The sequence below is a fragment of the Sus scrofa genome, chromosome 4 (assembly GCF_000003025.6).
Source record: "Sus scrofa isolate TJ Tabasco breed Duroc chromosome 4, Sscrofa11.1, whole genome shotgun sequence".
In the NCBI taxonomy this organism is placed as follows: Eukaryota; Metazoa; Chordata; class Mammalia; order Artiodactyla; family Suidae; genus Sus; species Sus scrofa.
Genome location: NC_010446.5, coordinates 124858701 through 125002879, shown reverse-complemented (window position 1 = coordinate 125002879; position 144179 = coordinate 124858701). Strand labels below are relative to the sequence as shown.

The window sequence follows — 144179 nt, the reverse complement described above, 5'->3', positions numbered from 1 at the left end:
TGACAAGGGTGAGGAGGGGAGTTTGGGGTTGGTAGATGCAAACTATTCCATTTAGAATGGAGAAGCAGTGAGGTCCTATTGTACAGCACGGGGAACCATATCCAGTCTCTTGGGATAGACCAGGATGGAAGAAAATAGAAGAAAAGGAGTGTGTGTGTGTGTCCATGACTGGATCACTTTACTGTGCAGCAGAAATTGGCACATCATTGTAAATCACCTATACTTTAATTAAAAAAAGAAGTTACTTCTGTCAAATCACATTATGTTGTTCAACAACTAACTGCCTTTAACTAATAAAACTGCTCAATGACTGCTTTGTCTACATCTTAAAAAAGAAAAGTTCAGCTTGATTAACATTCTTTTACATTAAGTAGCTTACTTGAGAGTTTCCTATAAGCATTTGGAGCAGCCCTTATAGAGAACTGTGTTATGGTCATCCATGTTCAGTTTACCCAACTTAACACCTTAACCTTGGCTCAGTCCATGAGGGGTCTGGCATTTTGCAGATACTCAACAAAATTGTGGTAGGTTCAAATCAGTTTTGCAGAGAAAATAGTGATTGATAACTGATCCTTCCTATATTATGCATTATTGTTTAGTAAATTCTTTGGTTTCTCTTCACGTCTTGCCTGGAGTTTACTTCATTCCCTTTATAATCAACCTTTTTGCTTTTCCCCCCACCTCTATTTGTTCTTGAGTTGTCCTGGAAGTGTGGTCCCTGGACCAGCTTGCATCACCTGGGAACATGAGCAAATTATCAGACTTCGGACCAAACTAAATCAGAACCTCTGGGTGTGGGGTCCAGCAAGCTATAGTTGAACAAGTTCTCCAGGTGGTTCTAATATTTACTAAAGTTTGAGAACCACTGGTCTCACTGAACCCCAGCTCTCTCGTGAAAGCTCTCATTTGGTGCCTGTTTTTTTCACTGGTGTTTTCTTACCTTTGGAGGGCTACTTGCAGACCCTTCTCTCCCGTCCGCAGTACGCCAGTTTTTCATCATCATTAGACTGTTTACCAGCAGTAAGTACAGTCCTCCCGCTGCCCAGAGGTTTCAGTTTGCGTTTCAGTCCTCCTCTAATCGACACTTTGCAGTTCCTTGATCTCTGCTAATGATCTTAAAGTCTCATCACCCTTAGCCACCCGTTTGTCATTGCCAATAACAGCAACTCTTCCTTAGTCTCAGTTTCAAGCATCCTAGTCTCTCACTATTTCTGTCTTTTTCTAGTTTGCTCCAGACCTCACAATCCATTAGTCCCCGTGCCTTTTCACAGTACCTTCCCCTTCCACCCTCACTGCTCTCCTTATCTAGAGTCCGTAGTGTATTACCATGTATAATCACTCCCTTGCATATACTCTTTTTTTTTTTTTTTTGTCTTTTTGTCTTTTTGTCGTTTTGAGGGCTGCATCCAGAGCATATGGAGGTTCCCAGGCTAGGGGTCTAATCGGAGCTGTAGCTGCCGGCCTACACCCTACACCACAGCCATAGCAACGCCAGATCCTTAACCCACTGAGCGAGGCCAGGGATCCAACCTGCAACTTCATGGTTCCACTGTACCGTGACAGGAACTCCCCTTGCATATACTCTTAATCCATTGCCCCGTCCTTTGTTGATTCCACTTGGCAAACTCCCATCTTTATTAATCTGACTGGCTGCTCAGTACCCCTGAAACTGGTTAGAGAAAGACATATATTTCTGGCAAGAGTAACAAAAAGAAAAAGACACAAATCACTATAGACCCCAAAACCATTAAAAAGATAAAAGGGAAAACTACAAATAACTTTACACCCATAAATTTGAAGAAATGGAATTATTCAAAAACCATAAACCATCAAAACTCATAATTGATGTGAAATAATCTGAATAGACCTGCACCATTAAAAATGTTTTAATTCACAGTTTAGTGGCTTATGGAAGAATACCTCCAAGTCCATATGATTTCACCAGAAAGTTATACCAAAGAGGGATTAACATCAATCTAAAATAGTTTCTTCCAGAAAAAAAAAAATCTATTCCAGAAAATGCCTCATCCCAAAATTGGCCTATTCTCTAATTTTTGTCAACAAGACAAATTTTATCAGCAAGAACAGGGAACACTTCCCAACTCATAAGGCCAGTATTACCCTGATACTGAAATCAAAGAGAGTATCAAAAAAAAAAAAAAAGCCAAACAAAAAAACCTGGTAGACTGTCATCTCTAAAGAACTTAGATATATTAAAAATTCAACAAAATACTAGAAAACCAAATCCACAATGTATTATGAAAAGAATTAATACACTTTGATTCAAACAACGTATACAACTCAAAAGCAAAAAAACCAACAACCCAACTGAAAAATGAGCAAAAGACCTGAAGAGACATTTCTCCAAAGAAGATATATAGATGGCCAACAAGCACATGAAGAAATGCTCAACGTCATTGATTATTAGAGAAATGCAAATAAACTACAATGAGGTACCACCTCACACCAGTCAGAATGGCCATCATTAAGTCCACAAATGACAAATTCTGGAGAGGGTGTGGAGAAAAGGGAACCCTCCTACACTGTTGGTGAGAATGTAAATTGGTACAACCAAGATGGAAAACAGCATGGAGGTACCTCAGAAAACTAAATATAGAACTACCATATGACACAGCAATTTCACTCTTGGGCATATATCCAGACAAAACTTTCCTTGAAAAAGATACATGCACCTGTATGTTCACTGCAGCACTATTCACAATAACCAAGACATGGAAACAACCTAAATGTCCATTGACAGAGGAGTGGATAAGGAAGATGAGGTATGTATACACAATGGAGTATTACTCAGCCATTAAAAAGAAAAGAAATAATGGCATCTACAGCAACATGGATGGACCTAGAAATTATCACAAAGTGAAATCAGACAATGAGACACCAATTTCAAATGCTATCACTTACATGTGGAATCTAAAAAAAGGACAGAATGAACTTTGCAAAACAGGTACTGACTCACAGACTTTGAAAAACTTACGGTTTCCAAATGAGATAGTTTAGGGGGTGGGGGGATGCATTGAGAGTTTGGGGTGGAAATGCTATAAAATTTGGTAATGACTGTTGTACAAATATAAATGTAATAAAATTCATTGAATTATAAAAAAATAAATACAGGAAGTTACTTCAAATTGATAAGGAACAAAAAAAATCTACAGCTAAGGTTATACTTGGTGAATGCTTTCCCCCTACATTTGGTACAAGGCAAGGATACCCACTCTCACCACTCTTATTTAATGCAGTACTAGAAATTCTAGCCAATGTAATAAGGCAAGAAAAAAGAAATCACACGAATTAGAAACATGAATGACTTCTACTGCTTCCATTAGTTAGCATTGTTTTGGGAAATTATAGCTAAAGAAATAACACCAAAAACAAAAGTTTTATTCATTTCTAATTTTAAAGTAAATGGCTGCAGGATTTCATCATAGACTATTAATTTTGCTTTAAGGATTAGCTGCTAAATTTTTGCATTTAATTTTCTACACAAAATCTCAAGGAATCCAAAAAACTACACATAATAGGTGATTTATGTGGGGTCACAGGATACAAAACATACAAAAAATTTTTTTTTTTTTTTTTGTCTTTAGGGTCGCACCTGCAGCACATGGAGGTTCCCAGGCTAGGGGTCGAATAGGAGCTGTAGCTGCCGGCCTATGCCACAGCCACAGTAACATGGGATCTGATCCGTGCCATGTCTGAGACCTACACCACAGTTCATGGCAACACCAGATCCTTAACCCACTGAGCAAGGCCAGGGATCGAACCTGCATCGTCATGGATGCCAGTCAGATTTGTTTCTGCTGAGCCATGACAGGAACTCCAAAACATACAAAAATCTTATCTAAAAGAGTTCCCTTGGTGGCTCAATGTGTTAAGGATCTGGTGTTATCACTGCTTTGGCTTGGCTCGCTGTTGTGCCATAGGTTGGACCCATGGCCTTGGAACTTCTATATTCTATGGGTGCAGCAAAAAAAAAAAAAAAAAAAAAAAAAACTTTATGGCAAAAAAAATCCATAAGTTTTGAGGCTAGGCAAAGAGATTTTATATTTTATACTAAAAGAATGAGCCCATAAATGAGAAATTGATAAACTGGATCTTTTCAAATTAAAATTTGCTTAATGAAAAGATAAGCTACAAATTAGGGGAGTTTCCATCATGGCTCAGCAGGTTAAGAGCCCTATGTAGTGTCTGAGGATGCAGGTTCAATCCTTGGCCTTGCTCAGTGGGTTAAGAATCCACGCCACAGACTGTGGTAGAGGCTGCAGATGCACCTCGGATCTGGTGTTGCTGTGGCTGTGGCTTAGGCTGGTGGCTACAGCTCTGATTTGACCTCTAGCTGAAGAACTTCAATACATTGCAGGTGTATCTGTAAAAAGAAAAAAAAAAAAGAGATAAGCTGCAGATTAGGAACAAACATTTGCAAACCACATATCTGATAAAGAAACAGCATATAGGATATATAAAGAATTCTCAAAACTGTAAAAAATTTAATTAGAAAATTGGCAAAAGACATGAACAAAATTTCATCAAAGAGAATATGCATAAGGCAAATATACACATGAAAGCATGTTCACCATCATTAGCCATCAGTGACAACTAAATTGAAACCCCAATGAGATACCACTGTAAATCTATTAGAAAGGTTAAAATAAAAATAACAGCACAAAATGCTGGCAAGAGTAAAGAAAAACTGTCACTTACACATTGCTGGTAGACACATAAAATGCTACACCCACTCTAAAAACCAGTTTGCAGTTTCTTACAAACAAAACATATAAGGCCATATGGCCTAGCATAAATGATAACTTATGTTCACACAAAAACCTGTACACAATGTTCATAGCAGCTTTTTTAGTAATAGTCAAAAACTGGAAACAGCCCAGATGTTATTTAATAGGTAAATTGTTAAATTGTAGCATATACACACTGTGCAATACTACACAGCAGGAAAAAGGAATGAACTATTGATACATTCAATAACTTCAATTTCTAGGGAATTGTGCTGAGTAGAAAAAAAACAAAAACAAAAACACCTGAATAGCTTATATACTGTATGAGTTCATTTAGATAACTTTTTTTTTTTTTTTTGTCTTTTTGCTATTTCTTTGGGCCGCTCCCACAGCATATGGAGGTTCCCAGGCTAGGGGTCCAATCGGAGCTGTAGCCGCCAGCCTACGCCAGAGCCACAGCAACGCGGGATCCAAGCCGCGTCTGCAACCTACACCACAGCTCACGGCAACGCCGGATCGTTAACCCACTGAGCAAGGGCAGGGACCAAACCCGCAATCTCATGGTTCCTAGTCGGATTCGTTAACCACTGCGCCACGACGGGAACTCCTAGATAACATTTTTGAAATGACAATTTTGGAAATAACAGATTAGTGGCTGCCAAAGTTTAGGGACAAGGTGTGGGTATGGTTATTACAGGACAACATCCTTGTGGTAATGGATGTGTTCCATATTTTGTATTCGTGACTCTGGTGGTGAGTACAGAAAACTACATATACAATAATACTATAAGCTAAAAACTAAAAAAAAAAAAAAAGAACTAAACTTACTGTGGTAATCATTTCACAATATATACAAATAGCAAATCATTATGTTCTACACCTAAAACTAATACAATATGTCATTATATAAATATTTTTTAAAATTAGGGAATCAGGCTTCCACTTGGGATCTAGAAAGCTGGAAAAAGCATTGCTCCTACCATTACAATAAATTAAAAAGGCAGGAAATATTTTTTTTTTTTTTTTGTCTTTTTAGGGCCACACCTACGGCATATGGAGGTTCCCAGGCTAGGGGTCTAATTGGAGCTGTTGCTGCCGGCCTATGCCACAGCCACAGCAACTCGGGATCTGAGCTGTGTTTACGACCTACACCACAGCTCACGGCAATGCCAGATCCTTAACCCACTGAGCAAGGCCAGGGATCAAACCCGCAACCTCATGGTACCTAGTCAGATTTGTTTCCACTGTGCCACGACAGGAACTCCAGAAAACATTTAAATTCACAACTTTTCTGAGGACTGACATTACAGGATAACCACATAACCTGAAATCTAAGAAAGGACAAATGCATCAAATGTCATGCAGACAAATGACATTAGCACTGGTTTATCTGAGAAAATACCACCAAATGCTATATCATCTGGCAACAATAATAACAAAAAAAAAATCATAAAACACTTGTGACAAATTGCCAAAAGCTGGATGGAGGCTACCTTGAGAATACAGAACTCGGGAGCACAAGAGGAATCTGAAACTACTTTCAGGCTCCTCTCCACAGACCTCATCAGTTCTTACAAGAAAGACCTGGGGAAGCAGGATGAGTGTTCTGAGAAAGCCATCCTCTTGATACAGGCCTAGAAGAGGGAGCAGCAGATATAGGAAAAGCACAAAGCCTCCTGCCCCCATCCTTCTCCTATCTTCTCTACAAAATACAAGCCTTAAGCTTCTGGAGGAAGAACAGCAAATTCTATCAACTTTAGGGCAAAAATGAAGACCCACTAAAGCTGGGGGAAGGAAATAGAAATAAAACTTCTAATCATGGGAGAGAGGCAGGAAATACACAATGAGTTTAGACCATCAGAGTCCCCCTATCACTGGGGGCAAGGAAAATTGAGATGGTCCTACATGATATCCAAAGACATTTTGGCTGCTGATGAGGCTGAATTAGAACAGCAGAGAATGCTCCTCTCTGTCATGCACTTGTTATCACCAGGGTAAAATGTATTTAATAACAAGTAAAAATGGTCTACTCCAATCAGAGGAGCAAGAGCTTGGAAAGAGACCATCTCTGTAACACTAAGCATAAAGAAAGACTTAAGCATAAAGAAAGATAAACACGTAGCAGCTTTTGAGAAAAATTAACTGGGAAACAAGGACCCACTCTTACAGTAACTCCAAAGAAATTTAAAATCTGTGGTGTGCCAAAGACAATCAGAGCAAAAATAAATCCAAATCCAGCTCAAGTTGTGACTAGATCAACCCAACCTTTACACTAAAGGCCTAACAAAAGAAAACATGTGTCCATTTCCAGGCATAAAAACATACACTTTTGTCTATTGTCTAACATGAAAATGTCTTTCAACAAAAATTATGAGGCATACAAAGAAACGAGGGGAAAAAAAAAAAAGAAAATCCCACTGTCAAGAGATAAAGCAATCAACAGAAATGGACTCTAAGATGACACACAGCAGGAAGTTAGAGAATGTTAAATTACTAGGATTAATGTATTAAAAGTTGTAGAGGAAAGATGGACAACTGTTCTCAGATGAGTAATTTCAACAGAGATGGAAACTATAGGAAAAAATCAAATGGAAATGCCAGAAAATGAAGAATATGGAATCTCAGAAAAAAAAGAAAGAGAGATAGGACTGGGAAATATTTGAAGGGATACTAGGTGAGCGTTCTCCAAAATTAATTTGTTTCTTCTCCTGAGCAGGGAAAACCCTCAGTTCTTCCTCCTGTGTGTCTCCCTTACTATTGACAAAGAACACCTCACTTCCCGTCACCAAATGCACGTGGGGTTTTCCCCAAGGAAGCAAGTTTATCAAGGTCTCCATATCCGAGCCAAAAAACAAACAAAAAACAATCATGTGAGCATTTGGAATCAGTAAGTAACTGGAAATTGAAAAAGTAGCATTTATAATAAAATGTAAAACGTAATACTTAGGTTTACATCTTACAAAGTAATGCAATATCTGTACATTTATAAAAATTGATAAAATGAGTCAAAGTAGATCTAAATAAATGGAAAGTTATATCATGTTCATAGATTGAATTCAATATTGTTAAAAAAATCTCTTCTCTCAAAATTAATAGATTCCATGTATTCCAATCAATAACTTCTGCTAAAATTGACAAGCTAATATTAAAATGTGTGTGGGAAAGTAACTAGAATAGACAATTTTGATAAAGAACAAATTTGAATGACCCACACCACCTGAGTTCTAGACTCACTATACTACTTTCAGTAGTCTTGACAAGTGTGTACAGGAGAAAATATAATCCTATGGATCAATGAAACAGACTAGACAGTCCAGAAAGAGTCCCACAAGTCCAATGATTTTCAACAAAGGTAAAAAGGCAATTAATTCAATCGGGGAAGAATATTCTTTTCAACAAATGGCACCATAACAACTGGATATCCACATGGGAAATATAAATGGAAACCCATACTTTGTACCTTATGCAAAAATTAACTGGAGATGGATCACAGACCTACATATAAAAAATGGAACGATAAAATTTCTAGAGGAAAACATAGGGGAAAAGACCATTGTTGACCTTGAGTTAGGTAAAGATTTCATACATGCAAGACCAAAAGTACTGCATATAAAAGAAAAAAGTGATAAATTGGATGACATCAAATTAAGAAAATTCCGCTCCTCAGAAGACCCTAAGAATGAAAAGGAAGACTGGGAGAATATTTGCAAATCACAAGATGTGTGATAAAGGTTTTGTACTGAAAATATACAAAGAACTCCCAAACTCAACAGTAAGGAAAAAAGCAACCCAATTTTTTAAAGAATCTCAGTGAAAGATTTTGACAGATGCTTTGTCAAAGAAGAATATATTCAGGTGGCACACAAGTGCATACAGATGCCCAACATTATTAGTCATTAGGGAAATGTGAATTAAAATTTCAATGAGATATCACTTATACAACTCTTAGAATGGGTAAAATTAGGAATTTTTTTTGTCTTTTTTTTGCTATTTCTTTGGGCCGCTCCCGCGGCATATGGAGGTTCCCAGGCTAGGGGTCGAATCGGAGCTGTAGCCACCAGCCTACGCCAGAGCCACAGCAACGCGGGATCCGAACCGCGTCTGCGACCTACACCACAGCTCACGGCAACGCCGGATCGTTAACCCACTGAGCAAGGGCAGGGACCGAACCCGCAACCTCGTGGTTCCTTTCCTAGTCGGATTCGTTAACCACTGCGCCACTACGGGAACTCCGGATTTTTTTTTTTTTTTTTTTTTGACAGCACTAAGTGCTTGCAAGAATATGACCTAACCATAACTCTTATTACACATTGCTAGTGCAAATTCAAAATTGCAGCCACTCTGGAAACTTGTTTGGCCGTTTCCCATAAAGTTAAATGCACACTTCCGACCTGATCCAACAATCCCACTTCTAAATATTTGCTCAAGTGAAATGAAAACTTACGTTCACATTAAAAACTTTACATGAGTAGTTTCATTCATAACCACCAAAAACTGGAAAAATTCAAATATCCCTCAACTGGGGACTGTTCCCTAAACACCGATCATATATCCATTCACCAAAGCTCTAAGCAATAAATAGAGAAACAATACACGTTAACAGTGCAGTTGAATCTCAGATGTATTGTGCCAAGTGAAAGAAGCCAGAAACCAGAGGTTGCACACACGTGATTCTATATGTACAATATTCTTACACACACGTGATTCTATCTGTACAATATTCTTGCAAAGGAAAAACTCAGAGGGACAGAAAAAAAAAAGACCAGGGGTTTCCAGAAGCTTGATTTTAGAACCACAGATCGCTGGCGGGGCAGATGGATGACTCTGGACCCAGCTGGAGGATATCAACACCCTCAGAAGACTGTTGGGAATGAATAAAGAAATGATGTTTGGGCAGAGCCTCCTCGCCTGGTCCTGTGTAATAATCTATTTCTTGCTTATTAAAAAAAGAAAGAAAGAAACGAATGATGTCTGTCAGGCACGCGCCCTCCACGCGCCCCATAAATCCGTGATCCAGAAAAAGGCCTAACGGGGCGGGGGGGGGGAACGGGAGGATTTGAACACCGGTCACTGTGAGCAGCTCTTCCTTCCAAAGAACCTGGGATGGACGCGGAGCGTCTCACCTTCGTTTCCGCCCGGGTCGGCCGTGTTGCAGCGGGGCTTCGCGCGCTGCGGCGGGAGGCCGGGTCGCCACCGCCGCCTGGACCCGGGCGGAGCCCCGCGGCGCGGGGGTGGCAGCGCCGGGGCTGTGACTCCGGCCCGGGTGGGGCGCGGCCGCCGGGGGCCCCCGCGGGGAGGCGCGCGCGGAGCCGGAGCCCGCGGAGCGGCTGGCGGGCCTGACGCGCTGCCGCCGCCGCCGCGCTCGTCTCGCTCCGGAGCCGCAGTGCGCGCCGCGGCCCCCGCGCCGCGGAAGCGCAGCCGCCGCCGCCGCCGCCCGATGGCCCCGCTGCGGGATCGCCTGCCCCGCCTGCTGGTCGCCATCCGGTCCCTGCTCTTCTGGTCCCTGGTCTACGGCTACTGCGGGCTCTGCGCCTCCTTCTACCTGCTCAAACTTTTGTGGAGCATCGGCACGGGACCCACGCAGACCTTCCGGCGGGCCGCCCGGGACCACCCTCCCGCGGGCTTGAACGACCCCTCGCTGGGCACCCACTGCTACGTGCGCATCAAGGTGAAGGCGGGCGCGGGCCAGGCCCTATGGCGAGGCTTTGCGAGGCGGAGGGCGCCCGGGGGCTCCTTGCTGGACGCCCGGCCCAGCGTCCCCTAGTGTCCCCGGGGCTCCCAGGGCGCGCGGCGGGGACGGGGAAGGGACCGGGGGGCGGGGGTGCCGGAGGGACGAGGGGGGCTGGCCGGGTAGGGAGAGGGATTGGGTGTCTCTATGGTCCCCGATGGTGTGAGAGAGAGAGTTATCTGGAGTTTCTCTTACAATCAGGGTCCTGTTATGTTACTGAGCCCTCCTCCACCGCCACAACCCAGAATAATTCTGCTCCCTCTCCTACTGTTGGGAAAGCTCCTGTCTCCTGTCACCTTTTTGCCCTTTAGAGCTCAGATAAGCTATAGCGAATTGTTCCTGGTGGCGCCCTACTGACTCGGGGGCTGCCCTTGCCCACATTTAGAGACTGTTAACCGTGAGTAGAGTAAGTCATTGGAAATCAGGAGTTTGTTCCGATCTGCAGAACGGAGCATCACAGATGACCCAAGCAGCATGAAACAGTAAGTAAATAGGGTACATTAGTGTACCCTAATGTAAAGCAGCGAAGGAGGCTGCTTTTTGACGCCAGAGACAAAAGGAATGGCATAAAAAGTAAATGTCAACTCTGCATGCAGACTCGTTAATTGTCCATGCTTGTCCTAAGCATTCTTACAGCCCACGGGTATTCTATTTCCTGAGGCTCCAGGTGGTGAAGGGAGATGGCTTCTTATGATGCACCGACAGTCTGACTCACAGGCTTTTCAAAAACAGCCTACATGAAGGAATATTTTTGTCACCAGGTTTGGGATTCCTAGTAGGAGCTAGATTGCCCAGCAGATGGCATTCAGAAGGCCAAAGGGCTTGCCTGTCTTACCCTTCTTCAGCCTGGAGTTGACATGAGAATTAGTAAATGAGCTAATATTTGTAAAGACACATAAGCAAAGCAAAACGAAAACACTTAGAACAGCCCCTGGCACACAGTAAGTGAGGTAGAAAGTATTTGTTCACGAAATCCAGCCAAGCATCCACAGTATTTCATCTTCCCTGACTCACCACCAATAAAAGAAGTTATTGGACTTCCAGAAAGGCATTCTGCAGTTAGGGGGAAAGTCAGAGTTAGCTTCATCCAACCTGAGAAGGAAAAGCAGTGTAAGAATCATCTGGAATCCCTCACAATGCCCTCCTTCTGCCTCTGGCCACGTAGAGAGTTTCCCTAGAGACGTCGAACCAAGGAGCAGAAAGAGCACTGTCCTGGGAGGTAGGACGAAACGGAGGTTCTAGCCACAGCCCAGCTCCCAGTCACGTTTAGGACCTGTGTTAACATCTCTGGACCTCAGTTTCTAACTCTGCAAAAATGACCTTTATGATTTTTTTTTCACACCTGAAAACCCAATTGCTTGGTTTATCTGGTGTTGGTTCTTGGTTTCTTTCCTCGTTTCCTTCTGAGGTTTTGTTTTTCCACCTGCTTTTCCTCCACTTTCCTCGCTTGGGTTTGCTTTGGATTTGCTGTTCTCCGGTCTCCGTCCCATGGATGTTTGGTTTGGTTTGGTTTGGTTTGGTTTGGTTTGATTTCTTTGTCTTCCTTGGGCAGCCTTGTCTCGCGCATGGGCAGTGAAGGCTTGAGCGCTCTGCGCATGCGGCTGTTAGGGACACGCGGGCGTGGCGTGAGGAGCAGGCAGCCAGGGAGATTGTACATGCAACTCGCTACTTAAAATAATAATGTGGGAAGGAGAGAACTAAAAATAAGGAAAGGAGGTGTGAATTATATAAGCGATGGCGCAGCTCTTGACGAGCAAGCTTGAGCAAAGTACATGAGGAGGGGGTAAATGCGGCAGGACTACAGATGCCGATCCGCATTGTATACAGATCCTGCAGAATCTGAATGAGATGAGATGGGACGCATGGCTCAGAAAATTGTGACATTGTTTCAGAAGCTCAGAATACATAAATGGACCCGAGAAGAAGAAGGAGAAAGGAAGATACTCTAAGGGAATGTCAACAAAAGCAAATCTGTCGATTTCCCCTGGTGATGAATCATGAGTATCTTTTCTTTTGAAAATGAATAATGCTTATTTTATTTTTTGGTGTTAAAAATAATGCCAGCGAGTTTTACTAAATGTACTACGTTGATAGTCAACCCAAAACATCAATTTCATGCCCTCTATTTCCTTCTGCAGGATTCAGGGTTAAGATTTCACTATGTTGCTGCTGGAGAAAGAGGCAAACCACTTATGCTGCTCCTCCACGGATTTCCAGAATTCTGGTAAACTTACCAACTAACCTTTTCGAAAGACTGGGCTTATCATAGTGTCATTTTCTTGTAATGACTTTTTTTTTAATTTAAAAAATTTTTATTACTCAAATGAATTTATCACATCTGTAGTTGTATAATGACTTTTAATAGACCCTACTCTATGATCAGGTGCTGGCTTAAGTTGTGCCTAAATGTTCCTCAGTCACAGGACGGCTGTTCCTTTGTTTTAAAGAAATATGCATATTATCATCCTAAATTTATTTTTTTTTTGAGAATTAAAAGAAGTGTCTTTTAGTGTTTCCAACTTCTGAAATAGTCAATTACAAAAGAGTGCTTACTGTGGACAAAATGCAACATTGGATGGAAAAGGAGCTTTGAAAGAAATCAAAGAATTTAGAGTGCTGTTACCTGGCAGCTTCTGGTGAGGCTGAGGGTGAGGGAAAGGCCGAGGGAAAAGAGGACTCGTGGAAACTGAAAAAGAACTCCTTCCTGTGCACGTGGTAACAGGCTCAGATGATGGAAGGACAGATTATGGACCCAAATGTTTCATGTTGAAAAGAAAACCTATAGTCAAAATACACAGTTATTGGTTTACCTATGAGCAAATGTTCTCTTCTTCCTTGAACCCCACAGACCAAAATTAGTGCAGATAAAAATAACATATGATTAAACTTTTAAAAAAATGGCTATCGTTTTGGAGCTTCCTGTGACACAGCAGGTTAGGAATCTGGCATTGACCTTGCAGTGGCTCAGGTCACTTCTGTGGGTTCAGTTCGTAGCCTGGGAACTTCTGTATGCCATGGGCAAAGCCAAAAAGCAAAACAAAACAAAAAAGATTTATTTTTAAAAGATGGTCTGGTGGCTGAATAGCACTGGGAACTAGATCTAGTCACTTGTGATGGAGCCTGATGGAGGATAATGTGAGAAAAAGAATGTATATGTGATTGGGTCGCTTTGCTATACAGTAGAAAATTGACAGAACGCTGTAAACCAACTATAATGGAAAAAATAAAAATCATTTAAAAAAAAAAAGATGGTCTGGTGGTAAAAAGAAGATCAGATTTTTGGTAGCTCAGGGCTATGATCTTGAGACGGCTAAAGGGACAAAAAAAAAAAAAAAAAAAAAAAAGGCGTATTCTCTGAACTGATTCCAATGTAAAATAGGTGGTATGTTTTTAAAGTTCTGGGATAATGACTGTCCCCAGATTTCTCCCTTATTATCGCTCTTAACACCTGGAATTCCATCATTGTCTGTTCCTCTCTTCCTCTAGATTTTTAAAGGATTTTGTGTCAGCCAAAGCCTGATTTAAAAAGCATCCAGCTCAGGAGTTCCCGTCATGGCTCTGTGGTTAACGAATCCACTAGGAACCATGAGGTTGCGGGTTCAATCCCTGGCCTTGCTCAGTGGGTTAAGGATCTGGCGTTGCCGTGAGCTGTGGTGTAGATTGCAGACGAGGCTTGGATCCTGCTTTGCTGTGGCTCTGGTGTAGGCCGGTGGCTACAGCTCCAATTCAACCCCTTGCCTGGGAACCTCCATATGCCAGGGGAGTGCCCCAAGAAATGGCAAAAAGACGAAAAAATAAAAAGCATCTAGCTCAGAAAGAGATATTAGCTGAATACACTTTAGTTAATACTTTACAAGTGAGAGGGAATTTATTAATAAATGCACTGAGCGTACCAGTGCGCTAGGAAGTATCAGGCATTGAAGAAAAGAATGGGGGATGGCAAAAACCCATCTAGCTCCTCCTTTTTCCGAAGGAAAAGGTCTGTGACATGATTGGCTCACAAATAAAGTGTCAGTCTGAAGCATTAGTCGCATCTGCATAAAGTAACATGGGCAGTTGATTCTGGCTCAGGCACGAACTAACTGCCTCAGCCAGTTGATGGACTCTGAGCAGTCATCCCCAGGAACCCGGCGGACTCGTGAGGATACAGAGAGTCAAAATACACTCAAGGCCTTTCTCATGGCCCCTAAGTACCCCATCAATGTGCATTTTCTTCCTTCATTCCACGGGGGAGCTCCATGTGCCAGCTCTCAGTGCATTTATTAGAAAAAGCCTTTCACTGGCACAGTATTGCTAAAGTATATGAAGGTAACACCTCTTTCAGAGCTAGATCCTTTTGAAATCAGGACTTTGGATGACACAGAATCTCTAGAACTCAAAATGAAGTGAGAAATATGTAATGATGGTCATGCCCGCAGCATGCAGAAGTTCCCCAGCCGGGGGGGTCAAACCCGCACCATAGCTGTGACCAGAACCACAGCAGTGATGCCTCCTCCTTAACCCACTGAGCCACAAGGGAACTCCCGATATTTAACTTTTAACTTTTGGAGGAGTTCCCATCGTGGTACAGCAGAAATGAATCCGACTAGGAACCATGAGGTTGCGGGTTTGATCCCTAGCCTTGCTTCGTGGGTTAAGGATCCGACATTGCGGTGAGCTGTGGTGTAGGTCGCAGACACGGCTCGGATCTGGCGTTGCTGTGGCTCTGGCGTAGGCCAGCAGCAACAGCTCCGATTAGACCCCGGGCCTGGGAACCACCATATGCCGCAGGTGCAGCCCTAAAAGGACAAAAGACAAAAAAAATAAAAATAACTTTTAACTTTTTACAAGAAAAAGACTTAAAGGCTATTCTCTCTCAATGCATCAAACCAAACCCAATACATGTCTATGCTCTTTTTCCTCCTGGTGCTTCATTTCTTTCCATGTGGAACAATCTATACAAAGATAAAGATGAAATGGTCACCACTTCAACCGCTTAATCATTGTTTTGAGGAGTCCCCGAAAATAGCAGTAATACCCATTTAATGTAGGACAGTAGATGCTCTCTGTCGTATTTTAAGAAATGATGCTTTTGCTCATTTTCACAGCAATGTCCCATTATTTAGTCTTCACAAGATCCCTTTTGCAAAACAGAAGCACCTGTGTTTCTTGTCCATGTCCTAGAATCTTCAGTGGATGAGACAGCTTCGGAGGGGCCCAGGCCGGCCCTGGTCGCTGGACATCAGACCCATTCTGTCCGGCAAAGTCAAGTCTTGGCTGTGTCCAAAAGGGATCTGATCATTGAGAGGAAGGGTTTAGTTTTGAGAAAACTCCTAGAGATATTTTTTTTTCTGAGGAGCATACGTGAGGAAATATATACAGATCAGGGGACCGAGGCCCCTTCTCTTCACCAAATGGACTGTTTGTTACTCCAGCAAGAAGCTTGCTGTAATTTTATTTTATTTTATTTATTTTTTTTTTTGTCTTTTTGCCATTTCTTGGGCCGCTCCCGCGGCATATGGAGGTTCCCAGGCTAGGGGTTGAATCGGAGCTGTAGCCGCCAGCCTATACCACAGCCACAGAAACGCGGGATCCGAGCCGTGTCTGTGACCTACACCACAGCTCACGGGGCAACGCAGGAGCCTTAACCCACTGAGCAAGGGCAGGGATCGAACCCGCAACCTCATTGTTCCTAGTCGGATTCGTTAACCACTGCGCCACGATGGGAACTCCGCTTGCTGTAATTTTAAACAACAGCAAACCTGATCACGCAGTTGCTCACATAGAACCAATTGTCTTCCCTGAGCCTTGCTAGCCTTTAATCTGGAAGCTGCCCGGTTGGTCAGGGAGAGTGCTAGAGCGACTACACGGAGCTCGCTGGTACTCAGACTTGTCTCTGAGTGTGTCAGACCCTAAACCAAGACCTCTATGTCGACACGCACCCTTGCCATGCCTTCCAAATTACCACTGTCACTTGTTATACAACCTAGGCAATTCCATTCAGGTGCTCCGCTCAGGAAAAAGTCAATTCAAATCAGAATTTAGAATAAAGCTCTTTTGGTTAAGCCATTTCAAGGCTGTCTTGGGCTTTCCCTTCTCTGTTTCCAAAAGCTCCTTGCCTTGCACTGCTCCCCTCTTTAAAGACCAAAGAAAACCTTACGTCTGGCATTTCAAACCAATTGCAATTTACAATTTCAGTTTTCAATTTTAAATACTATTCCTGGAGTTCCCCTCGCGGCTCGGTGGTTGACGAATCCGACTAGGAACCATGAGGTTGCACGTTCGATCCCTGGCCTTGCTCAGTGGGTTAAGGATCTGGCATTGCCGTGAGCTGTGGTGTAGGTCACAGACGCGGCTCAGGTCTGGTGTGGCTGTGGCTGTGGTGTAGGCCGGCGGCTGCAGCTCCGATTGGACCCCTAGCCTGGGGACTTCCCTATGCCGCGGGAGCGGTCCTAGAAAAGGCAAAAAGATAAATACTGTTCCTCTACTAATGAAATTTTGACTGATACTCATGAAATTGTAAGCTTGTTTGTATAGATCAAGTAGGTAAGATTATTTGATACAGTGAAAATGAAATCATTACAAATTGACAATGTGTATAAAAGTGCTTTTTAAGCAGAAAAGCACTATACAAATGCAAGGTATTATTTGCATTTATCATCATTAACTAAGAAAGCTGTGGAGAATTGGGGTGACATTTAATACATACTATTAGATATTACACAGAAACAATAAAATCCGATGTCTCCTTTCTTAAAAATAAAGGAAACATCAAACAAAATAGACATGTACGAGACCTTTAGTTCAATTAGCCCAAAATAAGGCTGTTTGTCAGAGACGATTTTTCTTCCTTTCTCTCTCCACCTCAGTTTGCATTGCTTTTAAAAATATATTGAGCTGATGCAGGCAATACAGCAGCTGTAGTGGATGCAGTCATTACTCAAGCGCTGAGGCAAGTGATGGCTTTTCATACATACAGCTGAGCACAGAGGCTGAGGGCTGCCACTCTTTCTCTGTTGGGAAGAGAAAGAGGATATTCTATATCTGAAAGAGGCTAGCCTGGTAAACCAGGAGCTATGTCAAGAATGATCAACTGAGAAAGAGGTTGCTTTTGGCTGAAGTGTCCTCTGCTGTTACCTAAAGCTATGGGGGTGGGGGGCCGGCAGTGGGGGCAACATGGATGAAAAGAGCTAATTTTGTTTATTTGTGATTTTGGTCAGGGACTACTGATTTTATAATGCTTCGTTTCTGTATCAAGGTGGTGGTTTTTGTTGCATTTGTGGGAATGATATTCCCATCACCCAACCACTGGGGAGGTTTCTTTTTCAGTGCAAAGTGTAAATAGACACATGCTTTATTTATGAACTCTAGGAAGAGTACATTAAAAATTATTTTGTCATTTATTAAGTCGTCACAACCCTTAAACATTCTTAGAAATGTTTAAGACATTATTTGGCTCCACTCATTGATCACAGCAATAGTTGAATTTATTTGTAAGGCCATTTAAATTACTAACAAGATAATGAAATATGCAGATAGTATGTCTGCATAATCTCTCATACATTAAATGTAAAATGTTACAGGATTATACACTTTATTCTGAGTCATATTTCTACCCTGAAGTCTCTAATTAAATGAAGACACACATCCTGAAGACATGAAAACAATACACGTTTAAATAGAAACTGAATGTAAATTCTCCAATAGGAATCTGGGCGCTTCAGTTGTCATTGTCTCAAGGTTTGAACTGGGGCAGAATTTTCTTGAATAACGGGTACCTCTAGCGCTATCATGATTCAGGGCTCTCACTTGGTCACTGTTTCACTTAGCAGATCTTTATTGAGCACCTGTTATTCCACCAGACCGTCTGGCAGAATAGCGAGCACCTGTGGCACAGAGGGTTCGGGATCCGGTGTCATCTCTGAGGCGGCTCGGGTTTGATCCCCAGCCCAGTGCAGTGGGCTGAGGGTCTGATGAAGGACCTGGTAGGGTGTGCACACAGTGAGAGAGAGTAGAGGACCTCTCCCCACCCCCCCGCAACCCTGTGAAGAAGTGAGCTGGGGGGGGTCTCCTAGCGTGAAGAGGTCAATGACGCATGAAGGACAGGGACTGTGGGGAGGGGGTGCTGGAGAGGGATGACCTTGCCAACAAAGGAAAATATATAAGCAAAGCCATCCAGAGATGCGAGAAGTAAAACTCGTGTTTATTCACTGCAAGCAGCTCAGTGCCACCGAGGCAGCAGAGCAGGGGTCCTCAGGCAAGACCACCTGCCTTTGCATCCTAAGCCTGCCATTTGCTACCTCTCTGACCTTCAGCACATCCACGAGCCAGTCTGTGTCTCTGTTTCTTCATCTCTAAAATGGGGATAATGATAGAGCCTCCTCCATAGTCCCGTTTTGAAGATCAGCATCACCATGTGTAAAGCACTTAGAATTGTGCCCGGCGTGTAATAAGACTGGTAGAGATGCTCGCTGGCTTTATTATATAGCAAGTGCCAGGGAGTGTGAAGTAGTCGGGCAGGACGATTAGGCAGGTCAAATCGTGGAGGTTTTGTCTGCCAGAATAACATGCTCGGGCGTCACGTTGTAAGCAATAGAGAGTCAAGGAGAGACCTTAAGTGGGAGTTCCCATGGGGGGCTCAGCAGGAACGTCCATGTGCCACAGGTGCAGCCGTAAAAAGAAAACAATAGGTTTTATTTTCCGAAGAAGAACAGAGCAATTATTTCCTGGACTCAAGTTCGGGGGCCCTACAAATATTGGGAGGCAATATTTTTATTTATTTTATTTTGTCTTTTTTTTTTTTAGGGCCGCACCTGGGGCATATGGAGGTTCCCAGGCTAGGGATCCAATTGGAGCTGTTGCTGCTGGCCTACACCACAGGCACAGCAACACCAGATCCGAGCTACAGGCACAGCAACGCTGGATCCTTCACCCACTGAGTGAGGCCAGGGATCGAACCCATATCCTCATGGTTCCTAGTCAGATTTGTTTCCACTGTGCCACGACGGGAACTCCAGGAGGCAATGTTTTTTAAAAAAACATTTCTGACAAAGAGAAAAGAAAGACAAAAGAGAAAAGAGACATTAAGCGGGGAAATGACACGAGAGGGTTTATGTTTTTGCTTCATCACTCTGGTTTTGTAGAAGATGGAGCCAAGGGAGATGAAATCGGGGCTGTTAGAGCAGTCGACAGGCTGCTGCCTAAATGGAGGTGGTGATAGCAGGGATAGGCGGGAAAAGTGTTTCAATAAATATTTAAGAGGTTAAGTCTACCTCACTTCATTGACAGAGCACGAGGGATTTAAAAGAGGGAAGAGCTGGGCTGCAGTTGGAAAGACATAAAACCATCAATTCAAAATTTTAAGTATGGCTAGGAGAAAATAAAAAAGTCAGAAGGCTGGACAGATGAGTATCTTTGAGGAGTCAAACTGCTTCATTTGTTTATTACAACCCCGAGGCAAGACTATCAAGATTGCTATGGCTTTGCTCAGAAGGATGTGTTTTGTTAACGTTTCCACATCCACCTTAATTGGTAATGTTTTGCAGATTTTTATAAACCACACATATCCTCGTACAGATCAAAGATTCTGTATCCATTCGCAATTCCAGGTGTGTGTGTCTGATACCCTCCCTGGTAACCTGTCTGCGGATGTGAGCAAGGTGGTGGATTTGCTTCATTGTCCTCCTTGCTCTGAGTCGCCCCGCACTGCAGCCCCCTTGCACTCTTGGTGTATTGATCCCAGGCCCCGCTGTCACTCACCACTGCATCCTAAAAATCTTTCCGACTGCGGATCTCCCCTTTGGCCTGGGTCAGGTAATGGTACACTGTGCTTCCATGAACAGATGTGCATGCAGAAGCTCTTTTTCTTTTTTAATGCATATTTTGAGTTTCATAACATGGTGAGTCACTTGGAAAAATCCATGTCTTTTTTTTTTTTTTTCCATTTGATAATGGAAGAAAATAGCATGGATCCCTGTATTTCAATTAATTCTGCAGTTGTATTATCAAGCCCTGGGGGAATACCTGGCCCAGTAGAGCCTTCCAGAACCTGGTCGTCCCTATGGCCATTCTAGTTGGTCAGCACCCGGGACATTTTGGTTGATTAATGTTTCCCCCGCCCCCATAGGTTTTTTCTTTTTTTAAATTGAAGCACAGTTTGCAGATTTTATCATTTCAGGTGTACAGCAGAGTGACTCAGTTATACATTTTTTTTCAGATTCTTTTCCATTATAGGTTATGACAAGATGCTATACAACAGATCCTTGTTGTTTATTTTATACAGAGGAGGGTGTATCTGTTAATGCCAAGCTCCTAATTTATACCTCCCCGGTTGTTAAATATTTTTTTTAAATGTATTGATGGTCTTTATTTTTAAATCCAAGCAATGTATAAAAGCTACAAATCACCTGAAATCACACACATTTGGTGCATATCATTCCAGATACATTTCTATGCATACATGCAAGTTTTTTTTTTTTTTTTTTTGTCTTTTGTCTTTTTTGTTGTTGTTGTTGTTGTTGTTGTTGTTGTTGCTATCTCTTGGGCCGCTTCCTCGGCATATGGAGGTTCCCAGGCTAGGGGTCGAATCGGAGCTGCAGCCACCGGCCTACACCACAGCCACAGCAACGCGGGATCCGAGCCGCGTCTGCAACCTACACCACAGCTCACGGCAACGCCGGATCATTAACCCACTGAGCAAGGGCAGGGACCGAACCCGCGACCTCATGGTTCCTAGTCGGATTCGTTAACCACTGCGCCACGACGGGAACTCCACATGCAAGTTTTTATTGAAAGTTTTATGGAAATATAATTCACAGGCCATACAATCCACCCTTTCAAAGTGTACAGTCATTTTTGATATTTTCACAGAATATTGCAGTCATCACCACCATCTAATTTTAGAGCATTTTCATCACCCCCAAATTAATACTTATTAGCAGTCGCTTAAATATTTTTAATTCACACTTGCTTGTACTCATGATTCAGGATCTTGTCCCCAGAAGAATTTTGTTTTAGCAAGCAGAGGTGTATCTTAAGTAGTTTTATTGCATTCTCTCAGTGATGGTCATTTTTTAAATCATCGGACGTTTTCATCCATGAATAAACTGTTGTTATTCCTTAAAAAAAAAAATGGAGTCCTATTTGACAGTGGAGTAAGGTGAGTAAAATCTCCCTTTTAGGAAACTATATTTCCATCTCGCAAAATTTTTTGAGACGAGCAAATGATTCTGTATAGAAAGGCATTTGTAGGTGCAGATTCATTATTTAAGAAAAGCTTAGAAAATCGACTTCTTAAGTACATTTCTCAAAGTCTTCGTATCTGATACTTTGTAGTTTCCTTAAATCCTGACCCTTTGTTAACACTCCCAAAAAAAAAAAAAAAAAAAAAAAAAAAAGGTAAAAATAATATACAGTTTTAATAAAGAATGTCAGTACTTTCTTCTCATACAGGTCTTTTTCTTTCCTGCCTGCACCCAGCTGTATGACCTTTCTCCAAAAATAAGTTTCTTACCATTTTCCGTTTAGAAAAAATCTCTAATGTTATTCTTTGTATTGGATACTGTGGTATTTTTAACGCTTCTTATTTCCTGCAGGTATTCTTGGCGTTACCAGCTGAGGGAATTTAAAAGCAACTATAGAGTTGTAGCACTGGATTTAAGAGGCTACGGAGAAACAGATGCTCCCCTTCATCGCGAGAATTACAAATTGGACTGTCTAATTACAGATATAAAGGATATTTTAGACTTTTTAGGTAAGTTCAAAAAAAAAGAAGGTACTAACTCTTTCTGAGGGACTAACACGCAGCAAATTGTGACTTGCCAACCTCGTTTCTGGGGAGGGTGCCTTTCCATCACCCTGAGCTGTTAATCTGGATCCTGTCACCTTGGCATATATAGCTCCAAATATTTATAGAGAGAATTTAAAATAATACATCCAAAGTAACTATTCAGTCTGCCGGTCAAAAGTGACTCTTGAAATTTGTTTTAAAAAATTGACTTAATGTATACTATTTATTATTTACAGAACTATTAGAAATTTGATTCTTGTTCTTGGAAAATTTAAGTTTTCAGAACTCACACCGAAACAGTCATGGAAGGACTTCTCCTGTGGTGCATCGGATGAGAATCCAGCGTCACTGCAGAGGCTTGGGTCACTGCTGTGGTGTGTTGGATCCCTGGCCCAGGAACTTCTGTGTGCCGTGGGCACAGCAGGGGAAAAAAAAATAATAATAATAAATACATACATGTTGTCAGATGCAGAAACACTTGCATAATCTTTCCTGTATTGATCTGCTAGTGCCACAATAATACTGTGTAACAAACCACCCCAAATGCAGTGGCGAACAGCCACAGGCCTTTATTCCTGTGCTCCTAGATCGGCAGCTCAACTGTAGACTAGACTGGATCCCTTGGGTCGTTGCCGCAGGCTACAGGTCCAGCTGGGACTGGCTTCTCACTGTGAGTGGGGCTGGATCCCAGCTAAAGGGGAGTAGCTACCTGGGGGAAGCTCCTGGGGAAATCATATTGCCAGGGCTCACAGTAAAGGAGCAGCAAAGGATAAGCCCTCTAAGACAGTGGGGAGAAGGAAGGTGAAGTTATATTTTAGCAATAATCTGATCCACTACATCTCTTTTGACTAAAACCCAGCTGCTGCCATTGGTATGTTAATAGTGCCAGCAGGAGTTCCTGGTGTGGCTCAGTGGTAAGGAACCCTATGAGCATCCATGAGGATGTGGGTTCAATCCCTGGCCTCGCTTCGTGGGTTAAGGATCCTGTGTTGCTGTGGCTGTGGCATAGGTCGGCAGCTGTAGCTCCCATTCGACCCCTAGCCTGGAAACTTCCATATGCCGTGGGTGCAGCCCTAAAAAGCAAAAAGTAATAATAATAATAAATTTAAAATTTAAATGAAATGAAATTTAAAAAATAGAGCCAGCATCATGAGAAACCCATGAAATCAAATTAAAGACCCATTTCTTCAATAATCTAATGAGAGCATATATCCGGCCAGTATTCTTAGAGGAGAAAAAAAAATGGATGAGGCTTGGAGGTGCCAATGCAGTATTTTAATTTAGTGTGATTATAATAAAATAGACTCAGCGATAACTGATTTCCAACAGCCATGTTTCATTCATATTTCTTGGTCATTCAGTCAGACTGGGCCTAAATTTGTTACCATGCAATTTTGTAGTCAAATCAATAATGTAATCTTGCTTATGACCCAATTATATATAGTCTTTACCATGGTTTTCCAAATTCAGGTTTATGTGACCAGAGCAGAGCTGCCTAATTTCAGATTTTTTTTTTTAATATAAATTTCTGAGAGAGATTCTGAATCTCTAGGTCTAGAATGGACCCTGGGCATCTCAAATTTTCTAAAAAACTGTCCTAGGTGATTCAGACATATAGGTTTTGTGTAAACTAACTCTAATGAAAAAAATAAAAATCATTTAAAAATTAAAAAAAAAGACATGCAGGTTTTGGAAATACCACACTGAGTATCTGAGCAAAGTGCATAAATCAGGTAGGAGAGTAGAAGGATGAGTTTGCAAAGCATCCTGATTTTATGTGAGGTAATGATGCACCCACCTGTTTCTTTGCAATGATGCCAGCATTCATTTCTCAATTACAGGGTACAGCAAATGTGTTCTTATTGGCCATGACTGGGGGGGCATGATTGCTTGGCTGATAGCCATCTGTTACCCCGAAATGGTAATGAAGCTTATTGTTCTTAACTTCCCTCATCCAAATGTATTTACAGGTGAGTTTCAATTTCCACTGAAACAGCTTTGGTAACATGAGAACTTACTATTGTCATGGATCCTTTTGGATCAAAACCAGCAAAATTTGATTAACATAATATTTTTAAAATTAAATGACTAAAATATGCTATTAGCACAGGATAATGTCACATACCCTGGCTTTAAATATTCCTGAAGAGTCAAAGGAAGTGTAGCTTTATATTTGCTTGCATAATTTTATTTCTTTTTAGAAAATATTTTAGGGAGTTCCCATCCTGGCTCAGTGGTTAATAAACCTGACTAGTATCTGTGAGGACGAGGGTTCAATCCCTGGCCTTGCTCAGTGGGTTAAGGATCTGGCATTGCCGTGAGCTGTGGTGTAGGTTGCAGATGAGGCTCGGATCGGGCGTTGCTGTGGTTGTGGCATAGGCCAATGGCTTCAGCTTTCATTGGACCCCTAGCCTGGGAACCTCCATGTGCTACAGGTGTGGCCCTAAAAAGTCCAAAAAAAAAAGAAAACATTTTAGTGCTAACTTGATTAAAGGGGGAAATGCAGTAACATTACTTGAACAGTAATGCATCTTGACAGCCTAGAAATAAATTTCCTCTTGCTTGACTGCTTTGGCTGTCAGGAGTGGCAGCATTCTTTAAAGCATCACTTTTCAAATTTTTGGTCTCCTTTATACTCTCAAAAATTGTTAAAGACCCCAATGAGCTTTTGTCTATATGGGTTATACCTATAAACGTTCACAGTATTGGAAATTGAAAATGAGAAAATTTAAAATGTTTATGTATTAATTCATTTTTTTAAGTAATAAATCAAGTACATGTTAACATAAATAACATTGGACTGAAAACTAGCTACATCTTCCAAAACAAAATTTTAGTTAGAAGAATGTCATGGTTTTACATTTTTGCAAACCTCTTTAATTTTCGGCTTAATAGAAGACAGCTGAATTCTCAGATCTGCTTCTACATTCAATCTGTTGCAAATATTTGAAGTATATGAAGAAATCTGGCCTCGCACAGATTTGTAATTGGAAAAGGGAGGAGTGTTTTAATAGCCTTTTCAGATAACAGTGGATATTCTTTAATACCACACCAAACTCAAAAATTGGTGGTTGCTTAAAGGTTAGTAACAGTGTGGAATCTGATGTCATATTAATGAACTTTTTGTACTCTGTTACATTAAAATCCATCAGTCTATCTAGCACTATGGATGTTTTTAAACCTATGCATGATTTTGCATCACCGTGCATTGGAAAATATTGGCTCATTGAGTTATTATGCAAATAGTCCATAAGTTGACACATTTCATTATATGATGTCAAAGAATCGCATTCATTAATACACCCTAATTTCATCCAGAAAGCCTCTAAAGGTTGCAAAGCTGTCAAGCTCACGGTGGCAGACACAAGTTTCCAAAATTCTAATTTTCATTCAAAAGTTTGGACTTTACCATTGGCAGCAAACACTGTTGACTGTGTTCCTTCAAGTGGCTTTGTTCATTTGCAAGAGATTATCCACTAAATATCCAGTTCTGACGGATTTTCTGTTTGTTTGTTTATCATACTTTCAAGTAAAAATGGTGTTCCATTAAAAATGCAACCAATTTGGAGTTCCTGTTGTGGCTCAGTGGTTAACGAATCTGACTAGGAACCATGAGGTTATGGGTTTGATCCCTGGCCTTGCTCAGTGGGTTAAGGATCCAGCGTTGTGGTGGAGCTGTGGTGTAGATCGCAGACGAGGCTCGGATCCCGTGTTGCTGTGGCTCTGGTGTAGGCCAGCAGCTACAGCTCCAATTCGAGCCCTCTCCTGGGAACCTCCATATGCCGAAGGAGCGGCTGAAGAAATGGCAAAAAGAAAAAAAAAAAAAATGCAGTCAATTAAACTTCTCAAACAACTGCAGAAGTGCCTTTCCTCAAGGCAATCGTTGTTTTCAATAGAAAAATCATTTCAAATAGAAAATATGTGTACTTTCTATTTCACCACAATGTTAAAAAGACACAAAGGTAGAAATTCAATAAAATTATTCATTTTTGCTATTCCATCACAGACATTCTTCTTTTTTTTTTTTTTTTCTTGTCTTTTTGCCATTTTTTGGGCCACTCTTGTGGCATATGGAGGTTCCCAGGCTAGGGATCCAATCGGAGCTGCAGCTACTGGCCTACACCAGAGCCACAGCAACGCAGGATCCAAGCTGCGACTTCAACCTATACCATAGCTCACAGCAACGCTGGATCCTTAACCCACTGAGCAAGGCCAGGGATCGAACCCGCAACCTCTTGGTTCCTAGTCAGATTCATTAACCACTAAGCCACGATGGGAACTCCATCACAGACATTCTTAAGTGAAACTAGCATTTAATTTCATGCATGTCTGTATTTATTGGTTTCTAGCAAGAGTATGGTGTGAAGACTGCAATGACTGTTGGGATTGTGCCACTGTGCCACTGCCTTGGTTTATGCTCTGCCAGCCATGGCTTTATCTTCTGTTGCTTTTGTGCCATCAGTGCAAATGTCAACAAAATGAGAAGAGCTAATAGTACTGTTTTGAAATAGTTTGACCATCTGGATTCTTTAAAAGGGTCTTGGGGCCTCAGGAGTCCACATGGACTATGTTTGTTTGTTTGTTTGTTTTTTAAGGGCCACACCAGAGGCATATGGAGATTCCCAGGCTAGGGATTGAATCGGAGCTATAGCCACCGGCCTACACCACAGCCCTAGCACACCACAGTTCACAGCAATGCTGGATCCTTAACCCACTGAGCGAGGCCAGGAATCGAACCTGCATGCTCATGGATACTAGTTGAGTTCCTTACCGCTGAGCCACGATGGAAACTCCGCACATGGACTATGTTTTAAGAATCTCTGCTATAAAGGAAACTCTTAAAATCTTAAGCATGATTAAAAAACAAAAAAAAAACCCAAAAAAACCCTGAACAATGGCTTGGCACATTTTTATTTGGCTTTGACAAAAATTATAATTTTATCCTCTTTAACTACCCTTGTCAAATTTTCTGAGCCTAAGTACTGTTACAACCCACAGCAGCTCTCTAGGGAACAAAAAATTCAGAGCAACGTATTTCTATTTCTTTCTCAAAATTAAAATAGGGGAGGAAGAAAGGGAACATACATATATACAATGTACATAAATATTGTACAAAAGTTTAATTTTAGATATATATCCAATGTTCCTTCTCCTTTGAGGTAAAAGGACGGATGCTTAGGATTCAGATTTCAAGCTGAGGTTCATGATGTTTCTCTCAGTTGCATTAGGCAGGAGAAGTTGTGCTACATGCTTGCTCAATTGATCAGGCGGGGCCCTAGGGTAAATGTTATTTGAGTGGTGCTGCTATATGGACAAAATGTAATTGGTCAATTCAGTAAGAAGATCCTTGGATATTTCCGGAACTAGCTTATCAGTAACATGTTCAACCCAGGTCTGGTTCAATTCATAACTGTATTTTCCCTTAATGGTTTTGCTGTCTCTTAATTCAGGGCTTATTCAATGATGACTTCCCAGGAAGTACAGCATCCAACAGTGCTCTGCTTACCTGAGAATTATAATCCTACAATCTCCAACTATGCTGAATAGAGTTACAAAATCAGAAAGAAGGAGTTCCTGCCACCATGGCATAGTGGGCTAGGAGTCCAACTGCAGGAGTTCCCGTTGTGGCGCAGTGGAAACGGATCCGACTGGTATCCATGAGGATTCAGTTTCGATCCCTGGCCTGGCTCAGTGGGTCGGGGATCCGGCATTGCATGAGCTGTGGTGTAAGCTGACAGCTGGAGCTCTGATTCCACCCCTTAGCCTGGGAACATCCATATGCCTCAGGTGTGGCCCTAAAAAGCAAAAAGAAAGAAAGCAGGAATACAACTCCAACCGCTTGAGTCGCTGTGGAGGTGCAGGTTTGATCCATAGCCCAGGGCAGTGGGTTAAAGGATCTGGTGTGGCTTGGATTCAGTCCCTGGCCCAGGAACTTCCACAGGCTTCAGGCGCGGCCATTAAAAAAAAAGAATGCGTTACCATTGTGGCTCAGCGGTAACAAACTAGACTAGTATGCACGAGGATTTGGGTTCCATCCCTGGCCTCGCTCAGTGGGTTAAGGATCCAGCATTTCTGTGAGCTGCGGTATAGGTTGCAGACACGGCTGGGATCCAGAGTTGCTGTGACGGTGGTGTAGGCCAGCACCTGCAGCTCCAGTTGGACCCTAGGCTGGAAACTTCCATATGCCACAGGTGTGGCCCTAAAAAGAAAAAACAAAAACAAAAAAACAAGAAAGAAGAAGAAAAAACCCAACTGTAAAGCAAGGAAAATTAAAGTACAGTGCGTGATATATAACAAGTATGCACATTTACTGTGCATGATTCTGTTACTCCCGAGTTTAAAACCTCCGTGTCTTCCCAAAGCACTCACAATCTTTATTATTCTGGCCTTACATGACTGGGTTTCTGCTTTTTCTTTCTGACTGATCACATACTGTTCCCCCTCCCCGTTCACGGCACTGCAGCCACGCTGGCCTTCTTTCTGCTTCCTGAGTGTGCCAAGCCCAGGACCTACTTTCTGTTCCTTGATACTCTTTGCATTCAAGACTCATCCTTCATCCCCAGAGAAGCCCATTCTGCCACCTCTGCGAAGTTACAGTCTCTCCACACCACCAGCCGTGACTCCTTTTTCTTTTGCTTCTGTTCTTTTTCAGCTACCCTTGTGACCTATGGAAGTTCCTGGGCCAGTGCCTGCATCTGAGCCACAGCTAAAGCAACACCAGATCCGTAACCCACTCCCCTGGGCTGGGGCTGAACCTGCGCTGCCACGGAGGCAACTCGAGATCATAAATCTGCTGTGCCACAGTGGGAACTCCCCAACAATTCTTTTCAATCAAATTACCTTGTTTTATTTTCTTTATGGTATGTTTGCTATCTAAAGTGGTCTTTTGGAGTTCCCGTCGTGGCGCAATGGTTAACGAATCCGACTAGGAACCATGAGGTTGCGGGTTCGATCCCTGGCCTTGCTCAGTGGGTTAACGATCCGGTGTTGCCGTGAGCTGTGGTGTAGGTTGCAGACGCGGCTCGGATCCCGCGTTGCTGTGGCCCTGGCGTAGGTCAGTGGCTACAGCTCCGATTAGACCCCTAGCCTGGGAATCTCCATATGCCGCAGGAGCAGCCCAAGAAATAGCAAAAAGACAAATAAAATAAAATAAAATAAAGTGGTCTTTTAAGTATTCACTACTTACTTCTTATGTAAGTTCCTCATGAATGGGAACTTGTTTCTTGTTCACTGCTAAATCCCCTCACACACTGGATATTTAAAGATTCATTGAATGAAGGGATTTTCGAGATACATGAATGAATTTAAAGAAAATGCTTACTTTCTGTTGAGGCCGAAAGGATAAGATATTTAAATCAGCCTGTGAGGAAAAAATTTTCAAACAACAGAAAATTACTTCCCCTGTATCTTTAGGAAAAGCATTAGGTTGCTGATAATGATATTGCAAAAAAGGCAGTATTTTTTGAGTTTTCTGTTCCTTTCTGAGTCAACATTTCATAAAGTTTTCTTTTTATGTAAAGTGCCATTTTATTTATTTATTTATTTGTCTTTTTGCCATTTCCTTGGGCCACTCCCGTGGCATATGGAGGTTCCCAGGCTAGGCGTTGAATCAGACGCCTACACCAGAGCCACAGCAACACCAGATCCGAGCCGCGTCTGCGACCTACACCACAGCTCACGGCAATGCTGGATCCTTAACCCACTGAGCAAGGCCAGGGATCGAACCCGCAACCTCATGGTCCCTAGTCGGATTCGTTAACCACTGAGCCACGACGGGAACTCCTAAAGTGCTGTTTTATTTAAAGGGTTTACAATACCAGAAATAGTCAAAAGAACACAGAAATTGTTCCAAGGAGAAGTACACAGAAGCCTTATTTGTAGATTCTTTTATTGAATCATCTCAAAGGTGAAATTACCTTAAAAAGAAGTTATTTCAATAGTAAGTAATTCATATTCCTTGGATAAGGCCTAACACAACATTTTAATTTCAGAATATATTTTACGACACCCTGCCCAGCTATTCAAATCGAGCTATTATTACTTCTTCCAAATACCGTGGTTTCCAGAATTTATGTTCTCCATAAATGATTTCAAGGTAAGTCAAATGTAGTGATGGTTGTTAACCAGATTTTTGTCTGTGATCTTATGTTGTGATCATTTTGTGGTGTTTACAAACATTGAATCATTATGTTGTACACTTAAAACGAATGTAATGTTATAGAAGTCGATCATACTTCAATTAAAAAAGAAAGACTGGTACCCAAAAGGATGACAAAATTAGGAAGTTAAAAGAAAGAGGAATTCCCACTGTGGAGCAATCTGTTAAGAATCTGACTTCAGGAGTTCCCCTTGTGGCTCAGCGGTTAATGAACCTGATTAGGATCCATGAGGATACAGGTTTGATCCCTGGCCTCCACTCAGTGGGTTAAGGATCCCATGTTGCTGTGGCTGTGGTGTAGGCCAGCAGCTGCAGGTCCATTTCGACCCCTAGCCTGGGAACCTCCATATGCCACGGGTTCAGCCCTAAAAAGCAAAAAAAAAAAAAAAAAAAAAAAAAGAAAAAACTCTTAACTGCAGCAGCTCAGATCACTGTAGAGGCATGGATTCAATCCCCAGCCCAGCACAGTGGGTTAAAGGATCTGGCATTGCCACAGTGGCTGCCTAGGTCAAAGCTCCAGCTCAGATTCAGTCCCTGGCTGGGGAACTTCCATATGCTTCAGGTGTGGCCATAAAACAATAAAAATAAAGATAGACTGAAGCACTAAAAACAAACAAAAAACCCCAACAAAACCAGTCCTGTTTATGTTGTTCTGATTTGTTTTAAATTGTCATTTATTGTACATCTGTTATGTGCTATTCACTGTGTTAAGCATTTCCTCCCATGCCAACAAAAGGTAAGTCAAACAAATAATGTCTTATTATTAATAAAAATATTTGAAATTAAAATCCATCCTTAAGGAAGAAAACCCAGACAAATGCTAAACATTAATAAATGTTCCTAAGGCTTTATCTGCAGGCTTACTTATTTTTACAGTCTCTATATATTTGAGGGCCCACCCGTTAATTCAATTTTTTTGTGACAGCTTGTGCGCCTGTAAGCATACCTCTTTCTAGAGAACATTCCATGGGGAGATGAGGGAATATGAATGCCAAGTGAGACTGTTTGACAATGGCAGGAGCAGAAGCCCTTGGAAGTGTGTTAACAAATACTCCAGAACAAAGTTAAGCATGGCAGTACTGATGTATCATACACACTGACACCAGGAGTCACAGGTGTCATCTCTTTCTTCAAAGTTAATTGGTTGCTTCTTGTTTGTCCAACATGGTGGTTAGATATTTAGGAGGCTAAAAAGAGATAAAATATTAATTTACCTAGAAATACTTCTTCATATACATATACAGATATTCATATACATATATAGATGTTCTTATTTGACAGATAAGGACCTTTTAAAAACATAACTGCAAGGCCATTATCAAACCTAACAAAATGAATGACGACTGCTTAATATCATTCAGTGCCCATTCAAATTCCCTTAACTGTCTCAACTGTCTTTTCTTTCTTTTTTTGCTTTTTAGGGCTGCATCTGCAGCACATGGAAGTTCCCAGGCTAGGGATCAAACCGGAGCTGCAGCTACTGGCCTGTGCGGCAGCCACAGCAACCTGGGATCTGAGGCACATCTGTGTCCTACACCGCAGCTCACAGCAACTCTGGATCCTTAACCCACTGATCAAGGCCAGGGATCGAACCCGCATCCTCATGGATACTAGTCAGATTTGGAACCTGCTGAGCCACAGTGAGAGCTCCCATTTCAACTGTCTTTATATACTTTTGAATCAGGAACCAAACAAGGTCTAAACATTTGTTGTATGGCTTTTCGTAGTAGACCAAGGTTACTCACTGGTCTACTATTTTGTTGTTGTTATGGCTTTTAAAATCTATGAAAGGAGTTCCCGTCATGGCACAGAAAAGACAGAAAAAAAAAAATCTATGAAATTGTGTTCTTTTTTTAACATCTTTTTTTTTTGTTGTTTTTAATGAAGAGATTGGTCATTTGTCCTGAGGAGTGGTCCACATTTTGGACTGGACTAACTGCTTTATCATGCTGTTATTTAACTTGTTCCTCTAGCCCTTGTCTCTCCTACTTCATCAGTGCTGCTGATCTAGAGGCTTGATTAGACTGAGGTTTAATTCGACAGGAATGTTTTATAGGTAGTGCTGTGTATGTCCTAACGCATCACATCAGGGAAGCACATAGTGTCTAGTTGTCCCAGTTTTAGTAATGCTAACACCAACCAGTAATGCTAACACTAACCAGTAATACTAACACTAACCAGTAATACTAACACCAACCAGTAATGCTAACACCAACCAGTAATGCTAACACCAACCAGTAATGCTAACACTAACCAGTAACGCTAACACCACCCAGTGGGCTCACAAATTGTCAGCCTAGCCAAATTTCCTAGCAACCTTGCACAATAATTTTAGCATACCTTGATCATCATTGCCTACGTTCATTATTTCTTTAGAAAAATAGTGATTTTCTAGTTTTATTATTCTTTCTGCCTTTATTAACTGGAATTCTTCTCTAAAGAAATATAGTTCTCTTGGAGTTCCCATCATGGCTCAGTGGTTAATGAATCCGACTAGGAACCATGAGGTTCCGGGTTCGGTCCCTGCCCTTGCTCAGTGGGTTCAGGATCTGGCGTTGCCGTGAGCTGTGGTGTAGGTCACAGACACAGCTCGGATCTGGCATTGCTGCGGCTGTGGTGTAGACTGGCAGCTACAGCTCCGATTAGACCCCTAGCCTGGGAACCTCCATATGCTGTGAGTGTGGCCCTAGAAAAGGCAAAAAGACAAACAAAAAAAAAGAAATACAGTTCTCACAAGAATGATAAGATAAATGCTTCATTATTTCCGTTTATAAACAACCAATGAGTTGGTGCCCTAGAAACCTCCAATTAGGTATTTGTGTATATATATAATTTTATGAGCTCATGATTAAAAATAAACTTGATATGTATCAATCATTATTCTTTTTGATGCCCTAATTATCACATGTGAACAAATTCACGTTAGCTCCCGAGTCCTCCTGGCATAAGCCCTTCAGTGAGTGATAGCTTGCTTCCTTAATGTCCTAGGTTCATGTTTTACTTCTTGTTCCAGATCTGGAATTAGTCATTTATTGAAGGAATTCCAGCTCCTGTCACTAGGAAATGGTATTTAGACACCACAAGCTGGGTGTCGAGGTGATCATTGTTACTGAGGGTTTTTTTGTTTTGTTTTGTTTTGTTTTGCTTTTTAGGGCCGCACTAACAGCATGTGGAGGTTCCCAGGCTGAGGGTTGAATCAGAGCTATAGCTGCCGGCGTACACCACAGTAAAGTGGGATCTGAGCCCCATATGCGACCTACACCACAGCCCACAGCAACACCAGATCCTTAACCCACTGAGTGAGGCCAGGGATCAAACCTCAACCTCATGGTTCCTAGGTGGATTCATTTCTGCTGCGCCATGACGGAAACTCCCATTGTTACTGAGTTTTCATTGCTTCTAGATCTTTCCATGGGACAGAATTTGGACATACATTTTTTTAGGCAAAAAAAATTATGAGTTATTCACCTTTCCAAAGGCGTTTTCACTTAACTTCTATGATTTTTTTTTTTTATAAAACATTTATATGGTTCCAAGTCAAAAATATCAGCAAATATGTATGGAGTTCCCTTGTGGTGCAGCAGGGTAAGGACCCAGCCTTGTCACTGCAGCGGCCTAGGTCTCTGCTGTGGTGCAGATTCCATCCCTGGCCTGGAATGGAAAAAATGTGTATGTATATTTGTCTCCTTCTTACGCAAAAGGTAATATGCTACAAACACTATTTTTATATATATGTATTTTATATGTATAATATATATATAGTTGTCTCTTCCTTCTTATGCAAAAGGTAATATGCTATAAACACTATTCATATATTATATTTATATATATTATATATATGTCTCCTTACACAAAAGGTAATATGCCATAAACACTATTTATATATGTTATATATATTTATTTATATATGTTATATATATATTTGTCTCCTTACACAAAAGGTAATATGCCATAAACACTATTTATATATGTTATATATATATTTGTCTCCTTACACAAAAGGTAATATGCCATAAGCACTATATATGTTATATATATTTATTTATATATGTTATATATATATATTTGTCTCCTTACACAAAAGGTAATATGCCATAAACACTATATGTTATATATATTTATTTATATATGTTATGTATATATTTGTCTCCTTCTTACACAAAAGGTAATACGCCATAAACACGATTTTCCACACTCGCCTTTCTTTTCGCTCAACAATATGCCCTGCACATGACTCCGTCATCGGCACAGAGATTGTCTGCATCTCTTCTCAGAGTCCTTAAAACATGCGACACCCCATCGCGTGGCTGTCGCATGGTTTATTCAGCCAACCCCCATCGATGGACGTTCGTTCCCATTCTTTTTCTATTACAAAGAATAATGTTGCAGTGGATCACCTCCTTCACCTGTCATTTCATATTTTTGCAAGTGTGGTTTTAGGGCTGAGGGGTCTCATTTTAAACAAGATTTCCATTCACTCTGATACAGATGGTTTAGGCACGCACTTTGAGAAGTGCTGGTCTGGAACAGCGTTTTCCATGTTGTCGGTGGGGACCCATTAATGAGTCATGAAATAAGCTTTACAATTTAGTAAAGTGGCTTGCAATTTCCATTTTTAAAAAAAAGTAGAACAGAATGGAATGAAAAATAGTACATGCTGTGTTAAGTGTAAAGGCTGTTTCTTTAACCTTTTGTTTCAGAAGCACGTATGTAGAGATGCGGACCGGATCAGGCTGTAAAATGTGTCTGTTACTCTAAAAGAAGTTGGGGAGTTCCCGTCGTGGTGCAGTGGTTAATGAATCCGACTAGGAACCATGAGGTTGCGGGTTCGGTCCCTGCCCTTGCTCAGTGGGTTAACATCCGCCGTTGCTGTGAGCTGTGGTGTAGATTGCAGACGCGGCTCAGATCCTGCGTTGCTGTGGCTCTGGTGTAGGCTGGTGGCTACAGCTCCGATTCGACCCCTAGCCTGGGAACCTCCATATGCCGTGGGAGCGGCCCCAAAGAAATAGCAAAAAGACAAAAAAAAAAAAAGAAAGAAAAAAGAAGTTGGGACAGCTTTGGGGGTGGGGGCGGACTGGCCGTCAGTAAACAGAGAAACTGTTGTAAGTAGGACGTTGGGATGACTTAAGGGTAGGGATAGATCTTGAGCTCAGCCTTGTGGCTTGTGACCAGACACCAAGAAGACAGGATGCTTTTCATGGGGGTGAGGTGTGCATGGGGTTTTCGAAGGGAAGGATATCAGAATAAAGCTGGGAAAGCAGAAATGCATGAAATGTGCTTGTAAACCATGAGGTCTTCAGAGTTCCTGTCGAGGTGCAGTGGAAATGACTCCGACTAGGAAGCATGAGGTTACGGGTTTGATCCCTGGCCTCGATCAGTGGGTTAAGGATCTGGCATTGCCATGAGCTGTTGTGGTGTAGGTCGCAGACGTGGCTCAGATCTGGCATTGCTGTGGCTGTGGCGTAGACTAGCAGCAACAGCTCTGAATGGACCCCTAGCCTGGGAACATCCATATGTCTCGGATGTGGCCCTAAAAGCAAACAAACAAAAAAAAACAAAAACCAAAAAAAAACCCACGAGGTCTTCCAGCTGATAGAGCAGAAATCGGAAGCTGTCACTGCACACTCTCATTCTCTTTCAAAAGCCAACTCTTGAGTTACTAGTAGGTAACTGAAATGTTTTAATTATTCTCTTCCCACTTATTAGGCTTTGAGGCATCTGTTTACTGGTCACAGCACTGGCACTGGAAGGAAAGGACGTCCATTAACAACAGAAGAGCTTGAAGCTTATATTTATGTTTTTTCTCAGCCTGGAGCATTGAGCGGTCCAATTAACCATTACCGAAATATCTTCAGGTCAGTGTAATTTGTTCTTTTTAATTAAACAAAATAGGCATTCCGTACAGAGCCAGTATTTTAAGTTGAAGTCCACCACTTATCCAAAGACTCAAACTATTTTGATTTTGGAAGTTGCATAATCGTTTTTATGGACAATTTCAAACATACGGGAAAGCAGAGAGACGAATATAATGGATCCCCCGTGTGGTTGTTACTTGTTTTAGCCATAACTCTGTCTATTTCTTCTGTCCCTTTGGATTATTTTGAAGAGATGTATGTTTTCAGTTATATTTTAATGGTCGTTTATTCATTTAAGAAATACTTATTGAGCACTTTCTATGTTTTGAGCTATGTTAGCACGCGGAATACAGTAATGAGCAAAACCAGACAAGGTCCCTAATGTCACAAAACTTGTAGCTGTGTGGGGACAGCGCATGCAGGCAAATAACCGCAGTAAGGAATACATGGTTATCAACTAATCTGAAGACCTTGAACGAAAAGGATGAGAATGCAAGAAAGGATATTTGACCAAAAAGTTAAGGATGAGTTTGGTATTGACTAGGTAAAGGTGGGGGCAGGGAGACTGGCATTCCAGGAAAAGGAAACTTCGTCTTCCAAAGCTGTGTGGGGACATGGAGGGATGTGGTTTGAAGCGACACAATCATTCGTCTTCCAAAGCTGTGTGGGGACATGGAGGGATGTGGTTTGAAGCGACACAATCAAGGCCAACGTGGCGGGCACAGAAGGTGAGGATGCGGAGAAGAGAATGGCATGAGAATGGGTCCGAGAGGCAGGCAGTGACTGGTTGGGCAGAGCCCAGTAGACCACATCAAAGACTTAAAAGCTACAAATGTGAAGCCAATGAAGCAGAAAAATGACCCAGTTTGTCCTGGGATGGATTCACTCAGTATGGAGGGTGTCCCGGAGAAGCCACTCTGGGAAACTGCAGCCGTCAAGGCTAAAGACGACAGTAGCTTGAAGAAATCGGAAGGCAGTAGAGATGGGGAGAGTGAGCAGATTTAAGAGCTCTTTAAGAGGTGTGTTGGCAGGGGTTGGTGATGGGTTGGATGAGAAGAGAGATGTCAAAGATAGCTCCCCAATCCCCGGCCTAAACAACCGTATGGATGGTCCTGCCGTTCACTGAGACAGGAAATACTAGAGCTTGTTTGGAGGGGAGGTCATGAATTTCGTTGATCTTAGACGAGTTGAGTTGGAAGTCACGCCTTAGATATTCCAGTATGCAGTTGAGGAGTTCCCATCGTGGCGCAGCGGATACGAATCCAACTAGAACCATGAGATTGTAGCTTCCATCCCTGGCCTCGCTCAGTGGGTTAAGGATCCGGCCTTGCCGTGAGCTGTGGTGTAGGTCAGAGATGCGGCTCGGATCCGGCGTTGCTGTGACTGTGGCTGTGGCCGCTACAGCTCCGATTGGACCCCCAGCCTGGGAACCTCCACATGCCGTGGGTGCAGCCCTAAAAGGCAAAAAACAAAACCAAAACCAAAACCAAACCAAAACGAAAAGGCAGGTGACCACGAGGCTGTGGAACAGAGGAGAGAATCTGAGATGATGGTCTGTAAAATCTTGGAGTCACTGACAGAGACAACCAAGCATCTGTCTCCGAAGATTTTGTCCGGGAGAAAACATAGCGTGAAAGATTAAGCTGAGATGTGTCTGTCTGGATTTGGATGCTCCGTAGGAGAAAAACATTTCCCTTGAGAATCAGTAGCCATAGCCTGGTTTAGGGGCTTGAATGTCTGCTACCTCCATAACACTGGCATTCCGAGGGGGAAAATGCTATTTTCACATCGTCTTAGTGGTAACACTTTCTAAGAAGCCTGGCAGAAGCAAAGACAGAATCTGGAGGATACTTCTCAACTCAGACTCACAGTGTTTCCACAGAGAAAGTCCACTGAAGATGAGTTGATAATCCAAATGACAAAAAAATTAACAACCCACCACTAATGAGTCAGAGTACAATTGCAGCAGAACGCCTACAAATTTCAGATAACAGAACTAACCGAAACTATAAAGTAAGTTTAAATTATTAAATATATGAACGAATAAAAAAATATGAGAAAAGAATAAGAAAATATCTAGACTGGGAAGAGCTGGAAAAGAACCAAAAGAACTAGAAATGCAAAGTATGTTGCTGAAATCTAAAAGCCCTTAAGTTGGAGTTCCCGTCGTGGCACAGTGGTTAACGAATCCGACTAGGAACCATGAGGTTGCGGGTTCGATCCCTGGCCTTGCTCGGTGGGTTAAGGATCTGGTGTTGCCGAGAACTGTGGTGTAGGTTGCAGATGTGGCTCGGATCCCAAGTGGCTGTGACTCTGGCGTAGGCTGGCAGCTACAGCTCCGATTCGACCCTTGGCCTGGGAACCTCCACATGCTGCGAGTGTGGCCCTAGAAAAGGCAAAAAGACAAAAAAATTAAGAAAAATAATAAAAAAATAAAAGTCCATAAGTAAGGAGTTCTCTTGTGGCATAGCAGGTTAAAGATCCAGTGATGTCACCTGGAGCAGCTTGGGTTGCTGCTGTGGCGTGAGTTCAATCCCTGGCCCGGGAATTTCCACTTGCCGTGAGCGCAGCCAAAATTTAAACAAAATTTAAAAAAAGTTCACAAGTATGTTAAAGAGCAGGTCAGATAAGCTGAAGAGAGTTAGGAATTGGAAGACAGATCTGAAAAACATTACCTAGAATAAAGCTTAGAGATATAAAGAAGTGAAAATACAAAGGACAGGTTATATTTGACAAAGATTGATAGTATTAGAAATCATATAGATAGAGAAATGATAGATAAGTAGATACAGTTAGAAATCACTCATATATAATATATATGCAATAATTTTTTTTCTAATAAAATAATAGAAATAGAATGCATTGGGAGTTCCCACTGTGGCTCGGTGGTAATGAACCCAACTAGGATCCATGAGGTATCTAACACGAATGAAAAAAGCCTTAGGATGTTCATGGGGATGGTAAGAACCCAGTTCAACCTAGCCATCACTCCTAAGACAGCAGCTCTCACTCTAGCTTGTATCAGAATCACCTAGGGGGCTTATTAAAACAGATTGGCTGGCCTACCCCTAGAGTTTCTGGTTCAGTCAGCCTGGGATGGAGCCCAAGAATTGGCATTTCTTTCTTTTCTTTTCTTTTTTCTTTTTTTTTTTTTTTTTTTGTCCTTTTAGGGCCACACCGGTGGCATATGGAAGTTCCCAGGCTAAGGGTCTAATCGGAGCTATAGCTGCTGGCCTCCACCACAACCACAGCAGCACAGGATCCAAACCCTGTGTGCAGCCTACACCACAGCTTATGGCAAGCTGGATCCTTAACCCACTGAGCGGGCCAGGGATCGAACACGCATCTTCATGGATCCTAGTTGCATTTGTTAACTGCTGAGCCACAGACTGAACCCCTAAGAACCGGCATTTCTGCCAGGTTCACAGGCAATGATGATCCTGCTAGTCTGGCAACCACACTTGGAGATCCAAGGGCGAGGCGAGGAAAAGTCATGGCATCAAGGAAAGACCAGCAGAAAGATGCAATTACATTTATAGGGTTTTATGTCTTGAGCTGAGTGGTGGTATTGGGTGTTACTGTTTTCTCCATTGTATTTTTAATCAAAGGAATAAATATTTTCATAAACAAAGTAATGATGGAATATAGAACACTGGAAATTGCTACCTTCATACTTAATCATCTGATAATCAGAGTGGAGGCATAACATAGTAACTTCAGATTGATAGGTATGTTAAAATACATTTTGATAGGTTAAGTGATTAATAATATAGAGTGGTAATTATCACTACTTGTTAGTTTCTTAGATTTTGCATATCATTTCTATATTTATTAATACTTTTTTTTTTTTTTTTTTGCTTTTTAGGGCTGCACCAGAGGCATATGGAGGTTCCCAGGCTAGGGGTCAAATGAAAGCTGCAGCTGCCAACCTATACCACAGCCACAGCAACACTGGATCCAAGCCATATCTGCCACCCACACAGCTCACGGCAATGCCAGATCCTTAACCCACCAAATGAGGCCAGGGATCGAGCCTGCAACCTCATGGTTCCTAGTCGGATTCAGTTCCGCTGCGCCACACGCAAACTCCTTTACTAAGGCTTTTAAAATCAGAAATATTTTATCAATTAAAACTTCTATTGGGGAGTTCCTGTCGTGGCGCAGCGGAAAGGAACCATAAGGTTTTGGGTTCGATCCCTGGCCTCGCTCAGTGGGTTAAGGATGTGGCATTGCTGTGGCTCTGGCTTAGGCTGGCAGCAACAGCTCCAATTAGACCCCTAGCCTTGGAACCTCCATATGCTGCAGGTGTGGCCCTAGAAAATACAAAACAAAACAAAAACCCTTCTATCAGACCTTCTCTTAAATAGCCCTTTAAGTGTTTTATTTTTATACAGATTGATTGCCTAATACAGTATTTTGTGACCATTTTTTCATCATCACCTCTCTAAGGAGCCTTTTTAGACATTTTTTCCCTAATGGCACCTACCCTATGAAATTTTAATATCTGTTTATCTACTGTATATATGCATATTTATGGTTTACATATAAAAAGAGTAAGATTTTTTTTTCCACTCTACCAGGAACCAATTTCCCCCCTTTGGTGGTGACATTGCCCTCTTTAAAAATGTGTAGCCTAAATAAACCTTTGGGGAAGACGTTATTTTAACTTATACAATGAATCTCAAGCCCACTTGTTTTGTCTTTATAGCTACCTGCCTCTCAAACATCCCATGGTGATCACGCCAACACTACTACTGTGGGGAGAGAAGGACGCATTTATGGAGGCTGAGATGGCTGAAGTCACCAAGATTTATGTTCAAAACTATTTCAGGCTAACTATTTTGTCAGAAGCCAGTCACTGGCTCCAGCAAGAACAACCTGACATAGTGAACAAATTGATATGGACATTTTTAAAAGAAGAAACAAGGAAAAAAGATTGACCTTTTCAATGAAGGGTCTGGAAGGAAATCTCTAAAGGATTTTAAAAATTTGTTTATCGACTTCTTTAAGCTTCATTAGGAAAAGATTGTTTTCAAAGGCTTTATCATCAACAAATATCCTGACAAATGGCACTGAAAAAAACCCGAGAATGTGGGAACTTGTACAGAATGTGGATCTTCTCTTGGACTCTGCACAGAAGAGCACCTGCCTTAAAATGGATACACTGCTTGATACACAAAGAGGAAGCTGGGGAAAGTGGCTCAGTTGTGGTGTCTGGCGTTCTTTACCCTGTTAACATATGGTGCCTTTTACAAATGTATGTTAAAGATTAGCTATGCCATATTAAAAGGCAGACCTGCAATGGGATAAATTTTCATTTTGTAGTTCAAAAGTTCTTTTTACTATTTTTTTTAACCATTAAAAAAGTCTATTATCCAGTTTCTTGGATTTACGGTATTAGTTTGAAGGCAAATATGACAAGATGAATGTGCATTCTTAAAATAGCCGTAAATACTACCTACACTGGGAAGAGTTACTAGAGATGACATGAAGATTCTTATATATACATACATTAAACATTGTAGGGAAGCACATCTGTTAAATAACTTGCCAAAACTCCCCAACCAAATTGGTGAGAGATCCAGAAGAAGGATCAGAATGTTCTTTTGACCCATTTAATGCAACAAGGATTGAATACTATACTTCCTCTGTGCACTAGAACCTAAGCTCCACAGGGCAGAGATTTTTGTCTTAGGAACTGACATATATCCAGCATCTAGAATAAGAGTGTGACTCATTGCAGGAACTCAAAATATTTGCTTAATGAATAAATAATGTATCTGCTACACTGCTGGGCATTGCAGGGGAAATCTGAAAGATGACATGGTAGGACTGATCATTTCCTTAAGAAGCGGACACAACACAGTTAAGTTAAACAATGGTTCCAAAGTAATAACGGACCTTACAAAGAAGAGTGGAACGAACGACAGAATAGGGAATGAGACCAGCTCAGGCGACTACGCCTCATGCCCTTGGTCTCTCTCCTTTGGCATGGAGGATCACCAGGTACAGTGCCAAGTCACGGCTCCTTAGAGAGAGTGCCCAAAGAACACTCAGCTGATGAAGGAAGGCGTCCCCCACTAAGCATAGTTCCGATGGTGACCAAAGAAGGTGGAATGTCCCTAAGAATGCTCATCGTTATATCCTAGCAACGTGTATTTACCAATAAAACTCAGTTTTCTATATACATTTTACTCGTGCCTCATAACAACATCGCCAGGTAGGGATGTGATGTGACCCTTTATGGAGGTGAAAAGAGGTTGGCTAGTGCCCACAGCAGAAGGGTTGGAAGCAGGATCTGACCTAGATTCATCTGGTGGTGAGGTCCATAATCTTTCCGCTTAGATCACATTCTGTGTAACAGGCTTTGGTATCCACACGGCTCCTCCTGTTTTCTGGGCAACTTGGTGCGTTCCAATAAATAGAAACATCTCTCAAACACCTGCCATTTGACTTTGAATTCTGGGAGAAAGAATTTAAATTAGCAATCAGCAAGGACGGGCATATTCGATATAGGGGTATCAGGGTTGCAAGGGCTACCAGGTTCACACCAACTTGATTACGCATCTCTCTTGGTCATGTCCCAGGGCAGCGCTGAAGGAAGGAAGAGGACTTTACTGACCGGGCGTGGTGACCCAATAAAGTAATCCTGACTTATTTTAATGAAAACTTGTTTCTGACAAAGGCGGCTTGAAGGTTTGCTGCTGTTGTTCCTTATGTTAGTTTGGAATACTGACCAGTTCATGTAGACTAATACAAGGAGTTCCCTTGTGGCACATGGGTTAAGGAGCCAACGTTGTCACTGTTGTGGCTTGTGTCGCTGCTGTGTTTTGGGTTCGATCCCTGGCCCAGGAACTTCCACATGCTGAGGGTGTGGCCAAAAAAAAAAGGGGGGGGAATATGAGTCGAACATGCCATGGCTAATCCTGACCCACAATAACGGATGTATTCTAATTTTCAGTGGATGTAGAAGAGGACTTGGAACAGCTAGAAAGGCTCCTGGTGCCATCAGTAAACCTCTTAACATAAAGAGATAGTACTCTCTCCGTGAAATCAGTCTGGAGGGAGAGCAAATGAATTGGACTTAGCAGCTGCCAAAGCATCTCACCTACAGTAAACCTGACTGGTAATGGCATTTGCATTAAGAAGTTGTGAGTCATAAATATCCATCTATTTAATATTTGCTTATGTCAGAAACTGTTACATGAAAGTCATTTATTAAGCTTACATACGTCAAAAGGAGGCTAGTTACAAAAAGCAAAAGAGATTGTCACTCTCCTGTGACTTCATTTACCACTTTAGATTTTTCTGATTTAAAGGTAATACATCATTTCCTAGTCACCCACAATTGCCTCTCGACATGTGTGAACGGAAAGAGCCCTTCATTATGGGGAAGGGGTGCAGCCCGGGACTACTGAAAACCTGACCTTATGGCACAGCCCGCCTCCAAAGGCGAGTCTTGGACGTTGGGCGCCAGCCTCAGCGAGGAAAGGCGTAGGTCCTTGTACCCGCCGGCAGTGGCCAACCCCTTCCTGCAGCAGACGCACATCAGCGCGGGGCGCTGGGCCACCATCATCCTCCTGGGGAGTGTCCTGGTGCCCTTGCGGGTGTCCTGCATGGCGCTCCTCTTCATCTTCCTCTGGCCCCTGGCTCTGCTTCCCACCCTCGGCCGCCGAGCTGGAGCCAACACGCCCGCCAGGAGCTGCGGAAGGAGACTGGCGCGACTCATCCTCAAGCTCTTGCTGAAGGCGCTGTTTTTTGTAGCCGGGTTCCGGGTTACAGTGAAAGGGGAGAAGGCCCCCCGGCAGGAGGCGCGCATCCTCGTGGCCGCGCCGCACTCCAGTTTCTTCGACGCGATCGTGTGCGTCGTGGCGGGCTTGCCTTCGGTGGTCTCTGCGAGTCAGAACGCGCGCATCCCCGTGGCCGGGAAGTTCTTACTGTTAATGCAGCCGGTGCTGGTGAGCCGAGACGACCCCGAGTCCAGGAGGCTCACCCGGGAGGAAATCCTGAAGCGAGTGACCTCTGATGGGAAGTGGCCACAGATCCTAATTTTCCCCGAAGGCGTGTGTACCAACCGCACCTGTCTGGTCACTTTCAAACTGGGCGCCTTCTCGCCCGGCGTTCCTGTGCAGCCGGTTCTGCTCAGGTATCCGAACACGCTGGACACAGTGACCTGGACCTGGCAGGGGTTTACCGGCTTCCAGGCCTGTGTGTTGACCCTGAGTCAGCTCTTCACCAGGGTGGAGGTTGAGTTTATGCCTGTGTACATCCCCAGTGACCGAGAAAGAAGAGACCCCGTCCTTTTTGCCAATTCGGTGAGGGTCATCATGGCCAATGCGCTTGGGGTGCCCGTGACGGATCACACGTATGAGGACTGCAGGCTGATGGTTTCCGCAGGTAACCTTCGACTCCCCATGGAAGCCGGTTTGGTGGAATTTACAAAAATTAGCCAGAAGCTGAAGTTAGATTGGGATCATATTCATCAGCATCTGGATGAATATGCTGCGATGGCGGCTGCCTCAAGAGGAGGGAAGATAGGCATTAAAGAGTTTGCAGATTATCTGAAACTCCCAGTTTCGGAGCCCTTGAGACAACTTTTTGCCCTCTTTGACAGGAATAACGACGGCAGCATAGACTTCAGAGAGTATGTGATCGGGCTGAGTGTGCTGTGCAATCCTGCCCGCACTGAAAGGATTCTGCAGATGTCCTTTAGGCTCTTCGATCTTGATGATGACGGGTTCATCACGGAACAGGAGCTGGCGGCTCTACTTCGCGCAGCTTTCGGAGTGCCCGACCTTGATGTTTCTCAGCTCTTTCGGGAGATGGCTGGGCAGAACTCAGAGTACGTTTCTTACATGACCTTTAAGAACTTTGCCCTGAAGCACCCCGAATATGCCAAGTTGTTTAGTTCGTACTTAGACCTCCAGGCAGCCTATGTATATTCATTACCAGAGGAAGTCGCTGCTTGATGGCTGTACTCAGGATGTTAAAATCAGCCCTGAACATGGGGAGAGCAACTTCCAGGTCAAAGCTGGGATTGAAATAAAAAATGATCCTGAGGAAACCAGGATAACAGTTTTGACTCTACGTGGCCTGGGCACTTCATGTATTTAAAACGTGCTTAAGGAATACATACTTCAATGAGATTTTATTCTGATTTTCTTCCCAAGAAAGTATGTTTATTTCAACGTGACCTAGAGATAGACAAATTTGAGGTCTACATATAATCTTGTTCACCTAGCATGAGTGCCTTTATTCTGCTTCAAGTGAGAAAGTAAATAAGTGAAATAAAGTGCCTTATTTTGCTAAAGTCAGGCCAGAGAAACGTGATAGCCCATCACCTCTCCCTCATTTTTGCAGAGAAAATGTCTCATTAAGAGCTCTATGGGGGAGCTCCCTGGTGGCTCAGCAGGTTAAGGACCTGGCATTATCACAGCTGTGGTTTGGGTTGGTGCTGTGGGGGGCAGTTTCGATCCCTGGCCCAGGAACTTCTGCATGCCATGGATGGGACCAAAAAAAAAAAAAAAGGCTCTATTGGCAATAAATACTTTATCATTATTCTTCTCTCTGAAAAGGATCTGCTGCATAAATGCGTCTTTGCTTTTTCTCAAAGTAGCCTAAATGTTCTTACTTTATAAGACAAAATAAAAATAAACATCAGGAAGATGTAGTATTAGAAATACCATTGAAACAGTTATAGATGGCTTAGCTGATAAATTCTGTTATGTATGATGCTCACCAAAGGGGGAAAATTTGTATTTACAGTTGCATGTTCTGTATGACGGAGACCATTCCTTTAGTTCTGCCTGGGGGCCATGGGAACGGAAGCTTCTGCTTACAGTCGTGTCCCTCCTTCACTATCCCTGTGCTTCCAGCACCCTTTGCCCTAAGACAAGTTCACATCGTGATGTGACGTTGAGCCCTCTCCCCTCGTGTCACCTTGTGGGATGAATCTGTGACGTACTCCTAGAAGCCAGTCCTCCACCAGGACAGGGAGCAACAACTTATCCAGATGTGGAAGTGATTTCGAACCAGTAAATGTGCCTTGCTAACCCAAACTACTCAACCCCCAACTCAGTTTCATCGTGGCTGAATCCCCCAGATGCCCATAGCCATTCAATGCCACCAGATATGAGGGGACATGTGACCATGGGGAAGAAGAGTCTTGATCACTTGCGGTCAAAGTCTCTGACTCTTGCGAACCTTGCAAAAAACATACTCAAGTGGACACATTCTTTGGGCCCCTACTAAAGCTTTTCAAGGGGCTTTGTGCGAGTGGGCCCTTAGCATTTAAACACGATTAGTTAGTTTCCTGGCATTTTGCACGAGTAAAGGGGAAGAAGAGATGAGAAGGGAGGAAGGTGAGCAGATGGGGAAAGCTTTAGGAAAGGAAAAGAAAAAAATCAAATGTCATTTTGAAATAATTTCCATGCAGTTCTGACCTGAGAAAATGAGATAGATAAATGATATATCATAATCCCCACTGTTTCCGTCTGTTCGGGCTGCTATAGCAAAGGTACCATACACTAGGTGGCTTAATCAACCAAAATTTATTTGTCATGGTTCTGGAGGCTGTGAGGTCTTATGCTGGTGCACTGGCAGATTCGGCGTCTGGTGAGAGCCTGCTTCCTGATTCATAGACAGATGTCTTCTCACTGTGCTTATCTGGCCGAAGGGACCAGGGAGCATTCTGGGGTCTCTTTTATGAGGGCACTAATCCCTTTTGTGAGGGCTCCACCCTTGAGACCTGATCATCCCCCAAAAGCCCACCTCCAAATACTATCACTTTGGAGACTAGGTTACCACAGGTGAATCTGGGGAGAACACAAATATTCAGTTTATAGCATCTGCCCAGCTTGGCAGTTCTGTGAGAACAATGCATACACATGTGATTCCAATATAATGATTTTTTTTTAATTTACTGGAAATTATTCATTTAAATAAGAGATTTTCACATCAAAATTGCTACCAAGGTAGACCTTTATTCAAAGAACGGTGCTATTACTCAGATATTCTCTGGACTTTGGACTCATTTCTTGGTTTTTTTGTTTGTGTTTTAGGGCCACACCCATGGCATATGGAAGTTCCCAGGCTAGGGGTTAAATTGGAGCTACAGCTGCTGGCCTGCACCACAGCCACAGCAATGCAGGGTCCGAGCTGTACCTGCAACCTACACCACAGCTGATGAGAAGCATTGCGAACATGGTAGTAGTGTGAGAGTGATGGAGAGACACACAAGAAGAGAAGAGTGTTTCCTAAATATATGTCAGCTTGGCTAGGCCGTGGTACCCAAATACTTGGTCAATCACTATTCTAGATGTGGAGGTTTTTTTTTTTAATGGGATTAATATTTAAATGAGTAGACCCCGAGTAAAGCACATTACCTTCTATACTGTGGGTGGGCCTTTGAAAAAGCATAATTTATGGAGTTCCCATCATGGCTCAGCAGTTAACAAACCTGACTAGCATCCAGGAGGATGAGGGTTCGATCCCTGGCCTTGCTCAGTGGGTTGAGGTCTGGCGTTGCTTTGGCTGTGGTGCAGGTGGAAGGTGTGGCTTGGATCCCACATTGCTGTGGTGTAGGCCGGCAGCTATAGCTTTAATTTGACCCCTAGCCTGGGAACTTCCATATGCCATGGGTTCAGCCCTAAAAAGACAAACAAACAAACAAAAAAGGATAATTTAAATAAGAGAATGAGGCAGTTACCCTGCTTTTGCAGTGTGAAGTGTATTTCTGGATATCCAGTATTTCTAACTGATGAGGGAAAATTCTTTACAGATTTCGTGTAAATAAACGTAGAAAGATGATAGAATTATATCACTCTGCAATCCCTAGCTAACTGATTATAAAGAATCATTAAAAAAGAATCATCAATAGATACAACCATTAGATGGAAAATAATGATACATTTTAGCAACATTAAACTGGGATAAGCAAACATTATGCACCTTCTGATTATGATTCAAAATGAATTACTGCTTGTGGAAGGCAGAATAACGGCTGCTCCCCCATAAGACGTCCATGTCCGAACTCCAGGATCTGTGAACATCTGAGGTTACCTGGCAAAGGGGAATGAAGGATGCAGATGGAATTCAAGCTGATAATTAGCTGACCTTAAAACAAGGAGATTATCCTGGATTATCCTCTTGGTCCCTGGTAATCACAACAGTCCTTAAAACAGGGAAGAAGGAGGGAGAAGGAGCGTTCAAAATGATGCAAGGCAAGGAGGACTCCAACCTGCTAGTTTTGAAGGTGGAGAACTGGAGCCAAGAGCTGAGGAATGTGGGTCGTCTTGAGAAGGTGGGAAAAGCCAGGAACGTCTACCCTAGAGCCTTCAGAAGGGGATGCAGTCCAGCCCAAACCTGGATTTTAGCCCAGTGAGACCCATGTGGGACTTCTAACTGATAGAATTGAAGTAAAAAATTTGTATTGTGCTCAAGCCACTAATTTTGTGATAATTTGTTCAGCAGCAATAGAAAACTGAGACCACTTATAAAATATTTTTTGCTAAAATAAATTGAACCTGAATCTAATCAAGCCTCTAAAAACAACTTTAGGAGTGCCCGTCGTGGCTCAGTGCTTAATGAATCCGACTGGAAACCATGAGGTTGCAGGTTTGATCCCTGCCCTTGCTCAGTGGGTTAAGGATCTGGCGTTGCCATGAGCTGTGGTGTAGGTCACAGACGCGGCTCGGATCCCGAGTTGCTGTGGCTCTGGCGTAGACTGGCGGCTACAGCTCTGATTAGACCCCTAGCCTGGGAACCTCCATATGCCATGGGAAGTGGCCGTAGAAAAGGCAAAAAGACATAAATAAATAAATAAATAAGTAAAAATTAAAAAAATAAAAACAACTTCCATTTACCGCAAGTCTAAGGGATAGAGGAACGTGGTCAGGGATGCTCCCAGGGGAAAATTAGAAGGTGGCACATACTCTGTAGGTGAAATCTGTCAGGCTTCTGCTCCAATGTCAGTGTCATGAGGGAAGATACAGGAGAGGGAACCGCTCTAGATCAGAAGAGACTCAGGAGATCTAAGAACCAAGTTTTACAATAGGATACATGGTAAACAATCACTGTCAATTTATAAGGAATATGTCAGGTAAGAAAATGTACAGATTTTTTTAGCCATGTGGACTGAGGTACGTAGGAGTCAAATGAAATGATGTCTGGGGCTTTAAATTTTTTTCGAAGGAAAGGAAGAAAGAGTGAAGAGGAAGGAAAGGAAAGGAAACTTGATGTGGCATATATGCCCAAATCTTGATAATTGTCGCATTTTGGTAATGGGTATATTAGGGTTCATTGCACATCTCTTTACATCTTTGCATGTTTGAAACGTTTCATATGAAAACATTTTTATTTTATTGTATTGTATTGGCTACCCCTGTGGCATGTGGCAGTGCCTGGGCCAGGGATCGAACCGGAGCCACAGCAGCAACTCAAGCTGCTGCAGTGACAACGCTGAAACCTCAACTCACTGTGCCACAAAAGAACTCTGACGAAAACATTTTTACTGTATTTATCAATTTAGGGCCACACTCACAGCATATGGAAGTTCCCAGGCTAGGGGTCGAATTGGAGCTGTAGCTGCCGACCTACACCACAGCCACAACAGCTTGGCTTCTGAGCCACATCTGTGACCTACACCACAGCTCGAGGCAACGCCAGATCCTTAACCCACGGAGTGAGGCCTGGGATTGAACACACATCCTCATGGATTCTAGTTGGGTTTGTTTCCACTGAGCTGCAATGGGAACTCTGAAAACTTTTTTAAAGAAAGAAAAAAATACATTCAAGAAAATCACCTTTGCCATGAAACTGTAGTGCTTAGAAGAGTTCTCTGCCTTCCAAGACAGTGTTACCTAAACTTCTTTTTCACACACGAGGATCACAATTAAGGCCAACCTACAACAAAATGATGAGTTTAACAATGTTTATCTTCAGAGCTCCTGTTGCTAGTTCCTCAGGACTTTCTAGCTTTCGTTATCTTAAAGTGAAGAGGAGTTCCCGTTGTGGCGCAGTGGTTAACGAATCCGACTAGGAACCATGAGGTTGCGGGTTCGGTCCCTGCCCTTGCTCAGTGGGTTAACGATCTGGCGTTGCCGTGAGCTGTGGTGTAGGTTGCAGACGCGGCTCGGATCCCGCGTTGCTGTGGCTCTGGCGTAGGCCGGTGGCTACAGCTCCGATTCAACCCCTAGCCTGGGAACCTCCATATGCTGCGGGAGCGGCCCAAGAAATAGCAAAAAGACAAAAAAAAAAAAAAAAACAACCAAAAAACCCACAAAACTCTAATGGTGGAACGATAAGGACCATTAACATTATTTTTCTTGGTTTTTTTTTTTTTTTTTTGTCTTTTGTTGTTGTTGTTGTTGCTATTTCTTGGGCCGCTCCCGCGGTATATGGAGGTTCCCAGGCTAGGGGTCCAGTCGGAGCTGTAGCCACCGGCCTACGCCAGAGCCACAGCAACGCGGGATCCGAGCTGCGTCTGCAACCTACACCACAGCAAATGGCAACGCCGGATCCTTAACCCACTGAGCAAGGGCAGGGACTGACCTCATGGTTCCTAGTCGGATTCGTTAACCACTGCGCCACGACGGGAACTCCTTGTTTTTTAAGACAGTATTTTTTCCTTAATTACTTCACCTAGATGTCTATACCACTTAAGGCAGTTTAAGAGAATTAAATTCACACGGGCCAGAAACCATCTGTCATCCATTCCCAACCAGAAGAGGAGCCTAATTTCTTCTTCACCAGGTGCTGAAGGGGCATGGTAGAAATCTTACAGGACCTTGAAGGGAAAGAATCTGGTGCTGAACTGCCTGGGTTTTAATACCGAGACCATCACCTACTGGCCGGGGGACCTTGACCAGATTACTTACCCCCTCATGCCTCAACTTCCTCATCTGTAATTGGGCCCATAGTAGAACCTACCTAAATGGTGGTTATGAGGATTGAGTTAATACTTAGAAAGCAGGTAGATCAGTTTTCTCGCCTAAAAAAACTCTCAATAAATATTAACTCGTGTTATTTCTGACATTCCTCTATTCTACAGGATTAATTAAGAATCAGTTATCCATCATATTTTTTAGAATTAAGGTGTCTGAGAAATTGAGGTCATTATTTGGAGAAATGGCTACTCTTGGCCAATCTTAGGGTACAAGATCCACATATTTTCCAAGCAATTAGCACGTGTTTGTTTCCTTGTGCAGAGCTTCTGAATGAAGCCGAGTAACCGAGCCTTCTTCCTTTGGAAGAAGTCATCAAATACAAAAATACCAAAAGACTTTTAAAGTGATTTTTCTCCATCTCTTTTCTTCATGTTAACATATTCGAAATTCTATGGCTCATCAATCCACCCACTTTCCTGCTCAATTGAAGGCTCTGCCCGTACAATCCAACTTCCTTTCTTCCTCCTCATAAATTTTATAGCTTTATATGCAAGCTCTGGAGTATCATTGACACTTCTCAGCTAAAGTTCAGGACCAGTTCCTGGATTAGAAGGAGAAGGAATCTTTTAGATGCTGTATACACCCTTTGCAGGGGACTTAGGAGTGTTGTGACCTCTGCTGATTTTTACGAAGTTCTTCCCCATTCCTCACAATCCCAATTTTTTCTTTCTTTTTTTTTTTTTTTTTTTTTTTTTTTTTTTTTTTGGTCTTTTATTCAGGCTCGCACCTGTGGATACGGAAGTTCCCAGGACCGGGATGGAACGCAAGCTGCAGCTCCCGGCCTACACCACAGCCAAACAGGGCGGGATCCAAGGGGTGTCTTGACTTAAGCGGCAGCTCATGGCAACCCGGGATCCTTAACCCACTGAGCGATGCCAGCGATGGAATCCCGGGCCTCCTGGATGCTCGTGGGATTAGGTGGTGCTGAGCCACAGTGGGAACTCCCACAATCCCAATTTTTCTTGCCCAAAGCAAGTTAAGGAGAGAGTGTGACACGTCTAGGGCACCTGTCTCTCTGGGGAAGAAAAGCGCTGGCATCCCAGGACGACAAGGTGTGGGAAGGCTGCACAGGTGGAGCTGAACTAGGCTCTCAATGAAGCATAAGTGGAGATGAGCGCTCAGCCAGAGGGCCCCGGATCCAGAGCCGACCCGGCGGGTCCCAGCGGGCAGCTCGCTCCCCGGGCGGCAGGGGGCGGAGCGCCTGCGGCGGAGGTAAACAGAGCCAGCACGCCTGCGCACCGCCGCCGGGTCACGTGGGCGCGGGCCGGCCCCCGAGCTTCCCCGGGGCTGCGGGCCGGCGGCTGCGGAGGGCCGGCCACCCCCTGGCGGGAGGCGAGGGGGCGGGTTCGGGTTGGAGCCGAGCGTCCGGTCGGAAACGCCCCCTCGTCCCAGAGGCGGGGAAGGGCGGCCGGGCGCGGGGCCCCGCGGGCGCCGCCGCGCCGGGTGGGACATGGCCCGCTGTGGGGAGGGTGGCGCGGCCCCCGTGGTGCCCCCGGGGTCCCCCGGAGTTGGCAGGAAGGGGCCCTGCGAGCGGCGCCGGCTGAAGGCGGCGGTGGCGGAGCAGCTCAGCCAGGACCTGCTCAGGTAGGAGGAGGCGGGAACTCCGGGGCCGCAGGCGCCCACCTCCGCCCCAGAAGCTGCGGCTCCCGCGCCGCTTCTCCATCCCTCCCCTTCCCCCGATTCCTCCCAGCAAAGCGGGCTCGCTCGCCCCGTGTCACCGACCCGGGGCACCTCGGAGAGCACACACCGGATTCACAAAGACAGCGGGCACGCCTCTCTAGCTCTGTGCAGCACCGGCGTTTGCCAGAACACTCCATCGCGGGCAGGCTTGGGTCTTGGAAGACTTTCGCTCCTGTCGAGATGGATTCAGGTTTCGTGGTCTTGAAACGTACACAGTTGTTAAACACAACTAAGAAACATGGTAAAAGTAGAAGAGGGAGTGAATGTCTGCTTAGAATGAGTGAAAAATGAACAAATTCCTGGAACGTTGGAGGTCTCTGCTGAGCTCTCTTTGAACGATTTAGCAGGAGTGCCTACATGGAAATCTTTGCTGATTGCAACCTGGCTTCCCCTCTCCTAGACTCCTCCGCCACCCCCAGCAGCCACAGCAACTCCCAGCTCCCATGAGGACTCGGGCAAATGGAGGGTTGTTGTGAAGTTTAACTCAAAATTGTGGTGAATAAAATGAAGCTTAGGAATATTCCCTAGCTGGTTTCCATTTCCACCAAAATATTGGCACTTGAACTTTAGGGTTCATCAGAATCAGGAAGAGGGCTTAGGTTTCCTGGGGCCCAGAGGACAGTTTTGATAACAGCTAGTCTGAGATGGGGCCTGAGATGTTTGCATTTCTGGCAGGGGCCCAGGGGATGCTGATGCTGCTGGCCTGGGTCACCCTTTGAGGACTACTGAACTCATGTAAACATAATGACACTTCATCACTAAGGGTTATGCAGTATTCCACCTTTAGAAAGTGCTTAGTGTTCCCCACCCTTAAGGCTCCAGCAGCTGTAAACTGAACTTTATAAAGTAAAAAAAAAAAAAAATTCCTTTTACTTTGAGCCTATCTGTCAATGAGAGAGTCTGCTTTGTGTCCTCCACTGTGGAATTGACGTAAAAAAATAAGTGAGGTTCTGTTTCTAGGATGAGTCTCTAAGGATGAGACGCTCCTTTTCAGTGGCTCTATTCTTCTGGCTAATTGTGAACCTTGAAATGTTATGAATTTAAGAAAGATAATACATCTAATTTATATAAAGAAAATGAGGTTAACAGTAGAGCCTGTGAGCCGTTTATCCTCATCCTAGCAGCAATTAGGGATAGGATCCTGAACGCCCAAGTTCTTGTTAGAAGCAAAAGGTATTTTGTTTGTTCATTTTTAAACAACAAAAATTTCATATGCGCACCCAGCCACCTTAAAATTCTAGGCTGAATTAACCTTCTTCAACCACAGCAATATCATTGATTTAGTCTACAAATATTATTGTTATGTTTTCGTCTTTTTAGGGTTGCACCCACGGCATATGGCGGTTCCCAGGCTAGGGGTCTAATCTGAGCGGTAGCCGCTGGCCTACACCACAGCCACAGCAACTCGGGGTGGGGATGGGATCTGAGTGGTGTTTGCGACCCACACCACAGCTTCTACACCACAGCTCACCACAACGCCGGATCCTTAACCCGCTGATCGAGGCCAGAAATGGAACCCGAGTTCTCAGGGATACTGGTCGGGTTTGTTAACCGCTGAACCGCGACAGCAACTCCTATTCTACAAATATTAATGAAGTAGCCAGCACCCACCATGTACCTAGTATGGACGAATCAAAGATCAGTCAGACACGACTTTGGTGTTGTGCTTGCACTCTAGTGAGAGAGAATAGTCAAACCAGAGTAACGGGGGTCAGGGTTATTTGGGGAAGGCTTTATAGGATGGTATGATACTTGAGTGATCTCTTGGGGATTGATTTAAAAATTGATTAGAGATTAGGAAGTGAGAAGTCACAGTATCTAAACAAGGGGGGTGGCTTTTACAAGGGCATAGCGGTTTGGAAGAGCTCGATTTATTTGGGGAAAGCAGGTTGTATTGGATCATTGCAAACAGAAAGGAGCAGAGACAGTAGGATATGTGGAAAAGTGAGAAATAGGGAACAGTTTCAGTGATCAGAAAGGCACATCTGGTGTAGAATTGGAGAGGCGCTTGGGGTATGACAGCTGCTGGCTGATAAGACCTCATTAAGAAATGGACCTTGCTCAAGACCATTGTAACTAAAAAACCTAATGCTGGAGTTCCCGTCGTGGCGCAGTGGTTAACGAATCCGACTAGGAACCATGAGGTTGCGGGTTCGGTCCCTGCCCTTGCTCAGTGGGTTAACGATCCGGCGTTGCCGTGAGCTGTGGTGTAGGTTGCAGACGCGGCTTGGATCCCGCGTTGCTGTGGCTCTGGCGTAGGCCAGTGGCTACAGCTCCGATTCAACCCCTAGCCTGGGAACCTCCATATGCCGCCGAAGCGGCCCAAAGAAATAGCAAAAAGACCAAAAAAAAAAAAAAAAAAAAGAAAACAAACCTAATACTTATTGCTGTGCTGCTGTTAGCTGGACACTGCTGGTCTGACATCCAGTGTTTTGTCTCCCCTATGAGGTACCTCTTGTTATTCCCATTTAACAGATGAGGAAACTGAGCATTAGAGACAGATGGTAGAGTTAGACTAAGAACCTTGGCAGTCTAGCTCCAGGGACATTCAAGTGACCTGTCCAAGGTGACATGACCAGACTATGGATCCAGTCAGTCTGTCTTCTCTAAGGTACAATAGTTATGCAGACTGAGCTTCAGTAACTTTTTTCCTTCTTTTCTGCGTCTCTCCTGACCCATTCCTTTTTCTTTTCACCTTGGATTTTCTTTTTAACTCTTTAGAGTACCATCAGTTGGCTCTTGATTATTATAGAACCTCTTTGCTAGAGTTCGCTTGTTTAATTACCACATTGGCTGATGGTTAACCTCGGCTCAGTCCATTGTCCATTCGGGTGTGCCTCACAGTCATCTGGTACAATTCGGTAGCTGTAATTGGGAGGGGCTTATGGGTGTGGCAGACAAAGTGACAACAGATGAGGGTGAATGGGTAAATTAAGACGAGATCTGGGAGTTCCCCGTCGTGGCACAGTGGAAATGAATCCGACTAGGAACCATGCATGAGGTGGTGGGTTTGATCCTTGGCCTCACTCAGTGGGTTAGGGATCTGGCGTTACCTTGAGCTGTGGTGTAGGTCACAGACATGGCTCGGATCCAGTGTTGCAGTGGCTGTGGCATAGGCCAGCAGCTGTAACTCCTATTGGACCCCTAGCCTGGGAACTTCCATATGCCTCAGGTGCGGCCCTAAAAAGACAAAAGCCAAAAAAAAAGGCTAGATCCTAGAGGCCTTCTTTCTTCAGTGAAGATTTTGGAATGTATTCTGGAAGCGGTGGGAAGTCACTGGTGTTTTTTAAAGAGAGTCTTAATTGGATCTTGAATTGAGGGAAGAAATGGGAAAAAAATAAAAACAGCTAGGAGATTTTATAATAAAACATAATACGTTAAAATTTATATTAAAATTAAAATACTGTATATCCTGTATCATATGTATCAAGGGATGCATAGTGGCAGTGAAAAGGGAGACGATGAAAGGGAGTCCCAGTTGCAACTGATGGTGACCGGTAACGTTTGGAAACCCAACACAGGGAAAGAGAAGCATAGAAGATGGGGCTAAACCAGAGGATAGTTACCAGAAAGGGAGGAGTCTGGTGAATGTTCACGGCGCATCCAGGAGACAATTGACCATACGTCTGGAGTTTAGCAGGGAGCTTGGCATAGTAGATGGAGGTCGCAGGCTGGTACTAGCACCCAGTTGTCTAAGCCACCTATGAGAGAGGTACTAGGTTATTCCGTTCCCCTAACCGTCTACATCCAGCCACCAACTCCTGCCAATTTATTACCTAAACATATTTTAACTTGATCTCTTATTCTTTACACCATTGATTCTCTCTTGGATCGAGGCCTCTACATTATTAATTTGTGTTGTGCAGTAGTTTCCCCCCCATCTCATTTTCCCCAATAGCTCTTTTATACAACTAACATGATATTTTTAAAAACGAGGAGCTCCCGTTGTGTCTCTGTGGTAACGAACCCAACTGAGATCCACAAGGATGTGGGTTCAATCCCTGGCTTCACTTAGTGGATTAAGGATCCAGCATTGCCGTGAGCTGTGGTGTAGGTCGAAGATACAGCTCAGATCCACTGCGGCTGTGGCTGTGGCGTAGGCCAGCAGCTGTCGACCCCTGGCCTGGGAACTTCCATGTACCACAGGTGCGGCCCTAAAAAAACCGAAAAAAAAAAAAAGGAAAGAAATAAAAAGAAAGAAATTGCCCATGTTTCAAACTATTTGGTCATTTCCCTTTAACTGCAACTATAAAGAGTTAAGCTCTTTGCCTCTTATTCATCTTTTTGGGGGGAGCTGCCCCCAGAGCATGTAGATGTTCCAGGGCCAGGGATTGAACCTGCACCACAGCAGCAACCTGAGCTGCTGCAGTGACAACACCAGGTCCTTAACCCACTGTGCCACCAGGGAACTCCCACCTTTTATTCATCTGTATCCCTTCAGCCTCATCTGCCACTTCTCATCCCCTCAGCACGCTGCTGACCAGTTTGTAACTCCATACTCACGTGTTCCTTCTTAAGGAGCGTGGAGGCAGGCGCCACCCCCGCCAGGCCTTGCTTCCCTAACAGCTCATCTTCAATCTTTAAAATTCCATTGGGTTTTTACCACCTCTGTAAGATCTTTTCTTATGTCTGTCCCTGAAAAAAATTTGCTAGTTCATTCTGTTGAATGTATGCTCAATACATTTTTAGTGAGAACTGTTTCGTCGGTGGTCTAAAATGCTTTAGATAGGTGAATACAGTATTCGACAGAGAAATAAGAGGAAAAGAAGCTGGGCCTTGACACCCTTGGGCCTTTGCTCCAACCTGTCTTTCCTCTAGTGTTTTATTAGATGAGCCAATAACCCTCCTTAATGTTTCAGTAAGTCTGATTCAAGTATTGTTGCCTGTAACAGATAAAAAAATATACTTGTAACTGATACAGGTGGTTTTTATAAAATAAAAAGCACTGTATTTTCACATTGATGATTTTTAAAACACATTAACTTTTTTTTATTTGACAAATACTCATGAGCATCTATTATAAACAGGGAAGATTCCCTAGTGACACTCGTTGACCAGCTGCAATGCTTTGTTTATTCACTTGGGGAAGAGTGGGGGATGGGTGGAGGGGGGTGGGAAGGAGCGATAAATTGAGTAGTTGTGACAATTTGAGCTTTTATTAATTTGGGGAGATCAGGAGCTCCTGTCATGGCTCAGTGGTTAGCAAACCTGACTAGCGTCCACAAGGACTCGGGTTGAATCCCTGGCCTTGGTCAGTGGGTGAAGGATCTGGTGTTGCTGTGAGCTGTGGTGTAGGTCGTAGATGCACCTCGAATGCGGAGTTGCTGTGCCTCTGTCGTAGGCCTGCAACTACAGCTCCGATTAGACCCCTAGCCTGGGAACCTCCATGTGCCGTGGGTGTGGCCCTAAAAATACAAAAATACCAAAAAAAAAAATTGTTGATTTCTTCTGATTTTAGGATTCAAGTTAGGGAAGGAGACAGTAAAAAAAAAAAAAAAACCTAATTTGGGGAGATCAATACATTATTGCATAACTTTAACAGTCACTTATGAAAATAATTTATTGGTAAAAGTAGTGACTAAAACGCGTCAGTTTGCTCATTGTTTCCAAGGTTCTGAGAGCTTTGTGCTCTGAAGCTTTTGTTATATTCAGGCTGAACTACCACAAAATCCAAAACCAGGCGTTGAACTCTTGCAGTATACTAAGGATACACAGTTTTTGTCTTTGGGGGGTTCATTGTCTGGTGGGGGGAAAGATTGATAAAAATAATGATGATGCAATGACCGAAGCTGTAACCCAGGGACCAGCGGAAGGTGCAGTTAGCAGAGTCTTGGGGGAGGGAGCGTCAAGAGCAACGGCCCAAGCTGCCAGCCGCACCCGATGTCTTTGTCCACCCTCGGAGCTCCTCCGGTGCCCTCGCGTGACCGCCGGCTGCATCCCCGGCATCCCGTAGTACCAGAGGCCTCTGAGCGTCCCTGCTTTGCTGGTGATAGTTGGAGTGATATCAAGTGTTATTTAAGGTTTATGGAGTAAAAATACAGTTACCGCACAGCACAAAGACGATGACAGTTTCTGTCATGATGCAGGTTTCTGTTCTCCCGTCACGTTGCATGTGAGCTTGACCGCGACTAAGTCAGCAGAGTTTTGAATGGGCTTTTCACACGAGTCCTTCGTTTTCCTAACAGAGTTGAGGAGGGTGCATTCCATCTCGGGGGTAGGCAGAGGAAAAGGGCCCAAGTGTCAGACCTGGTATTGAACAGCCGTCAAACAAAGCCTCCCAGTTTCTAGACTGGATTGTCTCTTGTCACATCTGGTTTGCTGGTGGTGTCGACTGTTTACTTCTTTTGTTTCAACTTTAGTAAGATTTTAAAAAATTGATTCAATAGTCAACAACCGCATTCCTTTATGTTCGCTTTCCAGAATAAATCTAAAGTATGTACATTTTAAAGAAAGATCAACATAAATAACAGAAGATACATTTTATTATTAAAAGGAATTAAAAGGAAAAGTTATTTTTCAAAAAAGTAGTCTTACTCTTTTAGTGTTATTACCCTTGTTTTAATTCTAAATATTAGAAAATTGCATTCTAAGCCAATATTAAACAGTGTTCTTTGGATGAACTGAGAACAAACTCATTTTCATATTAACTTATTTTGTTATGTCTATATTTTTTACTTCATGTGTTGTTCTAAAAACTTATTTAATTAAAATGAGTATATTATTAGAGTTCTCTGGTGGCTCAGTGGTTTAAGGATCTCATGTTGTCACTGCTGTAGCTCCAGTCTCTGCTGTGATGTAGGTTCGATCCCTGGCCTGGGAAGTTTCACATGGCCACAATAAATAAGTAAATAAATAAAATGAGTATATTTCTAAGCATCACTAATTAAGCTGTGGTTCCTTTTTGTTCCTTATAGGCTGCTAAGAGAAGAAGTCCATACAGATGTTACTTTCTGTATAGGTTGTGCCTTGTTCAAAGCACACAAAGCAGTCCTTTTAGCAAGGGTTCCTGATTTCTATTTTCATACTGTTGGACAGACAAATAACTTAACAAATCATGATCCTGTTGCTGTAGAGAACTTTGAAGCTTCAGAATTTGGAACATTTTTACAGTAAGTGCCTTCTTTATTTTTTCTCTTATATTTAAATCTAGTGTAATTGTTTAGTTTATGTGTGTATTTCGTGTGTTTTCATATCTGTTTCATAGCCTCCTAAGAGGTCCACTCATTTAAATTGCACATTATCTTAGGAATCAATGTTAGGAGAGGCTAAGTATTAGTATTAGACTATTCGAGGCGTCTTGTTAAGAGACGCTAATTTGTAACTTGAGATTGACCCTGAGGGAGGAGAAATGGCATGCTTTCCAGTAATTTCAATCAATTATGCTAGAGTTTCTCAACACTGGCACTGTCAGCATTTTAAATTGGATAATTCTTTGCTGGCGGGAGATGGGGACTGTGCTGTGCATTTTAGTGTTTAGTGGTGTCCGTGGCCTCCAGCCACTAGATGTCAGTAGCACTTCTTCCTCGCCTTCCCGAGGCCCCCACCCCCCAGCCCCTGGAGGTTACAACAAGCAGAAGGTCTCTAGGCCTTGCCAGACGTTCTGGGGGCGGGGGTGTGGTGTAAAATTGCTGCCTTTTGGGAACCATTGCTATATACTGTAAGTCATCCTGTATTTTGGTATGCAAAGCTTTACATCAATTATGTATATAAAAATGAGAGATCATAACTTTATTCTCATGGCTTATGTGTGGTCAAATTTTGGGGGGGGGCAAAATTTTTGAATAGGACAACCATTGAATTTGTTAGTAATCTGGGACACTCAGGTTTGGTGAACTTAGAGAATTGTTATTGACTAAATAATGGGAGAAACTGGTTTAAATTAATCCCTATTCTAATTGAATAGAAATCCTTTTCAATGCTTTACTGTTACCTGCCATATTCGATACTCACTTTTTGCTCAATGTATCCATGAGGGAAGTACTTTCTAATGTAATCACTCAAAATTATATATCCTTTTGAAAAACCGAAATGACTTTAGAAGGGTCTTTAACCCATTACAGTTCAAGAACACGGACTCTAGGGCTCGAGCGCCTGGATTCGAACGCCTGCTCTGCCGTCTGGTGGCTGCGTGCCTCCAACTTCATCCCTCTGGGCCTGGCCCACAACAAGCACCATAAACATTGTTCACTAGGTTTCTTCTGCCCGTGAATCTTGATGTGTTTATTGTATTTCATTTCACTAATTTGAATGATGCCCTCCCATAATTTCTTCCCTTTGTCTAATATATGGAAGTTAGTGTTGTTCTGTCACACCACCCAAGACCTACCCTTACTCAGCAGATATTTATTTGGCCCTGTCATGGGCAGAGCCCTGCGTGAAGGGCTAGGTATGTACCCTTGTGATTCTTGATTTCAGTGTTGCATGTGGTAAGTAAATACGTAACTACGTTTTGAAGCCAATTCTGGCAGTTATGTCATTCTATAGTACAACCAATTTGTCAATTACCAGTTTTAAAAAACGTCTTTCTCGAGATATAATTCACATATCTCAGATATAATGCACACATTTAAAGTGTACAGGTCAGTGGTTTTAGCATTTACACAGAGTTATGCGACCAAGATCACAACTTAATTTTAGAGCATTTTCAGTACCCTCTCAAGAAATCCCATGCCCAGTAGCTGTCATTCTGCATTCCCTCTCCTGCCCTAGGTAACACTAATCTACCTTCTGTCTCTTCTGGACTTCTTCTGTAAGTGGAATCATACAGTTGTGGTTTTTTGATGACTGACTTATTTTACTAAGCATAATATTTTCAAAGCTCATCCGGTTGCTGCCTATATCAGTATTTCATTTCTTCTTGTTGCTGAATAACATTCCACTCTATGGCAATACCATATTTTGTTTCTTCATCAGTTGGTGGGCATTTATGTTGTTTCCACTTCTGGCATTATGACTAATGCTACTATGAAAATGCCTATGTAAATTTTTGTGTGAATCTATGTTTTCATTTCTCTGGGGTATATACCTAGTAGTGTAATTGCTGAATCGTATGGTATTTCTATATTCAACTTTTTAAGAACTGCAAGAATCTTTTTCCAAAGACGCTCTACCACTTTACATTCTTAAGAGCAATGTATAAAGGTTTCCGTTTCTCCACATCCTTGTAACACTTGCTGTTACCTTCTGTATTTTTATTATAGCTATTCTAGGGACTGTGAAGGGCTAGCTTGTGATTCATTTGTGCTTCCCTGAGTTTGGCATATTTTCATGTGTTTGTGATTTGTATATCTGCTTGGGAGGACTATCCACGCAATCCTTTGTCCATTTTTCAGTTGGATTATTTGTCTTTATAGCATTGAGTTATAAAAGATCTTTTCCCCCAGTGAATTTTGTTGTATTTATAGTTGTACAAGCATCATCACAACCTAATTTTAGAATATTTCCATCCCAAACCCTTAGTCCATCCTTATCCCCCAACCTGTCCCCTTTGGCAATCATAAGTTTTTCAGAGTCTAGAATCTGTGTCTGTTCTGCGAGTAAGATCATTTGTATCCTTTTTTTCAGATTCCGCATGTAAGTGGTAGTATATGATGTTTGTCTCTCACTGCCTAACTTCACTTAGCATGGTAATTTCTAGGTCCACCATGTTGCAGCAAATGCACCATTCTTTCATTCTTTTTATGACTGAGTAATATTCCATTGTGTGTGTGAGTGTGTGTGTGTACCCAAGGTTGCCATTTTATTGGCATTTGATTGCTCCTGTAGTCTTTTATGATCCTTCCTATTCTGGGCTGTTGAACTTCTCCTTGTTCATTTCAGATTTTATTGATTTGAGTCATTTTTTCTTCTTGATGAGTCTGGCTGAGGGATTATCAATTTTTTTGATCTTTCTTTTCAAAGTAGCAGCTTTAGTGTTATTAATCTTTTCCATGGTTTTCTTCATTTCTGTTTCATTGATTTCTGTTCTGATCTTTATGATTTCCTTCCTTTTGCTAACATTGGGTTTTGTCTTTTCTTTTTTCTCTAGTTGCTTTAGGTATAAAGTTAGGTTGTTTATTTGAGATTTTTCTTGTTTCCTGAGGTATTGCTCTAAATGTCCCTCTTAGATCTGCTTTTGCTGCATCCCATAGGTTTTTAAAAAATTTTTTTATTTTATGATTTTATTTTTTCCATCATAGTTGATATACAGTGTTCAGTCAATTGCTACTGTATAGCACAGTGACCCAGTCATATATATATATTTGTTCTTTTTCTCATATTATCTTCCATCATGTTCCACCACAAGTGATTAGATATAGTTCCCAGTGCTATACAGCAGGATCTCATTGCTTATCCATTCCCAAGGCAATAGTTTGCATCTATTAACCTCAGACTCCAAGTACATCCCCCTTCCTCCCTCTCCCCCTTGACAATCACAAGTCTGTTCTCCAAGTCCATGATTTTCTTTTCTGTGGGAAGGATCATTTGTGCCATATATTAGATTCCAGATATGTGATATCATATGGTATTTGTCTTTCTCTTTATGATTTACTTCACTTAATATGCGTCTCTAGTTCCATCCTAAATGCGTTTTAAATTAATGCATTTAGTATGAGTCTCTACTTCCATCCATGTTGTTGCAAATGGTGTTATTTTGTTCTTTTTTATGGCTGAGTAGTATTCCATTGTGTATATATTCCACATTGTCTTAATCCATTCATCTGTTGATAGACATTTAGGTTGTTTCCACATCTTGGCTGTTATGAATAGTGGTGCCGTGAACATGAGGGTGCCTGTGTCTTTTTCAAGGAAAGTTTTGTCCAGATAGATGCCCAAGAGTGGGATTGCTGGGTTATATGGTAGTTCTAGGTATAGTTTTCTAAGGTACCTCCATAATGTTTTTTGATGAATGTTTTATAGTTCTCAGCATATAAGTCTTTCACCTTCTTGGTCAGGTTTATTCCTAGGTATTTAATTTTGGGGATGTATGATTTTAAAAGGTGTTGTGTTTTTATATTCCTTTTCTTATATTTCATTGTTAGTATACAGAAATGCAACCGGTTTTTGAATGTTAATCTTGTGTCCTGCTACTTTGCTGAATTTGTTGATCAGTTCAGGTAGTTTTTGAGTGGAGTCCTTAGAGTTTTCTATACCTAGTATCATGTCATCTTCATAGAGTGACAGTTTTACTTCTCTTCCAGTTTGGATACTTTTATTTCTTTCGTTTGACTGCTGTGGCCAGGACTTCTAGCACTATGTTGAATAAAAATGGTGAGAGTGGGCATCCTTGTCTTGTTCCAGATTTTAGTGGGAAGGCTTGCAGCTTTTCTGCATTGAGTATTGTATTTGCTATGGGTTTGTCATAAATGGCTTTTATTATGTTAAGGTATGTTCCTTCTATACCCACTTTGGTAAGAGTTTTTATCATGAATGAGTGTTCCTATAGGTTTTGGATTGTTGTGTTTTTGTTGTCATTTGATTCTAGATATTTTTAAATTTCCTCTTTGATTTCCTCAGTGATCCATTGGTTGTTTAGCAGGATGTTGTTTGGTCTCCATGTGTTTGTGTTTTTTGCAGTTTTTTTCCTGTTGATTTCTAGTCTTATAGCATTGTGGTTGGAAAATATGCTTGATATGATTTTAGTTTTCTTAAATTTACTGACGCTTGATTTGTGGCCCAGAATGTGATCTATCCTAGAGAATGTTCTGTGGGCACTTGAGAAGAATGTGTATTCTGATGCTTTTGGATGGACTATTCTATCAATATCTATTAAGTCCATCTGGTCTAATGCATCATTTAAGGCCTGTGTTTCCTTGTTGATTTTCTGTCCGGATGGTCTGTCCATTGCTGTAAGTGGGGTGTTAAAGTCCCCCGCTATTATTGTGTTATTGTCAATTTCTCTTTTTAAGGCTTATATATTGAGGTGTGCCTATGTTGGGTGCTTATATACTTACAGTTGTTAATTATGTATGTCCTTGTCTTTTCTAACATTCTTTAAGGTCTGTTTTGGCCTATGTGAGTATTGCTAGTCCCACTTTCTTTTGATTCCTGTTTGCATAGAATATTTTTTTCCATTCTCTCACTTTCAGTCTGTACGTGTCCCTAGAGTGAAGTTGGTCTCTTGAAGACATCTATATGGGTCTTGTTTTTGCATCCATTCAGCCAGTCTGTGTCTTTTGGTTGGGGCATTTAGTCCATTTACATTTAAGGTAATTATTGATATGTATGTTCTTATTGCCATTTTGTTAATTGGTTTTGGATTTGTTTTTATTTATTTATTTATTTTGTCTTTTTCCCTTTTCTAGGGCCGCTCCTGTGGCATATGGAGGTTCTCAGTCTAGGGGTCTAATCAGAGCTGTAGCCACTGCCCTACACCAGTGCCACAGCAATGCGGGATCTGAGCCGAATCTGCAGCCTACACCACAGCTCACGGCAAAGCCAGATTCTTAACCCACTGAGCAAGGGCAGGGATCGAACCCACAACCTCATGGTTCCTAGTTGGATTCATTAACCACTGCGCCACGATGGGAACACCCCTGGATTTGTTTTTGTTGGGGTTTTTTTCTTAGCTTCTTTTGTGGTTTGATGACTATCTTTAGTGCTGTGTTTGGATTGCTTTTTCTTATCTGTGTACCAAGACCAGCTCAGCAGGTGAGGGCTGAAGAAACTTAAGAAAAAGTTAACATAAAACAAGACACAGAGACATTTATCTTAATTAAAGGTGGGAACTGGGGGACTCAAGGTCTCAGGGACCAAGAGCTCCACCTCAAGAAAGCACGCTGCTTTTATTGTGCTCTTTAGGATGACATCAAGTGAGGGGTTGTAGATGCAGGATATAGTTCTTTTATTATTTTAAAAGTTCTTTTATTATTTTAAAAGTTCTTCTATTATTTTAAAAGTCACATAGCTGGTAGATGGTTAAGCTTTTATTCTGACCTTTAGGCATTTAACAATCATTAGCATTGAGGAAGCCTGGTGTCAGCTGTCTATGCACAGCATCTAGAGAATCTTTGTGCTTCCTCCTGCCTATCTGTGGTGCCCAGGTTTGCACCTCATTCTCCTTGCTGATGCATATCCTGCTAACGACCCCTCATAAACCCCTTGGGGCCATGAGGCTTATCTTCCTTTTATTCTTAAGAGGACATATCATGCTGTGCAAATGGCGCGCCTATCTGCACAGGTCCTGCAGTGCCTAGACCAACGCATCAGGTCCTCCTTCAGCTGACCATATGGATAACTTGTGCCTTTTGGTCTTTGTTCTTAAGCTTAAGTCATTTGCCAGCACCGCCACTGTTTTTCAAGCAGGAATATAGGGTAAAGGTAAAGCAGGACAAGATGGAGTTTTTAGCGTAGAAAATAGAAGCAGAGAGGCTAAGAAAAGATTGTAGAAACATGTCTCCCGACGTTTGTGTGTATGTCTATTGTAGATTTTTGGTTTGCATTTACCATAAGGTTTTGATGTGGGAATATATATATATATATATACACACAAGATTGTTTTAATTTGCTGTTCACTTAATTGCAAATGCATCTCCAGTACCCTGCATTTGTACGCTGCTTGTGATTTCTGGGTTTGGTAGTGTATTTGTGTGTGGATGATTTCGTATCTTTACTATATGTTTGCATTTACTGGTGAGCCTTGTCATTTGTAATTTTGTTTCTAATTGTGGCCTTTTCTTTTCCGCTTAGAGAAGTTTCTTTAGAATTTGTTGTAAAGCAGGTTTAGTGGTGCTGAATTCTCTTAGCTTTTGCTTGGTGTGGTCCCCTTTTTGCAGACAATAGAGTTGTAGCCTCTCTTGCTTCTGATGTCTGCCCCTCTTGTGGGTGAAGTTGGTATGGGGGCTTGCTGCAGGCCTTCGGATGAGAGGGACTGGTGCCTGCCCACTGGTAGGTGGAGCTGTTTTGTCCCTCTCATGGGTGGGGCTTTGTCTCTGGGTGTGGTTAGAGGCAGCTGTGTGCCTGGCTTGGTGTTTGGGCAGCCTGTTTGCTGATGGGTGGGGCTGTGTTCCCACCCTGTTTGCTGTTTGATCTGGGGCTTCTCAGCCCTTCTCACCCTGTTTGGTGGGGCCAGGTTTTTCCAAAAGGGCCACCTTCAGGGGATCATGCCAATGCTTATTCCTAAGACCTCTGCTTCCAATGTCCTTCCCCCACCGTGAGCCACAGCCACCCCCTATTTTCCCAGGAGATCCTCCAAGATCCCCAGGTAGGTCAGACCCAGATTGCTGTGGAGTCCCTGCTTTGCCCTTGGACCCAGTGCTCATGAAAGCTTGTGTGCGCCTTTCAAGAGTAGTGTCTCCATTTCCCCGAGTGCCGTGGAGCTCTTGTGCACAACCCCCATTGGCCTTTAACACCAAATGTTCCAGGGGCTCCTCCTCCCAATGCCAGACCCCCAAGCTTGGGAACCTTACCTGGGGCTCAGAACTCTCACTCTGGTGTGTGAACCTCTGTGATATAGTTACTTTCCAGTTTGCGGGCCACCTACCTGGTGGGTGTGGGGTTGCTTATATCATGTAATCGCCCCTCCTACCTTCTCGATGTGGCCTCCTCCCTAATTCAACTCCCAAATTCAATTCTGACACTATCTACCTGGAGATACCATCAGATCCCCACAGGCTCAGTCCCAGGTAAGCTTCTGTGACTGTGTGTCCCTATGACCCCTTCCTCAGGAACAGCTGATTTGTTAGAGCAGCTCATGGAACTGAGAAAAAACATTTTACTTACTAGATTACTGACTTCTTACAAAAGGAAAGAACTCAGGAACAGCCAGATGGAAGTGATGCCTAGGGCAAGGTATGTGGGAAGGAGCTTCCAAGCCCTCTTTCAGTTCGCTGCTCTCCCAGCATCTCCATGTGTCCACCAACCCAGAGGCTCACCAAACCCCATCCTTTAGGGTTTTCATGGAGGCGTCATTACATAGGCATGGTTGGTGAAGTCATTGGCCATGGATTAATCCAACCTTTTCCCTCTTCAGAGGTGGAGGGCGATTCCCGCCTTCTCAGCATTCGGTTGGCTCCTCTGGCAGTGCATCCCCGTCCGTAGGGCTTTCTAAAGGTCATCTCCCTCGCTCGTGTAAACTCTGGTGTGGCTGGAAGGGGCTTTCTGTGAATAACGGAAGACGTCCATTTCACCTTTACCCTTCTGGAGCTCTTTAGGACCTGGAAACAAAACTCTGCACTCTAACAAAAGATGTCCATGGCTTGTACGTGGGAAATTACAGCGGTGTTAGAAGGAATGTGCTGGAAGTAGTGGACAAAGACCACCTATATAGTTCATATTAGAAATCACAGTATCATAATACCTTGTAGAAAATCCTTGCTCATAAGTGTATGTTCTAGACACTTAGTTCTATTCCACGATCTATAGCTATCCTGATTTCGGTACCACACAGTATTGATGACTATAGCTTTGTAGGAAGCTTGGAATTCAGAAAGTGTGAATCTTAGAACTTTGTTCTTTGTGAAGATTGTTTTGGCTCTTCTGGGTTCCTTGCAGTGTTTGAATTTGAGAGTTGGCTTCTCAATCTCTGCAGAAAATTAGCTGAATTTTGATAGATATTGCACTGAGTTTGTAGATTAATTCAGAGACTATTGCTATGTTAAAGTGTTTCCATTTATTTACTTGCTTTCAGCATTGTGTGCTGTATGCTGTACTGGTATATGCTTGTACAAGTGTGCGTGTAAAGTATTTATAGTACAAGTATGCTGTACTTGAATGCTGAAGTTTAATTTTGTCTTCAGCATATGTCTTACATTTTTTGCGAAATATATTCCTAAGTATTTTATTTTCATGAAGTTGTTATAAATGGAATTATTTTCTAATTTCATTTTGGATTGTTCATTACTAGTGTAGAAAAATACTTTTGATTTTTGCGTATTGATCGTATATTTTGCAGCCTTGCAGAAGTTGTTTAGCAAATAGTTTTGGGGCAGGTTTCCAAGTAGTTTCCGTATACAGATTTGTCATTTGTAAATAGAGATAGCTGTACTTATTCCTTTCCAGTCCAGCTTATTTCTTTTTCTTGCTTAATTGCCCTGGCTAAAATCTCTAGTTAAATGTGAAATAGAAGTGATAAGAGCAGATAGACACCCTGGCTGCTCTTCGGAGGAAAGCTTTCAGCCTTTTATTATTCAGTATGACTCAGCTGTGGGTTTTTCATAGATGTGCTTTATCACGTTGAGGGTGTTTCCATCCATCCTTAGTTTCCTGAATGTCTAATTATGACTGGGCGTTGGAGTTTGTCAGATGGATTTTCTGCAAAAACAAGTGGTTTTTGTCCTATTGATATGGTGTCTTAGACCATTCAGGCTGCTGTAACAAAATACTGCAGACCGGGTGACTTATGACCGTAGAAATCTCTTTCTCACAGTTCTGGACACTGAGGTTTTGAAGGGACACAAACGTTCAGACTATAATGGGTGGAGTATAACATTGGTTTTCATGTTTAGCTGCCCTCGAATTTCTAAAATAAAGCCCAGTTGGTCTTAGTGTGTAATTCTTTTTCTAAATGTTACTGGATTTATTTTGCTATTGTTCCAGCATTTTCCTCTATTAATAAGCAACATTGGCCTGTAGTTTTCTTTTCTTGTGATGTCTTTGTCTGCTTTTGTATCAGGACACTGATACTGGCCTCAAGGTTGGCAAGTGTAGTGGCTTGAAATTTTTGGAAAGATTTGTGAAGGGTTGGCATTAATTCTTTACACATTTGGTAGAGTTCACGAGTGAAGCCACTAGGCCCTGGGTTTTTCTTTGTGGGAAGTTTTTGATTACTCTTTCAATTTCTTCACTTGCTTTTTGTCTGTTCACATACTCTCTTTTTTTTTTTTTTTTTTGTCTTTTTGCTATTTCTTTGGGCCACTCCCGTGGCATATGGAAGTTCCCAGGCTAGGGGTCTAATCAGCGCTACATCTACCAGCCTACACCACAGCCATGGACATGCCAAATCTGAGCTGTGTCTGTGACTTACACAGCAGCTCATGGCAATGCCAGATCCTTAACCCACTGAGCAAGGCCAGGCATCAAACCTGCATCCCTGTGGATACTAGTCAGTTTCGTTACCGCTGAGCCACAACGGGAACTCCCATATATTCCTTTTTAATATTAAATTTTTATAGACTACTTTGCAAACTTTCTGCTATTTTGGATTGACCTATCTCCAGTTAGTCCAGATTCAAAAGATTTTAAAACCATATAGTTGTTATCTATGAAAATAGCATGTTGGGAAATGAGCTTTTAAAAATCCCTGACCTTCCTTTTATTAATATCTTGCATTTTGTCTTTTAGGATTGTATACTCCTCAAACAGAAACATAAAAAACTACGAAGAAGAAACGCTTAGGAAAACGATAGTGGAGAGTGGAGTGCCACCAAGGAAATGCGACTTCAGTGTTGGAAAGTGTGCTGACAATGATGGCAGGTCATCTGCAGGTAAAAGATCACCCGATCATTCTCTTCTGAAGCATGAAATTCCAGAGGACATCAGCAGCAACGAGGACAGTTTCATTTCTACTGGTGAGGTATTTTTGTGGATTTTTATAAAATTTTATAGCCCTGAGATAGTTCTGGTAAATTAGAAAAAATACTCTCATACTTCAAAAATCAGCTCTACTGATCTTTTTTTAAAAAAATAATTAATGGTATAAAAATGAATGGAGGTGAATAATTTATGGGTAAATTGAAATAACAGTATGGTCAACTCCCAGTTTTCCTGAGTAATTTGACATGGGCTTATTATTAATAAAGATACACATAATTCACAATTCTCCTTTTAATTTTCCACATATTGTCATCCTATTCTAATCTATAACAATAAAAGCTTTAGCATACTATAGCGTCAATTCTGTTATGACACAGTACATGCGTTGCTTTAAAAACACCATGCAACACAAAAATCACAAGTGCATTTTGTCATGACACAGAATTACTGAAACTTGTGTCATGATTTTTTTTTTTGTCTGTTTAGGGCTGCGCCCTAGGCATATGGATGTTCTCAGGCTAGGAGTTAAATAGGAGCTACAGCTGCCAACCTACACTACAGCCACGCAATGCAGGATCAGAGCCACATCTGCAATGCCACAGCTTGTGGCAATGCCAGTTCCATAACCTACTGGGTAAGCCAGGAATCGAACCCACATCCTCATGGATACCAGTCGGGTTCTTAACCTCCTGCGCCACAACAGGAACTCCTGTCATGACACATTTTTTTCAAGAGAGGAACCTGATAAAAATGGTAGCATAGTTTTACCCACGTTAAATGGTTCAGAAATACATAACTACTTCAGTAAACATGTCATTTGATCTTGAAAAGACCTGTAGTTTGTTTGTAGACGTGGGTGTCAGAAGAGTTGGAGCTTGTGAATTCCTGTGAATTGGTGGAAGGAGGCTATTAAGGACATAGATACGGTAGATGTTCTCACAGGAAACTCGAGACCCCTGTATCCGAGAACAGAGTGCTTGCCACTTACAGAGCGTCTCAGCTCCAGTGCCCAACCCCCAGTCCCCCCGAGGCTGGGTGGAGACGGCCCGGTGTTACCTCCGTGCACGTGCGGTGGCCTTGCACCGGAGGAGAGGAAACCAACATTCTGAGACCTCTGTCGGCTGCTGGGACCTGCTGATCCTTCTCTGCGGAGAGAGCAGGACCTTTACTTTGGAGGGTAGATAAATCTTTGTCCGGGGAGGGGACGGTAGCTTCACGCCCTGGAGTATAATGAAATGGTTTTGAGGGGAGGGTACTTTCTGAAGCATCCCATGATCTCTAACTTCCGTGGCATGTTTGTTTGTTGTTTAATCATCACATTCGCCAGCGCTCTGCTCAGAAAGGCCAGACCACACGGAAACACAAAAAAAGTGGCCGCCTGGAGTTCCTGTTGTGGCTCAGCACTAACGAACCCGACGAGTATCCATGAGGATGTGGGTTTGATCCCTGGCCCTGCTCAGTGCATTAAGAATCTGGTGTTGCCATGAGCTATGGTGTAGGTTGCAGACACGGCCCGGATCTGGTGTTGCTGTGGCTGGGGTGTAGGCCAGCAGCTGTAGCTCCAATTTGGCCCCTAGCCTGGGAACTTCCATATGCCACAGGTGTGGTCCTAAAAAAAGAAAAAGAAAAAGAAAATGGCCTCCCAACAATTGTTATCTGAAATCAGATGGAAATTTGTAACACCAGAAACGGATGGGGGCCCGTGAACTGAGGTATGGTAGATGTTTAGGTGTTTGTGTGTGCTTTGTGTGGTCTTATGTGGCTCAGTTCAGCTGGGTGCAGTTTTTTGGCGTTGATCTAGTGTTTCTTGTGGATTAACCTGCATCAAGCAAAGGAACAACTCTCATTGTGCCCAAATTATTCCCTAATACAGCAGATCAAATGCATGTTTTCAAAACAGATGTTATAGTTGAACAAGTGTATATGAAAATACTAACTAAAGGTTTTTATTACTGATGTTTAGTGCAACAACAGTGAAAACAAACTGACTTAAGCTCAGATCTCTTTTGCATGTGTTCACCGTATCTCCTTATGGTGAACGAATGAATGCCCATTCTAGGTTGGAGGTAGGTCTTTTTGTGTGTTTTATCTCATTTAGTCTCAACCCTAAGAAGTAAGTTGTTACAGACTGATTTTGTAGATGCGGACTCTAAGACGCAGAGAGTGTCAGGGCCTTTCCCAGGGCTATATAGACAGTGCAGTTGGCAAAGCTGGTATTAGAAACCCATTTTCCTGCCTCTCGTCTAGAGCTCTGCCATGGCCCCACAGCAGCCTATTAAAGCAGCCAAGCAGTTGTGAGTGGAAGTGAAAAGGGCTCATTTACTCCTCAACCCCTTGCCTTTCAACTGCTTTATGTCCATCACTCCATGGAAACCCCCTCGTGTCCACCAGTTTAAAAGACACTTGTGTGTCCACGTTTTGTCTGTCCTTTGCAGTCTTCCATGCGGTCAGCGCCACCCCCTTGACCCTTCCTCTGTCTTCACTGGTGCTGTGCACTCTTGATTCTCCCTCTTGGCCACTCCTTAGTCTCCTTCACTGGTACTTTCAGTTTCACAAAGAAATGAGATTCAAGGGAGTTCCCGTAGTGGCTCAGCAGGTAAAGAACCCAAACGGTATCCATAAGGATGTCGATTTGATCCCTGGCCTTGCTTAGTGGGTTAAGGATCCGGCGTTGCCGTGAGCTGTGGCATGGGTCGCAGACGTGGCTAGGATCCGGTGTGGCTGTGGCGGTGGTGTAGACCAGCAGCTGTAGCTCTGATTCGACCCCTAGCCTGGGAACCTCCACATGCCTCAGGTATGGCCCTAAAAAGACAAAAAAGTTAGCAAGAAAAGAAAAGAAAGGAAAGGAGATTCAAGACAGTGGTGATATGATTGAGGCTTAGGTATTGTCTTAGGCTAAACGAGGGGAAGGGGTTTGGAGCTGCTCGGTAGGAGAAGCCAGTTTCGGGAGGAGAGGGAGGAAATGTGTGGTGAACAAGGGTTGTCTGATTACGCAGCTAGAAGTCAAGCGAAGAGTAGTTTCTTTCATGTAAGGAGGTGTCTTTCCAAATGGAAATTTCCTTTACAAAAGGGAAAATGTGTGCTTTTATTTTTAGGCAGTTAGGGACGTAAATAGCTTTTCCTGCATCTGCTAGTTCTCACGTACCTTTAGCTCAAAATAATCCTCATGCCAAAGTGGCATGTTTTGGGGTGACATATCCCGGTGCCCTTCACTACCCACACTCGAGTTTAGAGACTGCAGATGCAGGCGCTCCCATGATTACCTCCTACAAGGTTCAATAATTGGCTCGAATGACTCACAGAACTCAGGAAAACATCTCTCGTGTTTACCTGTTTATTATAAACGATAGAACTCAGGACCAGCCAGGTGCAAATGCAAAAGATGCCTAGGACGAGGCAGGGAGTGGGTGGCGGGTATACAGAACAAACAGCCGTGCCCGCTCAGGGTGTGCCACCTTCCTAGCATGTCAGTGTTCACCACCCCAGTAGCTCCCTGAATCTCATTGTTCCAGAGTTTTTATAACTCAGTCTACAGCCTACTTGCCCTTCCTAAAGGTTGGGGGTGGTAGTGGGCTGAAAGTTCCCACTCTCTAATCACGTTTGTTCTTTTTGGTGACCAGCCCCCATCATGACGCTATTTAGGGGCCCTACCCTGAGTCACCACATTAGCATAAGCTCAGGTGTGGTTGAAAATGGCTAGTTATGAATATCAAAAGACACTCCTATAATTTAGGAAATTTCGTGAGTTTTAGGAGCACTGTGCCAGGAACAAGGGAAAAAACCCAAATATATGTATCTTTTTTGGACCGCCCTGATATAAGTTCAGGAGGCTATGTGAGAACATAAATGTGAGTTGAGATGGGTAATCACCTATCAAGTTACTTTGATGGTCTTTCGAAAATTTCTAGATTTTCCCCTTTGTGTCAAAGATTATACTCTGATCTTTGAATTATCAAAATGAAGACTGTGTCTCCTGAATATCTCCCGTTAATTTAGGTGCTCTAAATCTTCTATAGGAATATGTAGAAATAGTATCTTCCTCCTTCGCCTGCTTTATACCCATTGGAGTTTTAAGTTTTTCCTTGAAAAATCTTTATTAGCTAGTCTTCGATTCATTAATTTATTCAACAAACATTTATTGAGGATCTATGGGTCAGGACTATTCTGAGTCTAAGGGATACTTTAAAGTGGACTTCCAGCCCTTTTGGAACTTAGCTTCTGTTTAGAGACGGTAAGGTGAGGGTGGAGATAGACAATAAACGTAATAAAGAAGTTAGAAGGTGACATGTTGTGGTAAAGTAGGGCAGAGAAGAGGGGGTGGGGAGTGCTAGTGATCGTGGGACTTCAAGGTGTCTTCACGGAGATAGAAGGCAAAGCCTCTGGCCAAGACGAAAATGACCAGACCCTTGAATTGCCCCGCCCTTTCAGTGTAATGCCCCTCCCCCACCTGGAGCAACCTGCCCCCTAACAGGAAAGGTATGTGGCCCACTCCTCACCCTGCCCCTATAGGGGCCTTACATGCCCCCAACCAACGAGCAAGTGCGTCGTAAGCCCCCTCTTTAGGTGTGCTGCCAGACTTCTCCTCTCTCTGGCCGTTGAAACTGACAGGACCCTGCTCGCAGGGTCGGCCCTCCCCGAGTATCAGGAAGTCATCTCTCTGTGCTAGTGATAGAATGTGTTCCAGAACGATAGAATAGATAGAATTGCAGTTTCCTTGGTCCCCACCCTGCCACAAGCGTGGTAGCAGCAGGCATGTTACAGATTTACTGAGTGGAGGTACATTTTCAGAGAGAGAGCGCGCGCACGTGCATGCCCAGGGTAAGACGAGGGCCCACCTTGCTTTACCATCATTTTTATATCCCCGCGCCACAGACCTGAGTGGAGGCCTGATTTCTCCTGCCCCAGCCCCTGTGCTGTGCGTAAGGGCTGAGTGTTGTTTCATCTCTGTATGGGGCGTATTTGATCTTCTGATTGGTTTTGGACAAGGTGCCTTATTTGCATGGGGAACAGGTTCTAGAGTGGTGAGGTGAGGAATGGGTGCCAACCCCTTCCCAAGCCCAGGCTGCTCAAGGTAGGGGAAGAGGCATGACAATGAGACATGGCCAGGCTCGAAGGGGACTTGAAGCCTGTAACATTAGCAGCGTCTCTTTTCTCAATAAACTCTTCTTTCTTTTCACCCACTATGAATCTGGAAAATTCTTTTTCCAAGCTGTGAGTGTGGACCACGTCAGTGATGGGAACCGCAATTCTAGACGGGTGGTCATTGTCAGCCTCCTTCAAGAGGTGATGTTTACGCAAAGATTTGAATGTAGTAAGGAAGCGAGCCAAGTGGATACCTGGACACGAGTGTTCAAGGCAGAAGAAACAGCGGTGTGGACGTCCTAACGTGGGAGATAACTTGCCACCTGGAGGAATGAGAGGGAGAGTTCGGTGTAGAAAGAGCCAAGGAGGAGACAGTGAGATGAGAGAGGTAGTGAGGAGCCGGGTGTGGGGCTTGGTCAGTCATTGTAAGACTGGCTTTTACTCCCACAGAAATGGAGAGACCATATTGTTTTGAACTGGGACGGGCTGTGGTCTGAATTTTGCTTTAAAAACATACCTCTGAATGAACAGTTAAAAGTAGGCTGTGGGAGGTTTAAGAGGTGGAGACCTGTTGGGAAGTTACTGCGGAAATCCGGATGAGAGATGGTGGGGGCTTGGATGAGGGTGGTAGCAGTGGGGGTTCTGAGTAGTGGTTGGATTCTGGATTTCTCTTGATAGTAGAGGCGAGACTGGCATTCTGGGTTATAAATATATAAATATATAAATATATAATATATATATAAATATATAAATTTTATATAAATATATAATTTTATTTTATATAATATATAAATTTGTACATTGGTAGTTCTCTTTTATATATTTATAGTTTTATATTTCTCTTCCCATTGCCCAAATTGTGACTCTTTTAAAGTAGATCGTTCTTAAAGTGTTTATTTTCCATACCTCTCTATATTGTGTTTAGTACTAAACTCATGTAGTAAATACTCTATAAATCCCATTGATTTTTAGCTGAGTTTCTGTTGGTTTGCAGATCATCCTAGCCATAAACTCATGAATGGGAATAGGAAGAAATTAGGTAGTGAAAAAGAATATCAAAGTTGGAAAATTTTCTAGCTTTGTCGACGTTCATGAAGTGGTTTGAATTTTAGTGTATAATTTTGTGATATTGCCTGTATTTAAATGCGCATATGTATATTTAAAGTTATATCTATACTTAAATAGAAGTTAGAAATATATATTTCACAGCAGGAAGTGTAGATGATTTTAAAGTTTAATTTTATTTTATTTGAATTTGCCCCTTAAATATTCCAGCCACTGTTACTCTCTTTCAGTAGCTAATTGAGATAACTGTGTGGAAAACCATTTTGCTAGCACTAGAATTCAGAAAATTTGGAATATATGTAATATTATAATAAATTTTTTAGTCTTGTTTTTCTCTTTTAAAGATATTTATGACTTGGAGCCTGCATCTGAATTGGGAGAAGATTTCCTGAAACTTTACCAGAAACGGTGTTGCCCAGATATTGATATTTACGTTGACGGAAAGCGTTTTAAAGCTCACAGGTATGTGATTAATCTGGTGTCTTGTGGTGACAGTGAAGGGTAAAGGGTGGCTGTCTTTTTCCAGCACAGTGATTTTCAAGCTCTGATTCCTGTAGGCCACAAGGGTTCCAGGGCGAGGCCTCAGGAGGTCTCTGATAGCAGAGGCGTTTGGGCATCAGACAGGGATTTCTGCCTGCAGCCTCACTTATGCACAGGTGACCCTGCCCGGACAGGTGCCCCTGTTCAGCAGGAGCAGATCTGTGCTGCGGGTTGCGCGTGAACCTGAAATTTCATTAGAAGAAAATAGACTCTTGCCTAAAATAGCTTTGAAAGCCACTGTCACAAAAAATGTAATTAAGCGCAGTTTTTAATTTCACAGGCATTGTGTTATTGAAAATGATTATTTCTACATGAATGACGTGTATTTTCTCTGAATGCGTTTTGGCTCCAAGTCTTTGATTCAAAATAGATGAGTCTCATGAATAGCATTGATTAGGAGGTTTAATATTTCAATGTACTTTTTAAAAACCATTATTCTGCTGCAGAATTGGGTCGCTTAGACATTCCAGGCTTTGAGAGCTTAAATTAAAGCCTTCTGCCTGTTTTGGTCAGGCTCTTTTTTGCAAGTAACTGAGACTGCTTTAAAAACATTTAATAAGAAATACAGATTTTCTGTTGGAATTGAAAGGGGAGAGGTACAGCTGGGCCTCACAATAGACTAGATTTGGAAGGAGAAAACTGAGGAGCCCAGAGAGTTCTCCCCGCGTGTCTCTTTGTGTTTCCAATAGAATGTTCAGTTATTCTGGTGCTGCTGGAGAGGAAGAACCAGACTGCAGTGTCCACAGTCAGTCTGTGGGTTCAAGGGTGCACAGCCCTTAGTGAAATCAGCAGTGGGTTTAGATTACAGAAATCCACCAAACCAAATAAAGTGATGTTTGTGCTCTCAGAAGCCATACTGGTTTTGCCAGTTAATTGATTATCGTACATTTGTAAACCCCAGTAGGATTGCCAGCTCTGTAGACTGCCGTTCAGAATTCGAACTTTTCTAAATATGTGCATGTACACATTTTCTTATTTTTATGAAATCTGCATTGTGAATAGTGAAAGAGAGTGTAATACAGATTGAGGAATATATTTTCCAAATCTTGAGTATGTATTTACTGATACCATGAGTATGTATTCGGGAATATAGGTATCACCAAAGGCTGTGTGTGTGCACACGCACGGGTGTGCCTTTCTTGCTTTTTGGTTAAAAAATAAAACACAATTTTATTTTTTAAATTACTTTGATTTTGTTTTCTTGAAACCGTATGAGCATCCTACCAAAGTTCTACCTAACGGAGCCTAAGGCTGTTGTCATACGGGGAAAGCAGGACTCTGTGACCATTTGCAATATGTCCTCACACAGTGTCTGCATTTGGCTTCTCCCTGTGTGCTGCCTGACGGTGGGCTTTTTTGGAGCTGTATCCTGAATATTAGGTTTGTATTTTAGGACAGCTCTTGCTTGCATTTCTGGCTTATTTTGTCCACCCAGCCATAACCATTAAATTTATATTCACTAGAAAGGCCATTTCCTGAGACTCTGTTTCCGGAAGATCTGGCTTACGTTTACCTTGTTGTTAGTGCCCTTATGTGAGTTAAAATGGCAAACCAAGGTCACCCTCCTGGTCCAGACTTAAACCGCTCTCTGTTTAGTCGCTATTAATTTTATTCATCAGGTCAGAGAAGGTTATGTCAGTAGCTCAGAAAGCGGAGGCATAAGTCATTTTATTGTGCTGTATTGTGCTTCACAGGTAGCGTGTTTTTGACAAATTCCAGGTTCGGGGCGACTCTGCATCGAGGAAGTGTATCAGCACTGCTTTTTCAACAGCATTGGCTCACTTCCTGTCTCTGTCACGTTCTAGTAATTGTTGCAGTATTTCAGACTTTTTCATTCTTACATTTGTTGGGGTGTCTATGGTCTGTGATCTTTGGTGTTACTGCTACAACTGGCTGAAGGCTCAGATGATGGTTGGCATTTTTTAGCAATAAAGTCTTTTTAAATTAAGGCATATGCATAATGCTGTTGCACACTGGGCTATAGTATAGTGTGAACATGACTTTTGTATGCACTGGGAAACCAAAAAAATTCATGGGACTCGTTTACTGTGGTAGTCTGGAACCAGAGCCCACGATGTCTCCGAGGCAGGTCTGTCTGTACTCATGCGATGTAATCTGAAGCCCAGCATCAGAACTTTCTGCGCTACTTCTTGCTCTAGACGACCAGTGCCAGCACGTAGTCCAGTGGTGTGGCTAAGGTCCGTTTGTAAAATGGCTGCTTGAATTTTTTAATTGTATTTAATGAGCAATGCAAACGCAGAGACCAGCATTTATGGTCCGAATTATGTTCAGTTTAGGTCTCAAATTTTAGAACAGTTTGTCAGTTTAAAGTACAAATTGATGTGGTAAATAGGTATTTTCCTTCCTTCCTTCCCTCCCTCTCTTCTTCCTTTCTTCCTTCCTTTCTTTCTTTTCTTTTCTTTCATCCATTTACTGTCTTTCTCTCATGGTCAAGCTCTTTCCTCAAAAATATCCCTGGTTGGAGTTCCCGTCGTGGCGCAGTGGATAAGAAATCCGACTAAGAACCATGAGGTTGCGGGTTCGATCCCTGGCCTTGCTCAGTGGGTTAACGTAATGATCTGGCGTTGCCGTGAGCTGTGGTGTGGGTTGCAGACGTGGCTCAGATCCCACATTGCTGTGGCTCTGGCATAGGCTGGTGGCTACAGCTCCCATTTGACACCTAGCCTGGGAACCTCCATGTGTCGCGGGAGGGGCCCAAGAAATGGCAAAAAGACAAAAAACAAAAACAAAAACAAAAACCCTGGTCTTCCAAGATTATGTCTTCCATGGCTAGTTACTCTGTCCAGCCTTTACCTTGACCCCTGGCCCAATACCTGGAACCCTTTATATGCTGCAAGACAGTCTGATGCCAATCATTTGCTTGAGGTGGCACGACTAAGCCAGAGACGTTGTCTATAACTGAATAGTTGGGAGGATGTGAACTCTGTGTGTAGCCTGTCTGCCTGGGTTTGAATTCCAGCTCCACCAACGTTAGCTCTGGGAACTCGGGAAGTCATCTAACCATTCTGTGCTCCTGCATCCTCAGCGAGGATGGAGATGATCATAGCAGCCATCTGATAGGGTGATTATGAGGATGCAGTTACATAGCAGCCATCTGATAGGGTGGTTATGAGGATGCAGTTACATAGCAGCCATCTGATAGGGTGATTATGAGGATGCAGTTACATAGCAGCCATCTGATAGGGTGATTATGAGGATGCAGTTACATAGCAGCCATCTGATAGGGTGGTTATGAGGATGCAGTTACTTGCCGTATTTAAAGCACTTTGAACAGTGCCCGGCACACAGTTAAGTACCATCTCAGTGTTCGCCGTCATCATCCAGGTGACGGGCCTCTGAGGCGAGCTTTTGTGTGGCTGGTGGCCACAGCCTGCATGCCCATTCCTTATACGGGACAAGTCGAGAAACGTGATTTGAATCCGTTGCATTTCTCTCCGATCCAAGAAGGCGTGGGATAGTAGTGGGCCTCCAGGGAAAGTCACGTTTACAGCACTGGTGTGCCTCTGCCCAGGCCTTTCACTCACCAAAGCATAACTTCATTGTTCCTACATCTTTGTTCTTGCTTATCTCCAGTATTTCTGCTCAAAGGAGAAACAAGCTCATTTTACGTGGGGGGAGAGAGGTTATAATAAAAGGAGCCATTAGAGCTGGTGGATCCCGTCGGATAGTTAGTTGCGGCCTTTCTGAGTGTGGCTTCCTGGGGTTCTCCAGCGCCGGGGCCCCTGCTCTCGTGGACTCTGTGACGGTCCTGCCTCACCTGCTCTCCGTCACCAGGTGGATACCGTCTGTGAATGGGGCCGTCCTGTCAGCTTCAGCCTGCCTCTGTGTGTATTGTCTAATCTAGGAAGAAGCATGTGCGTGCCTCTTCGGCCTCCTCTTGTAGCAGATGTTGGCAGTATGGCCCAGAGTCGGCCAGTGGCTTCTTTTTGTATAAAACAACAGAAAACAAAAGAGAGTATGCAACAGGGGCCCGAAAAGCCTCGTGTTTACAATCCGGCCCTTTATAGAAAACGTTTGTTGTCCCCATCTTACTAGGACTGCCAGGAAGCTTTAATGACATAATGATAATAAAATTCCAAATTACCATGCAGTAAAGTGGGTTACTAACATCTTAATTATTAATTACTTTATTAGTGATTGTGGTCAACCCTGTCCACTTGAAAGGTTTAAAGTAAAAATTAGATGTGCGGTAAATATAGAGAAAAGGGGTGAGATTTGGGGGGCCTTGCAGGAGGTTGCGATGGGGCCCGAAAGCCTGCTGGGTGTCTGGAAGGGAACAAACCACCCAGAGTAGAAGCTCTTTAAGCGAACTTGACTAAACCTGCTCTTCAGAGGTTTTCTGTAGATCGTGCTGACATTTGAGGCAGAACTCTCGAGGCTGGGAGGCCATTCTCTAGTAAACCTACCACGTTGCCGTTCCTGAAATCGAGTTTGTCTCCTAAGAGTCACTTGCGTTTATTCCCAAACCTCTTTGATGCCTTTGAATTTATTCCTTTGACGGCATGTCTTAATGACGCATCGTATAAACCCGTGATACACGAAGTGTGAGAAGAATTGCTGTTCCAGCGAAGACCAAAGTGGAAAGACTGACAAGGGAGAGTCTCTTTCACAACTGCTATCGAATTCAGTATGGATGAAATAATATAAAAGTTTGAGGGGAAGTTATAAAAATCTTAAATGATTCTGTACTTCAGATTGCTTCATAAAAGTTTTAAATTTCTTCACTTTAGAGAAGTTTGAACTGGAAATCATTTTCAGTGTTTATGGGTGTAGTTTTTGCAAGAAGTATGAGGCTCCAATCAGCGAACCCACATTAAAAAAATTAAGATTGGCCTTATGGTCAAAGATTTGTGAATGAATGCATATTTATTTTATTTTAATGGCTGTACCCGCGGTATATGGAAGTTCTCAGGCCAGGGGCTGAATCAGAGCTGTAGCTGTAGCATATGCCACAGCCACGGCAACACCAAATCCAAGCCGCATCTGCACCCTGCTCTGTAGCTTGCAGCAATGCCAGATCCTTAACCCACTGTGCCACCAGAAAACTCATATAACTCACTTTTTAACTTAGGAAAGGCTAGTCTTATTAAAGCTATAGTCAGTGTATGTTAAAAGGGATGCTTCGAGTTCCCATTGTGGCTCAGTGGAAATGAATCTGACTAGGAACCATGAGGTTGCGGGTTCAATCCCTGGCCTCACTCAGTGGGTTAAGGATCCAGCATTACTGTGAGCTGTGGTGTAGGTCACAGATGCAACTCGGATCTAGCATTCCTGTGGCTGTGGCATAGGCCAGTGGCTATAGCTCCTATTCTGCCCCGACCCTGGGAACCTCCATATCCCCTGGGTGCAGCCCTAAAAAAAAGACCCCAAAAGGGGGGGGGGTGTACCTTTTTTCAAGTTAGGTTTTCTAAAACATTTCCAAAGAAATGGAATGGTTAATAGTGACAGCTCCAAAAAGTTTGGATTCACTGCTCTGGGTCTAACCCTTATTCATTTATGTGGAACTAAAGGGGAAAAAAGAATTCTTGGAGCAAGAGTACTTGAACAAATAGACGGAGTGAAAAATTCTTTATTTAGAGTTCCTCTGAGTAATTCAGGCCATCGTTCTGCCTGGAGTAGTGAATCTAGTTCAGTTAACCTCAGGAAGCGGTGACTGGCAGTGAACGCGAAAGCAAGACCGAGGGAGAAACTAGGGCATCTCTGCAGAGCCAGAAGCAGCCTCGTCAGTTGAGGTTAAATTCAGTCAAAAGGAGAAGAGAGTTTTCGGCATGTTAGAAAATGAAAAATCCAGCAAAGGTTTTTAAAACACCATGCGATGTGCAGCATCATTTTTTAAATTGAGGCTCGTCCCTGCATTAAATAGGAATGTTTTCTAAGTTTCTGTCTTAAGGGCAGGATAGCTGTTCAAGCCACAGATACTCTTAGTCATATTTAGATGGAAATCATAGCACACTGCGTTCAGTTCAAGCCTTCCATACCCTTGACTGATTTTTCGATCTGCTTTTGTTCTGGTAATTCCTGAGAAGAATGTTCAGGTCTCCAAGTATAATCGTAAACTTGTCTGTTTCTCCTTTCAGTTCTATCAATTTTTGCGTCATATATTTTGAAGATTTATTATTTGGTACACACACGTTTAGGAGTGCTATTTCTTGATGAATTGACCCCCTTCTCGTTGTGAAATATTATTTTCCCCAAGCAGTATTCCTTGTTGTGAAGTCTTTGGTCTGATGTTAACAGAGCCACTCCAGCTTGCTTGCTTGTTTTCTTTCTTTTTACAGCCGCACTTGTGGCATATGGAAATGCTCAGGTCGGGAGTCAGATTGGAGCTGCAGCTGTGGCCTGCACCACAGACACGGCAACACCAGATTCGAGGTGCTCGCTGAGCCACTGAGCGAGGCCAAGGATTGAATGCACATCCTCACAGAGACCATATCAAGTTTTCAGGAGACTATGTCAGGCTCTTAACCTGCTGAGCCACAATGGGAACTCTTTTGCTTTCTTTTTAATTGAGGTCTAATTGACATATAGCATTATAGCACTTTAGTTTCAGGCGTATAACATACGGAAATGAGTATCACAATAAGTCTAGTTAGCATCCCAGTCCAGCTTTCTTACGTTAGAGTTTATATGGGCTTTTTCCATCTTTTTGAGACAGGGGGAAGGGAGCAGGGCACAAGCTTTAAAAGAATGAAATAGCTTTTGAGGATATGACAGAAACTGGTTAGAACCTTCCAGGCTGAAGATGGTGGAAGATCTGACTTCCAGCCTCATTGTACATTCATTGTAATGCATTAGCCAGCCAACGGACACACCTGCAGCTGCCATGACAGTGCCAAGGGTGGCCAGAAAAGCCAAAAAGTGGGCAGTGGCCATGTTCCTCCCACTCGTTAGCAAATGAAATTCCCCAGCCCATAAAAGCTAACCACCCCCACTGCCCAGCGCTGCTCTCGCCTTTGGAGACAGACCCACATTCTGCCTATGGCATGTGTATGTCTCTAAATAAACTCGCTTTCTCTTTTTTGTGGCTCAGTCTTCAGTTATTTCCTGCGGGAAGCCAAGGACCCTCACTTGGCAGCTCACCCCGGGAACGCGCTCGCGGCCTCCGGAACGTGCCCATCTCTCACACCTCACTCCCTACGCCTTTACCTTCAGCCTCTCTGAGTCTTTATGTTTAAAATGGGTTTAACATTCATTTCTTGAAGACAGCATGTAGTTGTGTCATGCTCTTTTACTATCTGGTCTCATAATCTCTCCTTTTAATTGGGGAAGTTAGGGTACTTATGGTGATGTAGTTATTAATGTTATTGGGATTTCAGCCTAGCATTTGCTACTTGTTTTCATTTTTTATTTGTTCCCTTCTTCCTTTTTTTCCTTATTAAACGATTTTTATTTTTTCCATTATAGCTGGTTTACAGTATTCTGTCAGTTTTCTACTGTACAGCAAGGTGACTCAGTCACACAGACATTCTTTTCTCTCACATTATCGTGCTCCATCGTAGGAGACTAGATATAGTTCCCGGTGCTGTATATAGCAGGATCTCATTGCTTATCCACTCCAAACTTTTTCTTCGTATCAACCGAGTTAAAATTTTCAAAGTTTCAGTTTATCTCCACTCTTGGCATATTAGCTATCTTGTTTTGTGTTTTTGTGATTGCTCTAGGATTTACAATATGCATTGTTATCTTATTGTCATTTACCTTCAATTAATGTCACACACCCTCATTCATATGTATTGTTAGTACCTTACCCCTCTTCTGTCCTTTGTGCTCTTGCTATCATACATTTCACTTCTATATATATTCAAAATTATAATTGTAATTATTTTTTAAACAGTTCTATTAAGTAATTTTTGGAGTTCCCATTGTGGCTCAGTCGTTAACAAACCCGACTAGTATCCACTAGGATGCAGGTTTGATCCTTGGCCTCACTCAGTGGATTAAGGATCCGCCACAGCAGCACCGGATCGGGGCCATGTCTGCGACCTACACCACAGCTCATGGCAACACTGTATCCTTAACCCACTGAGTGAGGCCAGGGATCAAAACCACATCCTCATGGATCCTAGTTGGGTACAGTAACCACTGAGCCACGATGGGAGCTCCTTCTCGGCTTTTGTTTGCCTAGAAGAGTCTTCATTTAGCTTCCATATTTGAAAGATATTTTTGCTGGATACTAAATTATAATTGGGCAATTTTTCATTTCTTTCAGTGCTTTAACAATGTAATTTCATTGTTGTTCTGACTTGCATTTTCTCTGACAAGAAGCCTTTGATCATATGTAGCTTTGCTTGTATTTGATGTGCCTTCTTTCTTTGGCTGCTTTGTAATTTTTTTCTCTGTACTTAGTTTTCAACAATTTGATTATGATATACTTTGCTCTTTTGTTTATCCTGATTGTGGTTTATTGAGCTTCTTAGTGGGTTTGTTGTTTTTATGAAATTTAGAAATTTTATAGCTATTATTTTTAGAAATTGTCTTGCTCTCCTCTTTCTGTTCCATATAGGACTCCAATTATGTTATGTTAGCCCAATAGCTTGCTTAAGCTATTTTTTTTTTTTTTCGGTCTTTTTGCCTTTTCTGGGGCTGCTCCCATGGCATATGGAGGTTCCCAGGCTAGGGGTCCAGTCAGAGTTGTAGCTGCCAGCCTACGCCAGAGCCACAGCAGCACAGGATCCGAGCCGCATCTGCAACCTACACCACAGCTCACGGCAACGCCGGATCCTTAACCCACTGAGCAAGGGCAGGGATCGAACCCGCAACCTCATGGTTCCTAGTCGGATTCGTTAACCACTGCGCCACGACAGGAACTCCTTAAGCTTTTCTTTTTCCTAATTTATTTTTTACTCCTGTCTTTTTTTTTTTTTTTCTTTTTAGGGTCGCATGTGCAGCTTATGGAAGTTCCCAGGCTAGGGGTTGAATCGGAGCTGCAGCTGCTGGCCTATGCCACAGCCACAGCAATACCAGATCCTTAACCTACTGAACAAGGCCAGGGCTCAAACCTGCGTCTTCAGGCATACTAGTCAGGTTCATTACCACTGAGCCATGACAGGAATTCCCTCCCTCTGTCTTATGTGGATAATTTGTGTTGCTATGTCCACAGGCACACTGACCTTTTCTTTTTTGACAACTAATCTTTTAAGTCCATTCATAATTGTTTTCCATTTCAGAGAGTGTGTATTTCATCTCTAGAAGTTCAGTCTGAGTTTTTTAAAAATCTTCATCTCTCTCTATGTTCCTTATTAAAAATATCCTTGAACATATCTATGATAGCTTTTTAAAATGCTTTGTCAGCTAACTCCATCATTTCTTTCATTTCTGGGTCTATTTCTATTGACTAATTTTTCTCCTGGTTATAGTTCATGTTTTGCTACTTCACATACCTGGTAATTTTTTTATTAGATGCTAGACTTTATGAATATTATGCTATTGAGTATTTGAATGTTGCTGTCTCTCTTTAAAAGGTGTTGAAGTTTGGAGTTCCCTAGTAGATCAGCAGGTTAAGGATCTGGCATTGTCACTGCCGTGGCTGTAGCATGGGTTTGATCCCTGGCCTGGGAACTTCACATGCTGTGGGTCTGGCCAAAAAAAAAAAAAAAAAGTGTTGATGTTTGTTTTAATAGGTGATTAAGTTACTGTGGATCATCTTTATCTTTTTTATATTTGTTTTTAGCCAATCTAGGGTGGCTCCAGAGTAGCCTTTACTCGGAAGGGTGTATGGTTCTTCCACTGAGGTATGACCTTCTGGGATTTGGGATCAGTATTCAGGTCCTGGCTGGCAGGACCTGAATGTCTGGCAGCCCAGAATGAACAGGCTTATAAGCTCCCTGGCCTTTATTCTTTGCAAGGCTTTATGGAATTTCACCCTATGTCTGCTCAGATTATATGCAGACAAAGGCTCAGGGGGTTCCCTCCTCTAATTTTTGGAGCTCTTTTTCTTCGTAACTTCCTCTTCTGTTGTACTATGTCCCATGCAGTCCAGTTGACTCATTTTCCTGTGCGCCCACATTTGATTTCTCAACTCAGCAAGATAGCAGGCTCTGCCGGTGTTTGTCTCCCTATGACATGATCTCCTTGTTCCCTGGAAGAAGTATTTTGACTGTAGGTAGGGCTTACCTGATTTGTTTTCTTTCTCTTAGGGGTCAGAGTCCCATACTGCCTTTTTTTCAGCGTCATATTTCATTCACTTTTCTACTTGTTCATGGAGGTTAGGCCAGTCCCATAACCGTTATCTATCATGGGTCAGAGCAGAATCCCTCCTTTTTTTCATAATTTATTTTATTTTTTCAAACAGTTTTAAATTTACAGAAAAATCAGATTTACAGAGAATTCTCATATGTCCCCACAGTCACGTCCCCTATTATCAACATCTTATGTGTATGTCTTAGTATCGTACATTTGTTACAATTAAAGACCCAATGTTGGAGTTCCCTTTGTCGTGCAGCAGAAAGCAAATCCGACTAGGAACCATGAGGTTGCGGGTTTGATCCCTGGCCTTACTCAGTGGGTTCAGGATCCGGCATTGCCGTGAGCTGTGGTGTAGGTTGCAGATGTGGCTGGGATCTGGCATTGCTGTGGCTCAGGCTTAGGCCTGAAGCTACAGCTCCGATTCGACCCCTAGCCTGGGAACCTTCATAGGTGGCGGGTGCAGCCCTAAAAGGACAAAACAAAAACAAACAAAAAAACAAAGACCCAATATTAAGACATTGTTATTAACTAAAGACCATATTCCTTAGTTTTTTGCCTAATGTCCTTTTTCTTTTCATTCTTTCTTTTTTTTGTGTCTTTTTTTTTTTTTTTGTCTTTTTGGGGCCGCACCTGCAGCATATGGCAGCTCCCAGGCTCGGGTCCAATAGCAATATTGAGCATCGTTTCACATGCCTCTTGGTCATCTGTAAGTCTTTGCAGAAACATCCACGTCTTCTGCCCATTTATCCATTGAGTTGTTTGTTTTCTTGTTACTGAGCTTATGATCTGTTTGTATATTTTGGAAATTAAGCTCCTGCTGGTTGCATTCTTTGCAAATATTTTCTCCCAGTCATAGGTTTTGTTTTTATCTTGTTGATGGTTTCCTTTGCTGTGCAAAAGTGTGATTAGGTCCCATTTGTTTATTTTTGCTTTTATTTCTGTTGCTTTGGGAGACTGACTGACCTAAGAAAACCATCTGTACAGTTTATGGTAGAGAAAGTTTTCCTTTGTTCTTTTCTAGGCGTTTGATGGTGTCATGTCCTATGTTTAAGTCTTTAAGCCATTTGGGTTTACTTTTTGTGTATGATGTGAAGGAGTGTTCTGATTTCATTGATTTGCATGGACTGTCCAGCTTGTCCAGCACCACTTGCTGAAGAGAGTGTCTTCTCTCCAGTGTTTATTCTTGCCTCCTTGGTTATAGAACAATTGACCGTAGGTATGTGGCTTTGTTTCCAGGCTCTCTGTTCCGTTCCACTGATCTGTACGTCTGCTCGTGTGCCAATGCAACACCGTTTTGATTACTGTAGTTTTCTATTATTGTCTGAAATCTGGACGGGTTATGCCTCCAGCTTTGTTCTTTTTCCTTAGGGTTTCTTTAGAAATTCTGGGTCTCTGTGGTTCCACATAAATTTTAGGATTACTTGTTCTAGCTCTGTGAAAAATGACATGGGTAATTTGATAGAGATTGCATTAAATCTGCATATTGCTTTGGATATTATAGCTATTTTAATGTTATTCTTCCAATCCAAAAACATAGATATATTTCCATGTCCTTTAATTTTCTTATTAAATGTTTTATAGTGTATGTAAGGTCATTCCTTAGGTATTTTATTTTTTTCGGTTAGGTTTATTCTTAGGTTTTTTGGAGTTTTTTTGGGATTTTTTTGTTGTTGTTTTTTTGTTTTTTTTTGGGTTTTTTTTGGCTGCAGTGTACAGCAGCTTGATGTGTGCTCTCAGTTCCCAGACCAGGGATTGAACCCGGGCTGCAGCAATGAAATCACTGAATTCTAACCAGTAGGCCACCAGGGAACTCCTTTAATGGTTTTGTTGTTGTTGTTGTTGTTGTCTTTTTTTTTTTTTTTTTTTTTTTTCTTCATTTTTAGGGCCGAACCCCTGGCATATGAAGGTTCCCAGGCTAGGGGTCCAATCAGAGCTATAGCCGCTGGCCTACACCAGAGCCACAGCAATGTGGGATCCGAGCCACATCTGCAACCTACACCACAGCTCACGGCAACACCAGATTCTTAACCCACTGAGTGAGGCCAGGGATCGAACCTGCGTCCTCATGGATTCTAGTCAGGTTTGTTAACCGAGCCACCACAACAGGAACTCCCTTAATGTGGTTTTTAACAGGGTTTTTTTTTTTTTTTTTTTCACTCTTTCTTTCTTTTTTTTTTTTTTTTTTTTTTGTCTTTTTAGGGCTGCACCTGCAGCATATGAAGGTTCCCAGGCTAGGGGTCTAATAAGAGCTATAGCTGCTGGCCTTACGCCACAACCACAGCAACACGGGATCCGAGCTGTGTCTGCCACCTACACCACAGCTCATGGCAACGCTGGATCCTTTAACCCACTGAATGAGGCACGTATTGAACCCACAACCTCGTGGTTACCAGTCGGGTTCATTAACCACTGAGCCATGACGGGAACTCCACCTTTCTCTTTTTGGTATTTCATTGTTAGTGCAAGAAATGCCGCAAACTTCTGTGTATTAATCTTGTTTCCTGCTACCTTGCTGAATTGATTTAGTGATTCTTACAGTTTTTGATTGGAGTCTTTGGGGTTTTCTATAAAGAGTATCATGTCATCTGTGTATCATGACAGTTTTACCTCTTCCCTTCCAATTTGGATAATGTTGAATCATTCTTGTGACCTGGAATTAATCTAAATCGATCAAGGTGTTTGATCCTTTTTTTCTTTTAAATAAATTTTTGGGAGTATAGTTGACTTACAATGTTGTGTTGGTTTCTGGTATTCTCTATCTATATCGACCTCCTTTCTTTTTCAAATTCTTTTCCCATGTAGGCTATTACAGAGTACTGAGTAGACTTCCCTGTGCTATACAGTAGGTCCTTGATACTTAGCACTTTTGTGTCTAGTAGTAGGTATATGCCAATCTCAAACTCCCAATTTATCCATTCCACCACCATTTCCCCTTTGGTAACCATAAGTTTGGTTTTAAAATCTTGGAGTCTGTTTCTATTTTGTGAATAAGTTCTTTTGTATCATTTTTTATTAGATTCTACATATTGGTGACCTCATATGATATGTGTTCTTTCTCTGTCTGACTTTACTTAATATGATAGTCCCTAGGTCCATCCATGTTGCTGCAAATGGCAATATTTCATTCTCTTTTATGGCTGAGTAATATTCCATTGTATACATGTACCACGTCTTCTTTATCCATTCCTGTCAATGGACATTTAGATTGCTTCTGTGTCTTGGCTATTATAAACAGTGCTGCAGTGAACATTGGGGTGCATGTATCTTTTCAGATTATGGTTTTCTCTGGATATATGTGCAGGAGTAGGATTGCTGGATTGTATGATTGTTCTTTTTTTTATTACTCAATGAATTTATTACATTTATAGTTGTACAATGATATAGCATTTCCATTCCAAACTCCAGCATCCCGCACCCCCCAACTCTCTCCTTTGGAAACCATATTTCAAAGTCTGTGAGTCAGCATCTGTTCTTCAAAGAAGTTCATTGCGTCCTTTTTTCAGATTTCACATGTAAGTGATAGGATTTGATGTCCGTGTCTCACTGTCTGACTGACTTCACTTAGCACGATAATTTCTAGGTCCATCACATTGCTGCAAATGCCGTTATTTCGTTCCTTTGTAATGGCTGAGTAATATTCCATTGCGTATATGTACCACATCTTCTTGATCCACTCCTCTGTCAACGGACATTTAGGTTGTTTCCATGTCTTGGCTATTGCAAATAGTGCTGCAGTGAACATCAGAGTACATGTGTCTTTGCGAGTCATGGTTTCCTCTGGATAGACGCCCAGGAGTGGGATTGCTGGGTCAAATGGTAGTTCTATTTTTAGTTTTCTGAAGAATCTCCATAGTGTTTTTCACAAGATTCTTCTTTGATTTATGTCGAAGAGTGTTCTGCCTATATCTTCCACTAGAGTTTTATAGTATCCAACCTTATATTTTGGTCTTTAAGCCATTTCGAGTTAATTTTTGTGCATGGGGTAAGAGAATGTTCTAATTTCATTCTTTTACATGTTGCTGTCCAGTTTTCTCAGCACTACTTATTGAAGAGGCTGTCTTTTTCTATATTATACATTCTCACCTTTTTTAATGTGTTGTTCTTTTATTTTGTTAATGTGCTAAATCGTATTGCTTGATTTTGAGATTTTAAAGCAATCTTGCATTCCTGGAATAATTTCTTGTGATGTTTTATTTGTGTTGTGATGTTTTATTTATTCTGTTCATTTCTGGATTCAGTTTGTTAACATTTTAAGGTTTTTTTCATTCATTCATGAGATAGATTGGCCTAAATTAAAAGATAATATTCCTATCAGGCTTAGGTCTCAAAGTTTTGTTGACATCATTAAATGAGTTAGGAGGTAGCTTTGCTTCGCTTTTCCTATTTTATTCTTTTTTTTAACATATTTGAGTAAGACTGAATTTGTATTTTTAAAAATATTTATTTGAATTCACTGAGGAAATCATCTTGACTTGTTTTCTTTATTAAGTTTAATTTTCACCCTTTTTTAAAAGTTAAATTTATTGAATTAAAATTCACGTGCAATCAAATGCACACAATTGAAAGTCCGATTTGATGAGTTTTGACGAATGTATAAACCTGCGTAACTCCCACCGAAGTCAAGGTAGAGAATTTCTATCAGCTGAAGAAGTCCCTCTGCCCGTTTGCCGTGAGTACCTTTCCTCCCCAACCCCGGCAGAAACCGAGTTTGCTTATTTGCCATCTGCCTTTCTTTGGTGACTTTTCACCTTTTTTGCTCATTTTTAAATTGGGTTGTTTGTTTTCTTATTGCTGTGATTTCCAAGTTATAGTTTACTTGTCCTAGAATTTCATGTAAATGAACTCGGACATATTTTTGAGCTTCTTTTACTCAGCATAATGTTTGTGAGCTTCATCCTTGGTTATTATGTGTATGAGTATTTTTTTAATTACTCAAGGGATTTTCGTTTCATTTCATTTCATTTAGTTTTTGCCTTTTCTAGGGCCGCTCCTGAGGCATATGGAGGTTCCCATGCCAGGGGTCTAATTGGAGCTGTAGCCGCCGGCCTACACCACAGCCACAGCAACTCGGGATCTGAGCTGTGTCTGTGACCTACACCACAGCTCACGGCAACGCCAGATCCTCAACACACTGAGCAAGGCCAAGGATTGAACCCACAACCTCGTGGTTCCTAGTTGGATTCATTAACCACTCAGCCGTGACGGGAACTCCTACTCAATGAATTTCATTGCATTTATAATTGTACAGTGATCATCACAACCCAATTTTATAGCAGTTCCATCTTAAACCCCCGGTGCATCCCCCCACCCTCCAACCTGTCTCATTTGGAAACCATACGTTGTTCAAAGTCTGTGAGTCAGTATCTGTTCTGCAGAGAAGTTCATTGTGTCCTTTTTGTAGATTCCACATGTCAGTGACAGCATATGATGTTGGTACCATTCAGTTTTATTGCTGAGTAATGTTGCGTTGTATGGGTATACCATGATTTACTTAGTCACTCTCCTGTTGGACATACTGGTTGTTTATAGTGTTTAGCTGTTATTAATAAAGCTAGTATTAACATTTGCATGCAAGTATTTGTGTGAATATGTATTTTCATTTCTGTTGGGTAAATACGCAAGAGTGGAATTGCCAGGTCATGTGGTTAGTGTATGTTACCCTTTTTTTTTTTTTTTTTCGGTCTTTTGTCCTTTTAGGGCTGCACCCGCAGCATATGGAGGTTCCCAGGCTAGGGGTCTAATCAGAGCTGTAGCCGCTGGCCTATGCCAGAGCCACAGCAACACCAGATCTGAGCCGCGTCTGTGACCCAGACCACAGCTCAGAACAACGCTGGATCCTCAACCCGCTGAGCGAGGCCAGGGATCAAACCTGCAACCTTATGGTTCCTAGTTGGATTCGCTTCCGCTGCAGCACGACAGGAACTCCGTATGTTACCTTTTTATGAAACTGACAGATTTCTCAAAGAGGTTATCATTTTACATTCCCACCTGTGTGCTGTAAAGAGTTTTGGTTTTTCCACATTTTCGTCATCAATCAGTGTTGTTAGTCTTTCAAATTTTTGCCACTCTAGTAGGTATGCAGTGGTATCATACTGTGGTTTTAATTTACATTGCCCTGGTCACTAGCAGTTTTATCATCTCGTATACTTATTGGCTATTTGCGTATCTTATGATATTTCTGTTAAATCTTAGGCCCATTTTTTTTAAAGCACTTTTTTTGGCCATGCCCACAATATGTGGAGGTTCCCAGGCCCGGTATGAAACCCGAACCACAGCAGTGATAATGCTGGATCCTTTTTTTTTTTTTTTTTTTTTTTTGTCTCTTTAGGGCCAGCAGCATATGGAAATTCTCAGGTTAGGGGTCAAATCAGAGCTGCAGCTGCAGACCTACACCACAGCCACAGCAGCACTGGATCTGAGCCACATCTGCCACATACACCGCAGCTCACGGGAATGCCAGATTTTTAACTGACTGAGCAAGGCCAGGGATCAAACCTGCATCCTCATGAATATTAGCTTCTTAACTGGCTGAGTCACAATAGGAATTCCCAATGCAGGATCCTTAACCCACGGAGCCACCCGAAAATTCCTAAAGCATTTTTTTTAAAGTATAACTGATTTACAGTGTTGTGCCTATTTCTGCTGTACAGCAAAGTGACCCAGTCATACACATAGACATACGTTTTCTCATGTTATCTTCTGTCATGTTCTAGCCCAAGAGATTGGATATAGCTGAAGCCCTCTTAAAGAGGGTGATTTTGTTTTTTGTGGTTTTTTTTTTTTTTTTGTCTTTTTGATATTTCTTGGGCCGCTCCCACAGCATATGGAGGTTCCCAGGCTAGGGGTCTAATCGGAGCTGTAGCCACCAGCCTACACCAGAGCCACAGCAACGTGGGATTTGAGCCGAGTCTGCGACCTACACCACAGCTCACGGCAACCCCTGATCGTTAACCCACTAAGCAAGGGCAGGACCGAACCCGCAACCTCATGGTCCCTAGTCGGATTCGTTAACCACTGCACCACGACGGGAACTCCTGATTTTGTTTTACATTTTACTATACGGAAGCTATTGAGAGACAGACATGTACTTTTTTTCCTTTTAAAATGAATATGTGTGTTCTGATCATAGCTTTTCTCAATTCTGATCTAATGCTCGAAACTTAATGTCGTTACTCCTTTTTTTCCCCACCCCTGGGGCATGCGTAAATTCCCTGGTCAGGGATTAAACCTAAACCGTAGCCGTGACAACACCAAATCCCTAACTTCTAGGCCCCCAGGGAACTCCTGATGTGGTGTTATTCTTTATAACTAGCTATAAATACTAGTTTTGTGGTAAACCTTTTTATGTCAATGTGGCTTTTACCTTATACTTTTTTGCATGTGCTCATTTTTAGTTGGGTTGTGTATGTTCTTATATAGAGTTGTGGTAGTTCTTACATATTATGGATTAAAGTTATTTGGCATGTGTATGTTTTGCAAATATTTCCTTCCTAACATTTTGTTCATCTTTCCATTTTCTTAAAAATGACTTTAAAAGGATTGAAGTTTTAAATTTGTTAAAATTCCATAAAAAGAAAAAAAAAATGGAGTTCCCATTATGGCGCAGCAGGTTAAGAACCTGACATAGTGTCCAGGAGGATGGGAGTTTGATCCTTGGCTTCAATCAGTGGGTTAAGGATCCAGCATTGCCGCAGGCTGCAGTGTAAGGTCACAGATTTGTCCAGGATCTGGCATTGCTGTGACTGTGGCATAGACCTGCAGCTGCAGCTCCAATTCAGCCCCTAGCCCAGGAACTTACATATGCTGCAGGTGTGGCCATAAAAAGAAAGAAAATTTTTTGTTAAAATTTAAATGTTTGTGTTTTTTAAAAAACTGGTTCATGCTTTTTGCGTCCCAAGAAATCTTTGCCTACTCTAGGTTACAAAGATTTTCACCTGTTTTTCTAGAGATTTTATAGTATTAGATTTAGTCAATTTTGAGTTGATTTTTTTTTTTCTTTTTGTCTTTTTTATCTAGGGCCATACCTGCAGCATATGGAGGTTCCCAGGCTAGGGGTCTAATAGGAGCTGTAGCCGCCGGCCTACACCAGAGCCACAGCAACGTGGGATCTGAGCTGTGTCTGCGACCTACACCACAGCTCACGGCAATGCTGGATCCTTAACCCACTGAGTGAGGCCAGGGATTGAACCCGCAACCTCCTGGTTCCTAGTCAGATTCGTTAACCACTGCGCCACGATGGGAACTCCACTTTTGAGTTGATTTTTATGTGTGGTGTGAGGTTGACTGTCGAGGTTCGTATTTTCCCGCCAGACCCCCAGTTTTAGCATCTTTAGTTGGTACGACTGTCTTTTCCCTGTGATGTTACCTTAACACCTTTGTTGAAAAGCAGTTGGCCATATGTGTGTGGTTTTGTTTTTGGACTCTCAGTTCCATTCCGGTGATCTTTCTATCCTTGCATCAATACCACATTGTCTTGATTATTATTGCTTTATAGTAAGTCTTGAATTCATGTCTTCCAACTTGTTTTTCTTCTGTTTGATGGTTATTTGTCTATTGTGGGTCCTTTGCATTTCCATATATATTTTAAAATCAACTTATTGACACTAAAAAAGCCGAGCAAGATGGTGTTGAATCTAGAAATTAACGCAGGCAGTATTTAGATACGTTAACAGTTTTGGAACTTCACGTCCCTGAGTACAGTTCAGCTGTCTCTCTTAGGTCTTTTTAAATTATCTCGGCGATGTCTTATGGCTTTTAATTGTGCTTTTTTGTTACATTTGTTCCTGCGTATTTGACCTTTTTTGGTAATAGTGGAAATGAGATTCTTTTCCTTCCTTTTCTAGATATTCGTTATTGTGTTTGATTACCTCTGGACGTTTCGTTGAAAATTTATAGGAATGATTTGATACTCCGAGCGGTATAATTTTACTGAAGACAGGGTGTCCTCTTGCTTCTGGCCAGCACTTAGGCTAGTGCAGATCACTTTAATTCAGTCAGGGATGGAGCTAATTCAGAGACGGACTTCAGTTCTAACAAGGGCTTATCTGGTTCCTATTCATTCTTCTCCAGTGGGACAGCCCTTCAGAGTCCGACTGAAATCCTGGGGTACCCACCAAATCCTCCCCTCTTGGCTGGACCCGCATTCTAATTCGTGTGCCTCCAAGCCTGTGAAGATTGCCAGAAGCTATGCTCCGTTTCTTAGCCTCTAAACCATGGGTTTTGCTTTCAGACCTGGCAGTTGCCTCGGTGGAAAAAGTTAGCTCATATACTTGCATCACTTTGTTTGTCTTACCTCTTACAGTTTGTCTCAAAAGCCACCACGATGGTAGCTTTCTGATGCCTTCAAATCATGCTTTCTTCCTTTTAATATGTAAGTGTGTGTGTGTGTGTGTGTGTGTGTGTGTGTGTGTAATATTTCCAAGTGATTTTCAGCAGGAGGGTTGGTCTGAGAAAACCTAGGAAACTATTACCAGAAGGGTCTTTTTCTTCTTCCTCTCCGCCTCCACTCTTGTACCCTAACCTTGCTAGAATAGTCACATTTTTCTATCTCGTTTGCTGTTATATTCCTGAGAAGAGTTCCTAGCACAGAATAGAAGTCAGTAGATATTTGCTGAAAGAAAGAATGGATGAATATGGGTTTTCTGCCATGGCACAGTGGCTTAAGAATCTGACTGCAGCGGCTTAGGTTGCTGTGGAAGCCCAGGTTCAATCCCTGGCCTGGCACTGCAGCTGTGGCGTGGGTCACACTTGCAGCTTGGATTCAGCAGCTGACCCAGGAAACCCCATATGCTTCAAGTGTGGCCATAAAATTAAAAAAAAAAAAAAAAGAAGATGAACTAACATTCTCTCTGAAAAGATAGAATGACATTCAGAAATAAGTATCTTTCCTGTCATTTTTTCAAACTTCAGAGAGAGCTGTTGTTGAGCTTGATTAGGGCAAGTTCTGAGCTGGAACTCAGGACCTTTAGAGTTCTAGTTTCTTACTGATGTTTCCTCAAGACATTAAGTAACATCTTTTGGTCTTTATTTCTCTATTTGTAAATGATTTATTTACCTCTCTGCTACTCATGGAAATTGTTATTAAAATTTAAGCGCTTTCAAGAGAAAAAAATTTGAAAGATGGAAAGGACATTGGAATTTTTTAATCAAGCAATCAAAATACTTAGTTATAAATATAGGCTTAACAATCTGTATCGTAATAATATACCAGGAATACAAACAAGCGAGCTCGTTACCATGTTTTAAGATTAACGATGAAGAGTCTCCCATTGTGCATAAACGTTTGCCTGTGTTCTTCCCCTTTTCCCTCCAGAGCCATTTTAAGTGCCAGATCTAGTTATTTTGCTGCGATGCTGAGTGGCTGTTGGGCTGAAAGCTCCCAGGAGTACATCACTCTTCAAGGGTAAGCGTAATTTTTACAAGGCAGCTCGCCTGCAAACGATTGCGAGTAACACCTCATACAAAGCACTTCTCATGAGTCTGATTTCCCTGTGTGTTCAGTGAAATGCTTCTCATGTGGTGGAATTCCGCAGGGTACAGATTCGGAAAAGGAGAGGCATGTGGGGGCATGCAGTCAGAGAGTGTTGGTCTTCTCAGACCGCCGTAACAAAATAAATCAGCCTGGATGCTTTAAACAGCAGAACTTCGTTTGCTGACAGCTCTGCAAGATCCAGGTACCAGCAAAATGAGGAGTGAGAGCTCTTTCCTGGGCACTGGGTCCTCGGGTTGTGGAGAGGACAGTGCCCTGTGATCGAGCCGTGGTGAATCTGCACACTTGGTGGCAATTGATGGAAACTGCTGAAGCACTCACCAAGAGATGAAATGGTGAGCTGGAGTATTTTCTGGTCCTAGACGGTCCCTGTGAGAAGCTCTAGTGAGCAACGTGGGGGAGGACCTTCTCGTAGGAAGTTGCCTGGGCATTGAGGGGGCCTCTCAGCCCTGCGTCCTTCTCGCTGCCCCTGTTGCTTCGGGTCATTTTAGGCTGGAGGCTTGGGTGTGGAATGGCGAGAGGGCTGGTTCCTCAACAGTGAGGCACGGAAAGGACTGATAAGTTCTGACTGGTTTTCAGATGGGCCTATTCTCTTCAGCCTTCTAGGTTACAACGGTCTGGTTCCCTTACTAACTAAAAGCCATCCCCAAATGCCTTGCATTTTGTAATTTCTAACTCCATAAAAAAATGGAAAACTGGAATATCAGGATATAGAATGTGTTTTTATTCTGTCTTTTCATATTTCACTTATTTAATAGAAATGAAATGCATATGCAGAGGAATGTAAACCCCTTATCTTTCATTCCAGGATTTTTCGAGAGTTCCATTTTAGTTACAGTACTTACCACACTTTCAGCACACGTCACACTGTGTTTTGCTGCCTATCTTTTAGGTATGGTTTCAGCAACTGCCACCACTAGTGATTTCAGTTATGCATCCATGGAATTATATGGATGCCTTTGCAACAGTGTATTTTTTAAACGGGGGGAGAAAAGACCAGGCTAATGAAATAGTAATAAGGAGAAAATCGTGGAGGATGTAAAATTGCCCATAATCACCAAGTTTTCCCTTGATGTTGCTCCTAAAATAGACTGCCTCTCTCTTTGTCCCCCACATGCATAACATACATGGAAGGTTTATTTTTCCTCTTCTTTTTTTTTTTCGGTCTCCCACAATATAGCATCAAAGCATAATGTGAACTGCTTCGGTGTTAAAAAAAGTAACATTTGCATCTGAGTAACGCCGTTGTCTGTCATCTGAGCTCCTCTTTTATTTATTAAATTTTAAAATTCAGATATAGTTGACATAGTATTTGTATTAGTGGTAGGCATATAACGTAAAGATTTGATGTGTTACGTACATGTATTGTGCATTGATTACCAAATAAATGAATTGACATCATCACAGTTACAATTCTTTTTCTTATGATGTGGACTTTCAAGGTCTGTCCTCCTGGCAGCTTTGAAATATGCAATATGGTTTTGCTGACTCTAGCACCTTGTTCTGCATTTCACCCCAGGATTTATCTCACACCCGGAAGCTCGCTCGTTCCTTTCGGATACCGTCTCCCATGTTGCCCACCCCTCCTCCCCCTGCCTCTGGCAACCACCAGGTTGCTTCTGGCTGTGGAAGATTTTACACGTCACGCAGTTTATTAATCGGAGGATAAAAGGAATGTGTAGTTGAAGCAGTTGGTGAAATTTTATCATCACTGTTGAAAAACAACCCGAAAGATGTGTGTATCCTACCAATAATCTCTTCCTTTGTAGTGAATTTAAAATATCTGCTGAATCGGAGTTCCCGTCCTGGTGCAGCGGAAACGAATCCAACTAGGAACCATGAGGTTGCAGGTTTGATCCCTGGCCTCACTCAGTGGGTTAAGGATCCAGTGTTGCCTTGGGCTGTGGTGTAGGTTGACGACGTGGCTCGGATCTGGTGTTGCTGTGGCTGTGGTGTAGGACGGCAGCTATAGCTCCGATTCCACCCCTAGCCTGGGAACCTCCATGTGCCGCAGGTATAGACCTAAAAGGACAAAAGGCAAATATATATATACACAGCTGCTGAATATAAGACTAGGGATAGTACTGGCAGAGGTGAGAATTTCTCGAAGTATGTCAATCCTAGGGATAGTCTCTCTAGAGTAGCCTTAGAAACGTGCCCAGAGACTCTGTTTCAGGTATTTTAGACATAATTTTTTTTTCTTTTTAGTGCTGTACCCACGGCACATGGAAGTTCCCAGGCGAGGGGGTCGAATCTGAGCTACAGCTGCCAGCCTACACCACAGCAACACAGGATCCAAGCTGCATCTGCGACCTACACCACAGCTCACAGCAGCGCCCGATCCCCGACCCACTGAGTGAGGCCAGGGATTGAACCCACATCCTCATGGATACTAGTTGGATTTGTTTCTGCTGTGCCACAACGGGAACTCCTAGACATAATTTTTAAAAACTGTCAATGTACTCTCGTTAGAACTGAATTCAATAAATATTTAAATGGAGAAATAACCTAGTTTGACCCAGAGTGCAACTTTTTGGCATTTATTAAAAATCATGTAATAGACGCAAACTATTGCCCTCAGAATAGGTAAGCAGTGAGGTCCTGCTGTATAGCAGTGGGAACTGTATCTAGTCACTGACGGTGGAGGGTAAGGTGAGAAAAAGCATGTGTGTGTGTGACGGGGTCACTTTGCTGAACAGTAGGAAGCTGACAGAACACGGTAAACCAGCTGTACTGGAAAAAATAAAAGTCATTTTAAATAAATCATGTGATTCTGTGCAGTGAGATAAAGGTTAGAGTATGTGATTATAGGATATTATTCCACAGCAGGGGAAGGTAATTTATAGCAATCGTATGGCTAATTTCCTAAAAGAAATCTTAGTGCCTTGTGGGTTTCGTGGCATTTACCTCTATCACGTATACCTTTATTCCTCTCTCCAAATAGAGTCTGTCCTCAGCGATGATAATACCTTTACAATAACATAGACTTCCTAGGCTTCTTCCACATTCACGATCCCCTTGAGTTTTCAGAATCAGTCCTTGAGAGCCCAGGTGTGTTCACGTATTACAGATGAGGAAGACTGAGGTCAGATAAGTTAAATGTCGTCCTGGGCTTCCCGGGTAAATAAGTGCGTGTGCTGAATGTTTGTTTGTTGAGTCTTCATTCTAAATCCATTCCACTGTCGTCAGGGAAGAAATGTAAAGTGTCCCGTGCCATGTGTTCCTGAGCTGGCTCACATTGCTCCTCTCCACTGTCTGAGCCAGTGGTTTTCCCGTGGGACCCTAAAGTTCCTGGCAGGGATGTGAGGGGAAATACGGCATGAGGTTGGGGTATGAGGAGAAGGCCATTTGGGAAGGGACATGACTTCAACCAGAGGTGCTCAACTTTCATCCGTCCTGTATTGCTCAGGAGGACCTCTGGCTCTAGCTCCAGGAGTAAAGGCAGTCTGCAGTCCACACGTACGAGTGATCAGAGCCTTCAAAACACACGGGCTTTTCAAGGTGGAGTCTGTTTAGAAGGACGTCAGTAGCTGGGAAGGGAGTAGCCGCTCACCTGCTGGTCTCTGTGCTGCCACCTGTAATTGTCCATCTGTCATTATGACGGAGCTCACGGATGCATATCTCCCCTTATAATACGGCTTGACTGCTGCTGACTAACTTGAGTGGTTTGTTCAAGCGAAAGCCAGATAGAAGTAGCCACATTTGTTTCCAACCACGATTCCAAGTAAGTAGACTGTACATTGAAGCAGTGGCAGCCGTGAGCAAGCCCACTCCCCTCCCAGCATTTTCCTTCCCTTCTGTTGTGGGCAAGGCTCTCCTCCTTACGGATCATCTCACCCAGAGCTGCTGTTTCAGCAGTGGAGGCTCACTCCTAATCGGCTTATTCACGTCTAATAATGCTGCCACACTGGAAATAAGGACACATTTCTTTTTGGTTTGACTTTTTTTTTTTTTTTTTAATCTTGCTTGATAAAGCAAGGTTTTCTAACACTGAAATGAAAGAAGAGAGTATTTCCTGACAGATTCTGGGTTTTATCTCCAGCCTTTATTGTCATCACATGGAATGTTTTGCTTTTCCCACTCGTATCACGTATCAAATCGACTGTCAAATTATCACCTCAAATGTTATTGGTATCATGGTGTATGAAGCTATCGGAAGGCTAAAGGGGATTTAGGAATTTTACTTTTAAAAACAAAAACAAAAACACATCTTATAGGAATTTTTATGTTGTTACAAAATAATCTGCAAAACAATTTCTCTTTTCACATTAATTTATGTCATAAGCCCGGGTAGATGCTTTCAGGGGCAGTGTGGTATAGCAGAAAGATGAGGGACTTTGGTGTCCTTATAGGAAGTCCTATATCCAGTTCTAAATTTTGCATGATTTTGGAGGCATTGCTTACCTTCCTAAGCTTCCCAAGATGTGAGATACAGTAAGGGGATGAGACAGAGTAAGGAAAAACCTGATGTGATGCTTAGTACATATAGTACGTAGTACTCATTCGTATTTGTCATTTTTATTCGCTCCCTTGATTAGAATGTTCTCGTTTTCTAGAGAGAAAGGGTTCAGGTGAGAGCTGTTATCAGCACCGGGACAGCAGGGCCCGCTTTGCTTGGTCAGCACCCTCTCTTGGGACTGCGTCCCTGTTGCAGGTCTGCAGAGTGTTTAGTGCAGTGGCTTCGAATTGAAATCCTGGGACTTCCCATCGTGGCTCAGCGGTTACTGAACCTGACTGGCACCCATGAGGACATGGGTTTGATCCCTGGCCTCATTCAGTGGGTTAAGGAACTGGCGTTGCCGTAGGCTGTGGGTATAGGTCACAGACGGGGCTCGGATCCCACATTGCTGTGGCTGTGTCTGTGGCGTTTCTGCAGCTGCAGCCCTAAAAGACAAAAAGACCAAAAAAAAAAAAAAATTCTGTCTGTCCTTACAGAAAAGAACTCAGTGTGTTTAATGAGTTGGTAGCTCACAGATGTAATGCACATGGTATTTTTAAGAGGCACAGCCTTCAGTAAGCTGAGGGGGGGGTAGAGTCCTGTAATCCTAGGAGGGCAGTCCTGTAACCCCGGCCCCAAGTTGGGAAGTGAGGGAGAGCATTGCAAGGAAGTTCTCCTGGTGAGGAAAGGGGGAGATTTTCCACATCCTCTACTGGAAGTTGAGCCACAGCCCCTATTTCTGTAAAGAAACCCCACATGTTTCCACTCCACAGAAACAGAAGTCTTTCAGTGGTGGCTTGGGCTTTGGAGCGTGAATTTGGATTTTCTCATCTCCTTTGGGAGATTCTGGGATTGCTCTGAACCTTCAGGATGATCTTTTGAACTAGAAGTCAGGGCACCTTTCTCTTCTGACTAAAATCCTTCAGTGCCTTCCCATCATAGTGAGAATTAAACCCAAATCTTTATCGTAGTCTGTAAGAACCTGTATGGTGTGGTATGACCTGGCCACAGGCTTTTCCCAGATTATCCACCTAAAGTAGCTGCAGCCCAATTGCCTAGTTACCTTCTTCTTTGTTATTCTGTTGTATTGTGTTCATGACGCTTTTCACTTTTAAAATTATCTTCTTTGTGCATTTGTGGATGAATTTATTGTCCATGTCTTTTCTCTGGGATGTAAGCTTCTTGTGTCCTCAAGGTCTAGAATAGAGCCTGTCATTCAATAAATATTGGCTGTAGGAGTTCCTGTCATGGCTCAGTGGTTAGAGAATCCAACTAGGAACCATGAGGTTGTGGGTTCGATCCCTGGTCTTGCTCAGTAGGTTAAGGATCCGGTGTTGCCATGAGCTGTGGTGTAGGTTGCAGACGTGGCTTAGATCCTGTGTTGCTGTGGCTCTGATGTAGGCTGGCAGCGATAGCTCCGATTGGACCCCTAGCCTGGGAACCTCCATATGCTGCGCGAAGTGGCCCTAAAAAAGGCAAAAAGACCAAAAAAAAAAAATATATATATATATAGAGAGAGAGAGAGAGTGTAAATGAGCAACTGAATGAGCGAATGAGTCTCTATTTACCTTAGCCAGCGCCCCCAGCCCCAGGAACCTGAAACTTGAGGAATCACATGTGAAGCACAGATTTTAGACTGGGTGCATGTTATCTCTGATCTTAGCGCTTTGTCCGCTCATAGGCTTTTCTTTTTTCTAACTCCAAGTATATGTAATGCCATCTGCAAACTTTATTTGAATTACATTTAAATGGGAATAGTGCTTTAAATCATTCCATTGAAACTATGGGCTATTGCAGTAATCCATTGTTGTTTTTTGTTTGTTTGTTTGTTTTCAGGTCAGTTGATCATGTCTTTGTAAACATTTTTGGTAAGAATACAAATGACAACAACAGTGAGAGTGCAGTTTAATAAAACAGCTATCAAGACAGCAGGAAAACAGTTTCATGCTGTTTTTATAGCTATCATACATATTGATATATGAGCTCAAATGTCTAGCTTTTCCTATTTATTTTAATAAAGCTACTGTTATTTTTTCTCAGTCCTTATCATCCTTTGCTGAAATATGTCAAGTCTTAGCAGAAATTATTCTTTCGACCTAAACGGTCAATCCTCGTTAACATGGATACAAATGCTCTTGAAATTTTGAGAAAAAGTATATGGAGTCTAACAATTGTGCCAGTGTTTCAGATTAATAGACTACAGATAATAAGGCAATTATTCTGAGATCAAAGCTTATCATATCCATGTATATAAATGAGAAGATCTAGAGATTTGACTTTCCTCTAGGTATTAGAGATGTAGAGTTTTGAATCAGCAGGAACCAGTATTTAGCCATGGTAGGGGCCAGTAAATCTTTATTAAATTAATTGAGAAATATTTCTATGTTTTTAACTCATTATTCCTTCTGAAGGTTTGGAAGAGGCTTGTAAGTACCCTAAAAAGTCAGTCATTAAATATTCATTAGACATTTATTGAGCATATATTATTTAAAGCCAAAGAAGCAAAGCAAACACCTTTCTCAGTCCTACCCTGAGGGACTCCATTTTTTTTTTCTTCCTGCCATCCTTCTTCTGTTCCTTTAGCAGACATTAGAGACGATGCCTAACAAACTGTGAAGGTCTTATCAGCACTGTCCCCACCCTGCTTCCCCTGCAGAACTCCATATTATGTGGGGGAAAGAGATTCTTTTCATCCTGGGGGACAGTGCTGACATCCTGCTGGTAGTAGATGCAAAGGTAAATGAGACATGAATCCTGCTCTTACAGAGCCCAGTTCAGAAGGAGAAACAAATATGAAAATGAAGATATTACAAGTCAGTTTGATATGATAATGAGTGTGTGTGTGTGTGTGTGTGAGAGAGATACTGCTTAAGCGCCCAGGCTTTGGAGTCTGGATTTAGATTCCAAAATCCCAGTGCAATCCGCCTAGAATTTTTTTTTCCTCTGTCTTTTTAGGGCCATACCTGCAGCATATGGCAGTTCCCAGGCTAGGGGTCAAATTGGAGCTGCAGCTGCCGGCCTACACCATAGTCACAGCCATGCCAGATCCAAGCTGCATCAGCAACCTACACCACAGCTCTTGGCAACACCGGATCCTTAACCCACTGAGCAAGGCCAGGGATTGAACTCACATCCTCACTGATACTAGTGGGGTTCATTACCCACTGAGCCACAACGAGAACTCCAGCCTGCCTGGATTTAAATTCCAGTGCCATCACTAGCCATTTGGCCTTGGGCAAGTTACTTTTTTTTTTTCCCAGCACCCACCCCCATGGGCAAGCTACTTAATTTCAATTTTTTCTTCTATAAAATGAGACAAATGATAATATATACTATTGAGTTGTTATGATTAAATGAGTTAATGGCACCCAAAACATAAATGCTCAATAGATGTTATTATTTATGTTTAACATTCAGTGATTTTTTTTTTCTACTTTGAGAGTATTAAGGAGACAGTCAGAGATAAAGAGCCACATGTCTTGTGTCTAAAAGATGAAACACCTCTACGTAGGGAGAGAATTTTAAGCAGAGCGAACAGTATGTGCTAAGGCATGGATGTATAAGGAATTATAAGTAGTTAGTTTAGGTATAGGAAATGTTATTTTTACTTATCTTGGAACAGCTACTAGAGAGGGAGAACCAGAGATCAGATGATAAAGAACATTATACATCAAGCTAAGGAATTTTGGGTTTTTTTCCCCTATGCTATGCGGAAGTGTTGAAGGGTTTCAAAATCAGGGACTTATATCAAATTTACATTTTAGCAAAGTCACTCCAAAGCAGTGTGGGACATGCGATGCGAGGAGATGATTTCAGGCAAGAAGCCTGCGTGAGATGATCCTTAGAGTACGGATGAGAGAAACTGGGAGGCTAGCCCAGGGCAGTGGGAGGGGGAAAGAGACAGCAGAGGCTGAATTCAAGAAAGTTATGAAAGTATAAAATGACAGGATATAGTGAGGGAGAAGATTAAGATGAACCTTCCGCCCTAACTTAGGCATCTAGATTCTTCTTCTTCCTGTTATTCCTGTTTTGTTGTTGTGAATTATCCAGCAGCCTTTGGAGCTTGGTCAGGGCGATCTCTGGATGAGAGGTGCCTGGATTTCTGCTTTCTTCTCTGCCGAACCCACGGGAGGAGGTGGAGGAGAAGGAGGGCATCTGCCGTCCGTCTCTGCTATTTGGTGGAGTTTTAAAGTGGGCCCAACAAATAGCACACTTTCTTCCTGCTCCAAGTAAGACAGAAGAGTCAGCAAATGAATTTAGAAAACCTTTCCTTGGAGTTCCCTGGTGGCTCAGTGGGTTAAGGACCCAACATTGTCACTGTTGTGGCTCTGGTTACTGGGTTGGTTACTAGTTATTCCTGTGGCACGGGTTTGATCCCTGGCCTGGGAACTTTTGATAAAAACTGTTCGAGCACATAAATTGTGTTTTAACGCAGGAGCCAAAGTTGATTTGGTTGCCCTGTCTGCTCTGCGACAGCCCCCCTGAGAGAAAGTCCGAATCTGGACAGCAGGTGCACCTCTTGCGGATTACCTCTTACCACGGGTTCAGCAGAGAGGAAAGGAGAGAAGGAATCCGGTTACCTCTCCATCAACAGCCAGTGGTGGTTGTCCAAGCAGATACTTCACCCCCCTTGGTACAGAGAAAGAAGAGGGTGGGATAAGGTGCGAGAAGCCCTGTAACAGTGCTTTGAATAAGATAATAATAACAGAAAAAAAGACCAAATCAGAATGTTGGGAGAGGTTAAGAAGGAGAAGGTCATGAATTTGGAGTTGGAGGTCCAGGGGTCAGTGAGACGTGGAGATGATCACTCCAGACTACTGCTGAAGTCACAGCTTTGCTTAAGTCTCTGTAACAAGGATGTTGGCAGATCCAGAGCCACTGGAGAGACCATACAAATTAAGACATCTGCGAGTTCTCTTGTGGCGCAGCAGGTTGAGGATCTGGTATTGTCAGTATAGTGACTTTGGAGGCCATTTGTCAGAGATGCTAAGGAGAGGATTTCTTTCTTCTTTATTTTATTTATTTATTTTTTGGTCTTTTTTGCCTCTTCTAGGGCCACTTCCTGCGGCATGTGGAGGTTTCCAGGCTAGGGGGCTAATCGGAGCCTTAGCCACCAGCCTACGCCAGAGCCACAGCAACACCAGATCCGAGCCATGTCTGCAACCTACACCACAGCCCACGGCAACACCAGGTCCTTAACCCACTGAGCAAGGCCAGGGATCGAACCCGCAACCTCATGGTTCCTAGTCAGATTCGTTAACCAATGCGCCGTGATGGGAACTCCTCTTCTTTTATTTTTAATTTTTATTTTATATTGGGGTACAGTTGATTTACAATGTTGTGTTAGTTTCAGGTGTACAGCAGTGATTCAGTTATACATATACATACCTCCATTCTTTTTCAGATTCTTTCCCATATAGATTATTACAGAGTATTGAGTAGAGTTCCCTTGTGCTACACAGTAGGTTACTGTTGGTTATCTAGTATGTATATAGTAGTAGGTATATGTTAATTCCAACCTCTTAGTTTATATCCCCCCCACCTTTCCTCTTTGGTAACCCTAAGTTTGCTTTCTAAGTTTATGAGTCTGTTTCTGTTCTATAAATAAATTCATTTGTCTTTCTGACTTACTTCACTTAGTATGAGAATCTTTAGGTCCATCGTATTGCTGCAAATGGCAATATTCTTTCTTTTTTTACGGCCAAGTAATGTTCCACTGTTATTTATATATATTTATATATATATATATGTATGTGTGTGTGTGTGTGTATACACACACACAATCACATCTTCTTTATCCATTCGTCCGTTGACGGACATGGAGGTTGCTTCTAGGTCTTGGCTATTGTAAATAGCCCTGCAGTAAACATTGGGGTGTATCAATCTTTTCGAATTATGATTTTCTCCAAATATATGCCTAGGAGTGGGACTGCTGGATCAAAATGGTAGTTCTATTCTTGTTTTTTTAAGGAAACTTCATACTGTTCTCCTTAGTGGTTGTACCAATTTACATTGCCACCAACAGTGTAGGAGAGTTCCCTTTTCTCCATACCCTCGAGGAGAGATTTCTTAATGAGCCAGAGACTAGACTATGACTTCTAAGGTCCTTCTGACTTTGTCTATTATGGAAGATGCTCAACAAATAATCAATGATTTTATAACATACTAATAACATTTTATAACCTAAAAAGTTCATAGCTGTAGTTATACTTCATTTTAAATCAGTGCCATACCTGCATGGATGTTATTTGAAGAATAGATTCTTTAGATAAAAATGAGATTAGAAATTTATCTTGGAGTTCCCTTGGTGGCTCAGCAGCAACGAACCTGACCAGTATCCGTGGGGACATGAGTTCGATCCCTGGCCTCATTCAGTGGGTTAAGGATCCAGCGTTGCTGTGGCTGTGGTATAGGCCAGCAGCTGTAACTCCGATTCAGCCCCTAGCCTGGGAACTTCCGTATGTTGCGGGTGCGGCCCTAAAAAGCAAAAAAACAAAAAAACAAAACTTTATCTTAGCTAGAAGTTTACGGGAAAGTAGAATGTATCATTGGTATCAAATAAACCTTGATTATTCCTGAATTTGAGTTTAGTTTTCTTTTATTTTCAGAATAAGCCATGTGGAAATGAACATTATGATGCATTTTATATATGGAGGAACTTTGGACTTCCCAGAAAAAGCTAATGTTGGGTATGTATTATTTTTTAATGATTTTAAGTATAAAAATATTAATATTTGTGGCTTCTTTTTTTTTTTTTTTTTTTTTTTTTTCCTTTTTAGGGCTGCACCTGAGGCATATGGAGGTTCCCAGGCTAGGGAGTGAATCAGAGCTATAGCCGCCAGCCTATGCCACAGCTGCAGCAACGCTGGATCCTAGCCACATCTGTGACCTACACCACAGCTCACTGCAACGTCACATCCTTAACCCACTGAGCAAGGCCCAGGATTGAACCTGCGTCCTCATGGATACTAGTCAGGTTCGTTAACTGCTGAGGCACAGCAGGAACTCCTGTGCTTCTGCTTTGTGGAGCTATATTTCAAAGTGTCAGTGAAGTAGAAGCTTCACTTTCATTACCTATTTTGCCATATCTTGTGTATATTTGAGAAATGTCCAGAAACAATTGCAATTCACAGTAATAAGATTAGGAAAAGCCTTTATTAGACATACATTATGTCAGGAAAATCCCATATTTGTTTTGGACAATAAATGACATGTTTTTTATAAAATAAAATTAAACTCTTTTTCAAATTTTGAGTATTTTTTACTACTTTATTTTTTCATTTTCGATGTCAGAAGAAGAGAAAACAATCTAAAATTAATTTGAGGATGTAGGTATCCTGTAGATGAAAAATGGTGTGATTCTTTAGAACTGTCGTGAAATGCCATCTACGCTGCTAAAATCCTACTGGAGAGTGAAATCCTACCTCGCTCTTCTAATTTTCTGGTTGTTCTCTCCTTCTCTTGCTATGTTAACATCAGACAAATGAAAGTTGCTCTTTTAATTTTAAATATGCATTGCTTCCTTTAGTTACAAACCGAATGACTAGGATTTGGGGGAGAAATACAGTGAGTCGCAGGGATCAGGTACGAAGGATTTGCCCCTGGAAACCCACGAGAAACTTCATCATAGTGTCATGGCTTGTAGGTTTCCTGCCTGTGCTCAGAGTCCCTGCCAATTGAAGGAAGCACCCCTCTGGGTCATTAGATGCCGTCTCCAATATTGTGGTCATTTTGTAGGCATTTTCTTTCTTTCTTTCTTCTTCTTCTTTTTTTTTTTTTTTTTTTTTGTCTTTTTGCCATTTCTTGGGCCGCTCCAGCGACATATGGAGGTTCCCAGGCTGGGGGTCCAATCGGAGCTGCTGTAGGCATTTTCAGTATGATGAGCACCCATTAATTGCCCTCCCTCCCAAATTTTTATCGTTCGTATTGGTTGTGAAGAGTTGTTAGCTTTTATAGGCTTTGAAGCAGTTTTCTGGGCTTCGCTGTATACGCACTGAGAATAGGAGGGGAATTTGAAACATCGCCACACTTAGGTCTTGTTACTCTCTGTTCATCAAATCAAGTGACAGTGCTTTCAACTTCTGACCTATGGCCTGTTTTAATCTGTGCAGAGTATCTATTATGTACCCTATTATGTAGGGTAGAAAGTGAGAATGAAAATAATTCAGATTATTCTTTTTTCTAAACAAACTATATATTATCAAGAAATTACTGTGTACTATGCCTTGATTTTTAAATCGAAGAATTAACAGTGCATCTATTTTTTATTTTAGTCAGATACTCAATATGGCTGATATGTATGGACTAGAAGGATTAAAAGAAGTAGCAATCTATATTTTAAGAAGAGATTACTGTAATTTCTTTCAGAAGGTAATTATGGAGTCTTGGAAATCGTTTACCCAGTGTTTAAAGCCACCCGTTATTACCTACTAGATTTTTAACTCTGTTAGTATCATTGTTTTAACTAATGGGAACTCTAGCTGAGAAATAACTCTTTGGATATACTTGCAGAGAACGGAAGTTAATTCAGATCGTTGTAATTAAAATAAAATTGAGGTGGGGATTTATTGAAAAGATACAGAAATATCCTACATAATTCAGAGGTGGAGGGTAAAGCTAGGACTCGGGCTTTGGAATTAAGAGGAAGGAAGCTGGAATCTGGGGTTCCTTTCCCACTTGGCAAAGGGCTCTACCCAGTGCCTCTTCAGTTCCTGGCCCTGAGAGGACTCTCCTGCTCCCTGCCACTGCTCTTTACAGATGAACTTGAGCAGGGATAGAGCTCTCCTCTGTTTCTCTCCCCAGGTGCTATAAGAACACGGACTTTTTCATTTTAGTTTATGCAAGTGTATTGTCTACAGAAAGATACTCTATGGTGCCTTTCAAAGACATTTTATACATTAGTCTTAGGTTCTCCATTGTTTAAATGTTCTCTGTGGCTATAGATTATTTTTTATATTCTTATTTATGATTTTCTACATTTCTTAAATTTTCGACAATGGTCCTATATTACTTTTATAATCAACAAAACCCAAATCTTAAAAGAACTGTTTACATCAGTATTTCCCTCTTATTCACTATTTGAGGCAACAAAAGGCACTGTACAAATTGTAATTAGGTCATTTTAATGATTTTAATAATATCTAAATGTAGATTTTTGTGTTGGATAGGACTTTTCCTGTCTTTCTGTAAGTTGTAGCTGCAGAATCACCCGATGTGCTAAAATAGAGTCATGAACTGGGCCTACAACCACTATCAGTCCTTCAAGGTTTACTGAAAAACAGTGAAACACCTCAGCAACTTTTGAGCATTCCAGCCTCTGTAAGTAAGGAAACTAGAAGAAGAGCAGAGGCTGTGGTGTCCCTAGTTTTGTAGGAAGTGAAAAAGCCGGGTGAAAGATTTTTCCCTTTCTTTCTTCCCCCATCTTCCAGCCAAGTGGGAGTGAGGAGGAAGATCCAAGACTCCCCCAGTAATGACTGGAGGGGGGGGGCTCTGTCTGCAATGAGGAGATGATGCCTACCCGCCCCCCAGGCGGACAGCGTCGTATCTGCATAGCCAGCCCACTTGGCAGGTTCCATCGAGGAAGAAAAGAAAGTACTAAGAGAGTCCTTGAAAGAGCCTGGACTGTGTCTCAGGAGCCAGTGAGCGTATACTTGGTTATGGAGGTTTCCAAGGGGGAGGAAGCTTGCTGGAGAAGCCAGGCCTCGCCTGGTGACTAGAGGCGGTAGTTATTGTCATAGATAGAAGGAGATAATGGCGAGTCCATTCCACAGCCCAGTTACACGTGGTAGACGTGGAGGAAAAGGACCTTCGTGATGCCGTGGACGTTAGAAGAGGCCAATACAGGGGCAGACGACACTGCGTCCCATGTAGGAGGCGCTGAGTGCTGTCAGCCCTGGAAGAATATCACTGAGAGGCTAGGGTACAGGTCAGTCTGTCCCTTGGTGAGCCAGCACGCTAGCAAAGGCCACCAGCATCTGAATTACAGTGGTCAAGGACATCCTTCTGCTACCATGCTAGTCCCTCGTGAGTTACAGAAGGCGACCCTGGCCCTTCATAGCCCCTTTCCAAGGAGTTAGACCCACAAAGGGGAGGAGCAGGAGTCCACACCCTACTGTCCACTCCAGATCTCCCCAGCTCTAAGTGTCATCAGCGACTCGCAGCGAAAGATTTACATAGGCTGTGAAATGGGTGTTTATTTATTTATTCTTTTAATTTTTTATTTTTTGCCTTTTTAGGGCCGCACCCGCAGCATCTGGAGGTTCCCAGGCTAGGGGTCTAATTGGAGCTGTAGCTGCCAGCCTACACCACAGCTCACGGCAACGCCGGATCCGTAACCCACTGAGCAAGGCCAGGGATCAAACCCACAATCTCGTGGTTCCTAGTTGGGTTCGTTAACCACTGCACCATGATGGGAACTCCCGAAATGGGTGTTTAAACAGTACCACACTGCACTTCAATACCAAAAGGAACCAAAGGTACTGGATTTGCCTGTAATCATTAAAGGATGGGAAAAAAGGGGAGTTTGACACAACATCCTTGACCGCTGCAACCGGGGGAAACGTTGAATTTAGTACCTCCTTTTTCCTGAGACGCCTCAATAAACCAGTTACATCACACATTTTAAAAATAATCTTTGATGGGTTCTCTTTGGACAGTTGCTTCTCCTTTTTACTGTGTTCATGAGTAGACAGAGGTTATATGCGGCTTCTTTTATTTTACTTTCAATAATCCACTTAATTTTAAAAGACAAAAGGTATATTTGTTTCCCTTAAGACAATAGAAGATGAAATTTCTCTTTACTTATCAATATGGCATTTTGTTGAAAAATTTTTTTGCTTTATTTTAATGTAGTCTGTATTATGTGGTAACAGATATTTGAGAACAATCTTTGTTTTTATTGACCTGATCATTAAATTTTTGCTTTACATTTTCTAAGAAGACACACACACACACACACACACACACATATATATTTCTTTTTTTTTTTTTTTTGGTCTTTTTAGGGCCACACTTGCAGCACGTGGAGGTTCCTAGGCTGGGGATCGAATTGGAGCCACAGCTGCTGGCCTACACCACAGCCACACAACACAGGGTCTGAGCCACATCTGCAAACTACACCACAGCCCATGGCAACACCAGAACCTTAACCCACTGAGCGAGGCCAGGGATCGAACCCACAACCTCACGGTTACTAGTTGGGTTCATTAACTACTGAGCCACAACAGGAACTCCTAACAACGTATATTTTTGTAAGTATATTTTTGAATGTATAATTTTTAACTTCTAGACCTCAAGTATGCAGTTTCTTGGCAGTGACTTAAATATAGTAAATCTATAATAGCACACTCACAGTTCTGAGGTAACTGGCCCCAGAACTCATGGCAAACTAGCTTCAGTCATTTCATTAATTTCATAATCTTGCCTTTTACAAAATTAAAATTTTAGAACTTCATTTATAGGACTAGAGTGGGCTTTACATTATGGGTTTTTTTCCCCACTGATTTAAAAATATATTTGGGGTAATGATTTAAATATGTCTTTCCAAAATTTACAAGCAGGTTTTGAATATGACTTCAGGTCAGTTGTCCTGTTATAAAAACATTTAGGAAATCAGCATTTCCATGTAAGTAAAATTCTCAGAAAACGAAAGTGACTAAGCCAGAGGTCATTACAGTTTTTTCTCTAAACGGCTAAGTAGTTAATATCCTCGGCTTTGTGGGCCATATAGCCTCTATCATAGCCACTTAGCTTTGCTGTTGTAGACCGAATGCAGGTCTAGACGATGTGTAAGTGGAGCAGTATGGTAGCGTTTCAGTAAAACTTTATGCTAAAGCAGTGGGGGTCTGTTTTTCACCCACAGGCTTTAAGCAGCATATTATTTTGCATTTTCATATTTTTTCATGGAGATTATTCTTAAGTTCTACACCAAGGAGTGGAATTTTTGTTGTGGAGGTCGGGTTATTCCTAAATAGAATTAGGCTGCTGGATTTCTTAACTCTTGTTCTTACTGTTGTAATTTATAATGCTTCTGGCTGCTTTTAGATTGTCACGTATGTCTACACCAGTCGTCTTTTCTCTCCTACCAGTCTGATCTCCTCTGCAGTAGGTCAGCAAACCAAATTATTTAACTTAGTAGAATTTTCGTTGTGTAATTTGTATAATGATAGCCATTTCTGATTTTAGGACAATTTAGTGTACTTCTGGTTATCTCAAAGGGAATAACTAAACTGTTGGTGGGTAAAACAGGATATTTACATTCAATTTTCTGAATACTATGTAATACCTTTTAGAAGAGCGTTAGAAAATCAGATGAATAGCAGTTCTTACTTTTAAAAGTTGGAAATCGCCGATCTTATTTGAAGCACTGTACTAGAGTCATTTCCAAAGAAACTTGTTCTTTTCTGCATGTACGCATTAGACACTAACTGTACACGTAGGCTGATTGCTGGTCTCTATTAAGCGACTCAACCCCAAATCACAGCTAATGAATGTGTACGAAGAGCAATTGAACTCTCTTCATCCTAATGGGCAACAGATATGCCTAGGAGCATAGTCCAAAAACTGAGAACATGGCACAGGCAATAGGTAGCATATATTGAAGCTCAACCCTAAAAGCAGTAAGTTGTTTCTCACTACTTGTATGTAGATTTATTTGTCACTTTCGTTCATTACTTCTGTGTATGTGCTTTTAAAGAATATGTTTGTATACTCATGATCCAGTTAAATGCTGTCATTTTGTCTAAGGTCAGTGTAGGCCCTACCTCTGCACATGTACTTAAAGTGAAATTTATACTTGAGGGAGCAGATTAAACCATAGGATGTATTGTAATGTGATGCGCTAGAAATTATTACACTGCTTTTAATCTAGAAGATATTTAAGCGAAGAGAAATTAGAATAGGAACTGTATGCAGACCGGCAGCTTAAAGAACTCAAATGCTGTTCTATAAAAACTAAAGTGTGTCAGTGATCCTTTTAAAAGAGTAACAGGCCTTTGAGTCACGCGTATTTGTTCCGCAACTTAAGTGTGTAAGTGAGATCACTGTTATGAACCAAGTCCTCTAGCCTCTGTACGTAGCAAAGGAATAAATGCAGTGTTTTCTTTCCATTTTAGCCTGTTCCCAGAAGGTTGGCGTCTGTACTGGAATGCTTGATCATTGCTCATTCAGTTGGAGTGGAGAGTCTTTTTGCTGACTGCATGAAGTAAGCGATCTGAAGTAGTGCTGATACTATTGATTTAGGGATTTTGTTCTTCCATTCTCCTAATTTTGTGGGGAATTTTAGACTTGGTCTGTTTCCTTGGGCACAATGTAAATAGCTTAATGCTTAACTAGTTGCAACAGCTGAGGAGAAGTATTGATTTAGATACTACTCAAGATGCTTGTGTTCGATTTTATTTTAGCTGAACCATGGTTACTTATGTTAAAATCCACGCACATAGCCCAAAATGGATTTAAAATAGTGTTTGTTGAAAAGGGGACACAGTTAGGTCCATTATTGGTGCTCACAAAATTAACTCTTAAGATTAGTCAAAACATATATGTAAAGTCTATACCATTGAAAACAAAATGTTTCTGAATATTATGAAAAATATTTTCATTTCTTTAACTTGAGGTCCTTTGATTTTTAACAGGTGGATTGTAAAGCATTTTGCAAGGTTTTGGTCTGAAAGAAGCTTTGCAAACGTACCCCCTGAGATTCAGAAAAAATGTCTTAATATGTTGATTCAGTCCTTAGTAAGTATAAGCTGGATACCCTTGTTTGTGTTTGTCATCAAAAAGCTTTTTAAATTTTATGTAAGTAATTTCTGAGTTTTAAATACAAATTTAGAATTATAAGAGCAAGATGAGAGAACCAATTTGAGATAACCCAGAACCAAGCCATAGAACCTGTCTTTCAGACTGTCTTATTCTTCTGTACCAAATGCAGTAGTCAGGAAGCAGTCAGAGGGGCAGAATCACTGGAAAGCCTATAGTGGCGTACGAATGAAAGGGGCATGTGCCAAGATTAGTTAGGCATTGATTGGCTCAGGAACACGGACCTCCACTCACCAAGGTGGGTTTGGGTACAACCCCGAAACAGTGGCACCATTCTCCAAGAGGACCGGCCATTTACCTGGTGGCAGGTTAATTGCATTGGAATTCATCATGGAAAAGACAGTGCTTTGTTCTCAGAGGAATGGACATCTGCTCTGGACACGGATTTGCCTTCCTTACTCCTACTGTATCTAAGAAAACCACTGTCTGTGGACTTACTGGCTTTTTTCCACCATCATAATATTCCACACCCCATCACTTTGACTAAAAAACTCACTTCACAGCAAATGAGGTATGGTGGTGGGCCCATGCTTACTGATTTCACCTGTCCTTCCGTGCCTCCTGTCATCCTGAAGTAGTTTTTGTTGTTACTGTTCATGATAGGAACTTTTATTAGTGATGGCCTTTTGGAGACGTGGTTACAGTGCAGCTCAGTGGCAATGCCTTGTGGAACTGGGGCTGTACATGCTCTGTATCAGTTTTTGATTGACGGAGCTCTTTCTCCCATAACCAGGATCCCTGGGTCCAGAAATCGAGGTGTAGAAATGGATGTGCTCCATGTATAATTACTCCCAGCGATCCACTAGCAAAATTTTTGTTTCCTATCTTCGTAACTCTAGGATCTCCCAATCTAGAGGTCATAGTTGCAAAGGGAGAATGCAACAGCCGCATGGCCTGGAAGTCGGGATTGCCTCCTTCTGCCCACTTTGTAAATCAACAGGCGAAGAAGGGGAGTTATTACTAGATTGAGCATGGCTATCGCGGGGAAATGCAGTGTGGGGGAAGGGGCGTACATCTGGAGCGAGGTGCTCCATGTCCTGGGATTCGGTTTAAGCAGCACTGATAATGGCCTAGCCCCTTCAGGAATGAGAGTTTGGGCTGCCTTACCAGACAAAGAACTACAAACAGCGGGGGTACTTGCTGAGGGAAAAGGGAACGGGGCGTGGTTATGGAAAATGGTAGTTATAAGTACTAAGAATGACCAGGTGACCAGTTACAGAAGTGAGCACTGTAGTGGTTAAGATACAAACACAGGAGTTCCCGTCGTGGCGCAGTGGTTAACGAATCCGACTAGGAACCATGAGGTTGCAGGTTCGATCCCTGCCCTTGCTCAGTGGGTTAACGATCCAGCGTTGCCGTGAGCTGTGGTGTAGGTTGCAGACACGGCTCGGATCCCGAGTTGCTGTGGCTCTGGCGTAGGCTGGCAGCTACAGCTCCGATTAGACCCCTAGCCTGGGAAACTCCATATGCCGCGGGAGCGGCCCAAGAAATAGCAAAAAGACCAAAAAAAAAAAAAAAAAAAAAGATATAAACACATTCATTTCCCTTCTTTATATGAATGCTTTTTTTTTTTTTTTTTTTGGTCTTTTTGCCTTTTCTAGGGGGCCGCTCCCATGGCATTTGGAGATTCCCAGACTAGGGGTGTAATTGCAGCTGTAGCCGCCAGCCTATGCCAGAGCCACAGCAACGCGGGATCCGAGCCGCATCTGCAACCTACACCACAGCTCACGGCAACGCTGGATCCTTAACCCACTGAGCAAGGCCAGGGATCGAACCCGCAGCCTCATGGTTCCTACTCAGGTTCGTTAACCACTGCGCCACAAGAGGAACTCCTATGAATGCTTTTATATATATATTAACCCAAGTATTTCTGTTTTTCCCACTACCATTTAATATAAAATATGTTAATAACAGTTAACTTTATATCTCTGTATTTAAGTTACGGGCTGAGGCATCTCTGCCACATGTCACATGGCTAGGGTGAGCTGTGCTTCCCGCAGTTCCCGTCTTTGTACCATTCTGCATTGACCTGTGTCCTCTTTAGTTTTTCTTACCCCTGGGCCAGGAGTGTGTTTAGCTCCATAAAGATGGGTGCTAGCATCTCTTGAAGGACCCCCATTTCATGTAGGTAGAGGCAGTGAGACCTGAAGTGAGTCCATTTTCTTTCTCTCTCTCTCTCTCTCTCTTTTTTTTTTTTTTTTTTTTTTTTTTCTTTTTAGGGCCACACTAGCGGCACATGGAAGTTCCCAGGCTAGCGGTCGAATTGGAGTTGCAGCTGCTGGCCTACACCACAGCTCCCAACGCTGGATTCTCAACGCACTGAGGCCAGGGCTCGAACCTGCATCCTCATGGATACTAGTCGGGTTTGTACCCTGCGGAGCCACCGTGGGAGCTCCCATGAAGTGAGCTCGTTTCTGTGGGTAATAGCTTGTGTCTTGGGTGCCAGCTTGTCCTCACTCTCCAGCACTTTATATCCGTCATCCCTTCTGCACTGCCTTCCCTGTGGACTTCAAACCACATCGTCACATACGCAGGCAGTCTAACCAGCTCTCATAATCGCAGAAAGTCACATCTCTTTAACAAAGCCCTTTAGATATGTAAATGCCTTCTAGTGGTCCTGCTTCTCTGACTGCACCATGAATGATGTGTCCGACTGGGTTATATAGAGATAATACCTAAATCCAACTAGGAAAATAAGTTTCTGCCATCAGCTGGTGAGATACCATTGTAAAAAAAATAAATCTAAATGTGTGGGTTTATGCTCATGAAGGACTTGGTAGTTTTGTCGCTTACTATTTTGCATTAGTGTCTTCAGTCATTGATTAGCTCCTCTCTGTTCATGGAGGCACACAGATGGCCTATAGCTGTAATTCAGTTCAGTAGAAGTGGAAATATCATTTACTACTACTGCTGCAGCTGTTACTATTGAGTGGATTTTTTTAAAGACTTTTATGGTTCAAAAGATACTTTTTATTTTTGAAATTGTGTGCAACACGTACTATTTTATCCATTTTATATATGAGAAAAGAGAATGACAGAGGTAAATGCTTTATTTGAGGGCACAGTGTCAGTAAATGACAAAGCCAGGTCCTAAAACCCGTTGCTGCCGCTCCAAAGGTGATAGAATAGATGCTTACCATGGGCAAAGATTTTCGGAAGTGTGGTCCTTGACTTGAAGGAACTCGCCAATTGATGGAGGCACAGGCAGGCAAATAACCATCGAAAAATGCGATGAGACAACGACGGATACTGACATTAAATTCCTCATCAGTCTTATTTCCCTTTGTACAGCCTTGGGGCAGAGCCAAGCACATACTAGGTACTTAGTGTACAGGGATAGGTAAATAAATGCATGAGTAAGTATAATTTATAATTCAAGTATATGCATGAAATCACAGAAGTTAAAACGATTGATTGTTCACTCAGTAGGAGAGTCTCTAGTTCCATCCATGTTGCTGCAAATAGCATTATTTTGTTCTTTTCTGTGGCTGAGGAGTAGTCCATTGTGTCTGTATACCACACCTTCCTAATCCAATCATCTGTCAGTGGACATTTAGGTTGTTTCCATGTCTTGGCTATTGTGAATAGTGCGGCAATGAACGTGCAGGTGCATGTGTCTTTCTTTAAGGAAAGTTTTGTCCGCATATATGCCCAAGAGTGGGGTTGCTGGGTCATGTGGTAGTTCTGTGTATAGTTTTCTAAGGTACCTCCATACTGTTCTCATACTGAGTGAAGGAAGTCAGAAAGAGAAAGACAAATACCGTATGATATCGCTTATATCTGGAATCTAATATACGGCACAAATGAACCTTTCCACAGAAAAGAAAACCATGGACTTGGAGAACAGACGTGTGGTTGCTGAGGAGGAGGCGGGGGGAGTGGGATGGATGGGGTACTTGGGGTTCATAGATGCAAACTATTGCCTTTGGAATGGATTAGCAATGAGATCCTGCTGTGTGGCACTGGGAACTATGTCTGGTCACTTGTGATGGAGCAGGATAAAGTGAGAAAAAAGAATGTACACATGTATGTGTAACTGGATCACCTTGCTGTGCAGTAGAAAATTGACAGAACACTGTAAACCAGCTCTAACGGAAAAAAAAATAAAAATCATTATATTAAAAAAATGGATTCTGATTGGAAGGATAAGAGAAGTAATTTGAGATGAACCTGGAGCTAGAGGACAATTTCAAAGTAAAGAAGTATGTTAGGACATACCTGACGGACTTTTTAAAATGTGACCAAGGACCTGGACACTGGGCAGTGCCAGTTCTGCTTTTCCGGGAATCCTAAGAGAAGACGAGTCTGAGGAGAGGCTGAGGCCAGGCTGGAAAGGCTCTTAACAGTGTCTCAACAAGCTTGATTTGTTTTTTTACAGGTGGTAAGTGAGTTTAACTGAAGAATAAGCCCGTCATACAATGTCTCTCTCTCTCTCCTACAGTATTTTATTTTGATCTTATAGCTCTAATCAGGTCGTTTTAAGCTTTATGAATGCACATATAAAGATGAATATCAGAACAAGACACTTAGTTTGAAAAGGAGCCTTTTGGCCTTGTGGTGATTATAATGAAAACTTGAGGGTTTTGTCTTTATTCGTGGATATTCAAGTTTTAAGAAACACTAATACATTCTTTATATTTTATTAAGCAAATAAACTCTATGTTGCCTTATTAATAAAAATAGAATATTTTTAACTTTTTAAATTAAAACTTGAAATATATTACCCAAAACAATGAAGGAAAGATTGAGCAGTCTTCTTAAGTCTTCTTTAGCTTTAGTTCAGTTCACCCACATGTTTTGTGGCGGGGCGCTTTATTCCAGTAATACGCCCAACACTGTCTTACAGCCAGGGAGCTCAAGTGCTGCATCGGACTATATATGGAGAGTTTTTAAAATTTTTAACATGGGGAACATTGAGGGTTTTCTCCTTGTTGGTCACTGTGCAGCAGGTCAGCAAGACATGGCCAGCCCTCCCCAAGGACAAACTACTGCCTTTGGGAGGAGGAGAGGGCAGGCAGAGGGTGTGTACACGAGGGAGGGGTGTTAGGACTCGTAATTACTTGAACCATTTCAAAACATGGTTAAAATTTTCTGTTTCAGGATGTTTTGTGTAAGTCCTCTTAAAAAAGCAGATTATGAATAGTTTTTAGATCTTCTGCCCCTTTTTTGAAGGGGTTGTTTGTTTTTTTGGTATGGAGCCGCAGAAGGTGGGCATAGTTTTTAAACATAGGACAATTACAACAAAAATAGGTGTGAGGATAGTCACTGGAGCAAAACTAGAGTCGTGTATACGTTATGCTCTTTATTAGCCTTGAGGCCCAAAGATAATGGAAGATCATAAGGGTTAAATAGTATGAAGTGCACGGTTTAACCAGTACATAGTGTTAGACAACAACCAGGAAGCTTCTTGGAAAAAATCTAACTTGGTTCCCTACCTCCCTCCTGATAGGCCTGTGTACATCCCAAACGGATCAAAGGTTTGCAGGGAAAGAAAATGAAACCATTAAAAAGACGACAAGAAGCCCTGGGAGAATTATTTTATAACCTTGTCAGGGGAGGGGGGGATACACAATCTAGGAGCCGGAAAGAATTTGGTTACATAAAAATGCAAAATGTCTATGTAGTAAAAATTACCATCAGCAGAGTCAGAGGACAAATAATGGCTCACATCGTACTCTAACTTTTCTAATGTAGTATTTCCTACAAGCTGATTTTTTTAAAATAGCTAACTTAGGGAGTTCCTGATGTGGCACAGTGAGTTAAGAATCCGACTGCAGCAGCTCAGGTTGCGGCAGAGGTGTGGGTTTGCTCCCTCAGCCTGGCGCTTTGGGTTTAAGGATCCAGCACTGCTGCAGCTGCCATGTAGATCACAGCTGTGGCTCGGATTCAGTCCCTGGCTCAGGAACTTCCATGTGCCATGGGTGTGGCCATAAAATTAAACAAAAAATAGCTAACGTAGAGTGTGATTAGCTAGTTCACAAAGAAAATATAAGTGCCTCTTGGCGTTCCCATCGTGGCACAGTGGTTAACGAACCCAGCTAGTATCCATGAGGACACGGGTTTGATCCCTGGCCATGCTCAGTGGGTTAAGGATCTGGCATTGCCGTGAGCTGTGGTGTAGGTCTCAGACATGGCTCATGGCTCAGATGTGGCATAGGCCGGCAGCTATAGCTCTGATTGGACCCCTAGCCTGGGAACCTCCATATGCCGCAGGTGCGGCCCTAAAAAAATAAGAAAAAAAAAAAACGAAAAAGAAAATATAAATGCCTCTTAATTTGATGAACAAATCCTTAACTTCATTTCTTTAAAAGAAATGGATGTTCAAAATTACAGTGTCAGACCATTTTCTATCTTTTGTTATTAAAAAAAAAAAAAGTAATCCGTACTATGTTGACAAGGATGTAGGGGATAAGTACTCGTATTCATTCCTAGGAAGGGTTTTACTGGCACAACTGTTGCTGTGTTTTTCAAGCTTTTTTGACTGTGACCCAAAGCAAGTTGTTTTCACGTTACAACCCACTACACTCACACATAGAGAACTGAAACGAGTTTGGAAAAAGAAAACTTACCATTATGCATGGGGTGTTCTGAGATTTCCTCTTTTCTTTTTCTTCCTTCTTGTTTTCTTTTCTAATGTTGATTATAAGCCACTAAATATACTTCTCTGGGAGGGGAAAAAACTACAGTTTGGAAAACGGGGCTCCTTTGAACAATGTTGGCGACGTTTGGGGACCCTCCTGGTGGCCCACCTCCTGTCCTCTTGGCCCTGGCGTGTGCTCCAGCCATTGCTGCAGCATCCCGCTGCACGTGGGTGTGATCTGGGAGCACCTCTTACGTTCTTACCACTTTCTGTCCCGAGGCGTCACTGCTACTCCACACAGGCTGCCTACAGCTATGAAAACCCGGGAGTGAAAGGGAATTCACATCTCAGGGGACAAACCTTAGTCAGTGGGAGACATGAACCAGTGGTTAAGTGGTGAAATGCTTCCTGATCTTTGGTGACTAATTCAAAGTGTGTTCCCGGTCGCTTGTCAGAGGGTCCCCAGCAAGGCTGATGCCCAGTTGCCCACAATAGCAAATGCTGTGTCAGTGCTTTTCAGACTTGAATGTCTAAATGATCTTGGCTTATTGTAGATTCTCATTCAGTAAGTTAGGGCTGGAGCCTGAGATTTTGCATTTCTAACAAGCTCTCGATGGTAGAAAGCCGTGGATCATACTTTGAGTAGGAAGGACCTAGGAAACTTAGCTTCCACCGGCTTTCCCGCCTTCCCTGTTTCTCGCTCCCAGTGCTTCAGATGGTCTTGGGATCACTCGAGCACAAGCCTGTTTCTCAGGCTCGGTTTTTAGGCAAAACCCAGAATAAGACAAGTAGTGTTGACCCAGAAACTCTCTTTTTTCTTCTTAAGGCCACACCTGCATCGTACAGAAGTTCCCGGGCTAGGTGTTGAATCTAGTTCACGGCCATGGTGACACCTAATCTGAGCTGCATCTGCAACCTGTGCCTCAGCTTGTGGCAACACAGGATCCTTTACCCACGGAGCGAGGCCAGAGATCAAACCCGCATCCTCACAGACATTCCATTGGGTTCTTAACCCACTGAGCCACACTCAGTCCTGTGGCTGCTTTCAGGGTCTGTCTTACCTCCTTTGTGTCTTCGTGGTCCCAGATCCAAGAGGTCAAAGATAGGCTGCAAGGCTGTTTGAGGCTTAGGCTCTGAAATTGGCACCCACCACTGTTTGTCAAGCAAGTGAAAAGGCCGGTCTATTCAAGGGGTGAGGAAATAGATTTCACCTGTTGATGACTGGAGCTGCAAAGAATTCATGGCCATGTTTTTCAGTTATTGATTGTAGTTTTTTATTGATTGTAGTAAATTTATTTATTTAATAAATGGTTATTTCCTAAGACTTTTTTAAGAATTAGAAATCGAGCATGAATAAAATACAGAAATTTATAAGTTGCCCTCTTCTCCTTGGAGCACATGCCATTTGTGAACTGTCATTCCGTTTTTCATAGAGAGCAGTATTCATGAATTTTTTTCCTATGGTGTAAAAATGAGTCCTTATTAAATAAAATGTTAAAAGAAGAGCCTTACCTAATTAGAGAGGAAGAAAATAGTCACCTGGGATTATAAGTAATTTTTAGCCTTTCTAAATTGGTAATAAAGTGCATGTATTTTATAGTTAGAAAAGAATTAAGGCTGTGTCAGTATAGCCATGCAGTTACGAATGATATCTATAAGCACAAAATTTAAGTCAGTAGTGAAAATCTCAGAGAAGTCAAGCCTTTTTTTCGTACTTATTGTTATTATTATTATTTTGTCTTTCTGTCTTTGGGGCCACACCCGTGGCATATGGAGATTCCCAGGCTAGGGGTCCAGTTGGAGCTGTAGCCACCGGCCTACGCCACAGCCCCAGCCCCAGCCCCAGCCATGCCAGATCCAAGCCACGTCTGCGACCTATACCACAGCTCATGGCAACGCCGGATCCTTAACCCACTGAGCGAGGCCAGGGATCGAACCCACATCCTCATGGATACTAGTCAGGTTCTTTAACCACTGAGCCACGACAGGAACACCTGTCCTAGCTATCTTTTAAAGGTGATTTGTTGCCAGCTCAGAGTTCACTCTTTTTGATAATTCTGAACAAATGAGTAAATATGTAAAGGTAATGACAAAGATACTAGCTACCTAGAATTTTGTTTTTTTTTTGTTTTTTTTTTTTTGTGGAAAGCATCACAAGAAAACAAAATACTTAATTTGTCTCAGAAAGTTATTTTTATGAAGAGTAATCTAACTATTTTCCCCTAATATTTTTAAAATCATAAGAATGATGAGAATGCTGCTTTTCTTCTGATGGAGAGTGACAGGCTGATCATCAGTCTGCCCAGAGTGAGATGGACAGAAGCAGCACTGACCATGGCATCTCAGCTCCAAGAGGAATGTATTGCCTTTATTATAGAAAATTTCCCCAGGATCATTCACAGTGAAAATTTTGCTCTTTTCTTACAGGTACAATGTCTAAAATTATATCCTATATTTAGACCCATCTTTGTGTTCTGATTGTAATTATGTAAGCATTTTCAAATGCAGGTTGCTTTTGATTAAATTAGTATGACTTAAATTCCAAAGCAGATGGCATGTTTGCATAGGATTTAGAGCAGTGATGGACAGGATTTTTGGCTCATAAGATAATGAAGGGAGGAGGGGACAGGTTTGAGTGCCCTGGCAAGGCACATTGTAACTCTGGCCAACTCCAGCCCTCGAACAGCATAAGCCGTGTTTTAGAAAGCGAAGTTATAAAGATAATGTTTGGGTCAGCAATACAATTATGGTGCATATGAAATTCTCTGTCTTACTGGAGACCCACTTTCTGTAAATTTAGTAATTGAATAAAGAACTTCTATTACTTATTTCTAGGCTCTGTTTTAGGACTGTTTTGCCTCTTAAGAATAGTACATGTGTGTATGAAATATTTTTAACAGAGGAAAGGAATAGAATGATGATAATACTTACAATACTTATAATAAATAGTGTATTATTACTAACAGAGGCAATAAGATTTCTGATGGACTTCATACAGCCAGTTATGAGGAGTGTTCTGCTGTTTTACCCAACTTTCACATTTCTTACACATTTACGGAGGTTCCTATTCAGTATCAATTTCTGTGTTTTGTAGTCCCAGGCAATGAGTAGCACAGCTGATCTGTTGGACAAAATTCTTAAAGCAATTGAAGAAAACATCACCACTGAGAAAAGCTGCTCTCTTCTGATGGCTCTGGACACACTGCTGAACTCTGACAGCACAAAGGAAATGGTATCGAATGTAATAAAATTCATGAAAATGATACGGTATTTACGACTTTTTTCAGCACGTGCGTGTTTCAGATGTTACGTACTTCATTAAAATGAAGCGTTTGATACGTGGGGGTTAGTTAGAGTGTCGACTTTCATGTATATTTGGAATTTTTCATAATTCAACATTTTTAACATTTTATTTACCTCCAGGTGGACTTACTGTGAAAGTTTAGAATTTGGATGTTTGGCTACTTCTCTAAACATAGTTTGATACTTAGCAGTATGAATTGGTACAGCATAGCTTTAGTACTTCTCCCCAGTCACTCTATTAAATTTCCTAAATGTAAAACTTAAAGGATTTTTTAGGTTTTAATCATCAGTGTCTTTTCAGTTTTTAATTTTTTTCTGACTGCACCCGTGGCATGCGGACGTTCCCAAGCCAAACCCACGCCACAGCAGTGACCTGAGCTGCTGCAGTGACAACACCAGATCCTTAACCCTCTGAATCACAAAGGAACTCCGTGATTTTCTGCTATATCCCTAATTCTTGTTTGTCTTTAGAAAAAAATCATTTAACATTGAATTGACTTGGAAAATGCAAAATTCAAATATTTATTATTTTTAAATGCAGTGACTCAATGGTAATGAATAAGATCATTGCAAATTATTTAATTGTATCTGTTCAACAGGATGATGAAAAACTTTCATCGTAATTTTTATTACTGCAGAGAGTGACCTTGTAATGTCAAAATGAAAAGGCTGCGGAAGGTATTTACGTAAAGGCGGTTTAAAATAAGGTTTCGTTAGAAGGACAAAGCTGACAGGATAGGGTTCATGTTCACTATAAAATTCTGTTGTTGAACAGTAAGCCTTCATAAATAACTTGTACCCGACGATCTTAAAAATCTAAGTGATGACATCATTGATCTAGCTTAGGAGTAAGTAGATTGGGAAAGGAATAATGACTGGTTGCTATGACAATGTGGCTCTCACCAGCTGCTGATTTGTTGCTGGAACACAGGGTTTTACGTGCAAGATCCAGGCTCTGCGTGATAAGCTGTGGATCTTCCTGGTTCAGTCTTTCTATGCTGTTCGTCACACAGAAAGCTGGAAGCTGATGAGCACAGATGATCAACAGAAAATCCAAGCAGGTACGTTAGCCTGGAGGTTTTTTATTCTTATAACTGTGACAGGTATTTCGAGGGAATTCTAATAAGTGGCAGGATTAATGTTTGTTTGCCTCTGTTCAGTAATGGCTTGCAAATTGAAACTATTGATAGTACGGTTAGGCAGTTTTAATAAATCATGCTTTTTTCTGTTCTTAGGGAAAAAAACTCTTTTCCTTTGTATATAAATATACATGAGTCTACTTTATATTAGCAACAATGCCGTGGGCAAATTTGCTTAAAAGCATTCTACAAGAATTAGAGATTAGAAGTATAGGAAAATGTAACCCAGATAGAACAGACCACTAAACGTACTTTCTCTCCCTTTTTAAATATAGTTTTCTGTAAAGCTTTTCCATCTTTTGTAGGGGATATCCTTTCTTGTGGTCTTGCCCAGATTAGATGGCTTTATTTCACAGTCGATCGGTTCAGTGATATGATGTGTGCTATTGCGGAGTGTCCCTCAGGAGCCGCACACTGGTCTCTGACATTTAATAGGTACCATTTGAAATACTAGCTTTCAACAAAAGATGTATATTGCTCAAAATGTGTATTTGCTTCAAAAATATCAAAATATAACATTGAGGGTGTGGAACTAAAAATGGCTTCATGGCTATATGGGTTAAAGCAGGTACCTCAGGAAAAATATTGACAGATTCAGCAAGTATACTTTTAAAACCATTTTCAGTGAAGAGACTATATTTTATGAGGCAGGCATTTGTGAACAGTAAAACATGGAAGCCATACATAATAGACTATTTTCTCGCTAGTACATGGATATGTTAAATTTTTTAGTCAGAATATGATTTGTTCTGTCTTGTGTTAAGAGTCTAGCATGGTAGTGTAGCTAGATGTGATCTCAAGAAGACTTTTCTAGGAAATTCCAGCAAAACAGTAATACAACAAAATCCATGGAGCAGCAGAAGTCATGAGACGGTCTTTAGAAGTTGGCATTTTTTTCCTTGTTACTATTTCTGTATTGATTGTTAGATGACAGTTCATCTGTATTACAAAATCTATACAGTGTGAAAAAATAATATCAGCATTCCATCAGTAGGTGTCCTTCAGCTCTCTTCTGATTGAGAGTAAACTTTGTTTTTCTCCATTTTTTTAGAGGATTTCAGAGTTAAGTTGAGCCCCAAACAGTGTTCTTTAACTCAATTCTTCAGAGTCCTAATTTAAAATACGTGTTAATACATACATACCTATATACACACATCTAGAACAAGGTGTTGTTGGTAATTCAACTAATTGTCATAAAGAACCTTTCAATCTATTATATCAGTGTAAAAAAATTTTTAATCATAAATATGTTGAATTACAGGGAGTCCTGACTTATGCATAATTACTGAGCTGGGAAACCCCAGAGAAAGGAGTGATTCTGGGTTGTCTTTGTTGTAACATTCGTTATGTCCTAGTATGAGTTACTGATCTTTGGGAGAAATCTCGTATTCATTTCTTCCTGTATATTTTTGTGCAAAGTCATTTGCTAACTACAAGCCAGTCCTTGTGCTGCTATTTCTAGTATCCTGCTTTGTCTTCTAACACAGTTCCTACAGGATAGAGGAAGTAACAAGGTCCTACAGATAATCTAATGTCTTTTTCACCAGCTGTTTTAATAAAAATAGAATAAATTTTGGAAATGACATATATCTGTCTCTTCAGATGTATTTTAAAGCCGCATAACCTTCAAAGGGAAGAAATACATTTAGCTAAACTATATTTATAGCTCTCGTACCATTATTCCTATATATTTCCTGACGTCATTTAAATTCGTATATGAAGAATATAAACATGAGTTCCACAGTAATTCCCATATAAACCTTAACTATAGAATGAATTTTTCATGTAATTCTAAAAAAATGATAACAGGTTAAAGGAATTGGTTTTATTTTCACCAATCCTTATTTTTTTCTCTTTATCCTTCCTCATGACATACATGCAAAATGAGATTTTTTAAACCGTTTTTTTCTATACTTTTTAGGATAAATACTTTCTCATATTTAATAGTTTATAAAATATTATGTTTGCCACAATCTGTAATTTTTTTGAAATCTGGAAAACTAGCTAAAAGAAAGTTCTCTCTAAAATTTCACAGCTTGAGAAAATTCTGGGCTTTTGTAAGTGTTTAAATCTTCTCGAGGAGACTAGATGTTTCTCATTATTAATCTTAATCATATAAAATCCATAGCGATAAGAAAATCAATTCAAAATGAGGTTCTTTAAAAAAAATTCTAAAATATAATAGGAAATTATTTATGTGTACTAGGTTGGTTCCAGCTTTTTAAAAGTTACTTCCATCAAAATATCACCTTTTCCTGCTACTGTACTATTTTCCTTCTACTTTTATGGTCATAATAATGCTTACTATAAAAATAAATTGCTTTTTTTTCCTACAGCTGCATTTGACAAAGGTGATGATCGAAGACTTGGCAAAAAACCTGTATTCAGTAGCTCTCAGGTAAACTTTTACAATTTCACAGGCCCATAGGGAAAAAAAGATACCAAAGAATTCACATTTTATTATTTTATATTTCAGAATAATTTTTTAAAAATCTATTCTTTCATTAAGGTTGTTTCTGGATGAAAATAATTTTGAGTCTTTTTTTTTTTTAAATCAAGTGAACATTTTGTAATTTTTTTTTTGTCTTTTTACAGCCACACCTGTGGCATACAGAAGTTCCCAGGCTAGGGATCAAATCAGAGCTGTAGCTGCCAGCCTACACCACACCCACAGCAACACCGGATTGAGCCACCTCTCGACATGTGACCTCGACCTACGAGGTAGCTTGCAGCAGCGCTAAATCCTGAAGCCACTGCGCGAGGTCAGGGATTGAACTTGCATCCTCAGAGAAGCTATGGCAGGTTCTTCTTCTTTTTTTCTTTTTTCTTTTTTTTTTTTTTTTTGTCTTTCTGTCTTTTCCAGGGCCGCACCTGTGGAGGTTCCCAGGCTAGGGGTCTAATCGGAGCTGTAGCCACATCTGTGACCTACACCACAGCTCACAGCAACACCGGATCCTTAACCCACTAAGCGAGGCCAGGGATCGAACCCTCGTCCTCACAGATGCTAGTCAGGTTTATTAACCACTGAGCCACGACAGGAACTCCTATGCCAGGTTCTTAACAAGCTAAGCTACTACGGGAACACCTTTGTAAATTTTTAAATGATGTATATTTTTGAAATCAGGCTGGCACGGGCAGTGAAATATTGTCTACCTTTTTAATTTCCTTGAAAACCTTTTTGGCAACTAGCATTTTGGAACTATTCCAGATCAGAAATTGTCTAGAATTCTGAATCTAATGGCATCTCGATGTTCTAATTAACCTACTTCTTACAAAAGAAGACTTTAATTGTCCCAGTTTTCTCCATACTAAGATTTTAATTCACATAATATCCTTTTGGTGGGAAAAAGGCAAAGAATACCAGAAGTTAGTTTTGTTCACTTTAAAAGTTACTTGGTGTCCTTATATGAAGTATCTAAAATAGTCAGACTCTTAAAACCAGAGTAGAATGGTGGCTGCCAAGAGCTGGGGAAACAAGGAGAAGAGGGAATAATTGATCAGTGGGGGTAGAGTTTCAGTTTTGCAGGATGATAAAGTTCTAGAAACGTGCTGCCCAACAAGGCACAGGTAGTTAACCTGACTGTACTGCCCACGTAAAAAAGGTTAAGATGGTAAATTTATGTCATTTGTTTTCACACACACACACACACACACACACACACACACACACACACACATTACTTGGTATATTCATTGTAACGTGAAATAATTTTTTGTCCCCTAAAGTGTTATTAAGGATGGTTATAGCATTCCAAGATAGATGGTCACTTAATAATATATTTGAAGTGCAAAATTATAATAACCTAGACATGCATTGCAATGCTGTGGAGACAGCATTCCAGTCTGGACTGCGAAGACGACATTGCCCTCGCAGGGTGGAGCGGGGAATCTCTTCTTCCTTGTCAGCCAGTAGATGGGAACTCACCTACTCCAGGCCACAACCAAGCGCTCTCACGGCTTGAGGCAGAGGTCAAGTTCCAGATGTCTTCAGTGAGAAACTGTGGGATTTTTGTGCTGGGAAACTTCCTAGGACCATTGCCCTGAGTGAGTTCCCCGGTATCCCAGCTCCATCATGTGTTTCACCTGAGAACACCTGGTGTCAGCTGCGTCTGAGGATTGTTGCCCATGCTCCTCCGAGAGCGTCATGATGCACATGTGCCCCTCAGATCGCTGAGAAACACCAAAGGACACTTTCGTATTTTGTTTTCCCCTAAATTTCCTCAAGTTTTGTAACCTTGGAAAACTACTAGACTCCCTCCTAACCCCTTCTAAGCATATCATATTGTTCCACAGGACATAGGCTAGTTCATGGCGCCGCAGGACATGCGCTAGTTCACGGCACCTTAGAACTTGTTTCTCTGGGCGCTCCGTTGCCTCTTCTCCCATGTGCAGGTGTGTGCAGTGTGCATGTACTTGAAGGCCACCAGGACTTAGTCCGCCTGCCTGCCTTTCCCCTGTTCCACTAACTGCTGTCTACCAGGCTTTTCCTCCTTCCTGGCCTTACAGCAAAGTGGAACAAAACCTCATGGCCCTTCCTTAGTTCCTGACTTCCGGGCTGTCCAGGGGTTCACACTGTTAACCACTGTGGGAAAGAAACAGGCCAGTACGCTTCCCTCCGAAAGGCAGTGGGGTCCTGAAACAGGTGCCGGACAGAAAACCGGAAGACTTCAAGAGATCTTGACTTCCCATTTATTATCTGTGAGTCTTAGTTTGCTTACCTGTAAAATGGAGCCATCAAAACCAGCCAAGTTACTGTGCAAATTGAGTCATTGATGTATATATGACATGCTTAGGAAGTGTGGAATGAATAAATGGTTCTTCCAAAAGAGATGAGAGCTTTGGGATGTGGGAAGTAAGTTAATGAAATAAGATAGAAAGGTTTAAGAAGCGTGCTGATGGCAGAATACTTAAAATTACATCATGTTTGGGATTTGCCTCAGAATCAAAAGGTGGCACTTACATAGGAAGCAGAATCGGCCAGGAGTTGATAGATGTCAAGACTGGGTCACAGGTACACAGGGATACTCTCCTGTCTTCTTTTGATTATGTTTAAATTTGTCTATAATAAAAAGTTAAACAAAACAACAGCAACAACAAAAAGGAATTGTACTAGACCCAAACGTGTGTAGAAGAGGAAGCTTTTGAGTGTTTTTCTTCATTTTTGTTGGTAGCATGTAGTTTACAAGAAACATACAAGTTGCATACAAGAAACATGTAAACTTTGCAGATGTAAGTCATGGATTTGCCTCAAAATACATGCACATCGGATACCCACCATGGTAACACCGTGTGCAGGTGAACTTTCTAAAAGACTATGGTTACCCCACATACTAACTATATAGATCTCACCCATAGCAGTAGGATTAGTTGGTTTTGGTTTGGTTTGGTTTGGTTTGGTTTTTAGCCGCCCTGTGGTATATGGGGTTCCTGGGCCAGGGGTCAGATCCGAGCCCAAGTTGCAACATACACCACAGCTGCCAAGGCCGGATCCTTAACCCACTGTGCCAGGCAGGGGATCGAACCTGCATCACAGTGCTCCAGATATCTGCCAACCCCCTTGTGCCACAGCAGGAACTCCCGAGTTGTTGTTTCGTTTTTGTTTCGGCTCTTCCCATAGCAGGCAGAAGTTCCCTGGCCAGAGATCTAACCTGAGCCACATCAGTGACAACACCGGATCCTTCACCACTAGGTAACTAGGAAACTCCTAAGTAGGAGTTGTTTTGTTTTAGGGGTGGAAACAGGTCATTGGAGTCTTTCTGGCTTTAGATATTAAAAATAGAGAGCTACTATTTTTTTTTTGAGCTAAGATTTCTTTTTTTTTTTTTTTTTTTTTTTGTCTTTTGTCTTTTTTGTTGTTGTTGTTGTTGTTGTTATTGTTGCTATTTCTTGGGCCACTCCTGCGGCATATGGAGGTTCCCAGGCTAGGGGTTGAATCGGAGCTGTAGCCACCAGCCTACACCAGAGCCACAGCAACGCGGGATCCGAGCCGCGTCTGCAACCTACACCACAGCTCATGGCAATGCCGGATCGTTAACCCACTGAGCAAGGGCAGGGACCGAACCCACAACCTCATGGTTCCTAGTCGGATTCGTTAACCACTGCGCCACGACGGGAACTCCTGAGCTAAGATTTGATCAAGAAAATAAAAAAATGAGGACCAAGCCGATTTAAACTTTAGAGTCCTGGAACATTGCAGTTAAAAGGACCAGTCTCCACCCTCTAGACATGCATGATCTGAGGTCCAGAGGTGTTAATAATAACTTCTTAAATATCCTGTGTCAGAAGGCGAACTAGGACAAGAATCTGATGATTCCTTATTACTATACCTTGCTTTTTCCTAAATTTAAGTAGGTTATTTACTATTTATGTATGTGTGTGAATATATAGCACACATACCTACATATATGTTATTTTTATCTTAGACAAATTGTAATTGTAATTAGAAGCCTTCTATATTTAGAAATAGCCAGACCTGGAACTGTGTTTCAGTATAGGCTCAGGTTTAACAGCCAACGTCACATGTTTTGAGTACCCAGTGCTCAGGGGTGCAGAGATGAACGCCGGCTCTGGCTCATAGGCTCTGATCTCCCACAGCTTTTCAAAGGAGTGGTGGAGGCGGGGGAGCCTTTACATAAGGAAGGGCAATATACATTTTTACTGTATAATTCCCACCAATGAAATTTTGTTATTCCCTTCCATACGAGGTTGGTTCTAACCCAAATGATAAAATAGGTGCATTATCTTCAGTGACCTTCAATGTTTCCCCTTTTGCCTGTTTCACATAACTTTTTTTCCTGTTTAAGGCTGCACCTGAAGCATATGGAAGTTCCCAGGCTATGTGTGGAATTGGAGCTGCAGGCCTGTGCCACAGCAATATGGGAGCTAAGCTGCATCTGCAGCCACGCTGGAGCTTAAGGTAGCATCAGGTTCTTAACCCACTGATCAAGGCCAGGGATCAAACCTGTGTCTTCACTGACACCATGTCAGGTTCCTAACCTGCTGAACCACAACAGGAACTCCTATTTGACCTATTTTTTTTTTTTTTTTTGTCTTTTGTCTTTTTTTGTCTTTTGATGTTATTGTTGTTGTTGTTGCTATTTCTTGGGCCGCTCCCGCGGCATATGGAGGTTCCCAGGCTAGGGGTTGAATCGGAGCTATAGCCACCGGCCTACGCCAGAGGCACAGCAACGCAGGATCCGAGCCGCGTCTGCAACCTACACCACAGCTCACGGCAACGCCGGATCGTTAACCCACTGAGCAAGGGCAGGGACCAAACCCGCAACCTCATGGTTCCTAGTCGGATTCGTTAACCACTCCGCCACGACGGGAACTCCTATTTCACCTATTTTTAAGGACTGCTTTTCCTTGCTCCAGACAGCCAATACTGTATTACTATCTCCACCCCCCCAAACCAAACTTTTCAGGGAGTTCCCTGGTGTCCTAGTGGGTTAAGGATCCAGTGTTGTCGCTGCTGTGGCTCAGGTTACTGCTATGGCATGGGTTTGATCCCCTGGAACTTCCCTGGAACTTCCACATGGCATGGGCATGGGCAGAACAAAACAACAAAACAAAAATCAGACTTTGCAAATGGAATGTGTTGTTTCCAGGAGCTCTCCTAACCCCAGGATTAAATCTTTAGTGCTGAAATTTCTGGCATTTGGGCTAGGATTGAAGGCAGAATTTTTGGTGAAAATCTTTATAATGCTCCTCAGAGCTGACCATATATGTGACTACCTGCTTAAAACAGTAAATCTTGAGCTCAAGTCCTAGTTCAGTCCCTTACTAGCATGTGACCTGGGGTAAATCACATGCCAACTTCAATCCCCAGTTTCTTGTAAGAAATGGAGAGAGCGGCAGGAGCTGTCTCACAGAATTAGTGTGAGGATTGAGTGAGATGATGTTTGAACAGCATTTTAACACAGAACCTGGGAGTGGGCCCTCAAAAAAATGTTGGCTATGGCTATCATTCTCCCAAGGCACCCTGATACCGTTAGGTATTAATCTCTACCATAACTTCATAAGTTAAGTGGTATGCCTCTTAAAGTAGAATTTCCTGAGAGTTCCCCAGTGGCTCGGCAGGTTAAGGACCTGGCTTTGTCACTGCTGTGGCTTGGGTCACTGCTGTAGGGAAGGTTCAGTCCCTGGCCCAGAAACTTTTGCATACTGCAGGCAAAGCCAAAAAGTAGAATTTCCTGTTAATTTTTTATGTTGTATTTCAGACTTATTTAAGGCAATGTGATCAAAGACACATTAAAATGATCCAAGATAATTCAAGTTTTAAGAGATTCTAAATCATCATAGGAATGTTGCTGCTTTTTACCTCTTTGAAAAACTGGCTTTTGAAACAAAGTATTATGTGTCGAAGACTTTAGTCAAATTATAAAGTATTTATTTTTTTCTTTGTAGCAAAGGAGACAAGCTTCTGACTCTGGTGTTATAAAAACCAAATCTTGGAGAGGAAGTAACAAGAAAGAGTATTGGCGTTATCCCTCTACTAATCAAAAGATGAAATCTGATGCATTAGGAGCATCTGGCCATTCATCAAGTACGAATAGAAATTATATAAATAAAACTTTGAAGCATGATGATTTGAAAGAAAAGGATGGTACAAAAACGGCATCCACAAGTACAAAAGAATTAAAAACTGCAGGAAAAAATGTTTCTGGAAAGCCCAAAGCTATCATAAAGCCCAAGACAGAAAACGGTGATAATGCAAAGTCAGCAAGCCTGTCCCTCAAACAAGTTGTGGAAAGGTCGGCAGCAGCCGATGGACAGAAGAATTCAGTCAATGGAAAAGGAGTGAGGCATCCAGAGGGGCAAGTCGCAGGAGCCAGACCCAAGGTACCTGCTGCGAACTCCCCTGTGCCAGCCAAAGCACAGCCTTGGAAGAAAGTGACAGGCAGAGATTCTCCATGCCCCGGGCTCGCAGGCCCCGCCAGCAGGTCTGCAAATTCAAGTGTGGAATTGTTGCCTGGCGCGGACTGTCTGGATGAAGCTAAAGAAAATGGGTCAATGCAGGAGAAGCCTTCTGGCCACAGGCTTTCCGTTTGTGACTCTCCAGCACAGACTGTGAAAAACAGCGTAGAAAGTATCAAAACTCCCGCTCAAGGTGGGTTCTAGCCTTCTAATTTTGTTTGTTTGTTTGTTCGCTGTGCCCACATGTGGAAGTTCCCGGGCCAGGGATAGAACCTGCACCACAGTTATACCGAATCCTTAGCCCGCTGAGCCCCAGGGAACTCCAGCACTCTCATTTTTAACAGCTCTTGAGGAGCTTTTAATGAGCAGTTAAAGTTCCCAGAAAAAACAAACAAACAAAAAACCTATATTTGGACTTTAAATAAAAATAAATAAGTTTCAGTAAGTAAAAAGTATTTACATGTATCCATGCAAACTGAGAGAAAGCACAGTTTTTCCGACATTAATGTCTGATTTTGTGTATAGGGTATGACCAGTGAATTTATACATAATTGTGACATAGTCAGTGTTCTAGCTCATGACTCACTTTCCTTAATTTACAGCAGTAAAACCTCGACCCGTTTCAAAAGTTACCAATGGAACTCCCAATAAAAAAAGTATTCATGAAAGAGAAACCGATATAAATAACAGGTAAGTCTTCATTCATGTTTTACCTGACCTTAGCTTTCTCTGGAAGTTAATTATATATAACTTGTGGCCAAGTATTGTTGAAAACATCTTTCCTTTGTTAGAAAATGTACGTACATAACGATATTTTAAACCCTTTCTTGTTTATTATGCAAAATGATGACTTATGCAGAGTGATAGAAGAATGATGCATACTCATGGCCCTTGATTATACATGGCTTGCTTTGTACGAGTTGATCTACAATTTTATAAACTTAAATATTTACGACGTATGGTTTTTTTGTTTTCAGAAAAGAGAATATATTTTTTTACTTCTGTGAGAAAAAAAAAAAAGCATGTTCCGTGATTGGGCCTTTTAAAAATTTATGTTCTGGAATCTCAATGTCATACTGAACCCAAGTAATTTGTCCTAGTGTGCTAAGGAAGGTCACCAGCAAAGGACACGGTGATCCAGTACCACAGACCATTTTAAAGAAAAGAGGAAATGGCCCGGGCCACGCCACAGCGCAGCAGAGGACAAAGAGCGCCGCAGCTAATCTTGTGAGGACTCCAGGTAGAGTTGTGCTTGTGCCAGGTACTACTTCCCTGTCTAGACTGCATCAGCAGAACTCAGGTTTGGAACCTGAGCAGCACAGAAGCAAACTGGAACATGGTTTCACTCACTTGGCATATTCCCTTCCTGCTACGGATGGAAGATCTTCTTCTTCCTTTCAGACAAGTATCTTGGTATTGGGGGGTGTGAGTTTAGCTTTTATTATCTTTTGTGAGAAAAACGGTTAAAGGAGGCACTAGGTCATCTGCATTTCTGGTCCTTTTATATTATGCCTGTGTTTCTTCGCAGCATCGTTGATAACGGTGAGACTCTCACCTGCAAAACCAGCACTAAAGAGCTTTTTAAAAAGTAATGGTACACGGAGTTCTCGTCATGGCGTAGTGGTTAACGAATCCGACTAGAAACCATGAGGTTGCAGGTTCGATCCCTGGCCTTGCTCAGTGGGTTCAGGATCTGGCGTTGCCGTGAGCTGCGGTGTAGGTTGCAGAAGCAGCTCAGATCCCACGTTGCTGTGGCTCTGGCGTGGGCTGGTGGCTACAGCTCCGATTCGCCCCCTAGCCTGGGAACCTCCATATGCAGAGGGAGTGGCCCTAGAAAAGGCAAAAAGACAAAAAAAAAAAAAAAAGTAATGGTACAGTCTGGAAAGCTGTACTACTGAGGGAGAATTTTCCATCCGCACTCTGGGCTGTGCCTGCTGTTTTTCCATCTTGTAAGAAAGAGAGGAATAATGATCAGATTGCAAAATCTGTTACTGTAACTGATCTTTTTTTTTTTTTCCTGTCTTTTGTCTTTTTAGGGCCGTACCCATGGCATATGGAGGTTCCCAGTCTAGGGGTCGAATCAGAGCTGTAGCTTCTGGCCTACGCCACAGCTCATGGCAATGCCAGATCCTTAACCCACTGAGCGAGGCCAGGGATCGAACCCACAACCTCATGGTTCCTAGTCAGATTCGTTTCTGCTGCACCGCGATGGGAACTCCTACTATAATTGATCTTTTTTTTTTAATAATTTTTTTTATTTTCCCATTGTACAGCAAGGGGGTCAGGTTATCCTTACATGTATACATTACAATTACATTTTTTCCCCCATTTTTTTTCTTCTTTTTTTTTTTTAATAATTTTTTTTATTTTCCCACTAATTGATCTTAAAAATGAACTTGCATTATGCATTAAGCATTCCAATAGGTAAAAGCAGTTTGTAAAATCCTAAACATAATTTTGACGTAGATAATGAATTAATACTGAAAAGTAAATTTATAAATAAGCCAGAGAAAAATCATCCATCTTTTAATAAGAGCTGAAAAAAATGAAACATTTAAAAAGATTTGGTAATTTTATCTGACAGATTTAAATGCTCAAAATATCATCTAGGGCTTCAACCATTAAAACAAATGAATTCCCAAAATTAATCTTCTTTCTTTCCACTTAGCAGCTTTAGTGTCAATTGCAGGTCTAAGTTGTTAACCCTAATGAGCTACAGCAGTAACGATCTGGTTATGAGAAATAAATCAGTTTTGCTACTGTTGGAGGGGGAAAAAACAGCAGCAGTTTCAACATTTCTATTTTATGTTTAGCTTGATTCTCCTTTTCAGCTGTGTTCTATCCACCCCTGCCCCCACCAACCCCCTTCCCCCCGGAACTTCAGAGGGAAGACTTTACTGCTCTTTTGATAAAAGAAAATCAGATTTTTCTACCCCCATGTATTTATGCAAATCCAATTCTGCCATAAGGATCAAAGTCTCTTGAAGAAGAGAAATCTTATTTTAATAATTTTACTAAGATGCTGGAATGGTTTATTTGTATTTTTTATATTTGTAATATAAAATATTTTTTATTTTATCATGTCACTAACTCCTAATTTGTAACTTCCATTTGATCCTATGTTACCGTTTCATTGCTTTATCTTTTTTATTTCATCTAAAGGGATTTAAAAACAAATACTGAATTGTCACTCACAAACTGGAAGGTATATTATATTTTTGAACTTTCTTTTCTTAGGATCCCAGGGAGAGTCACCAACTTCAGTAAAATCTTCCGTCTCTTCAAGGCAGTCTGATGAAAATGTGAAAAAATTGGACCACGGTACCGCTACAGATAAACAAACACCTAAGAAAAAAATTATCAAACAAGGACAAACAACTTTGCCTAAGGTTAATGCAAAAACAGTAGCAATGCCTAAAAACTTAAATCAAGCTAAGAAAGGTGAAACTTTGAATAATAAAGATTCAAAACAGAAAACGCTTCCTGGACAGGTTATATTGAAGACTCAGTCTTCTCAAAGACCTTTAAAAAGTGAGCCATCTGTTGTCCAGAAAACTGTGCTTCATGATGTATGTGATAATAGCAGCAAAGGCAGTGTTTCTGAACAGATGCCGCATAACCCTCTCACCAACCTCGCCGCCGAAATCAGTGGTACAGAAGCAGTTCAGCCATCACGCATTCTTGACCCACAAAAGCCACTAAACAATCAAGCCAAAGAGAAGTTGGTGTTAGAATGCCAGAACACTTCACATCTGGGTGAATTAATAAAACATGAACTGGACTCGAAACAGATGTGTTCGGATAAAAGCGAAACAAATTTTTCTGGTCACACAAAACCAGATCATTGCAACCCAGCTAGAATACGTTGTCCTTCTGACGAGAGTGATAAGGTTGATCCAGAATTTTCTAGCACCGCTGCCCTAAAATCCATGGTTTCAAATCCACATGAAAACCCTTTGACCTCTACTCCAGATTGTGACTTGGACCCAACGCGTGAAGAGCACGTCCGTTCCGTCTCAGACAGGGAGAAGCAGGTAGGGGGAAGAGATGCGAACACAAAATTAAACCGTGGATGTGTGAAAGATGTTTTACCTTATGTTCCTGAAAAGACAAATGGCACCTTAAATTTTGGTCCCGATGACAGAAAACCTCAAGTTCAGGTCGAAGAGCAGACAGGCCCTGGTCAGGTGTCTGAGGACTCTGCCGTGAATGAGGACAGACATGCCACGGGAGACTCAACTACTTCCTCCGCGGGCTTCCTGGAACCAACATCCGGGAAGAATTCTCCCAAAGATACGGAAACAACAGACACTCCAGAAGCCCCTTTCGTGAGTCACTGGCACTTAAGCACCCGTGTTCTCCATCAGAGAGAGAGCCCTGAATCCGACAGCGGCAGCGCTACCACGTCGTCCGATGACATAAAGCCCAGGTCTGAAGACTATGACGCAGGAGGGTCTCAGGACGATGATGGGTCCAACGACAGGGGTATTTCTAAGTGCGGCACCATGCTGTGCCACGATTTCCTCGGGAGAAGCAGCAGCGATACCAGTACTCCTGAAGAATTAAAGATATATGACAGTAACTTAAGAATCGAGGTGAAAATGAAAAAGCAAAGTGGCAGTGATCTCTTCCAGGTTAACTCGACAAGTGATGATGAGATTCCTAGGAAAAGGCCAGACCTCTGGTCTCGATCGTCGGTGGTCCACCCTAGGGAAAAAGATCACCTTCCCCGAGGCGGTGTTCCCTTCGCTCAGGAAGCGGATCCGGTGTCCTCCTCGGCAGATGAAACGGAAGACGAAAGGTCCGAAGCTGAAAATGTTGCGGAAAATTTCTCTACGGCTACTCCGGCGCTTCAGCAGTTTCAGGGGATAATTAATTTAGCTTTTGAAGATGCGACTGAAAACGAAAGTACTCAGTTCCGTGCAAGCAAAAATTTCAAAAGGTCCGTTCTGCTTTCAGTAGATGAGTGTGAAGAACTCGGATCTGACGAAGGGGAAGCCCACGCTCCCTTTCAGCCTCCCCTGGATTCGGCCTCCCCTTCCGACGTTTTCGATGGGGTTTCTCATGAACCTCAGGGAAGGACCAGCTACTCGCAAGGAAGTGGAGGTAGGATTTTCGAATGTAAGCAAGATAAAGGCAGCAGTGTGTTTAGAAACAAAAGCACTCCCTCGGGTCTCAGTAGCATTGACTCTCTAAGGAAAGATGCACCGCGTGCTTCGGCCGCAGACGGAAAGAGCCCAGCAGAGGTCCCGTCGCAGGGAGGCAGCCAGCCTCCTCCCGAAGATCAGAAAGTGGGCATCGGAAGCCGCGTGGGTGGCGCCTTTCAGACACAGGGCAGACTCTCAGATGGCGAAGTAAGAGCTCACGAAAGACCGTGTCACTTGGAGCTTCATCGGCGAGAAGCCGCCTCTGACATGCCAAAGAACAGTCCCGCAAAATCCGTGGGCTCCCGTCGGAGTCACGTTCTGCCTCAGGAAGGTCAAGAGAGACAGAGCCATTCTGCAGTCCCCGAAAAAGCCACTATTGCTTTATCTGCAGGTAATGTACAGAAATAGAAATGCTAAATCCATAAGAAAGTGAGCTTATGTTTTAAAGCTGTAGGTAGCCCTTCGTGGTATGTTTTAGTCAGGCAGAATAATTGCTGAAGCCACAGATTCAAATTTTCAACGAAAGCTGAAATTTCATAATAAACGAAATGAGCTAGTGACTCAACTGTTCGTTCAAACCTTAGTGAAAAATTAATATCTAATAAAAACTTTGGTTGTTTATTAGTGCCAACGTACTAAGAGATTTTACGTGAAAGGATAAAAACTTAGTTTGCTCTTATTTAGTTATTTATGTCGAATTTAACATAGAAATTCTTGACTATTAGAAATTTTATCATACGTTGGATGCGACTTGTGGACTCTGCTAATATATATCTAAGAGGGCTGTGCAATAACTATAGTAATATGTAATTAAAAGCACTGAACTATTTTAACTAGATTATTAAAATTTATATACATTTTACAGAGATTAAGACTTTCAGGATCACTATAGTTCTATTCTAAAATTTTCAAGTAAAAAGATAAATTTCCTAAAAGAGATTATATTTAGAAGCAATGATACCATATGAAAAAAGCCCAGGCTTCTTTCATATGTATGGATGGTTTCCTGTCTAATTGTTGTGTGTGTTTGTCTCCCTTATTACAGTAATTCGAACTATGACCCACATTTAACATATGCAATAGTGGCTGACTGAGTAGCTATTGTATATCAGAACTAAGAAAAATACTGATCCATAGTCCCTGTTCAACAAAATCACGATAAGAGGGAGCTCTTTAAATTTGTATTTTTTTGTCTTTGCTTTTGCATCCTCCTTTGCATGTGCAATATACAAATAAGCCTTTAGATAAAAATGTATTTATTCCCCTTTTGAAACTGTCTTCCCTCTAAAAATCACCATCAGATAACCATGCCTTGTTTCTCTTTAAGTTTTTATTGTAGTGAATTAGATATATGTGCACGTTCTGTTTCTGTTTAAATAATTTCTGTTTTCTGTATCACAAGTTTTCAAATTAAATTATGTAGAATTACTGTTAGTCGCCTATGTTGATTTTGCTGCTAAGCATTACTTTTGAGGTTTTTTTTTTTTAAGACATAGAAAAGGAAATACCTTCAAGCATCTTGTCAATTTTGTATAAATGTTATTTTTCCCATTCTGTTTTTTTTTTTTTTTGGACTATAACTGTTATATTGTGTTAATATTGTTCTGCAAAACTCTGAGGGGGTACCAACATGTGCAATTTTTACATTGTGTAGTATTATGAATTATTTCAGGAGACATAGATGATTATGACACAGTGGCACAAACCCACATGTATGACCACCGGCCTTCAAAAACCCTTTCTCCAATATATGAGATGGATGTAACAGAAGCCTTTGAGCAGAAAATGGAATCAGAAACACACGTTACAGACGTGGATTCTGAAGATGAGCAACACTTTGCAAAACAAGATTGGACGCTCTTAAAGCAGCTGCTCTCTGAACAGGATTCAGACTTAAATATTACAAGTTCTGTTCCTGAAGACTTAAATTTAGCACAGTATCTCATCAATCAGACACTGCTTTTAGCACGAGACAGCTCAAAACCTCAGGGTAAAGCACATGTTGACACTTTGAACAAGTGGAGCGAAGTAACATCTCCATTCGATGATTCCTCCGCAAGCATCACCATGGCTAGTTTTTCCTCTGAAGATTGTTCACCCCAAGGGGAATGGACAATTCTGGAACTGGAAACTCAGCATTAAGAGTATTAACATTTTGGAAAATTAAATTATGCCACTCCTTTATTTTTTGATGCTTATATTATATTCAAATGATAATTGCATTAGCCAGAGATAGACTATCCTTACTATGAAAAGATTCTTTACAATTTACTGAAGTAAACATAGGTTGCTTATTAATATGATATCACATGTAGGAAAAAAAAGGTGTTGTTCTAAAAGTTTTGAGCATGTTTTCTCTAATTAGAGAAATTATAAGACCTGTAAGGAAACCCTTGCTTCAGTTTTTCTTTTCCTAACTAGTCATTCATTTACTTGTTTATCATCCAAGAATTTCAAACGTGAATGCACCAGTAGAAGAGTCCCTTTGCTTTTTGCTCTGCATATGGTAAAATAGCAATTCAACAATAAAAACCCTTATTGTGCTTGTGTCCATTTATGTAGAGTTAATCTATGAGTAACATCCAAACTCAGGTTGGTACGGTTGAGGCTGATAGCTTAATACTAGAAAAAAGCCTTCCCTTTCCCAACAAAGTCAGATCCAGGAAATTGTCAAGTAAATGCATCTCAAATTTCATTGACAGTTTTACTAAAACAGGAAAAGCGGAATCTCCTGTTAACTCTTTTTCGGATATATCCAGAGAGGCTCCTGCCCCGGTTCAAAAAAAGGAGGAGAACTGTCCGCCTGCGTTATCCGTCTGGTTTTCTGTCATAGTTAGGTGGTCACTCTCCATTTCCCACCCCATGTTAGAGATGTTTTGGGACTGCACCTGCAGTAAGCCTGCACGAAATACTAACTTGAAAATGAGTACATGAGGCAGGTGAATTTTTGAGTTAAATTGTGTGTGTGGGTGCACGCACGTGAATGCTTGCTTTTTCCATTTGTTTGTATGCTCTCGTTCTTTATTTCCTTGATCAGATTGTCTTTCAGTCTGAAATTTTGTTAGAAAGGCAAAGAGAAGCATCTTTTATACAAAATCCTATGGGAGAGTAAACACAATGATGCCTC

General features: G+C 42.0%; 3 protein-coding genes across 10 annotated transcripts; all 3 read left to right on the top strand.

Annotated features, from left to right (window-relative positions):
• Positions 10091 to 41634, top strand: EPHX4 (epoxide hydrolase 4). 2 transcript variants are annotated; one of them, XM_021090246.1, is made up of 7 exons: positions 10091 to 10416; positions 12615 to 12700; positions 22050 to 22207; positions 24085 to 24213; positions 30235 to 30338; positions 36108 to 36256; positions 40965 to 41634. In XM_021090246.1, the coding sequence occupies exons 1-7, from the start codon at positions 10186 to 10188 to the stop codon at positions 41194 to 41196; spliced, it is 1089 nt and encodes a 362-aa protein (XP_020945905.1). In that variant the 5' UTR covers positions 10091 to 10185; the 3' UTR covers positions 41197 to 41634. The 2 variants fall into 2 exon arrangements, with proteins under 2 accessions (XP_020945905.1, XP_020945906.1); XM_021090247.1 differs by lacking the exon at positions 10091 to 10416 and adding an exon at positions 10609 to 12463 and having other exon boundaries at positions 40965 to 41573.
• LOC100620892 (lysophosphatidylcholine acyltransferase 2B-like) lies at positions 41784 to 46032 on the top strand. Its single transcript, XM_021090245.1, has one exon. The coding sequence runs from the start codon at positions 43687 to 43689 to the stop codon at positions 45223 to 45225; it is 1539 nt and encodes a 512-aa protein (XP_020945904.1). The 5' UTR covers positions 41784 to 43686; the 3' UTR covers positions 45226 to 46032.
• KIAA1107 (KIAA1107 ortholog) lies at positions 52460 to 143609 on the top strand. 7 transcript variants are annotated; one of them, XM_021090239.1, is made up of 18 exons: positions 52460 to 52785; positions 59796 to 59990; positions 70141 to 70367; positions 76824 to 76941; positions 97538 to 97627; positions 108761 to 108841; positions 110426 to 110522; positions 115265 to 115353; positions 115784 to 115886; positions 124792 to 124974; positions 125642 to 125779; positions 126782 to 126911; positions 129326 to 129387; positions 135396 to 136098; positions 136508 to 136595; positions 137006 to 137145; positions 139143 to 141443; positions 142725 to 143609. In XM_021090239.1, exons 1-18 carry the CDS (start codon positions 52652 to 52654, stop codon positions 143192 to 143194), a joined length of 5349 nt encoding a protein of 1782 aa, XP_020945898.1. In that variant the 5' UTR covers positions 52460 to 52651; the 3' UTR covers positions 143195 to 143609. The 7 variants fall into 7 exon arrangements, with proteins under 7 accessions (XP_020945898.1, XP_020945897.1, XP_020945899.1 ...); XM_021090238.1 differs by having other exon boundaries at positions 125642 to 125788; XM_021090240.1 differs by lacking the exon at positions 97538 to 97627 and having other exon boundaries at positions 125642 to 125788.

Excerpts from the sequence above, each read along its gene's own strand:
- EPHX4 (XM_021090246.1), top strand. The coding sequence starts at position 10,186 with ATGGCCCCGCTGCGGGATCGCCTGCCCCGCCTGCTGGTCGCCATCCGG. Across the intron at positions 10,417-12,614 it reads ACTGCTACGTGCGCATCAAG|GATTCAGGGTTAAGATTTCA; the intron begins GTGAAGGCGGGC and ends TTCCTTCTGCAG. Across the intron at positions 30,339-36,107 it reads TCTCCATAAATGATTTCAAG|GCTTTGAGGCATCTGTTTAC; the intron begins GTAAGTCAAATG and ends CCCACTTATTAG.
- LOC100620892 (XM_021090245.1), top strand. The coding sequence starts at position 43,687 with ATGGCACAGCCCGCCTCCAAAGGCGAGTCTTGGACGTTGGGCGCCAGC.
- KIAA1107 (XM_021090238.1), top strand. The coding sequence starts at position 52,652 with ATGGCCCGCTGTGGGGAGGGTGGCGCGGCCCCCGTGGTGCCCCCGGGG. Across the intron at positions 110,523-115,264 it reads ACTGTAATTTCTTTCAGAAG|CCTGTTCCCAGAAGGTTGGC; the intron begins GTAATTATGGAG and ends TTTCCATTTTAG. Across the intron at positions 115,354-115,783 it reads CTTTTTGCTGACTGCATGAA|GTGGATTGTAAAGCATTTTG; the intron begins GTAAGCGATCTG and ends GATTTTTAACAG.